At 44.4% G+C, this 135052-nt stretch overlaps 5 protein-coding genes, 1 long non-coding RNA gene and 1 other non-coding gene across 14 annotated transcripts; 3 read left to right on the forward strand and 4 right to left on the reverse strand.

Annotated features, from left to right (window-relative positions):
* The first annotated feature begins 21808 nt into the window (after positions 1-21808).
* On the forward strand, positions 21809-25906 carry GIP (gastric inhibitory polypeptide). Its single transcript, XM_060135723.1, has 5 exons — positions 21809-21894; positions 23345-23491; positions 24048-24137; positions 24885-24986; positions 25897-25906. The coding sequence occupies exons 1-5, from the start codon at positions 21809-21811 to the stop codon at positions 25904-25906; spliced, it is 435 nt and encodes a 144-aa protein (XP_059991706.1).
* A 4382-nt stretch (positions 25907-30288) lies between these two features.
* On the forward strand, positions 30289-38253 carry SNF8 (SNF8 subunit of ESCRT-II). Of its 2 annotated transcripts, XM_060135645.1 has the most exons (8): positions 30289-30434; positions 30795-30845; positions 32327-32465; positions 33603-33707; positions 34338-34410; positions 35361-35502; positions 36542-36616; positions 37661-38253. In XM_060135645.1, exons 1-8 carry the CDS (start codon positions 30381-30383, stop codon positions 37796-37798), a joined length of 777 nt encoding a protein of 258 aa, XP_059991628.1. In that variant the 5' UTR covers positions 30289-30380; the 3' UTR covers positions 37799-38253. The 2 variants fall into 2 exon arrangements, with proteins under 2 accessions (XP_059991628.1, XP_059991629.1); XM_060135646.1 differs by lacking the exon at positions 36542-36616.
* Positions 35779-54161, reverse strand: UBE2Z (ubiquitin conjugating enzyme E2 Z). 2 transcript variants are annotated; one of them, XM_060135643.1, is made up of 7 exons: positions 53765-54161; positions 51703-51775; positions 49587-49774; positions 47142-47253; positions 44423-44535; positions 43540-43630; positions 35779-41565 (listed from the first exon to the last, which is right to left on the reverse strand). In XM_060135643.1, exons 1-7 carry the CDS (start codon positions 54076-54078, stop codon positions 41395-41397), a joined length of 1062 nt encoding a protein of 353 aa, XP_059991626.1. In that variant the 5' UTR covers positions 54079-54161; the 3' UTR covers positions 35779-41394. The 2 variants fall into 2 exon arrangements, with proteins under 2 accessions (XP_059991626.1, XP_059991627.1); XM_060135644.1 differs by lacking the exons at positions 49587-49774; positions 51703-51775.
* A 9218-nt stretch (positions 54162-63379) lies between these two features.
* Positions 63380-66224, reverse strand: ATP5MC1 (ATP synthase membrane subunit c locus 1). 2 transcript variants are annotated; one of them, XM_060133180.1, is made up of 5 exons: positions 66127-66224; positions 65492-65539; positions 64494-64571; positions 63918-64096; positions 63380-63597 (listed from the first exon to the last, which is right to left on the reverse strand). In XM_060133180.1, exons 2-5 carry the CDS (start codon positions 65528-65530, stop codon positions 63483-63485), a joined length of 411 nt encoding a protein of 136 aa, XP_059989163.1. In that variant the 5' UTR covers positions 65531-65539; positions 66127-66224; the 3' UTR covers positions 63380-63482. The 2 variants fall into 2 exon arrangements, with proteins under 2 accessions (XP_059989163.1, XP_059989162.1); XM_060133179.1 differs by having other exon boundaries at positions 66057-66164.
* Positions 66225-67977: 1753 nt separating this feature from the next.
* Positions 67978-68264, reverse strand: LOC132512464 (small nucleolar RNA U89). The gene has a single exon (XR_009538191.1). It is a non-coding gene; the product is annotated as a small nucleolar RNA U89 (small nucleolar RNA).
* Positions 68265-86134: 17870 nt separating this feature from the next.
* LOC132510810 (uncharacterized) lies at positions 86135-108509 on the forward strand. The gene is made up of 3 exons (XR_009537437.1): positions 86135-86214; positions 106206-106307; positions 108216-108509. It is a non-coding gene; the product is annotated as an uncharacterized LOC132510810 (long non-coding RNA).
* CALCOCO2 (calcium binding and coiled-coil domain 2) lies at positions 96523-129500 on the reverse strand. 5 transcript variants are annotated; one of them, XM_060133206.1, is made up of 13 exons: positions 129417-129500; positions 122223-122412; positions 117780-117882; positions 117491-117624; positions 116554-116679; positions 115593-115681; positions 115143-115212; positions 114516-114638; positions 114129-114215; positions 111320-111415; positions 109637-109772; positions 108372-108400; positions 96523-96762 (listed from the first exon to the last, which is right to left on the reverse strand). In XM_060133206.1, the coding sequence occupies exons 2-13, from the start codon at positions 122400-122402 to the stop codon at positions 96562-96564; spliced, it is 1374 nt and encodes a 457-aa protein (XP_059989189.1). In that variant the 5' UTR covers positions 122403-122412; positions 129417-129500; the 3' UTR covers positions 96523-96561. The 5 variants fall into 5 exon arrangements, with proteins under 5 accessions (XP_059989189.1, XP_059989191.1, XP_059989188.1 ...); XM_060133208.1 differs by having other exon boundaries at positions 129398-129469; XM_060133205.1 differs by lacking the exon at positions 129417-129500 and adding an exon at positions 126520-126666.
* Between the last annotated feature and the right edge of the window lie 5552 nt (positions 129501-135052).

Raw genomic sequence — 135052 nt, forward strand, 5'->3', positions numbered from 1 at the left:
GGGTAAGTTGGGCTGGTGGGGGCTGTTTTCCCGAAGCTCTACTTGCCCCCTCCCCCTTGCAAGAATCTGGCCCCTAGGGAGGCGCCCCGCCCCCCACCCATCCCCCTACCCGGGCCCTAGCTGGGGGGAGAGTGGTCCGGCCCAGAATCTCCCACCTCTTAATGGGTTGGATAAAATGTGCGGTTATTTTTTATTCGAGTGGCCGGGAGTGGGGGGAGTTTGCCCACCCTACCCCAGCTAACTGCTAGCGACTGACAGGCGGGGGACGGCCGAGAGAGACAAAGAGAAGCCGAGGACTTTGGGGTCTTCAAGAGGGGGTCGCGCGAGCCGATGATTTCAAAAGAAAAGCGCTATTCCCCTACATCTTTAAGTGGGGGGGGGGTCTCGGCCTTCCCAGCCCCAGCGCTAGGAGAATCCCTCGCCTCGGGGGATACAGGATCGAGGGGCCCGGCGAGCGCGGGACTGGGAAGCTGGAAACACGGGGGATCGTGGCTGGAAACCAGGGATCCACAGGAAATCATGTTTCGGGATTCCCCCGGGGTTCATACCGGGGGTTCGGCTGTTGAACTATAACGTCTCGTGGTCCTGGGGGAAAGCGCGGATCCGGCCCAAGATGACCCCGAGAGAGAGGGAGGGGTGGAGAGAAGGAAGAGGAGTGGTCGCGTGAGCGGACCCGGGCTAACCAAAGGGGGAGGTCTCAGGCAGGGAGTGACAGGGTGGAGATCTAAATGATCCCTTTCTCCCTCCCTGACGCGGGGGCAGACAGGTGGAGTACCCTACCCCCGTCCCACCCGCGACAGCGACGGCAGCTTTCCCAGCGCTGGGTTCGGGTCTCGGAACTTTGTTTGGGGTGCGGGATTTGGATCCCGGCGGGAAGGCGGGAGAGGCGCCGAGGGCCGGGGGCCGAGCTCTAAGCCCCGCCCACGTCCCCAGGTCAGACCCGCAGGGGGAGGGGGTAATTTCCGCTCGGCGCTCGGGGAAGCGAGGGGCGGGAGCTGTGCTCGGAGGAGGGGGCGGCGGCCCCTCCCCCGCCCGCCTGGGGAGGGGGAAGCGGATCCGCCCTGGTCCCTTCCCTCGCCTTTGACCAACTCGTTCCGGATCTTCTAGCCCCGGGAACCCGAGGGACGGACCCGACTGGGCAAGGGGCGAGATGTGGGCGGTCGCACCCCGTCTCGGCGGTGGGGGAGGGGGCAGTTGGCCGCGCGTTTCGGAGTCCCGGCTACGCTACGCAGAGCCGGGCGTGCGGTCCACGAGCACCCGGGATCCCAGGCCGAGGGGCGAGCGAGGCCAACGAGTTTCTAGCGGCGGGGGCTGGGATGGCGCCAGCGGGTGGTGGAGAGCGCGGCCAGGGGACCCTGGAGCCCCCTTACCCAGCGAACCAGGGAAAGGGGCGGGGGTGGACCCCCAGTCATACCAGAGTCTCTTCGAACTGGGCGGAAGCTGGGGTTTTGCTCTGGGTTCTAAGGGAGGGAGAAATAATTCTGTCGCGGGCACGCGTGCTGCGAGGGCAGGTGAGGAAGGGGGTCACTCTCCCTTTCCCGGTCCCCGACCCCATTGTCTCAGTCGCCTGCGGCCCGGGCCGACTCCGCAACACGTGTTGACTGCACCGATATGAATGCCTTAGATTTTTTTTTTTCTTGTTATTATTTTGTGTTTGCAGAGTCAGTGAGCCGATTCCGACTTCGGCGCACCGCCCTTCTGGCAGAAGATTTTCTACCGTTCAAAAGTCAGGAGTTAACTGCACGCTCCACCTTTGTCCCCCTCCCCGTTTTCCCCGCGCGCTGAAAAGAAATGGGGCTTGGGGGTGGAGGTGGGGGAGGGCTTCCAACTCGGTTTCTCCATCTCCACCACCTTAAAAACCCACCCTCCAAATCCGCGTTTTGTTCTTGCCAGCCACGTGTTTGTCGGATTTTTACTTTTGTGATATTTTTTCTTTCCATGGGTCTGCAGAAATTAAAATACCATAAGCCATCAGTTGCTGAGCAGACAAAAAATGTTTTCTCTCCAAGAAGGTGGGCGATATCTCTCTTCCACCCCCCACACCTCCTCCGACTCTACCCCCTGTTTCTAACTGTTAATATTCAGTCAGCTCTTGACCATAAACAATTTTAAACAAACCAACGAACTGGAAACTGCCTGCCACATAGTAGGTATTCAAGAAGTAATTTCTTAAGTGAAAAGCAAGCTAATACAAATGTTCTTTGTACTAGAGCAAAGAACATTCGGAGGAAAATTAAGAGGCCAGGGGAAAAAAAAAAATATCTTGGCGAGAATGTGTGGGTCTGTTGCCCGGGGACTCTTCTTGGTGCTGTGTGTGTACTTTTGAAAGGGCTAAAAGATGGTCTCAGAAAGGCTGTTGTGTTCCTTGGCCTTTCCCTATATAGGAACCCCGATCTCCTGAAACCTTTTCTGTTATATCTGGGAACAAGGAAGAGGGTACTTGGGAAGGCATTCCAGTTCCCAGAAACTTTAAGTGCTGTTTGCTTCATTTAATTTAAATCTTTAGGAATTAATAGAAGCACCTCTCAGGTTTTCTCCCTGGGGAGCATGTCCACTACTCTTTATTCCTAAAACAAAAGCAAGTTACACCCCACAAAAATCTTCATTCAGATCTCTAGACGCCTGTAAAATGCAGCCCACCTTTTCTTATCCTAAATTCAAAGGGAAACAAATTTAAGTTAATAATTGAAATCGGTTCACTTTTATGTTGATTTTTTCCATTTAAAAATAGAAGTCTAAATGTTAGCTGAAATTACTGTTTCTTTAATGTTTTAAAATGACAGAGGAAAAAATATAAATGTATTAAATTAAAAATTTACCAACTACTGATAAATTGAAACTGATTAGTTCTTTTTAAAAATCAGCTGTTCACTGAATTCTAATCCTCCCCCCACCCCCACCAAGAGCTTCTGTGCATAGTCAGAGGCTGCAAGAACACAAGAGAGAGGAGGCAGCTGGGACTGAGATGCAGACCCTTTTAGCCCCCAAATCAGTTTTGCCTCAGTGACCTGGCTATTTTAGGCTGAGGTTGGGGAGACTGAATGATGTTGATTGGTGCTTCATCTCTCCCCTCTGAGTGAGTCCAGCTCTAAAATTAACCTGAGAGAAGGGCTATTTCTTGTCAAGACTCACATTCCCAGGTTAGGGATAGGAATGGGATGACTTGGGATTCCATAATTTATCATCATTCTTTTCTTTGGCTTTTTAAAAATTAAAGACAACTACTCAACACTTATTTGTTAATATTTTTTTTTCTACACAACTTCTTTGGGAAAATTTAATCTTCAGTGCAGAGTTCAACTTAGTTTGTGAGAGTTAAAAATATAGCTGCAGGATAAATTGTTTTCTTTAAGAATAATGATTTTTAAAAGTATTATCATTATACTTCTTGTTGTTCTCCTCCCCCCTTCCTCCTTCTCTATTTTTTCCTGGAGAACTGTTTGGTCTAGTTACATAATTCAATTCTCTGAATTCAGAAACACTGAAACTTGACTCCATTTTAAAGATGGGATTCTGATCCATTTTCCTTCAGTGTGAACATACAAATACATGCAGAGAGAAAAAAAAGAGAATAAAACAACTTAAAAAATTTAAATATAAAGTAAAAAAAATCAATGTCTACCATTGTCATACAAAATTAATTTTAGTATTTCTTTTCAGTTGTTTTCCATTTGTAATAGATTTATATTTTGTCATCTTATTTGTATATCTTGATTTTTTTACTTGCTGTTGTGCCGTAAGTATTTTCCCATGCTGCCTCCAAGTTTTGATAATGATCATTGTTAGCCAGCATGTTCTCATCAGTCCAATAGATGTAAGTTAATCATTATTCTTAGATATATGTTACATCAAATTTTTTTTACTTTTGTTAGTGCTGAATAGGTATTTGAGGGCATATAACTTTTTCCTCTTTTAGATTAGCTCCTTTGGATAAATCCCCAAAATATATATTGCATTTTAAATCTAACAGTTATCAATGACTTTCTATTTTAAAACGTTCACGTGTTTTACAAAAAAGACACACACACAAACTGGAAAGCAGTTAGGAGGAAAATACATTAAAATATAATTTTTCCATTTTTTGTTTTCTAATGAATCATAATCAATATTGAAATAAACTTATGGTTTCTATGAAATAGAGAAAAAGAAAATTTCACATTTACTGATATATGGCCACTTTGACTTCAAAGTGTTTGAAAGAATTTGTCTTTTGTTTGCTTGGTTTTTGTTTATTCTGTTGTTGTTTGCTTGTTTTTCATTGTTACTGTCTTCAGATATTTTATTTCTTCCTGAAACTTGAAGTCTTAGTGTGGTTCTTTAAATGCCTATACACTTTGAAAAAGTGTAAATTTGTCCCAATTTTAAAGCACATTCAGCATTTTCTCCTGTCAAATAAAGATAACTCTGTGTTTAAGATAACTCATAAAAGGTAAGAGAATTATAAGCAGAAAAGGAAATTTACTCCTTCAAATTATTATGTAAAAGTGTTCAATGTTTAAAGCCTTAAATAGAAATGTATTTATTCCAGAGATAGAAGAGATTCAAGGAGGAAAAAGAACTTGAAGAACAATCATTTGTTTTTGTATGGGTCACACAATGTGTGTGACAAAGCTGCTTAATTTTTGGTTTTGGCCCAGGTTTACAATGTAGAAACTTGGATCAGGCAGGGAATCATTTATTTTATTAACTTAAAAAAAAATGGATATTTCCAAATTCAATTTGTTAGTCAATTAAACTGCACCACACTAGCCCCTATTGACACATGTAAAAGAGATGGTCGATAACATTCCTCAGATTACAAATACTGCATTTCACTCCAAAATCATTTGGTTAAAAGATAATGAACAACTTTGTTTAGTCCCTATTTTGCACAAAATGTAAAATAGATTATTGGTTTGTTTGGGGGGAAATTGTACAATTGAAGAAAAGACAAGGAAATAAATGTTACTTTTCAAAATAAAACAAATTGTAAAAAGCAACAAAAGTGAGGGAATACATACCTCAATATTATTTGGGAATAGTAGGAAGACAATTTTGTACTTGAAAGCTACATATCTTCTAGGTATTTAAATGATTTTAATTAAAAATGAATCAGTTACAACATCAAACTGCATGGAGTTAATTTGACTTTAGCTGCATAACTTCTATGTTTTTTAAAACTGAAAGAATTTTTCTATCTGGAAAGCAAAATATTTTTGTTTGCTTCATTAAAAATTTACTTCTGATGATGAAATTAATTGATTTTACTCCTGTTTCTAGTTAGGACTTTTTTTTTCACGAGGTGTCTTAAATGTTTCTGAGTGCTTAAAAGGGGATGCTACTATTTTTTATTAAGTTGAAAAAAGTAATACATATACTATTTCACTAATATTTCATCAGCAAAATACTCATTAAAAACACTTCAATCTGTCTTTGTAAAACAAACCTTTCCTTTGTAAAAGGAAAGGGACCCAGCCTAACAGTATATTATTTTTTAAAAACTGTTTGTTTAACTAAATTGAGATACAATTCTAAAAGTGATTTCAATTTTCATGGGTTAACAATCTAGAAAGAGTTTTGGTCCACACACTTCTCCCATAAATGCTGAAAAATTTTTTAGAATTATTATTAACACAACTTCCATTCTTAAACATAACTGGAAAGTATTTGATTAGCATGTGTATGATAAATGATTGAATAATTTTTATGAATTTCTTTTCATTTCTAGAATCTGCTTACAAAGTGTGTAGGAAGCAATATTAGAGTTATTTCTAAATTGCTTTGAAATGAGGTTCAGGATCTCTTTCCCTATCTTCCTCTTCCTCCCCGCCCCTCCCCCCGCCCCTCCCCTTTTTCTTCCCCCCTCCTCTCCTTTTGTTCCTCCATTTTTCTTCCTACTCCCGACACTGTCAATTCCTTTCCTCCTCCCCCTTTACCTTTACCCTCTTTTCAATTTTTCTTTTTTCTTTGTTACTTCTCTTCCCCCTTTTATTATTCTCTGACTCTTCTGCCCCTCAACCCATTTCTTCCCTCTTTTTAATCGGTGTACCTATTCAAACTTTCTATGCTTTTCTTCACTCCTTCCCTCTTCCTTCTTCTCCCACTATCACTGACTTGTTGTCATTCAAACTGTTATTTCCGGTGAAGTGGAAGGATACAGAGATGCTTGAATTATTTTATACACCAAAACGGGAAACTTGTTACATCTTTGAGGAGAACTCCAGGGTAATTCAGACCCCAGAGCTCCTCCATCCTGTACTCCCAGCATGTGTTGTCTGAACATCCACTAGACACTTGTACTTCTTTGCATCATTTTCCTGTGTCTTGTGTTGCTTATAACTAATTTGGTTATTAGCATTTTATGTTTCAAATCCTTGGGGGTAAAGACTATCACCCAGGGAGTCAGACACAGGTGACTGATATATATATGTATATGTATATGTATGTGTATGTGTATATATATGTATATGTGTGTATATATATATATGTATATATATGTATGTGTGTGTATATATATAAAATAAGTATCTTTTGATACTACCCGAGAAGATGAGGTCAGTGTGATTAGATAAAATGCTGTGCTCAGCCTGTAAGTGCTTTTTCTTTCCTTCCTTCTTTCCTTCCTTCCTTCCTTCCCTCCCCCCACTCCTTCCTTCCTTCCTTCTTTTCTTTCCTTTCATTTCCCCTCCCCTCCCCTCCTCTTCTTTTCTTTTTTAAATACAATACTCAACAGTCATCAGATGAACTACAAGTAAATGCAGCCCTCCAAAAAACTGATTGGTCTACATCAAAAATAGCAACCAAGGGGTATCTCTGGGCTTGTCGCTCCCTAGTCTTGTGCCCATGACAGTACCCATTGCCCACTGAGGAACATCCTCTCTCCATGTCTGGTCAAAGGAATAGCCTCGGAATTATTCTCAACTCGGGGTTTCAGGCACTCATTGGCAACCATCAGAGTTAGTTGGCACATCTCTTTGTCATCCTGATCTCCCTTGATGCCACACAGCCAGCATGACAATCTCAAGGGACAGTCTATGTGCACCTCCTGCCAAGAGCCCTCTTAGGGTCTTCCTCCGGGAATGCAGCTAGCACCCCATTAACCACGTAATGATTTGTTATTTTGTATGTCATCCAAAGCGAAAATGTCACTCCAGGACAGCCTTCCATCTTGGTGACTATCTCCCAGAATGTCTGGTAGAGTCACCCCCCCATAGTAGATGTTTATTGAATATCCTAGCTATCAATACAGCTATGAACCCTCAAGGAGAAGGCAAACCAATTTTTATAGCAGGTTAAATTAAAGAAAAAATTAAGCTGGTCATGAAAATAGCAAAGTGCTTTGTTTTGTTTTCAATTTATAATACTCATTACTAGCAAGAATATAGTGAAATAAAACATTCCATATAACTGTGGAGGAAAACAAGTTTAAAGCAACAAACGACTTTCAAAATTCATACCATTTGACTAAGAAATTGCACCTTTGAGTAACACTTCTACCAAAAGTCCAGTATATAAAACTTTTTTTTCAGCCTTAAAAAGAAATGAAATGAAATTCTGATACCTGCTACAATATAGATGAACCTTAAAAACATTACACTAAATTAAATAAGCCAGATACAAAAGGACAAATATATGATTCCACTTACGTGAGATACCTAGAATAGTTAAATAATTCACAGAGACAGAAAGTACCAGGATTTGGGAGGAGCAGGTGGGGTGGATAGTTAATGTTTGTGGGTACAGAGTTTCAACTTAAGAGGATAAGAAAGTTCTTGAGATAGTGTGATGGTTGCACAACAATGTAAATGTACTTAATGCCACTGAACCTTACACTTAAAATGGTTACAGTTATAAAGTTTATGTTATATATATTTTACCATGATTAAAGAAGGCAAAAAATATCTTTTTCAAAACTAAAAAAAAATGAACATGGATGTGTTATGTGCATGTCAAGAAAAAAAACGTTGGCGATATAAATGCTTAAAAGTAGTGGAATCTTCAAGTAACTTTAACATAGCTACTTAGTAAAATATTATGTAGCCGTTAAAAACTATGTTCAAACAAGGCCAGTGGAGCTTGTGTTCGGGAGAGCTGGGGGGTTGTTAGAAACAGAAACTCTCCTCCTGAAGGACATGCACAAAATTCCACACTCTCTGAGTCACATTCTTGAACGGGGTTGTGATTTCCTGGGTGTATACATGTGTCAAAACTTATCAAATTGTACACTTGACCTATATTTTATATTTCCTACCATCCTTCACAATAAACTGTCAAGAGTTCCAGATCAAGCCTGAACATATATAATGCAGAGGAAGAAACGTGATTTACATTGAGTTTAAAATTCAAGTTTTAAACTAGACTAAATTTTAAAATAAAAAATTTTTAAATTATTAAATTTGATCAGTTTTTCATTAAGTGGTGTGAAGATGAGATTCCATAGATCATCACTGATGACTGTGATTAGAGAGGCATAAAACTATCTCACGTTACACTCTGTTTAGTTTACAAACTGGCCACGTGAATACAGTAATGGATGTATGTCTGTATGTTGTTTCCTTCATTAAATACAACAGAGGTAATATCATTTCAAAGTGTAACCTCAGTAATATTAGTTTTACTGACAAAATAGATTATTTATTTCATTTTATTTTTTTGGCTGCACCACACAGCATGTGGGGTCCTAGTTCCCCGACCAGGGATCTAACCCGTGCCCCTTGCCTTGGAAGTGTGGAGTCTTATCCAGTGGACCACCAGGGAAGTCCCCAAAATAGATAATTTAGCACTTGTTATAGAGGTAAATTTGGGGATATTGTTTGGACTCAGTATTTTGTATAAAATTCCTTGAATACATGTCTTATTATTTTGAATTTTCTCCTTTATCTTATTTTACCTGAGTATGCAAATTCTTAACTCAGTTACTAGCATAAATCTTTAATAAAATAAAACTACATTTGTGTTAAAACATCAAAAAAAATTATGTTCAAACAGAATTTAGAAAAACTTGGGGGAAGCTTACAAAAAATGCATGTCACAAAATTGAGTATTTGTGCTCATATAGTCTGTGTGATTGAAAAAAAAACTACATGTGCATAAAGACTAGAAATTACCTTACAGCAACTCTTCCATGTGGGTACCCAGAGACATGTGCAAGAATATTTTACATCAGCGTCGTTTATAATAACAAAACCTAGAAACGCTACAAATATTCATCAACAGGAGAGTGGGTAAGTAAAGCCAGGTATAGTTATGCAATGGAATACTAGGTGCAGTAACAGTGAATGAATTTTAGCAATGTGTATCAGCATGGGTGAATTTCGTAATGTCGATTGAAAAAAAGAAAAAAAACAGAGACTGAGTAATATACACGTTATGGTTCCATTTATATAAGTTCAAAAAAATATGCAAAACTAAACAATATATTGTTCAGAGATGCATCCAAAAGAGGTTAAACTTTAAAGAAAAGAAAGAGAATGATAAGCAAACTTCCAGAATGTGGTGAATTTTGGGAAGTAGCACAGGGATGATTGTAGCGAGGCTCATAGGGCACTTCAAAGATATTGGGAATGGATGTCCTAGTTCTTAATCTGAGTCATGGCTATGCAAGTGTTTGTTTTATTCTTGAAACCGTACGTATATAGTTTGCATTATTTTCGTTAAGTATAAATATTTCATAATAAAAATTAATGGAAATAATAAAGTTTGGAAAAATTGTTAACAATACTTTTTTTCTTCCAGTTTTATTAAGATATAGTTGGTATACAGCACTGTATAAGTTTGGGTACAGCGTAATGACTTAATGTACATCATGAAATGATTACAAGTTCAGTGAACATTCATCATCTCATATGATACAAAATTAAAGAAATAGAAAAAAATTGGTTTTCCTAGTGATGAGAACTCTTAGGATTTATTCTCTTAACCACTTTCGTATATAACACACAGAAGTGTTAGTTATATTAATCACATTGTACATTACATCCCTAGCACTTCTTTCTCTTATAACTTGAAGTTTGTGACTTTTGACCACCTTCTTCCAATTCACCCTCCTCTCACCCCCCCATTTCTAGTAATCACAAATCTGATCTCTTTTTCTATGAGTTTGCTTGTTTGTTTGAAGTAACGACATGCAACAGTATGTTAGTTCCTGGTGCAGAACATAGTGATTCAATATTTCTATACATTTCAAAATTATCACCACTAACAATAACTCTTCGGTTTTGAGAATATGAGTGGATTTCTTTCTGTTTCCTCCCACTCTCTCCCTTTCTCTCCCCCCTGTCTGTTTTGCTGTCTCTTGACTCTGCTATATTTTCAAGATTTCTAGACTATTACATTTTTACAACAAACTTTTAAAAAAGGTAAAAGGGATATTCAAGTTAATCATCCCCAAATACCTTTAAAAGCTAGGGAATAGCTTTGGCTCATCCGCTCTTCCAAGATTTGATGCAGCCAGAAGTTCTTTTTCCGCTAGCAGTCAGGGTTGAGGGTTAACTGCAACTCACCCTGACCCATCATGGATGTGGCTTGACTTTAGCTAAAGGTCTGATTAATTATACATGTATTTATAATAAACTGAGGTGGTATGTGCTAAAACTTAGGACCAGCTGGTGAACAACAGGAAGCAAGCACCCAGATTCACACCTGCCCAGTCTGTCCTGGATCTTGCAGACACATTGCTCCTTTCAACTCCCAGGCTTGAGTCATTTTCGTTCTCATTTGCATTCACTGGAAACCTGTAAGACTGAAGCTTATTTCTTCCTCATTAGTCTCGGAGTTTCTTGCTGAGGGATCTCATGCCCTTCAATACACATGGCAGGATCCATGTTGCTTCCTGTCTCTAAGTGAGTGGCTTCATTATTTTTACCACCTAAGATCTCCTTTATTATTCCCTCATGAGCCCAATATTTTGAAAAACGTTGCCTATCAAAAAATTCCATCGATCAAGTAATATCAAATATTGAGTGGCTAAGCAGAGCTTCCACACAAGTGGCAAGAGGTTATACTATTTCCACCAAAAGCAAAGGGACTTGGCATTGGAATTTACCCATAGAGCCTTGCCTGGAATAATGTCTGATTGGTTTGATGTCCTAACTGGCTGAAAATAGTTCATGGGTATACTGTACCCATTATACCTTCCTTCCTTCTGTCTTAGAGCCCTGGATCTGAGGACCCTAGGGTTTGAGAAACATTAGTCAGAACGAGCTTTCCTAATTCCAGCACTTTGCCTGGGAGGAGAGCAGAAGAGGAAAGAAGAAATGCAGAGAGAACATTGTAAAATGTGGTAAATACCCTGAGGTGGTAGGATCATTGTTTCTATTCTATAGCTTAGCTAGGCCACAGATAGGTAGCAAGACCAGGAGTCTAACCCAAATATGCCTGGACCCAAGTCCTTGCACTTGCCATTATACTAGTGGAGCATTTAAAAATCTCAATGCAGGGCTTCCCAGGTGGTGGAGTGGTTAAGAATCTGCCTGCCAATGCAAGGGACATAGGTTCGAGCCCTGGCCTGGGAAGATCCCATAGGCCATGGAGCAACTAAGCCTGTGTGCCACAACTACTGAGCCTGCACTCTAGAGCCCAAAAGCCACAACTACTGAGCCCACGTGCCACAACTACTGAAGCCTGCGCACCTAGAGCCTGTACTCCACAACAGGAGAAGCCACGACAATGAGAAGCCCGCGCACCGCAACAAAGAGTAGCCTCCACTCACGGGAACCAGAGAAAGTCCGCACACAGCAACGAAGACCCAACGTAGCCAAAAATTAATTAATTAATTTTAAAAACAAGACAACTCAGTGGGGAAATGATAATATTTTCAACAAATGGTGCTGGAACAATTGAATATCCATATGCAAAAAAATAAATATCCTTCCATACCCCAACCTACATACAAAAGTTAACTCAATCATATACCTAAATGAAACCGCTTAGGTCATGTAATTAACTGTAAAACCCAAAACTATAAGAATTCTAAGAGAAAATCCTTGTGACTTTGGGTGAGGCAAAGCTTTGGTACGACACCAAAAGCAAAATTCACAAAAAACCAAATTGATAAAGTGGACTTTATCAAAATTTTTAAAAACTGCTTCTCAAAAGATACTGTTAAGAGAATGAAAACACAAGCCACAGTCGTGATCATCTTGCAATGTACAGAAATGTTGAAACACTATGTTGTGTACCAGGAGCTAATATAGTGTTGTAGGTCAATTATACTTCCAACAAACAAACAAATTCACAGAAAAAGATCAGATTTGTGGTTACTAGAGATGGGGGGTGAGAGGAGGGTGAATTGGAGGAAGGTGGTCAAAAGTTACAAACTCCCAGTTATAAGAGAAAGAAGTGCTAGGGATGTCATGTACAGCATGATGAACATAATGAACACTGCTGTGGGTTATAGATGAAAGTGGTTAAGAGAGTAAACCCTAAAAGTCTCAACATAATGAAAAAAATTTTTTCCTTTTTTTAAAATTTTCTATCTTTATGAGATGATGGACGTTCACTGAACTTACTGTGGTAATCATTTCATGATGTATGTAAGTCAAATCATTATGCTGGACACCTTGAATTTATCCAGTGCTGTATGTCACTATACCTCTAAAACTGGAAGAGAAAAATAAAAATGCAAAAAAAAAAAAAAAAAGACACACCATAGACTGGGAGAAAATTTTTGTAAATCATATATCTGTCAAAGGACTTGTATCCAAAGAACTGTCAAAGGAACTCTCAAAACTCAATAACAAGAAAACAAACACCCCTCCCCGCAAAAATTGGCAAAAGATTTGAGCAGACATTTCACCAAAGAAGATATACAGATGGCTAATAAACCCATGAAAAGATACTCAACATCATTAGCCATCAGAGAAATGCAAATTAAAATCACAGTGAGGTACCACTACATACTTATTAGAATGGCTAAAATTTAAAAGACTGACCATATCCGGTTTTGGCAAGATGGTGGAAGAACTGGAAACTTCATGCAGCTGTTGGGAATATAAAACGTTACAACCACTTCAAAAACAGTCTGGCAGTGTCTTAACAAGTTAAATATATCCTAATCCTAGGTATTTACCCAAGAAAAATAAAAGCATTATGTCCATACAAAGACTTGTCCACAAGTGTTCAGAGCAGTTTTTTTTTTTTTGCAATACGCGGGCCTCTCACTGCTGTGGCCTCTCCCGCCGCGGAGCACAGGCTCCGGACGCGCAGGCTCAGCGGCCATGGCTCACGGGCCCAGCCGCTCCGCGGCACGCGGGATCCTCCCGGACCGGGGCACGAACCCGCGCCCCCTGCATCGGCAGGCGGACTCCCAACCACTGTGCCACCTGGGAAGCCCGTTTCATAGCAGTTTTATTTGTAATTGCCAAAAGCTGGAATTAACCTAAATGTCTACCAACAGGTAAATGGATAAACAAACAATTATAGCCATACGATCGAAGAATATTACTCAGCAATAAAAAAGAATGAACATCCTGCCACAATGTAATTGAATCTCAAAATAAGTATGCTAAATGAAAGAAGCCAGACAAGAAGAGTACATACTGTATGATTCCATTTATATAAAATTCAAGAAAATACAGACAGATCTACAGTGACAGAAAGCAGTTCAGCGACTGGACAGAGTAAATAGTAAGAGCGAGAGGCTCAAAGAAACTTCTGAAGACAGCAGATATGTTCCTTACCTTAGCTGGACTGATGGTTTCATGGGAGAAGACACATGTCAAAACAATCATTTGTACACTTTAAATTAAATATGTGAGTTAATTATGTGTCAGTTTTACCTCAACAATGCCATTAAAAAAATCCCAGCACTGTGGAGGGAGTGGTAACTTGGAAAAATGACCATTTTCCATCATCATAGTAAAGATAAGTTCACACAAGAATCATCAAAGGTGTTAAATAAGTCTGAGGGTGGGGGAAGCCTGATGAGGAAGAGGGTATGTGCATTGTCCTAACATGTCTCCGTGTACACTGCTTATTAGTTATAAGGAGAAAAATAGTAACTGTACAGTGGGAAAATCCAACAAAACTTTGGGTGATCAAAATTATCATCAGTTATGGGAAGGCGGAAGGCGGAAACATTGTTCCTCCAGGTGCAATACCTCGAAAAGGACACACTTTCATTTTCTAGTGTTCTGGTCAGGATGCATAACCTGAATCTCAGACAAAACCAAATGGAGAAACATTATAACGTAACTGGTCTATACTCTTAAAAATGTCAGTATCATGAAAGAAAGAAAGGCTGAGAAACTGATTAAAGGAGAATAAAGAGACATAATTAAATGCAATACGTGAGCCTGGACCTGATCTAAGAATGGAGGAGAAATACCTGAAAGGATGTTATTGGGATAACTGAAAAAATTGTAATATGGACTATATGATTTATATCAATGTTAAATGTCTCGAATTTCATAACTGTACTTATTGTGGTTAGATAAGTGAATATCCTTGTTTGTAGGAAATGTGGGTGAAAATATTAACTGGTAAAGGAGCATGACGTACATAACCTACTCTCAAATGTTTAAAAGATACATAATAGAATGATAGAAGAAAAGTGGCAAAATATTGAAAGTTGGTGAATCTGTGGGTATATTGGAGTTCTCCATATTAGTTTTGCAACTTCCCTGTAAGTTTTAACTTATTTCAAAATAGAAGGTTTTAAAAATCTCCAGACAAATGACACAACAGAGTCTCTGGGAATGACACTGAGGCACTAGGATTTTAAAAATCTTTCCAGGTAGGGTTGCCAAATTTGGCAAATAACAGTACAGGATGCTCACTTAAATCCGAATTTCAGATAAACAACAATCTTAACATTTTTTAGCATAAATACCTCCCATGCAGTATTGCTGCCTACCCAAGGAAGTACCCTCTTGGAATGCAATTCGTCTTTTATTTCATTTTATTTTTTTTATTTGGCTGCGCCAGGTCTTAGTTGTGGCAAGTAGGATCATCGTTGCTGGCATGCAGGATCTTTTTAAGTTGTGGCATGCGGGCTCTTAGTCGAGGCATGCAGGATCTGGTTCCCTGACCAGGGATCGAACCCGGGCCCCCTGCATTGGGAGCGCGGAGTCTTAACCACTGGGCCCCCAGGGAAGTCCCTGAAATTCATTCTGATACCTGTCCTCTGCTAGTCTTGTAGCATATCAGAGACATTAACTTGCATTATCCTCCTTCAATATCTAACATCATCTCCGTTTCTACTCTTGCAGTGAGATAGGGACTGAGATAAATATAAATAGATATTAAATGGCCAGAGTTTATGATGATGAAAAGAAACACTTAATGAATCTGGCATCTTCTATACTAATGATAATGATGGTCATCATTTTTTAACGTTGATTATGCACATGGTAGCCAACCTCTAAGGTGGCCCCCAATGACCCCACCTCCTGGTATTCACAGCCTTGTGTAATCCCTCCCACATTGTTCCAGGGTTGGTCTGTGTGACCAATAGCATACAGACGAAGCGATGGTATGTTGCTTCTGGATTTAGGTTTTAAAAGACACTTAGGCTTTCATCTTAGGTGCATGCTCTGCCTCTGGGGGAAAGAAGCCCTGCGGTGAGCAGCCTTCAGGAACTGACGCCTTCAGCCTACAGTCATGGGAGTGAGCTGGGAAGGTGATCTACAGCCCCAGATGAGTCTTCCTTTGAGACTGCAGCTCAGCTGACATGAGAGACCCTGAGCTAGAACCACCCAGCTAAGCCGCTCCCAGATTCCTGATCCCCAGAAATGTGAGAAATAAATGTTCTTTGTTTTAAACTGCTAAAATTTGGAGTAATTTGTTACACAGCAAAAGATAACTAAGGTATCAAGATATAATGTAACATAATGTATCATCTAAGTATACATGCTTCCCAAGATAATTCTTTGAAGCAGGAACTATTACATTCCCCATTTTGCAGGAAGGTAAACTAAAGCACAGAAAGGGCACGTTGCTCCAAATCACCCTACCAGGAAGTATAGATGGATCTGTCTCCAAAGCCCTCCCTCACCCCTACTCAGGAATTTCAGAGCCTTCCACGATTCCGATGCTGGGCTGAATCAGCCTGACCTTATTATTTCATCTTATTTAATTCTCACCATAGAGTGAGATAGGGGAGGTAATTCCAGAGAAAACCACCAGCCAACACTGGCAGGAAGCCCTCAAGTTAACAGGACACACACTTTACACTTACCTATAAGCTAGGCAGAGCAGATTTTGTTTTCTTAACCCCAGTTTAGAGACAAGTAAGCTAAGACTCTGAGTGGGTAAGGCCTTCGCCCACACAAAGCCAAACAACCCCGGGAGTGGTGAGCAGGTAGAGCTGGGCTTGAATACTTCTACTCCTCTCTCCATCCTACCAGGCTACTCCCTAATCTAACTAATGAGGGGCATGTTTTCTGAAGTTGCAGAAGGCCCTCCCCATACACACTGCAGGAATGTGTGTGTGTTGTGTTGATGGGAGGGTGGGGGGGCTCACTGGGGACCCTGGAAACTACTTCATCCTTCATGTCCTCGTTCAAGGAAAAGGAAGGGAAAGCTCTCACTTTTCACCCCTCTCTTCACTCTTCACCCCTCTCTTCCTTTCCCTGGGGTGTGCTCCCACCTGGGAGAGAGAGGGAATGCTGCTCTCTCTGGGAGGGCCAGTCCTTTGGCCTTTTACCTAAATGCCAATCCTTTCCCTCCCTGGAACTGAGAACCTGTGGCCACCCCCTCCCAATTCTAACTCTTCACTGCTGTTCTCCCATGGATTAGGCTGCAATTACTAAGGACTGAGCTCTTTTCTTGACAAACAAAAGCAGACCAAAACCAAAACAAAACAAAAGACAAAACAAACATACAAAAAGCAACCCTTTGAAAACAGCAAGAGGGACTGGGGTTAAAGCTAAGAGGGGACTTCCAAACCGATCCCCTGTAGCAGATGGTCAAGAGAGGCTGTAGGTAGTATTAGGTTGGCCAAAAAGTGCCTTTGGTTTTTTAAGTAAAAATAAAAGACACATTTTTCATTTTCACCAAGAACTTTATTGAGCAACGTATTCACCCTTTTGTTCCACTACCTTCTGCCATTTTTCAGGCAACTTCATAATTCCATCGTCCCAAAACTTTTTATCTTTTGAGCAAAGAACTTTTCCAGGTGCTTTTTACAGTCTTCCAGGGAACTGAATTTTTTTTTCATTAAGAGAAATTTGTAAAGACCTAAATAAATGGAAATCTGAAGGCGCAAAGTCTGGTGTATGTGGCGGATGAATCAGAACTTCCCAGCCAAGCTGTAACAGTTTTTGCCTGATCATCAAAGAAACATGCAGTTTGCGTTATCCTGATGGAAGATTATGCGTTTTCTGTTGACTAATTCCGGATGCTTTTCGTCGAGTGCTGCTTTCAGTTGGTCTAATTGGGAGCAGTATTTGTTGGAATTAATTGCTTGGTTTTCCAGAAAGAGCTCATAATAGAGGAATCCCTTCCAATCCCACCATATACACAACATCACCTCCTTTGGATGAAGACCGGCCTTTGGTGTGGTTGGTGGTGGTTCATTTCGCTTGCCCCACCATTTCTTCCATTCCACATTGTTGTACAGTATCCACTTTTCATCACCCGTCACAATTTGTTTTAAAAATGGAACATTTTCCTTACGTTTAAGTAAAGAATTGCATGCAGAAATAGGGTCAAGAAGGTTTTTTTCACTTAACTTATGTGGAACCCAAACATCAAAGTGATTAACCTAACCAAGGCGGTGCAAATGATTTTCAACACTTGATTTCGATATTTTGAGTATGTCGGCTATCTCCCGCGTGGTATAGCGTTGATTGTTCTCAATTAATGTCTCGATTTGATTGCTGTCAACTTCAACTGGTCTACCTGACCGTGGAGCCTCATCCAACGGAAAATCTCCAGCATGAAACTTCACAAACCACTTGTGACACTTTCGATCACTCACAGCACCTTCTCCATACACTGCACAAATCTTTTTTTGCATTTCAGTTGCATTTTTACCTTTCTTGAAATAATAAAGCACGATATGCCAAAAATGTTGCTTTTTTCTTCACACAAAAATTCACTAATTTTGATGTCTTTTTTTAAAAGCACGCTGATATGACAGCTGTCACATAAAATCTAACGAAATTGTTTTGAATGAAGTTAAAGACAATTAAGCACTACTAGAGCCATCTTATAGAAAAAACTGAATGAAACTTTTGGCCCACACAATACATACTTTCTTTAAGATCCTTCTGGAAGGTATCTCTCTTGACTCCAGTGGTACTGGAGGCTGAGTGGGTAATAATGTCTGGGACCACCCCTGTGTTTGCGATGTGACTGGGGAGGAAAGATGGAGGTGGTCCTTCTAGGAATCAGGAGAGACCAGATGACTCAGCAGAGTTTGTCGGGGTTCCAGTCACCTCTTGTCTCCTCTTCAGGAGAAGAATAAAATCTGCCACCTGGTGTAAGTGAGCTCTGAGAGGGATGTCTGCTTTCTGAGTCAGCCGGTGAGCTCGAAGAGCAAGTGAACTTCTAAAGCAGAGTCCACGGCAGGGAGGCTGCAGCCAGCCCTCTGGATCACCTTGTCTTGGCTTCGGAGACTGGCCTGGAATGTCTGTGGTGGCCCTGTGGGCCTTGGGGAGATGGTGAGTCACCTCTGTGAGCTGGAAGAGCCAGCAAGCCTCCAAAGCTCTTCTGCTACTCCAGCTCCCGGGGCGCCTCAGTCCAGATGCCAGGAGGGTCTGGGAAGCAGCACCCTGGGTTCTCCTGCAACAGGACTGCCATCACCCCCTCCTGCGCTGATTCCCTGACTTCCCTGGCTCCGCAGACACCCCAACCCCACAGACTTTCTCCACCTCTCTGGGCCATCAGTCTTTGTATCTGGGCTTCCAACCAGTGAGGGGCATTTCCTGCTTCCCCATCCCCTGTGTCCATCTGATCCCTCACACCCTAGAAATTCTCCTCTGTGGTCGGAGGCTCTGCTCACTCCCTGCCCTGCCCCCACCCCTGCACTGCACTGGACTCCACACACCAGGGCACTGCCCATTGTGGCATTGACAGGCTGGTTGGGTTGCCAGTTGGGTTTATTGAACTATTTTAAGTCCAGCAGGCCCTTCTGATCTCCAGAAACTTCCCAAGGCCATCTTTCCCATTCCCTGGCCTCCCAATACGCCGTGCGGGGTCGGGGCTGTAGGTTCCCCTGGGAGTTTGGTATCTTCTCTGATCTCCTTCCCTGGTCCTCCCCACATCTGTCCCTCCCCCAGGACCCAGGCCACATTTCTCCCTAATCTGTCCACTGTTGGGCATGAGAGCCCCAAATCAAAGGGAAACAGGGAAGGGGGCTGCAGAGAGGTCACTTCCAAGAGGAAGTGGGCTAGGGACCAAAAGTGCAGCTGGCCTTCAGAGCAGTTCACCCCCAAACGAATCCCCAGAGCACCAGGCAGGGGTTCAGGGCTGCTGGGACCCATCCCAGAACCTTCCTTGACTCTGGTTTGGCGTGAGACTTACGGGTCCCAGGATGATGTCCACACGTTTTGGATATGCTGTGCCTCCGGCAGTGGGGCTCAGGTTTCGCACCAACCCTTTTGAGCCCATTTACTGTGCTGCTCAGCAGGAAGCAGGACCACAAGCAGCCTCCACACCCTCTTCGGAGGCCAAATCTGAGTTGATGTCTAATCTCTGCCCATTGATAGCTAGGAGATGGAATCTGGAGAGCTTGCCCAGAGAGGAGTTTTTCGAGACGGTGGAAAATGGGTGGTGGGTCAGGGAGGTTTCCAGGAAGCAGAGGTGAGTGACCATCCTAGTCAGCTACCTCTCATCCCACACAAGCACTTAATTTCATGCTGGACCGGCTCCCAGGCTGGGGAGTTGACCCGGAAAGGAAAGTGGCCTTTACTCAGCCCTGCAGCTAACAGGCAGGGCAGGAGCGGGGCTGTTTAGGGTTCAAAGTACCCACAGAGAGTGGAGAGGGAATAGCCTGGGAAGGAGGCCTTGGGGGTCGGCCAAACGTGCAGGCTGTGCCCCGCCCCTTCCAGACTGAGAGCGCTTGGGGACAGAGCCATGCACTAAGTGCTTGGAGAAAGGCAAAGGGTGCACCTCAAGGAGTCTCCAGTCTGAGGGCCCCGGGTCTGATCGAGGCACAACGCAGCCTCAGAGGCCCCACTCTGATGGCAAAACACAGGGGCACACACTTCTCTCTTACAGGAGAGCAGAGCATTGGAGGAGAGAGGCTTGGACCTCATAAATCTTTACAGTTAGAGTTGTAGCTGGTCCGCCTTCCTCTGCGTCCCCACGGTGTACATGTGCCTCTTTTCCCCACCCTGCCTGCCCCTCAGCAGGAAGGCAGCTTGAGTAGAAGTTCTCAGTTCACCGGCTACCACCAGGAAACCCCCATCCTCATGTTCCCTCAACCCTCTGCTCCATCACTCTCCCGCCCTCTCCCCAGGCAGCTGGACACCCCCTAGCTATCGAGCTGGAGACACTGCCACATTGACAAAGCCGCGGGCCACTGTGGCCCCTCTCTCTCTGACCCAGGAGTAGTCTAATGTCTATGGCAGTGCCCCCCCCCACCCAAGTTAGTGTCACCTTACCCAAGCCTGCCCTCACCAAGGGCACCCATCCTTTCAAACTGAGGGCACCTATAAAGGAAGTGGAGGAATACTGGGCTTACCTGCCCAGAAGGGAGGAGGGGGAAGAAGAAAAGGGGCACTTAAGGTACCCTGCCCACAGGCCAGGCCCAGAGAGCAGCTAGAGATACCCAAATGTTAATTACCAATTAGCGCAGTTCAGGTGGAAAGGGCAACTTTATTACGTGTAAAATGGACTTAATGTGGCAGGAGCTGTGGGATTAATTTCTTGAGATAAGATGCTTTTAGGCTAATCAGTAGGTCTGCGATATCTGGATATAAAGGAGCCGGGGCAGACTTTCTTGAGACAGGTTCCAAAGAGCCAGAAGGGAGGAGGAGACCCCTGCCCTATCCTTCTTCTGGGAGAGCCGGAAAGGAAGGCTGGTAAGAGCGCAGCTGGGATGGGGGTGGACGTGGACGTGGACAGGACACTGGAGAGGAGGTGGGTCTTGGCACCCCTGGTGTTTGGCACCCTAGCCCCTCACTTTCTTTTCCTCCGTGAAAGAAAGAAAAGGTGGGGCTGAGGGTTCCTTTAACACCCAGGTGACAACGCAGGAAAATCCACACATCTGTAGAGCTAGCTTTGGTGTTCAGGGCTTGGGAGGAAGGCTCCTTACTGTTCTTCGTCTCTGCTGAAGATGCCCTGATGAAACGGGGCTTGCCCTCGGCAGAAGCGTCGGACATCCCTAAGTGGGGATAGTGAAGGCTGGGGGGTAGGGGTTCTACTTATGGTTTTCACTCAGGCCAAGAGGGCTGCGAAGATTTAGGTGACAGCCAATCTGAGAGCTGGAAGGCTGGCTGGTATGAACTTTGGAGGCTCTGAAGGGAGAATCTTGCCAGTCCACATGCCTGTGATGTCTAGCCACAGGGGCCAGGAAGGGGGCTGTCCCTGCACACAGGCCTTCACTGCTTTCTCCTGCCAGGATCACCCCCCTGCTGCCCTCCTCCCACCCCACTCAGACTCCACCTAAAAAACAAGAAGCAGGTCCACTCTCATCCAGGCTCCATATCCCTTCTAATGTCCCTTCTAACTCTAACGCCAGCTCCTCCCACCATCCCCAGGGTGTTGCTCTAGCCTCTTAGAAAAGCTCCAACTCCCAGGGCACAGGGCCTCCCAGCTTTCAGACTCCCCACAGGCTCTGGGGCACCAGGAGTGTGCGGCCATATTGCCTGCTTCCTCAGCACAGGGCTTCCACCTCATGCTGGTCCTTTTCTCTCTTAGCTCAGGAAATAACCATTGGAAGATGCTGGCCATGAAGACCTTCTCTCTGCTGCTGGTGTCCCTGCTCCTGGCATTGGTGCTAGGAGAGAAGGAAGAAGATCACTCCAGGTTGGGGTGAGAAGGAAGGGGTCAGGTGCTGGGGAGGAGGCTCGGGGGGTGACTGGGCTCTATTTTCAAGGGGGAGGTGAGAAAGGGAGGAATCCCAGGCCAAGAGGAAAGATGCTCGACGGAAAAAAACTTTTCAGCAGTCTGAGTGCAGAGTGAGGCTAGAACCAGGGAGTCTTTTTTTTTTTTTTTTGTGGTACGCGGGCCTCTCACTGTTGTGGCCTCTCCCGTGGCGGAGCATAGGCTCCGGACGCGCAGGCTCAGCGGCCATGGCTCACGGGCACAGCCGCTCCGCGGCACGTGGGATCTTCCCGGACTGGGGCACGAACCTGTGTCCCCTGCGTCGGCAGGCAGACTCTCAACCACTGCGCCACCAGGGAAGCCCCAGAGAGTCTTTTTTACGAGCTACTGTTGTAGCTGGAGAGAGTGTGCTTAGATCTCTGGAAGGACTTCTCAGTGGTTAAGTGTCTGAAGTAGATGATAGCATCTCCCTTCCTAATGAAAGCCTTAACCAGTCACTTATGTGTGCATTTGATCAAATTTTACAGCAGGCTTCCTGTGTGCCAGGCACAAGGGATATACCTGAAGAGTGGTCCACAAATGCCACCTGCCCTCGTGGAGCATATAGGCCCAAGGGGAAAGCAGACGAAGAACCATCTAGGCAAAGCTTCAAACTGTCATAAGCGCTGTGAGGAAAAGGCAGGGAAGATTATGAATGAATATAGCAGGGAGTTCTGTTTGTGTGTTCGGGAGGCCGAGAGACGTGTCTGAGTAGAGTTAGGCCTTCTCATATGCAAGGACAAGCCATATGCCCCTGTCAAGTTGGCTAAGTTTGAGATGCAACTGTCACACGTATACAAGGGCAGACAACATCATGCAGAAGTTAAAGACCATAGACCTGGACCCAGACTACCTGGGGTAAACCCTGGATCATACCTACACTGTATGCTAAGTTAATCTCTTTGCACGGTGGTTTCCTCACTTACCAAAGGGAGATATACATAGTGTCTACCTCCTTGGGGTGGTGTGAGGATTTAGTAAGTTTCTGTATTCAAGGGCTTGTAGAGGACCTGACTCATAGTAAGTGCCGTTACATGAGAGCTCACTATTAGGAAACTGAGAACCAAAAAACTGAATCTGGTGGGGCCAGGGCAAGAGGAGCAAAGGAGAAAACTGTGGCTCAGTCCTTAGGGATGAGGGGGACCCCTGATCTTTGCCCAGAATCAGAGCCTCAAACACTGAGGATGCTGGAAGTGGGTGCTTGAGCTGAGGATAAAGCCCCGGGGGCTTGATGCATGGACAAGAGGGTGTCTCCATAAAAACTGACTCCCTAGAAATGGGCTGCTTCCTTTCCAAATAGCAGCCTCCTGCTGGTGACAGTCATTTATCTTCGCACCCTCTGCTCCTTCTGTGGCATCCTGGTTTCCCTCTCTCTCCCCTCCCTGCCCCTCAGGTTCCACACTAAGGCCGGCGGCTCCCAACCACGAGCCCCCAGGTACGCGGAAGGCACTTTCATCAGTGACTATAGCATCGCCATGGACAAGATCCGCCAACAAGATTTTGTGAACTGGCTGCTGGCGCAGAAGGGGAAGAAGAGCGAGTGAGTCATGCGTGCCCTTCCCTGCTCCCTGTGCCCCCGTGTGATGCACAAGGCCAGGTGGCACCTTTCGCTTAGGTGCTGCTGGGGAGCTGGACCGCATGGCGGCCCTGCCTGGGACCCTGGCTCAGGCAGCAGTCTGGTCGGGGGTGGGACAGGATTTGGGCAATTTTCCAATCCTTTTCTTCTAAGAGGAGGAGTCGGGAAGATGTGTGGGACTCACAGAGGATCCCCGGGGGGCTGGGGTGAACCAGGGGAGCTGAATTGCTGCCAATGACTACTTGGTGGCGGCAGCGTCAGACTTTGGAAATAGGATAAACTGCTTTCATCGTTCTTCTCTATGCAAAATCTTTTCCCCCGCCCTTACTGTTTGGCCAGCATGGTAGCTCCTGAAAAGCTTGTCACTGATAGCTGAAGACAAGCAGCGGGGAGGCTGAGTAGAGAAAGAGGTCCCCTCTGCTCCTTGGGTTGAGGTACCAAAAGATTGGAGCTTCTTTGGGCTGGAGAACATCTGGAGTCCCGCCTGGCCCCACCCACTCCCTAATCTTTATTTTACCAGCTGGAAACACAACATCACCCAGAGGGAGGCCCGGGCCCTAGAGCTGGCCCATCAATCTAACAGGAAGGAGGAGGCAAGGGCGCAGCAGGGGTGAGTCAGCCCACAGGGGAAGGGGTCGGGGGGCGGGGGGGATGCCTCTTGACCCCACCTCATTGTTCCCTCTCCCAGACTCCAGAGCAGGGCTAGGCCCCAGATAAGCATCCCCTTCTACTCAGAATTCAAAGAGGGGTCTTCACGGAACTCCTGGACGACAGCCCAAGCCTAAGGGAAAGCCTGGGAGGAATGGGGGTGGGGGTCCTGGCAGGGAATCTGGGGCCAGAGTTTCTAAGGTGGATGACTTAGTGTGCAGAGTCACCAAGTCCAGGAGTGGGGCACGAAAGAGACCTTGGAAACTGGCTTCTCCACTTCTGCCTGCCAAACTTCAGGAAGGCTTTTGTGAAACTGGGACCCTCTGAAGGCCAGTCCCCTGAAATCAGTTACCCTGTCTCTGTAGGAAGCTGAGGAATTGATGACACAGATCCTTCTAAACAGTGAATATTCCCAAAGTAATCTCTTGGGGTTTTGGAATGCACTCTGGGACACTTGGAGAGGTGGATGGGTGGGATGTCTCCCACCAGAATTGTTTGTCTTTGCCTGTATGGAACAGCCTATATTCCCTGGCCGACAGGTCTGGGTGGAGCTTTGAAAGCTGAGACAACTGAGAGGCAGCTGTGTTGACTCGTACACCCCACCCCCACCCCACCTTGTCCCACCACGTTGGAGTCCCAGGTCCGGTATTTACTCTCTCTGGGTGGTGCCCAGGCTAAAGGCGCCTGCCTGAGGCTTTCTCCTTTGTAGCTCCCTACCCAAGAACCCCAGCGATGACGGTTTGCTAAAGGATTTACTGATTCGAGAGCTGCTGTCCTGGATGGTGGATCAGATGGAGCTCTGCAGGCTCAGGTGGGAGTTTGGTAGCTTTGGGCATCTTGCATAGTGGTTGTGAGCTCGCACTCTGGGGTCAGACACGGGTTCAGATCTTCACCTCAACACATGCTGACAAATTACTTAGACTCTCTGAACCTTGGGGTTTTTGTGAAAATTGGGGCTACTTAAACCACTTCATGGGATTTGGTGGGGTTTAAATGAGATAATTCGAGGAAAAGGCTGAAATCAACATCTGCAGAGTACTAAGAGTTTGGTAACCTTGACAGTTATTAGTACCACTTGCACTTCTTCCTCAATTTCCTCCAGGTGAGATGCTGCTCTCACCTGCCCTACACACCCGAGCCCATCCTAACCTTAGCTTTTCCTTGGTACCGTTGTGCCATGGCACCTTCTCAGTGATGGAACCCCTAGAGTTGGAGGCATGTTGCCCTTCTCTGTAGCTGCTGCTGGTCTCAATAGTCCTCAAATCCTCCTCCTAAGCTAGGAAGTCTTTCAATCTATTATGTCTCAGAAACAAGGGATGGCTCAATACCATGGAGAGATCCACCCACCTGAATGGTGAGACAGGACACTGATTTAAGATGCAGACACCGAGGCACAGAAACCAAAACAAATTCAGACTTCGGTGCTGGGAAGTTGAGGGACTGAGGGCACAAATCTGGGATGGCTTCCTGTAAGAGGGTTAGAAGGAAGAGAGGCATGTGACCTGAACAACGGAGAAGAGAGTATGAGAAAATCTCCACAGGAAAGTGGGTAACAGTCTCTGTGCTTTTGGGAATCATTTTGATTACTTATAATTAGAGAGGTAGTTTGGAGGTAGGAGCGGTTGAACTATGGCTGGGCGCCAGGATACATTTACTTTGCTGCCTTTAAGCCGATACTGACCCTCTCTCCACTGCTCCACTCCTCTCTCCACTCTGCACAGGTTTCAGTGACTCTGACCAAACCCAGCTCAGAACTGGACTCTGTCCTTCACTTACTCAGCTCCACCCCAGGATACCCCAAAGAAACAAAACCAAGTTCAAGCTGAAATAAATCTTTGTGCCCGTTGTCAAAACATATTCACGTGTCTACTGAGCACTACCTGTTCATTTGTCTTCGTGTGTGCACCACCCAGTGAAAAGCAGATATGGCTCTTACCCATCTGTTAATGCATCTGTTGTTTCCACGAACACTTACTGGAAACTTAACACAGGCAGAGACTGCACTGAACGCTGGGTATACAGCAATCATGGAAACAGACACAATCCTTGTCCCCAAGGGGTTTACAGTCCAGTGGTGGGGACAGACTTTAATCTTTAAACACACAAACACATTAATAACTACAAAACATGCAGAGTTATGTGAAGAAACACTAGGGAGCTGTGAGAGGACAGAGAAGCCTCATCTAGATGGAGTGGGCAGTCAGGAGGGCCTCTCTAAGAAAATGACGTTTAAGCTGAGTGAGATTTGAAGGATAAAATGGCCAAAGGGTGATGGGAGCCTTCATAAATATTAGCCAGTGCTATGGTTGCACAGCAAAATGGGCAACGGTGAGAACGGCACAAGTAGAGACGGGGCAGGTGGGCAGAGGCAGGGCCTCAAAGGCCATGTTAAAGCTTTGAGGGTTTATCCTCAGTGCAAGGACAAGTACTTGAAGGATTTTAAGCAGGGGCAGGTCAGAGAAGATCTATTTGCATCCCCGAACAATCACCCTGATGATGGTGAGAATGATACTGAGATGAAGAGGGATGAGTGTGGAAGAGGCTCTTAAGGGATTCCAGATTTCACACTAGGGAGTTGCCAGTGAAGGTGAAGGGAAGTGGGAGAACTCAGTTTGTCCGAAAGTCAATACCTCTTTCTTCCGGTGTTTAAATGTTTATCCACCTCGGCATGCTGCCTTCTCCCAGTGCCCTGCATCCACAGAAGACAAGGCTGTCTCTCTTTCCCGCTTAGTTTAGGTTACCTTTGCCTAATGTCCCCTCCTCTCCCCTTGATCTAGTCATATTTTAGCATACTAGAGCCAAACACACCTAGATTCAAATCACTCTCTAGGTCTGTGACTTGGCAAGTTAGTTCCTCTCTCTCTGAAGCTCAGTTTGCTGTCTGGAAAAGACTAAAAAGTACTCACTTCATAGGGTTGAAGTATTTTAAAATAATGCCTGGCACAAAGTAAGTGGTCAATAAAAGTTAACTTTTGTTATTCACACACTTAAACCTCAGTTTAAAAACACTGCGGTATTAGTTTAAAATCAGGGAGTGGCAAACTGGATTGGCTGAATGGCTGGGCCAGTAACCTAAATAAGCAAAGTGGGGAGTGTGTAAAGTAAGGGGAAGGATTGGGACTGTGAAAATGGAAAAGAAATGTGCCCCTAAAGGTATTCTGATGACCAAACAAAACTCTTTGGAGAACTGAATTTGCCTGAGGGCTGCCAGTTTGCAATCTCTTCCAGTTCTTAACATTTTGGGCTTCCTCTCCTCTAAACTCCTAGAGTTCTAAGAGTGTGTACCACACAATTTAGAGCATGCCTTTGCTCAGAGGTTATATTTTAGTGATTCTCCATGATAGAACTGATTGTATTGGGGAGGAGTTCAGATCTATATTTCTGTAGTCTTGGGTGTCTCTGGGAATCAGCGAATCTGTAAGTGTTATTAAAAAAATGTTGTACAACTGTCTCACTATGGGCCAGGCATTAGTGCTCAGGACTTTCGAGACACCATTTTTTTTTCAACTTTTGTTTGTTTTTTTTTTTTGGCTTTTATTCAGATTTAGAAACATCATTTGAAAAAAGTCATGGTGATCTCATTTAAAGCCTCATCACAGTCCTTCGAGGTAATGATAGCATCATAGCTGTCAACCGTGCACTACACTGCCTCCCTGAGGCAGAGAGTTAAAGCCCATGCTCTTAGCCACTCTGCCATAAGGCCAATGACTCACTAGTCACTTAAAGCAACTGACAGCATCTGTGACGGTCACATTCAGTGGTGCACTGGGGCAGAGTGCTTCTGAGAGCCATTGTGAAATTGTCAGGAATTCTGTGAGCAGGCTGTAAAACCATCCATAGCTTGAAACAATAGCTCCAAAGGCTGTGGTCAGAGTATTTACACTATGGAAATTGGCAAATGATATAAACCAGAGCACCACCCTCCCAACCTGGAGAGGTGATTGTTAAACATTTACCAGCACATTACTGGTCAGCATACTTTCTCTTAAATTATAGAGGAGAACAAATGTGTCTGAAGAGGGGAATGAACATGTCTGCTTGAGGGTGGCAATGAAGTTTATCAAGGGTCAATGTGTGTACCTCAGGGAGTATGTATGTGTGCATTTGAGGGTCTGCATAGTTAAATGTGAAGTCATGAGTGTGAGTGAGGGATCAGTGTGTATACCTTAAAGAGTCATACAGTGTGAGTCAGAGAGTGAGAAGTGAGGCAGGTGTGTCTAGATGGTGTCAGTGGGCACCTAAGGGACGGAGTTTTTGTGTTAGGGAGTGGTGTAGTAAGAATATGAAAATATGAGGTCAGTATGTGCATACATGAGACTAATGCATTTTTCATAGACAGGGTATAATGGAGGAAGTCAATGTGTATGAGAGGGTGTCAAATGGATGTGTTGGGAGGGGACAAATCTGTGTCTGAGAAAGTAAGTTTGTGTTTAAGGGGGCTTATGTTATCTGAGTTTAGTGTCTAAGGGTATGTATCGGAGTGAATTTGAAGGTAGGACTATGATAGCCTAAATAATTGTTTCAGCCTTGGTCGTTCTTTCAAAATACAGAAAAACACAAATAACAGTGCTAAATATTTTTAGCAAGATAGAGCATTATTTCTCTTTCTCGTAAACACCCAGAGGCAGGCAGCCCGGAGCTGGTGTGACAGCTTTTGCTCCGTGAAATCCTCAGGGACCCAGACTCATTGGCTCATGGCTCCACCATCCCTCAAGGCCCAAAATGGCAACTAAATATCCTGCCACCGATCTCTCTGCTCCCATCCTCTTTTTTTTTTTTTTTTTTAGGTTGCATGGTGCAGCATGCAGGATCTTAGTTCACCCACCAGGGATCGAACTCCTTCTCTCACCCCCACCCCCCTGCCCCCTGCCACATTGGGAGCATGGGGTCTTAACCACTGGACCACGAGGGAAGTCCCTGCTCCCATCCTCTTTTTTCCTTTTACTTGAAACCTCTCTGGTAACATTATTCACATCCATGGTTTTGCCTTGATCTGTAGCCCAGTTCTTTCTGTAGAACTTCATACCAGTACATCTGAATGACAATTGGCCATCTCTCCCGGGATGTCCCACAGACCTCAATTTCAACATTTTCAAAACCACTCTTATTTCCTCAGCTTCATCCTGTGGTTTCTTCCTACCTCTCTCTCTGAACGGCACCACGCAGTTGCCCAAGCCAGGACACCGAACATCCTGCTAACTTTTCCCACCCACTCTGCCCCCATCTCATCAGTTTTACCATCCCTTTTTCTTACTTTGTCCGGAATCTGTCGCATTCTCTCTATCCTTTCTGCCACCATCTTAGTTCTGGCCCTCATCATTTCTACTTTGGATTGCTACAACTGACTTAAAATTAAGTCTAGGTTGCCACTAATTTTCCTATAACAAAATTTCGATATTATTACTCCCTGACTTAAACCTCCCTTGGCTCCTTTTTTTTAAGACTCAATAATGCTATGGAAATCACCTATGGAACTTCCTGAACACACAGATAACTGATTTCACCCCAGACCTGATGAATAACAAACATAGCTGATACTTATTTATGTGCCAGGCATTGCACTAAATGCTTTGTTATATATTTTCTGGCTTAATTCTCACAATGACTTCATGAGTAGGTATTACTCTTTCTCAACTGTGGAAAATGGAACACAAAGAGGTTAAGGAATTTGCCTTAAGTTACTGGACCATACGTAGTGGAAGTGAGCTATGGAACCAGGTAAACTAATTCCAGAGTCCAAGTTCTTAACTGTAAGGCCTTTCCCAGTCAGAAGCTCTACGTGTGATTCCAAAAGGCAAGCTCCATTAGCGTAGAACGGATTGTTTTATGTTTAATATGGAACGCTCGGCGCCCAACTCAGCGCGTCGCACGCAACAGACGGCCAGTGAGCAGCGGCGGACCTTCACTTGCAGGCTGGGGTGGCGGTGGGGGCAGTCGCATGAAGTCGAGCGAGTCCGAGGCGTCCACCTGGGTGGGGAGCGCTGGGCCGCAAACAGTTTTGCGGATCCTGGCTGGAGCACGAGGCGGGGCCGCTAGGCCCCTGTCGGTGGGGGAGTTCAGCCCCGCGGCCGGAAGTCTGGGCGTAGCTTCCGGCGCGCGGAGATGACGTCCAGTTTGCGCATCCGCGTGGGGGAGCTGGTGGAGGATCCCGGGACGCGGAGACCCGGGGTCCCGGCAGCGGGGCGGCCCGCGGGCCACGGTGGGGATGCACCGCCGCGGAGTAGGAGCCGGCGCCATCGCCAAGAAGAAGCTTGCGGAGGTGAGGGGAAGGAGGCGGGCCCTACAGTCACTCCAGACCCGCGAGAGACAGAAGTCTCTCCGCGCAGAGCTCTGTACCCTCAGATCGCCTCCCAACAGAATCTGATGCGGGTTTCTCGGTCCCGGGGAATTGAGTTTCTCCAGCTTCCGGTGTATTGGAATGTCAGCATCCCTAGATCCATCAGCCCTTTCCCCCACTTCCCCCAATTAGACTACAGTCGAGTCGTCTATTCTACTTCCTCACTCCCTCTCCCTAAGAAAAACCATTTGCGAGAACCTTTTAATACTTCTGCGGAGGCAGTACAAGTGGGAGCCCCCAGCACCCACTCTCTCAACTCATCCTGGTCTATTTGTCTGACAGGCCAAGTATAAGGAGCGAGGGACTGTCTTGGCTGAGGACCAGCTGGCCCAGGTGAGTGGGATGGAGGGCTCCAGACAGCAAGGGAGATCCGACAAGGCTGGGCAGGACACCTTTGATATAAACCAGATTGTTTGGATCGAACTAAAAATAGGGCATTTGGCAAATCCCAGTTTCTGGGCTGCTCAGATCATTTAGGTGACTTGCTGATAACAATGATAGCTAACATCTTTGAGTGATTACCTACTTGTAGCGTCCCAGGCACATGTCCATTTTCTTTACATACACCGTCTTGTTCATTCCTCCTGACAATCCTATCAGGAAGGAACTCTGTTCTTCGCACTTTCAAATTGAGGGCACTGAGGTGTTAAGTGCTTTATCCAAGGTTACATGGGTAGTAAGTGGTAGAGTTGTTTGATTAGGTCTTTTGGGTTTTTACTTTAAATGCCTAAGAATAACCTGAAAATATTGCCTAACCTGTGGCACCCACCACCATCACATCTAGGTGCATACCAGAAGTGTCAGTGATGGGGGTATGGCTCCTGCAGTTTCCTTCTCTAACACTTCCCTTTTCTGTACAAGCCCTGTTGTTTACTCAGTTATTTTGCCTGGTGAAGAAGAGAAGGAGGCAGTGAGGCAGGGAAATGGGCCCTTGAACTGAGGAAAATAAATAGACACAGGGTGTGCTGTTCAAAAGCTCCCACTCAGGGGAGATAACATGCAGGAATCAGCTAGAAATGGTGATTATAATAATGTGTAAATTTCTAATATGTTGGAAATGAGGAGATGCTGGGCCAGGAGTGGTTATTCTTGGTGAGTTGAAGATAGGTTGTTAATTAGGGAAAGAAAAGGAGTAATGCAAATGGGAAGTCAGAATATCCCCAAACCAAAAGTATTTAGCTTTAGAATGTACTCTGGTAGAGCCACATCCCTTCCTCAGAGATTCTTTATCTATGGTTATCCCCGAGGAGGTTCTTGACTCAGAGATTAAAACAACACACCTAATTCATGCCAGGCTTCCTTTCTCTCCTATCTAGCCTTTCTGTCAGTGGCTGAAGATTTCCCACTGTGTGAATGCTGCAAAATTATTAGGTGCATCTTCAATTAATTAATTTCATTAGATTTAAAAAAAATTTTATTTTATTTTTGAGTATAGTTGATTTACAATGTTTTGTTTGTTTCAGGTGTGCAGCACAGTGATTCAGTTATACATATACATATGTCTGTTCTTTTGCAGATTCTTTTCCCATATAGGTTATTACAGGATATTGAGTAGAGTTCCCTGTGCTATGCAATAGGTCCTTGTTGATTGCACCTTCAATTTAATAACATTTTTTTCTTCTGGGAAAAAGAAAAGAAGCACTTACAACAAGCGAAATATAATTAATGCTGTTGTATGTTATATAATGAGAGTTGCTAAGAGAGTAAACCCTAAGAGTTCTCAGCACAAGGAAAAAAATTTTTTTTCTATTTCTTTAATTTTGTATTTTGTGATGAAGGAAGTTCTCTAAACTTAACTGTAATTCATCCTGCAGATGTCAAAGCAGTTGGACATGTTCAAGACCAACCTGGAAGAATTTGCCAGCAAGCACAAGCAGGAGATCCGGAAGAATCCTGAGTTCCGGGTGCAGTTCCAGGACATGTGTGCCACCATTGGGGTGGATCCTCTGGCCTGTAAGTTGTCTGTAGGGGTCCAGTGTTCTTCTAGGGTTGCTAAGGGACAAAGCTCACCTAGTTGTTGTCACTACTGTTGGGGCGTCTTCTGTAAGGGCCTACAGGGAGATCCAGAGGATGTTGTCTTCAGGGAGTCCCTAGCAGGATGGCTGAGTATCCAGTTTGATGGGAAAGATGGAGAGGTTGGAGTGCAGGCTGAGTAGCCAGTGTACGTGATCTTCCCTGGAATGCTGTGCTGTGGAATTTTTTATGACTATTTTTCCCTTTGTTAAGAAAGTTTTGATAAAAGTAGCATGTATTCAGGCAGTCAGTCAACAAAGGAGAAAAAAGAAAACGAGAAAGTGGAAGTCTTCTGACCCTGCCCGTAATTGCAGAGATAAAGTACTGTTAACAGTTTAAGGTATATCTTTCTAGACACCTTCATCATATTTATAAACTATTTTTTAAAAATATATGGGATTGGGCTTCCCTGGTGGCGCAGTGGTTGAGAGTCTGCCTGCCAATGCAGGGGACACGGGTTTATGTCCCAGTCCGGGAAGATCCCACATGCCACAGAGCGGCTGGGACCGTGAGCCATGGCTGCTGAGCCTGTGAGTCTGGAGCCTGTGCTCCGCAACGGGAGAGGCCACAACAGTGAGAGGCCCGTGTACCGCAAAAAAAAAAAATATATATATATAAATATATATGGGATTATGCTGTAATTATTACTCTGTAACTTGCATTTTTTACTCAATAAAATATCTTCAATGGATTTTTGAATGCCAGGTCTGCATATTCTTTTTCTTAGCCTGTCTAGACCGTATGTCCCATTATATTTCACTGCATGCTTTGGGAAAGAAAACTCACTTTTATAGTATCCTGAGCCAGAGTTAGCAGCCAAATAGATTGCCCACCTTTAGAACTGTCTGAACCTGTTGTTTAGTAGGAATTACCAAGAGACAGATTGTGTTGAGGATCCTGAGTTGTAAGTGGAGCAGAAGGACGTAAGGCTGGGCAGAGAAGACTTCCCATAGAATAGATGTATTTTTTTAAGTATATGGGCTGCCGAAGCAAGCACTAGAATAGATGTTTTAATCTAGCTTTGAAAGAAAAGATGTAACTATTGAATAACCTAGCTTTTGTTTTTCTGTCTTTTAGCTGGAAAAGGATTTTGGTCTGAGATGCTAGGCGTGGGAGACTTCTATTACGAGCTGGGTGTCCAGATTATCGAAGTGTGCCTGGCCCTGAAACACCGGAATGGAGGTGAGGGTGGCTCGGTCCTGGACTGGGCTTTGGGCTTCTCTGAGAGGGAAAAAATGTTGAAAGATGATCTTTCCTATCCTGCAGTCTGGAGGCCAGTAAGGTCTTGAGAAGCTGTTAGGTCCTGAGAAGTATCTTAGTGCTTCACGATGTTGAATCCATGACCAGTCTCCATGGCCAAGGGTAAATCTGAATGATTATCTCTATTCTCCAAAGGTCTTTGGCCAGGAAGGCTTAGCTCCTAGTTGTTACAGAACATATAGGCAGGTAGGAAATAGGCCTTTTTCCCTGATAGATGATGTGTCTGGGTTATGATTTTCTCATTAGTAACTATAGGCCTGCCCTGCTTCTCCAAGGTGTGGTGATGTCAATGGAGTCTCTGTGCTCCCCAGAATGTTAGCTTTAAAACGATCATTCAGTGATATCTTAATAAGCACACTGAATGGTCTGTGTTGAAGTTAAGAAATAAAACTTAAACCTAGTTAGAAATCATTGGCTATAGACAGAAATCATTGGCTGTAGACACAGCCTTGGTGTCAAGAGAGCATTTACAGTTTTTCAGAGATGCTGTCTTTTTTTTTTTAAAGTCATAAAGGTAATCCTTCAACTGCTTTCTGTCCCCCTCTCCAATAGGTCTGATAACTCTGGAGGAACTACATCAACAGGTGTTAAAAGGAAGGGGCAAATTCGCCCAGGATGTCAGCCAGTAGGTTTTGCCTTCCAACCCCTTGGAGTATAGAAAGGTCTTTAAAAAAGGTGGAAATCTTTTCTCCTTACCACTCGTTCGTCTAGGCTAGTTTAGGAATCATTTTTATTCCTCTTCATGATCAGAAGAAATGTTTTTATTTTAGAAATCTGAAAATAGAGATATAAAAAAACAAAAAACCCATTATTTCTCAACTGGGATATTACAACTGTTAAAAGTTTTGGTAGATCTCCTTCTAAGCATTTTTTTCATGCATAAAAATAATGTGGGTGTGTGTATACGCTTTTTTTCCTTCTTCTTTTTAAACATACTCGGGGCTGTATACACTGTTGACATTACTTGTGGTCAAGGAGACGAGAGCTGGCACTGAGAAAGGCTGGGGAAAGGAGCTGGGCTCCGAAGATGGGGTGTAAATTGACCTGGTTCACTAGCCTTTGTGTGACTCCAATTTGAGAAAAGGTAAAAAAGACTCTCAGTATGTGGGCTGGATATGTGGCCTACACATTATCTTGTGGGTTTTCTTTAATTTCAGTTAGTTGTCAACTAAGAAATCAAAATCTGGCACCACTGGGCCTGAATTTCCAAATGGCGGCAATCAGCTGGGTTGCCCCTTTCAAGTCTCTGTTTTGCCATAGTTTACAGTACTCCCTATTGTCGCTTAAGTTCAGCTCACTTATTCACATTTCCTGATGGGCTCCTGGAAGCATATTTTTTACCTCTGTCTGGTATTGGAATGGTTTGCTAAGTGGAGAGCCTGACTCCTATACCATTTCCCTGGAATGTCCAAGCACCATTTGGTGCACTTTGACCCTGCCTTTTTACTGATGTAGTTAAATGTTGTGCAGCCTTTTGAGTCTTCAGCCATGGTATCCTGCCCAGGGCAGAGCTGAAACTGCATTGTTGCTAGTCTGGTCTGCCAAGGGTCTTTAAGCAGCTCTTCCTCACCTCAGAGACGACCTGATCAGGGCCATCAAGAAGCTAAAGGCACTGGGCACTGGCTTCGGCATCATCCCTGTGGGCGGCACTTACCTCATTCAGTCTGTTCCAGCTGAGCTTAATATGGATCACACTGTGGTGCTGCAGCTGGCAGAGGTACTGGTGGGCCGTGTGTGTGGGGGGGGGGGGAGGGAGGGGGGAGGGAGGGAGGGAGAGAGAGAGAGAGAGAGAGAGAGAGAGAGAGAGAGAGAGAGAGAGAGGAGAGGGAGGGAGGGAGGGAGAGTGTGCGTATGTGTGCGTGTGTGTGTGTGTGTGTCCGTGCGTGCATGTGCATGTAGAGGCAGTCTGGGAGGGGATTTTCTGATCTCCTCCCCTCCATCACTCAGGTCTTTTGCTGAAACTGTCTAACGGATGCACTACTCAGACCTGTGCTTATTTAGCAGACGTTTATTGAGCAGCTATAGTGCAAAGCACTGGGCCAGGCTGTAGGAGCATATAAAGATGGGTACCATATAGTTCCTGCTCTCAAGGAGCTTACAGTCTAGTGTAGACAGACATGCAGACCACTAACTGAATTTCCTTGGTGGACAGATTTTTTGATGTCTTCGTAAAACTACTTTATGGATTCTTTGAAAAAATGTTTAATCTTGTTTGCCATCCTCCTGTTCCTCAGCAATGCCTTAAGCTATATCATCTTCCTCGAAATCCTTATCATGTTTTTAGGGAAGACATGTTCAGTTTTCTCAATTCTGTAATGTAGAATTGAACTAAATGAGGGAGGGGACTTTTCTGGATTGGGGAATGGTTAGGGTGAGGCAGGATAGGGGCTGAATACTTAAATATTTTAGATTATGAACAGTTTATGATGATCACCATTTCTTCCTATCAGTTAATCATTCTGAATCTTTCCTTGTCACTTTAGAGTTCTCTGGTAAAGTCTACATTGATATTTTAGTACCAGGGACTCGACTCTACTTTTTAGGACTGAACCCCTCAACCTACCTCTGTCATCCTGAAAGTCACTTCTCTCTTGCTCTCTACTGGGACCTCTAAACATTCTTCTGTGCTCTCTTAGGCTTCACCCAAGGGCAGTTCCCCCTCCTGCCTGGGTAAATTAATTGTCCCTGGGCAGATGCTGGATTCTAAGGGAAAGCACGCTCTTAACTGACGCAGCCTCCATTCCTCCTTCCTTCAGAAAAGTGGCTATGTGACTGTCAGTGACATCAAAGCCAGTCTTAAATGGGAGACGGAGCGAGCGCGGCAAGTGCTGGTATGTGACTTTTGGAATGGCCCAGAAAAGATGGGCCCCAGATGGGAGGAGGAGGGTAGACAGGTACCCCACAGGCAAGAGCTGTGGCCTCTCTCTCTCTGCTGACTTCTTGCCTGGAAGGCTGCTGCTGCCACACCAGAAGTAACCCCAGCATTTCTCTGAAGATGGCACTGAGAGGCAGAACTCACAAAGGCAGGCTTCCAGCCCTGGCACATGGGTACAGCCAGGCTGCCCCTGCCACTGGGGAGTCACCAATGCCTCTCTCTGCTGACCTGTAAAGCCTGGTCAGATGGTTAATGTGGCTTGTACTGGAAGTAACACTGTTAGTACAGAGTGAAGGGAATTATTAACTACTGATAACTACATTGCTATAATTATATACTATTATAGTGCATGTTACATATAGTTTTATATATACACATTTCATGGTACTAATGAAAGACTGATGTTGTGAAGAGGGAGTGGCATGAACACGTAGGAACCCTGGCTTTCAATACCTTTCTCCTTACCCAGGCAGTTGAACTATAGACTTAACTTCATCTGTGAAGTGGGGATAACAAACATTTAATGATATTGGGTAGAACCAACCCATCTGGAGCATACTTCCAGCTATAGGAACTATGAGTCCATTCTAATACTAATACAGTTTTTCCATTAACTTTTCCAAAAAGGTTTCCCCCTAGCTGTCTGTTACTCCATAAGTTAACTGAAAGGTACTGATCTCCATTTTGTTTTAGGGAATGCAGTTAGTGATTTGCTCAAAGCCATACAGCAAATATTTCTGTAGCCCTTCCTTCCACAACATCCCACTTTGTCGTTATCCTCTTTCCCAGCAGCACAGATTAAGCAACTTGGTGGCGTTTCTCACACCTCAGGCAAAGACCTAGGCTAAACAAATCATTCTAATTTGGCTGTGTAAATATGTGAAGGCACTCTTGTAGATTTAGTTTGAAAACCCCACTGAAGCCAAGATAGGTTTGAGGATTATCTACCCTACATTATGTAAACTCCCCTTTCTCAGTTGATTTTTCCTTTTTCTGCCAGGAACACCTGCTGAAGGAAGGGCTGGCTTGGCTGGACCTGCAGGCCCCAGGGGAGGCCCACTACTGGCTGCCAGCTCTCTTCACTGATCTCTACTCCCAGGAGATTACAGCTGAGGAGGCCAGAGAAGCCCTCCCCTGACTGGGAAAGCGGAAGGGGGCACAGCAGCAGGCAGGGAGAAGAGGGAGGAGCTGGTGGTGAATAAAACCTCGACAACTTTGTTTTAAAAAAGAACCAAAAAACCAAAAAAATTCCAATTTTTTTCTTCCCCCAGTATTCTTCAGCCATTACTTTCTTTTTTTTAAAGTGCCTTCACATTGCATCTTTATTGGAGAAAACCTTTTTTATCCGCTAAGGATAACCTGAGTAACATAGATAACAGTGAACATGTATAAAATGACTTGCACAGGTCACCTACAAGTTCATGGTAGAGCTGGGCCTAGAATGAAGGCCTTCTGTCTCCTGGCTAGACAGTCTAGTTTCTGTGGCCCTGAGACATAAATTATAGCCTCTGTTAATTCAAACCCCTTCCTCATAAAATGTTCCTTATCTCAAATGAGCAGACCCTAACGGACCAGTAAATAGTCACCCTTTCAGTCTCTTCCAGCTTCCTTTGTAGAGGTTCCAGGTTATGGCAGCAGACTTAGCTACGAGTATGAAGGAAACAGGTCAATGTTAAATGGTGGTTACAGAAAACTTAATTTGAGGGGAATTACCAATAGTGGATACAGTATTTCTCAAATTCCTTACTACCTTTTCCTCCTATAGTGATCATCAGGTCATCCCTCTAACCTCAGGGGTGGGAAAGGGAAATCATTTATTGAACACCTACCAGACACCCAGTTTTATATACACCTTGTATAGTCCTCACAACCTTAAAAGTTAAATACGTGTCCTTAACTTTGGCAGGTGAGGAATCTAATTGACCAGAGGCCACCACCTTAAGCAGAGCCAAAGCTAGAGCCTAGGCCCACAGGCCCCCCGGGCCCCCGCTTTCCTGTATGCAGCTTTGCGTGGCACAGGTTGGCAGGACGTTTTGTGTATAATTTCTTCCGACACACATGGTCAGCGAAGAGGAAAAGCCTCTGTACCAGAAAGCAAGAGCCTTCTATACCAAGTAGAGAAGGTGATGAGCTGGGAGGCCAGCATTAAGCCCCGTCTTCATGGTCTGAATTCTGAATTCCTAAGAAGGGGTCGTTTGGTATCAGAAAACTGAAAACCCAATGGTTTGGACTATCCATACTAAGACACCTTTCCCTTAGCAAGGGGATATATAGCCTGAGCCCATCTCTACCTCTGCCTGTCCTTGAGGACAAGCTCACTTCCTGAACAGGTATTTCTTTCAAAGCAGCCGAGGCTAAGATGGCATTCCTCTCCTGACTGCCAAAGTTACAGCCTCAAAAAAAGGACCTTATTTCTTAATGATGGGAACTTTTGCCACCAGTAGTCCTGCTTCCACCCACACCACGTAACCCAAGTTTTTGGCTTCCACTGAGCACTATCTTTATCCCTGACAGTTTCAGGCCTAGGTGAGAGGTGTGGCTGTCAAAACAATCCCGTTCTTCCTTTTACACAAACCCTCCCACACCCATAGGCGCTTCCTCCTTCTGCCAAAACAAACTTTATTGCACCAAAAAGAAAAAAAAAAAAACAAAAAACTTCATTTATGTACAGTCAGATATAAAGACATCTCTTTGACTCCTGTGCATATATTTCCTCAACTCAAGATTAGGACGTAAAAGTCAGGCTAGTATGCCAGACATGCTCTGCCCATGGCAGGACCAAGGAGAGGATTGTCACTTGAAAGTGGGAACACTTAAATGTATGACAGGTAACACTGGACCAACAGACCAAGGGCATTCTTCCAAGCCTGTACTAGCTCTGGGAATGGAAGAGGGAAATTGGAAGCAGGGCCCCTTCTTGAGTCTTCTTGTGAAGAGGCCCAGCCTTCAGGTTTCAAAGCTAATACTTCTGTCCCCCAAGCCCACTTCCTGTCCAGTTCCTTTGCTTCCTGCCCTCCCAAGTAGGACATTCTCCTTTGTGCCCAACCCCCTTCCCAACTTCCCCAGGAAGTCTCATGACCCACAAGGCAGAGGCCTCTCTAGCAGCGGGCAGAGCAGGTACAAGTTATCCTCTCCCTTACATGTGGCTGGATACTGACTGAGGCCCTGTGTCATGTGGATCACCAATACCCCACTGGGAGACCTATCAGTAAGAATCTGGAAAGTACAGGAGAACACATCAAAAAGGGGAAGGATGGGTTCCCTTGATGCCCAGTGTCACAGGGCACCTAAAGTACATTTTTCTGAGCCAACCAGATAAAGGATCACTGCAGCTAAATAGAGAAGCGACACAGCCAGGCAAACACCCATCAGAGTCAGTGACAAAGAGCAGTTGGGGGTGGGGGGGGAGAGAAGGAGAGGAGTCTTCACAGAGTCCCAGCTTCAATCCCCTCTGCCATTGGCCACCCTTGCTCCCCACAACTCCCTGGGCCTGTTTTTTTTTTTTTTTAAACTGGTACACGGGCCTCTCACTGTTGTGGCCTCTCCCGTTGCGGAGCACAGGCTCTGGACACGCAGGCTCAATGGCCATGGCTCACGGGCCCAGCCACTCCGCGGCATGTGGGATCTTCCCGGACCGGGGCATGAACCCGTGTCCCCTGCATCGGCAGGCAGACTCTCAACCACTGCGCCACCACGGAAGCCCCACCACCACGGAAGCCCCCTCCCTGGGCCTTGAAGTGAGGAGGGGGACTACAGGCTGAGGTGAAAACACACAAGGACAGCCAAACAAAATACAATAGGACTAGCATCAGCCTCCCCCCTGTACCCCACCCCCAGGAGTAATACCCTCATTGTGACTAGTATTTATGAAAAATCTGTAAGAGACTGTTCTATGTAGTGGCTCTAATCCCATACACACAACAGTTGTCTGCATTGGGAACTTTTCAAATCGGTGATTGTGGGAACAAACGGCAATTCAGCTTCTTATGGTGCCTGTGCAGGCTTTACCAAGACCTTGGTTCAGGCCCAGTCACATTTACCTTCTGTCTTAAATCTAGAATGGGTGAGGGAAGGGGGGGGGCAGAGGAGAAAGGTGCTCAGGTGCTAGGTAAAGCTTACTCATCAGCAGCCTAGACTCCACCACTGTTCCTTCTCTTTGGTCTGTCTAGAACAGTGACTATAAATTAGGAAAAACAAAATTATGCTGGCCTGTGGGAAATGATGGGGGTAAAGAGGCAGGGAGGAAAAGGGCATTGGGAAGCCCTGCTTCAAAACTGAAGACAGACAGACAGACAACCACCCAGACTGCTTAAGTGTCACAGACAGCCCCCCACCCCAAGCTCCCTTCCAGATATCCCCATAAATCATTTGGGCACACTCCCTCTAGGAATTGCAATTTCTGTCTCCACCTGTCCCTAAGGAGCTGGCCCTGTGGAGAGGTGTGTTGGTTGTTTTGTTTTTGCCAGAGGCCCTCGCCCTAGGTGCTCCTGCATAGGTACCTTGGCCCCTGATATGGGATGAACACAGCCCCAGATGCTCGAGAGCCAAGGAGGTCAGATCGGGAACAGCCTCCCCACTTCCACACCCTGGGATCCAAGCTTGCTTGGTTCTTGCCATCTTGCGGGATGATGTCACATTTGGAGGGAGATACACAAGTGCCTCTCCATCCCTGGGGTGGGGGGAAGGGACTTTGCTGGGACTCTCGAGTGGGGGGAGGGGAGAGGGGAGCAGGGTCTAAACCCTCAGGCTCCCGTGCAGGTCTGTCTCTGTCCCAGACGAGCTGCTATCAGAGTCCATTTCGGCGTTCTCATTATGGAGCCTCTCCAGCACTTTCTGACGAATCAGTCCCAGGCGCATCAAGAGGGACTGGTAGTCAAAGTGGCCCCGCTTCTCTCCAAAAGGGTCCTGTGGGGGAAAGGAGACAAGCGGGAAGGAAGATTCAAGTCTGGGTGGCTCACCCTAGACAGAGCAGCTTTAGGCCCACGTGAAACACACGCTCAACTTCTGAGCATGGGGACAGAAGGGGGCATAGCACAGAGAGTTCCCAACAGCAGACATCATCATCTTTGTTTAGGAATATTGTGGCACGTTCACCACCCCAGATAGGTCTGGCTTGGGCCAACATTAAAATGTGTTTGCATTCCCCCAAAGCAAGCCACTGTGCAGAAGGGGGACACAGTAACGGCGAGACAGATAGGGAAGAGAAATTCAAGACCAGGACTGTAATCAGTAAGTGTGCTGGTGTTTTCAATTAACCTCATACAAACTATATAAGGGGAAAATTACCCTTCATTCCCTATACTCAAAAAGGGTAATTTGCTTTTCTGAGATCATAGGCAGGTCTAGAAGGAAGGAGTTCTGACTTCGGATAAGCACCTGCCCTCCTCCCCACGGACCAGTCATCACATTCCTGTCCAGGTTTCTGGGCATCACTCCAGTCCTTGTCATTCGAGATCAAAGATAACCAAACATTACGTGGAAAGGGGTTAACTGTCCTTAAAGTCTCAAAAATAACTATGGGTGGGGTGAAGGGTATAAAAAAAGAAATTTAAAATGCTAAATAAGGATTATGGCAGCAAAGTAGCTTGCCCAGCGTTCAAACAAGTGGAGACCTCTTTCCTTGGCAGTTACAAAAAGTCCACGATTTTCCCTCTCACATAATGTCTGCTTCTCCCACCTAAACTCCTTCCACACTTCTGCCCGCACATTACCATCATGATCAAGGGCCAGTGGATGTAAGTCAGTCTCTTGTGACTACAGCCCATACTTTTCACATTTGAGGGTTATGTTCTCCCAAAACTGAACTCCACACTTACTCTGGAGCTGTCAATTTCCCAAATCTTCCTCCTTTCTTCACTGGCTCCATTTCCACCCATTCTCCGCCTTCCCAGATGCTGCTCCTCCCTGCCCTTCCCTTGTCATGAGTTGGTTTTCCTTCACAGACTGAATATTAGAAATGCTGCTAGATACCAGCAATGATAATTCCTGATGGGGAACAAGCTACAGCATGCATCATCCTCGATATATTCTCAGAAAAGGTTCAGGAAACAAGTCAGCCTTGAGCTGGTCCTGCCCTTTGAGTTTAAATGCGGGACATAGGAGGGAAGTCCTTGAAGGGAGGATAGGGAAGCTACCATCTCTGAGCAGCACCTGAGGAAACAAAACAGTTACTCCCACTGCTGGTGGTGCTGGGTGGGTGGGAACATAGACCAAAAAGAACTGGAAAGAACCTGAAGAGGCTTTAGCCACTTATCCAAGTCACCACTTTTCTAAGCAAGTAAATGATCCAACAGACACAGGACTGGCCCTTCAGGACAGGAAGATTCTCAACCAGTTGCTTATATTGGATCCTATTTACAATTCGGTTTAATAAGAACCTCTTTTTTTAAGCAAGCCTAAATTCTGCATTCTTATTGGAAGCAGCAGCACATTTCCCCAGTAGAGGCAGAGAACGAACAACTGGTTACCATCCTTGTATTAGGTTCTTTCAACAATAATTGCACACCCAATGTTTCCCCAAGCATTCCTTCTCTTAGCACCCCCCTGAGCTAGGGATGGAATTCCAACAGATGACTCTCATAATCCCTAAGTTCTGAGAGGGCTGAATGTTCTTGGTTTGAAAAGACTACTGACCAAGAAGGGAAGGAGTTCCAGGCTAGAAAGCAGGATGATTCAGATTCTACTCTTGAGTACCTACTTTATGCCAGGAACCTAGAACCAACTCCATATGACTTCAATCTCTCTCTGGGCCTCAGCTACTCAATGCACCAGGTTCCTTTTGGCTCTGCACTCTATGAGAGATGTGGATGTCACCCTTGTGAGGGGGGTTTACATGGTCTGTTGTAAGGCCTCTGGAGTCAGCAGCGGGGGCTCTGTTACCTGCATAGTCTGGCCTTGAAGGTGCAGACGATCTTTGCAGGCCACCTCATAGAAGTCATAATACTCCAGGAAGGACTTCTCCATCACCCCTCTGGAAAACAAGCAAAGCAGCTTCACTTAGGAACAAGAGGGGAAGGCACCACCCCTTCACCATCGAACCTTAATGCCAAATTCAGCAGCTAGAGTTTCCAAGACCAGATTTGGTTTCCTACAAAGATCTTTCAATGGAAAATGGAAAAAGAAACAGCTGACTGACCATGGTTGATTTCCCTTATACCCTAAGGATTATAAAATGAGAGTGACTGTTAATACTGATCATTTGAACTCCAACTTCAACTCATGACTTTGCTCATTCTCATTCGTTTTCCACAGGCCATCCCTAATCCCAAACCTTACTCAAAATTCTCCTAGATACACCTGAAACACTGTAATCAACTATACATCAATTAAGAAAAAAGAAAGAAAAAACCGTTGCCCCCCCATTTCCTAGAAAAGTTTGTTTCATTAACTCTTTGCTCATCTAGTTTTTAACACCTAGAAATAAACTTGAACCCTAAGAAATGGGTTTATTATGAAGTACTCTACACCTCATTTGGCTGTATAACAGTTAAGTGTCTTTAGTCAAACAGGGGCTCCCTGAAGGCATGGACTATGTCTTTCCCATCAGGCTCGGCACTCTCCAAGAACCGAAAAGCTCTCTGAACTTCCTTTTGGGTAACCCCTTGGTCACTTGCTCTTTAAAAGCATGAACCACATCTTTCCTTTTTCTCTCTCTTTCTCTGGTGCCCAACACTGGACTTTGCCGCAAAGGTTCTCAAATGTACGAACAAGCTCAATATCCAGAAGGAATAACAAGTACCAAGTGGGCTCTCTTCACACATACCGTAGGGGTTCAGGGCAGGGACACTTTCCTTCCATCATGTCACAGACCGCCACTCTGATGGTCTCATGCCGAATACATTCATTGTAATTTTTGCTGTCTCCTGGATGTCTCTCCTATAATGTGACAGACACCACAGTATCCAAGTACAAAATTTAGGTAAAAAGAAAAGCCAATGGGAAGAGAGTTTAGGATTAGTATGGGGTACGTGACCCAAGCAAATGAACTAAGAGGATGCCTTTCCCACTATATGGCAGATCCATGAAGAGCAACTAAGTCCTTGAGACCACTCACCCTGCCCCCCCCCCATACATACCAGTACCCGTCCTCTGTTATGGGTCATTTGACCTATAAGCAGCAAACCACATCCATCAAATTTCCCTAAGCCTGAAATGAAAGGCCTCGCAGGAAGGATTAAGTGGGAAATAACCATGTGTAAGAATAATGGTGGGACAAAAAGGTATAAATGATGCTAGGAGTCTTAGCCTGAAAAACCTATAGATATCGGGATGCTTCCTGGTTAACTCCTTTACACATCTGTGGATTCCACCATCATTGAATTCAACTATTGTCTATCAGAAGTAGAACCTGAAGTTTTCAAAAGAAAAAACTCCGAACCTGGTCTGGAGAGCTGATAGGAACACATGGGCGTGAACAGACGGAAGCATGGCGTTCCACCCTTTAACTCTTCCCTTGGTCCCCCCTCCCACAACCAACTCTAGTCAATCAGAGCCTTGGCTCTGATCAAAACATGTAATGAACAGGAAATACACACATGCCTTCAGCCTACCATCACGGTTCCCAATGTGCACCACAGCGAAATCACAAGGGCACTGTGGGATACTGTAAACTTTTTGAGGAAAACCACAGTCTTCAACACCTGTGAAATTCCATGCAAACTACTACCTTGAGATAGGTAGTTCAGTTTTTTTTTGTTGTTGTTGTGGTACGCGGGCCTCTCACTGTTGTGGCCTCTACCGTTGCGGAGCACAGGCTCCGGACGCGCAGGCTCAGCGGCCATGGCTCACGGGCCCAGCCTCTCCGCGGCATATGGGATCTTCCCAGACCGGGGCACGAAGCCGCGTCCCCTGCATCGGCAGGCGGGCTCTCAACCACTGCGCCACCAGGGAAGCCCTAGGTAGTTCAGTTTTAATGTTGAACTGTATTACATTCCTTTTGATGACATACTGTTTTCACGAAGCTGAATTTTCAGTCACTACTTTAGTAAATAGCAAGTAGCATATGAAAACAGGAGGGAACAGAAATGAGGGTGGTGGCTCTGGTCTGATTCTAAGATTTTAAAAGTTGTATGGCACTGAACAGGTGTACACATCCTATTATTAAGTCAGTGTAGTCATCTGAGAAGGAAGTAAGTTGTTTGGACCTAACTACTTAACAAATGGAACAGTGTGGCATTTCTTTCTGCCTGGGGAACTGTGAAAAAAAAACTACCAAGACAAGGGGGTTCTGTGAACCAAGAATGTTTGGTAGTTTTAAGAATAAAAGGGGTCCCATCTCTTGAATTTCCAAACAAGAGGTAAAAATCAGGTCCTTGGTTAGCCAATGAGGTCCGTTTCCATTTCCACCTACTCCTGAAATCACATTCACTATTTGTTTGAAAGGATGGCTTAGGGAATAATTTTTGTTCATTCTTTTTTTTTTTTTTTTTTTTTTACCGTACGCGGGCCTCTCACTGCTGTGGCCTCTCCCGCCACGGAGCACAGGCCCCGGACGCGCAGGCTCAGCGGCCACAGCCCACGGGCCCAGCCGCTCCGCGGCATGTGGGACCCTCCCGGACCGGGGCACAAACCCGTGTCCCCCGCATTGGCAGGCGGACCTCCAACCACTGCGCCACCAGGGAAGCCCAATTTTTGTTCATTCTTAAAGGGTACTTCCCTTTGTTTAGGACTACAGAAGAATCACCAATGTTAGTGTTATCTCAAATAGTTTCAAAATGAATTAAGCCGTTTTAATCATTTAAACTGAATTACTGTATCTTTTGATAATATCACTGGAACTCTTTTCCTGTGCTCATGAGTAATCTGGAAGGGGCTTTGAAACAATGGAAGACTTTGGGCTCCTGGGACTACATCCTGATCTGTGTGTCCTTGTGAAAGTTAACTAACCTCTCCGCGTCACCATTACCTCGGCTGAAAATGGGGATAACATTTATCTTGCAGAGTTAGTATGAGGATTAAATGAGCAGTTACATATAAAGTTTGGAAGGGGCTGGCATATAGTACAGCCTTGGGAATTATGAGTTTTCTCCACCTTCTGTTTGGCAGCACTGACTAAAATACTCTTGCCCTAGCCAATGACTGTTCCTGTGGTTCTGCAGGTAACAGTACTTCACAACTCCAAAAGAAAGTCTGGCTCAGCAGTAGTCACTAGGGAGCACCTTAAAGGGATACTGGGGAATGGAGGCATACAGAAGAACACACTGGCTCCAAGAGCCCCCAAAACAGACACAGAATCAATTTCCAAATGACTCCACTAACTTTAATCCAAGTCAAATGGAAATAACTTGACAATGTTATTGTAATAGGGAAAAAAATTCATTATTAAGGCACACACATGCCAGCTCCTTTTTTCTCCCACAGTGACGAGTTTAATACATGGGGCTGAGCCAGGTCAAAAACAAAACAAAAACCCCCAAGTAGATCTTTCAGATCTCTTAAAACCCAATATTCTACACCCCAAAGCTGGGCCCACCTGGCCTTACCTGCTCAAAGCCAGGTTCATTGTGATAAGGGTTCTCAGTCATCAGGGACTGGATGGAGATGAGCACGGAAGAGATGCTCTGGGCTGGGCTCCAGGCAGGGCCAGTCCATGTACTGCAAAACACATCAGAAGGAAGGGAAGAGGGTGAGGCAGAGAGAGATGGGAAAGGCCCTACAGAAAGACCAGTGTACGAGTACCCCGGGGCCTGGAAGCACCATCATAAGTGACTCACTTTCTCTTTCACTATTAATACTCTGGAATTTCCCAGCCTCCATCTCACCCTCATTCACCAGAAATCACTCAACTGCCTAATCCTCTTATCAAGTGTCACAAAAGAGGGCAAAGTAAGCAAAGTAACTTTGAAGGGATTTTCTTTGGGCTAGGAGAGAAACAGTAGCCAGGGAAGGTTCCCTTCATCAAAATGAAAGAAATAAGGTAAGAAAACAGCTCCAAAGGCAAGCTAAATGTTAACCTCTATGGATCTTAAAGAGCTTATTTATTTATGGGTGGTGATGGAGTCAGAGAGGAGAGAGAAGTTGAGCACAGAGGCAGAGAAGGGACTGAAGCTCCCTGGTTAGAGGCCATGTGGTGGGGTTGATGATCGGGGATCCAGCTCTCTATCAAACCCCCAAAGAGTGTCAAATCCTCTGAAAACTACAGAACTCTGCCAAAGGACAGAAAGGGAATAAGGGGCACTTCTAGAGTGTGGAGGATTTGAAAATAATACATGAACAACATCTTCAACAACAGAGAAACACCAAAATTGCTCCTCTCTTTCGTATGCCTGATGGAATGTTGGGAGAAGGAGGGAAGCTTGGACATTAAGGACATTTATTTTTAACTCAATTAATTGAAGAGATGGCACCTGAGCTGGAAGCTGAACACAACCTGAACCAGGACTGCCTTGTTCAAGTTAACTCGCCACTTCCCTTTCCCTGCTGGCCTTGAGGGAAGGCCAGTAAGTAATGGGGAACAGTAACTTCCTCAGAGCTCGCTCTTCAGTGCCTCTCAACCTCTCTTCTCAGCTTCAGTTCCCCAGGAACCCTAGACCTTGTGCTCTCCGAAGCATCTAGTATTCGGGCATTGAAGTCAACAGGGTAAACTCATTCAATTTCTTTTGTAAGTCAGCCCAATATTTTTTTCTAGGTAGGGAGGAAAGGAATGCAGCTGTTAAAGTGAATAGTCAACTAAGTACGCATGGGAATTTTCTACTCTGATTCTTGACGGCAAATTTTCAAATTCAGAGTAGCTTCTCCTTTTCCACCCAATACTTCTGCCACTTTTACCCCACCATCTTACTTCCCCTGTTTCTACCGTGAACCAATGTTTGCTCGAAATAGTTTTATATTGGCCTAATGAAGGAAAACCTAATACAAAAACACTTACAAGAACAACTTTCATACAGAAACAACAACTAAGTTTCCTTACCACTGTGGTTTATATATACCGCTATCCTTCCAGCACAGACAATCCTATACCCTAACGAGATAAAGGACTTCTTTAAGGACAACCTCCTTCAAAGGACTTTCTCACTGCCGCAATCACAGAACATATTCTTCGATCTGAGAGAATTGGGCAGAGGGAGAAGTTTGTTTCAGCTGCCTTTTCCCCACACAAACCTAATATATTGGATTGGACAGGAAGAAAGAAAACAGTATCACCAGTCTGGGCAACTTTCTTAACTTCAACTTTTACTTGTTCTATGCCCCAGGGAAATTCAGACCACACTAAAAAGACCAATTCAGAATATGCTAGAAGATATTTCCATTCTGAATTTTTAACCCCTGAAGGAGATTAAAAGGGAATGGATGAGAACTACATGAAGCAAAATCTTGGTAGCACCCAGAAACAAAAATGTACTTGAAACATCTGTGTTTCATATCTGATGTGACTTCCAACCTCAGACATTTTCATTCAGTTGCTAAAACATAATCATCATCATCACCACCACTGCCTCCAAAGCCACTCACGAGAGACTCAGGAATAAGACATTCACAGCCTTGAATGGCACAGGATCTGCAGCCTTTCTCAACCTGCTCAGGAGAGAATTAAGCCCTGATGCCCTAAGGGAGTAGTTCTCCAACAGTTTGCACCAGAATCACCTGGAGAGCCTGTAAGACACAGACTGCTGGCCCTACCCCCAGAGTTCTTGATATAATAATTCTAGGTTGGGGGCCCAGACTCTACATGGCTATAAATTCCCAGATGCTACTGCTGCTCGGGGTGAACCACTTCACTAAGGCATCCACTGTACGTCATGACTTAACTTCTTTTTCTGCATCTAGAATGACAGTAATCAAGTACCATCCGGGGGAGAATTGAGGAAACAGTCACTCCAATCATTTTCTGTGTCCTGTGATTCAGATGAGAAACCCTGGTTGATGAAGGCTGGCCTAGAGTAATATTTGCTAACAACCAACTTGGCCACTTAGAAGTCTCCTCTTACCCTAGAATACTCAAGCAGACTTTCCCATTGCGGTAGAAGTTGGGGTTAAACCTCACTGTGTTATTGCCCGTTGTCATCAGTTTGACCCGAGGTGGGTGGATGGGATAGTCGGGCGGACACCGAAACACGAACAGGAAGAAACCCCCTTCATAAGGAGTGTCAAATGGGCCTGTGATCAATGCATGAATCTGCAAAATAAAACCCCATCTCAAAATTGTGAGGTGATGTCCCATCCCAAACCCTCCTGGCTTCCACTTGCTACCCACGCCAGAAGCAGGACCTTCATCTGAATCCATATTCCATATCCTCACCATGAAAAATGAATAGCCTGTGCTCACTCACACCAATAAATATTTTTGGAATTTTAAGAAACCCCATTACAGTGTAGTGGCATCTTACTCAGGGGTTACATTCTAAAGTTAGAGCCCAAGGTGAAAATTGAATCTAGCCAAAATCACCCTTGAGTGTCCCTTAAAACTCCCTTAAAGTATGTTTTTTGTTCGGACTTCCCTGATCAGTATTTTATATAACAAATGGATAGAACACCAACGTGCAAAACATAATATACATCTGTAAAATATTGTCCTAGCATGCTTAATTTTAAGAAATCAATACATATTTTTACTGAGTACGTATGTTTGGATTTGCCTAGGTTAAACATGCGTACGATGCAACTCCACCCTCCATTTATGTGGCACAAAGGGGAGGAGATGAATGGAAAAGAAGAAAGGGATTGGAGGCCACAGCACCAGTGCCAATCACAGGGCAGAGCTGAGGGTTGTGATGGAGGCCTACAGTATCTGTCTCCTCCGCAGAGGATCAAACCTACTGTGGAGGATGTGGCTCAGGCAGCATCCAGCTGTGTGAAAGATACAAAGAAAAATGGGGAAACTCAGGGTCCACTCGGAGCCATAGACTATCCCCAGAACTTTCCCCAACACTGTAGGTTAATAATAATATAAAAAAATCAGCAGCACTTGAAACAAAATGCTAAGTTCTCTTCCTCCAGCTGTGATTTATTGAACAAGACTTCCCTTCTTGAAGGGAAGAAAACCTAACTGACTCAGTTATATTTCTTCATCTACAAAGGCTCCTAGGCACTTAAGTCTGCTCAGAATTTAAACAGCAAGAGGAAAAAGGACCTGCAATCCAATGCCTCTGTCTATAGTCCCCACCTTGCCCTGGTGGCATCCTATGTTATCTTTTAGCCTTCAGTCATTTGGAATAGCAAGCTCAAATGGTATCAACATGACATCAATTCTGGGACCCCAGGGACTAGCATATTAACACTAATACTTGACTAAGAACAAGATGTCCCAGGAAAAACATTTCCAACCACATAAAAAGAAAAAAATCAATTTAAAGGGAAACCTATTCAAAACAAAACAGACACACAAATAATACCAAATCTGAATTTTTACTATAAGAAATTTGACACTAAAAGGAGTTTTCATTTAAACAACACTAGATTTAGGTAATCTGATTTCTTCCCGATATCAGTTTAAGTAAAAATTCACTTCTCAGGGTAGAGCAATCAATGACAGAGAAGTCTAGGTATCTATGCCAGAGGAATTTAAGCTTTCTCTTGTGTCTGTGTGTGGACAAGAGAGGAACGGTCTTTGGGGTGGAAAGGATATTCAAAAGCAATCAGTAAGGACAGGAGCCTAAACAAGGCCCTGTAACTACAAACACTGTTCACTCAAGCCTGTCCCATCCCCAACCTTCTTGGCATCTGACTTACAGCACCACACTTAAAGGTCAAGAGTGGCAAGATGGGGGAAGAGTTGGCTAGTACAATAGGGTGACCAGATAATTTATCATCCAAACTGGAGCATTTTTGAGAGGTAAAGAGTGCTCTATTAATAATTAAGCTTGGACAACAGGCATAAACTGGCTTTTCCAAGCCAACCAGGACCTTTTGGCACCCCAAAAGAGATACCTGTTCAAGGCTGTGTTCCACCTCACTGTGTGACCTTGGGCAAGCCACTTACTCTCTTGGGGTTTTGATTTATTCATCTACGTAATCAGAGATGTGAGCTGGATAATCTCTTTTAGGCTCTTTCAACTTTATGGGCCCAATTTCCCAATAACCCCCAAACCCCACCAAGGTACATACCTTAGTCATGTCAACAGTATCAGGTACAACGAACATTCCTGGAGGAGGCTCCTTATAAATGGACATGATATCCCTGTATAACACCAAGAGGAAGTGGGGGAGGGAGTGAGGGAGAGGAGAAAAAAGGGGAATCCCTTGAGCAGGACAGTTGTTATCACCTCAGTGAGGCCAGGGTTCGAGAAAGTGGTGCTTGGTACCACAAACGTTTGCACCGTCTTGTTGGCTGAGAAATCTCAGCTGAGTATTTGTCAGGCAAGCAGAGAGCAAATTATCATCAAAGGGGCATTGTTTCCTCAGGGGGAGGGAAGGGAGAGGGGGAAAAAAAAAATCAGAGATCCCAATGGTATCCAATGTCGCCCTGGAAAAGCCGCATCCCATTTACTCACTTCCTCCCACATGGCACTTCACTCACTCCCCACCTCCGAGATTCCCAGGGACTACGGCTGAATGCTACATGAAGATTTCTCGGTAACTGGGAAGGCATAGTCAACTCCACTAAAAAACTAATTCCATAAACCACACAGTGGACCGTTGTTAGCACGGGGATTATATGAAGCAAGTGAGCTAGCAGGGAGCAATAATGGCCTTCTTGCCCAGGAGACTAACAGTGTACAGACCTCTTCAGGTTGGGATGGGGACCCTCTGAAATTGCTGAGAATCTCACAGGTGGAGGATGACATGAAGTCATTACTATAGAAGATGAGAGGACTTCTAGGTCATAGCTCATAAACTAGAATGTATCAGTTGTGAGCAAGGGCCTATAGGTGGGAAATCTAGGGACTTGCTACGGTACAGAGGGACATAAAAAAGTGCAAACAAGTGACAGAGTGGAGGAAAAGAAGTATTGGCAGAACTCAGAGATATGTTAGGATTGGAAGACTGAAATGGCTGAAGGAATACAAGAGTTGAGAAGTGCTGAGTTTCTCAAGTTAGAGGTGGCAACCTTGATGGAGTTGGCAAACTGTGTCAGGCACTGGGCCAGGTACTTTACACACAGTATGCTGTTTAATTTTTAGTACAACCTTGAAAGTAGGTAGAAACATCTGAAAGAACTTGGAATGTGGGGAATGTGATTACCTAGATGAGGATGACTGTGATGGTGGCATGGGGAGAGAGAGTCTGGCTATCAGCAAACAGGTTTCAGGATTAATAGCAGCTAAAAAGCATTCCCTTTTCCTATGTGATAGGTACTATGCTAAGCAATTTCACAAAAACATTATCTATTAAATGATATGATCTGAGATCAGTCACCCAAGAAATAAGCACAGAAGGGCCTTGGGCCTTTGTTCCTATATTTCAATTGGGTACATTTGCTTCAGAAAGTAAATCACATGACTCAGAGGAAAGAATACAGAAAAGAAAGTCTTGACTGGGATATCACAAGCCAATGTGAGACTGGGTGGGGGGGCGGCAGGGGGATGGAAGCTTGAGTTCCTGGAACAGGTGTGAGAGTAGAGAGCTTTGGGGTTCTAGAAAAGTGGTTCAAGAGAAGGCTGCTGGCATGCGTGGGAAGCGACCTAGACTTAGGTAGGGGACTCTGTGGAGGGGGTTGAGGAGGCCGGGAATAAAGCCAGGTTGGCCTGACGTCTCAGGCCAGGCAAAGCAAGCTGTGTGTGTGTCTTACAAATGGGGCTCGGGAGGAGACGACGCAGGGGACCGCTGGGTGGGGCCTCCGGGCTGCATCTAACAGGGCTGGGGTGGAGAAGGGGGGAGAGGGGCGGTGCGGAGGGCGGGAGGGGGTGTTACTGAAGCGCCGAAGGGTCGGGTTTCGGGCGGGAGGTCGGGAGGTGTGGGGGAGGGTGTCCGGACTGGAGACTGAGGGCTCAAGGGAGGTTACCGAGGGGCGGGGTCGGACCTGGATACGCTAGGAGGGGCTTGGTGCGTGTGGGGCTGGGGGCGGGGGGAAAGGGGACTTGGATCCCGACGCTCCGGGCTGGCAAGACGTGGGCTTGGGAGCTGGGCTACCGCGAGGGCAGTGGGGGTGGTAGTGGGACAGAGTGGGGGCGGCGGGGAAGGTCGAGCCCCGGAGCTCGGGGCTGGGGGAGGAAAAACCCCGGCTCACCGCTTGATCCGGAGTAGACACTGCGGCGCGGTTCGCTCGCCGTCCCAGTCGGAGCTGAGTGTGGGGTCCCAGTGGCTAAGCAGCGCGGCCCCGTGGGCAGCGGCCGAGGGCGGGAGCCCGGGCAGCGGAGCCAGGCCGCTCCCTGGCCCCCCGGCCCCGCCCGCTGCCGCCGCCGCCGCCCACACATCCGGCAGGAAAGGCGGCCCGAACCCGCCGCCGCCGCTAACGCCAACAACACCGGCGACGCCGCTCGCCCCGGGGCCCGCCGCCCCGGCGCCTGCCGTCGCCGCCTCCTCAGTCGGACTCTCCGCCATCGCTCCTTCGCTTCCGGGACTGCTCGGCAGCACGTCCGCCGACCAGAGCGGCCGCTGCTCCCTCCCGCTCCCCGCACCACCGAGAGCGGGGCCAGAGTGTCCCCACCCTCCGCTTCCCCGGCCTGGGCGGTGTTGGCTCCGCCCACCCCCGCCCCGACCAGCGAGAGGCGCTCTGCAAGAGCGTCCACCCACAGTCCTCCAGGGCGGGCGGGGGTCGGAGCTCGCCGGCCAAGCGAGGGTACTGGGCCTGCGCGGGTCCCGCGCTTTGCGGGAGGAAGTTCTGAGGCGGGTACGGACTCCTAGGTGCAGTTGAGGACCCAATTCCAAGGAATATTTTAGTTTCAAGCGTTGAAAGGGGAGGAGAGGAGGACCATTTACCACATCTAGGAAAGCGACCCTCTGACGTGCCCAAGGGGTAGGACTGGGGATCCAGCTTCCTTGTGGGGAGGTGCTGAGTAGAGGAGTTGACCCGCTTAGGGCCCTTCCTGTCCTAAAGTCTCTGTGATTTATCCTTCCTGCACCCTCACCCACGGAGGGCAGGCTGCCATTGCCCCCTGCCTGCAACAGGACCAAGAGGAAGGAAGGAAGGAATCAGGAACTACGAGTGAAAAACTACCTCGTTTTAGAGTTTATTCGATATATATTTATGAAGGGCTTGCTAAATGCCAGGCACTTTTGCTAGGCGTTGCCATAGGGATAATAAAACAAACCTAGAGAAGCTTGGTAAAAAGAAGAAAATCAGGCCTCCTGACTCCAAGCTCAACATTTCTTTCCACAAGGCCTTGAATATGCAGGAATCAAGGGGCTGTGAGTTTAAATCCTGGGAGGATTCCTCAGGACTTTACTGAGATTAAGCTGAAAAAATACAAGCCATCAAAAAAACAAAAACAAGCCATCCCAAAAAAAAGCTTTCCCTTTTCTGCCTATCAAGAGTACAGGATCGGGACTTCCCTGGTGGTCCAGTGGTAAAGAATCCGCCTTACAATGCAAGGGACATGGGTTCGATCCCTGGTCGGGGAACTAAGATCCCACATGCCACAGGGCTACTAAGCCTGCGTGCCACAACTACTGAACTCGTGCACCTCAACTAGAGACTCCGTGCCGCAAACTACAGGGCCCATGCGCTCTGGAGGCCATACGCCACAGCTAGAGAGGGAAAACTCACCGCCACTAGAGAGAAGCCCGCGTGCTGCAACGAAAGATCCCACATGCCTCAACACAGATCCCGCGTGCCGCAACTAGGACCCAACACAGCCAAAAATAAAAAAGTAAATAAATAAATAATAATTAAAAAAAAAAAGAGTACAGGATCATAATTTAACACTCCCAGCAAGACCTCGGGCAGCACTCAGTAACCAAACATACTGATACTTCTGTAGCAAAGCATATGAATATTCATATTAATTTGGGTACACTTATGAATATTCATACAAAATCAGACGAATAGCCTCACTTTATTTTTTATTTTTAAACTTTTTTATTTCTTTAATGTTGTATCTATTTATTTTTATTTTTGGCTGTATTGGGTCTTCGCTGCTGCTCGTGGGCTTTGTCTAGTCGCAGCGAGCGGGATCCACTCTTCGTTGCGGTGCGCGGGCTTCTCATTGCGGTGGCTTCTCTTGTTGCCGAGTGCAGGCTCTAGGCGCACGGGCTTCAGTAGTTGTGGCACAAGGGCTCAGTAGTTGTGGCACGTGGGCTCTAGAGCGCAGGCTCAGTAGGTTGTGGCTCACGGGCTTAGTTGCTCCGCAGCATGTGGGATCTTCCTGGAACAAGGCTCGAACCCGTGTCCCCTGCATTGGCAGGCGGATTCCCAACCACTGCGCCACCAGGGAAGCCCCAGCCTCACTTTAGATTACGTTTTGCCGCCAAATTTGTTTCTTAAAAAAGAAGTGCTGTTTTCACAGCTTTATGAATTTTCCAGCCAGGGACTGTGGAGTTGAGTGATAATAGCCAGCATTTATTGAGAGCTAAAATACTGGATTTTTAGTTAACATTTATTGAGTGCCTAATAGGTGCCAAGCGCTTTTTTTTTTTTTTTAAACACAAATGGATTTTTTTTTTTAATTTTTGGCTCCGTTGGGTCTTCGTTGCTGTGCGTGGGCTTTCTCCAGTTGCGGCGGGCGGGGGCTGCTCTTCGTTACGGTGCGCGGGCTTCTCATTGTGGTGGCTTCTCTTGTTGCGGAGTACGGGCTCTAGCCGCACGGCCTTCAGTAGTTGTGGTACACAGGCTCAGTAGTTGTGGCTCGCAGGCTCTACAGCACAGGCTCAGTAGTTGTGGCACATGGGCTTAGTTGCTCCGTGGCACGTGGATCTTCCCGGACCAGGGCTTGAACCTGTGTCCCCTGCATTGGCAGGCGGATTCTTTTTTTATTATTATTTTTAAAATTTTATCTTATTTTTAAAATTATTTTTGGCTGTGCTGGGTCTTCGTTGCTGTGCACAGGCTTTCTCTAGTTGCGGCCAGCAGGGGCCACTCTTTATTGTGGTACGCGGGCTTCTCATTACAGTGACTTCTCTTGTTGTGGAGCATTGGCTCTAGACGTGCGGGCTTCAGCAGTTGCAGCACACGGGCTCAGGAGTTGCAGCACGCGGGCCCTAGAGCGCGTGGGCTTCAGTAGTTATGGTGCAAGGGCCTAGCTGGTCCGCGGCATGTGGAATCCTCCCGGACCAGGGCTCGAACCCGTGTCCCCTGCACTGGCAGGCAGATTTCCAACCACTGTGCCACCAGGGAAGTCCCTGGCAGGTGGATTCTTAACCACTTAACCACTACACCACCAGGCAAGTCCTGTGCCAAGTGCTTTGTATGTCTTATTTATTCCTTTCAACAAACCTATGAAGTAAGTACTATTATTAGTCCATTCTGATAGATGGAAAAAGAGAGGCTTACAGAGGTTCAGTCATTTACATGGGTCACAGTGAGAGCAAGCCAAATCTGTCTCCAGAAAAAACGTTCTGACCACTATGTGATACTGTCACAGCTTGGAACTCTCTCCCACACTTATCACATTGTACCTTGTACTAATTACAGTCCTTTGGTACCTGTTGCTTCCACCCCCTACTCCCTCCTGCTCCCCGTTCTTCGGACTCTAGATCGTGTATTATCTATGAATCCAGCATGGGGCCTGTCACAGCTTAGGTACTTAACATGAAGCAAAATGAATTGATACAATATTTTATACAGATTTCATGTTTTATTGGTATAGCATTTTACCACTCTATAATAAAGATGCCTAAATATCTCTGAAAGGATATGCAAGAAACTGGTAACAGCGGTTGCCTCTTGACTGCAGACAAGATGGGGCAAAGGGCATATATATATATATATATATATATATATATATATATATACACACATACACACACACAAACACACTTGTACCTTTTAAATGTTGTGCTGTACATCTATTGCCTATTCAAACTATATATTTCATTCATTTTTTAAGGATTCTAGAATTTTTCTTGGGTATTATTTACTTAGTAAGATGGTCAAAAGTCATTGGGTAACCTCACGCAAAGAAAAACACTACTTCATAGCTTCTCCATGGCTACAGACTGCAGAGGCCCATAGGGGGCCCATGGGGTGAGAGGAGTCCTCAATGGGTCCCTTACTTATTATTGGACCATTGTTTTCAGGTACAAGGTCCATTAGAGATGGGACAATGAACAGAAAACCACTTACCTCAGATCCAGAAAAAAGAGGTTCAACCTTTGATATGTACCACTCTGCAAATATCCTCTTTGAGCCTATTTCTGCATCCATAGAATGGTGATAATTACTACCTCTCAGGGTTTTTCTGAGGATTAAGTGTGGCATTTTTAGAAGTGTTTTGCAAAGTGGTAAGCACTGTCCAAATAATTGGCACCTCACTTGCCCATGTGCCTTCTCTCCTCTGGGCCTGTGCTCATATTTTCTCTACCTGGAATACGCTTTCCCTTTATTAGGGAAAATCCTAATTATTTAAAGTCTCTAAGCTTCTATTCTTCATCAGTAATACTGATAAAAAAATAGTAGCTATAAAGAAGAGATAATGTGATGATGAATGTGCACAATACCTGGCCAAAGTAAGTGTTTGATAATAATAATAATTATTATTATCTTAAATTTTACTTATTTATTTTTGGCTGCATTGGGTGGCTTCTCTTGTTGCGGAGCATGGGCTCTGGGTGTGTGGGCTCAGTAGTTGTGGCACATGGGCTTAGTTGCTCCGTGGCATGTGGGATCTTCCCGGACCAGGGCTCGAACCTATGTCCCCTGCACTGGCAGGTGGATTCTTAACCACTGTGCCACCAGGGAAGTCCTGGAAGTCCTGCGTTCAATAATTATTAACTCTTTAAAAAAATTATTTATTTTATTTTTGGTTGCATTGGGTCTTTGTTGCCGTGCACGGTCTTTCTCTAGTTGTGTTGAGTGGGAGCTACTCTTTGTTGCGGTGCTCAGGCTTCTCATTGCGATGGCTCCTCTTGTTGTGGAGCATGGGTTCTAGGCGCACAGGCCTCAGTAGTTGTGGGACACGGGCTCATTAGTTGTGGCGCATGGGCTTAGTTGCTCCGAGGCATGTGGGATCCTCCCGGACCAGGGATCAAATCTGTGTTCCCTGAGTTGGCAGGCGGATTCTTAACCACTGCCCCACCAGGGAAGTCCCAATAATTATTAACTCTTATTATTCTTACCTTCAAGCCTGGCTGTAATATTACTTTCTCTGCCAAGCTTTAACACCCCCAGGCATATTATTAATATTATTAGTCATTTTTAATTACTCCATCCTCTGAAGTAATTCATACCTTTATTATAGCACGTACTGCTTTTTAAAAAAAATAAATTTATTTATTTATCTTTGGCTGCATTGGGTCTTCATTGCTGGTGCGGGCTTTCTCTAGTTGCGGTGAGCGGGGGCTACTCTTCGTTGCAATGCGCGGGCTTCTCATTGCGGAGGCTTCTCTTGTTGCGGTGCACGGGCTCTAGGTGCGCAGGCTTCAGTAGTTGTGGCACGCAGGCTCAGTAGTTGTGGCTCACGGGCTTAGTTCCTCCGCGGCATGTGGGATCTTCCCGGACCAGGGCTCGAACCCGTGTCCTCTGCCTTGGCAGGCGGATTCTTAACCACTGTGCCACCGGGGAAGCCCTGCTTTTTATTTTAGTGGTTTGGTTACTCGTCTAGCTACTACATATGACGTCCTCTAGGGCAGTAAGCATGGAGCACCCATCTTATATCTCCAGGATCTGACATTCAGTGAGTATTGCAGAAATGGTAAACACAATGGAAGTGTTTGGTAGCCAGGTGCCCTTCCCCTGGCCACGGATCTTTAAGATTTCACCTCCTCTTCCTCAGAAATGCCCATTTTCTTTCCAAAGGGCTGGCCAAGCTTGTACAAAGAATCTTCAACTCAAGGTCTAAAGGGCTGCAGCTGCTTGAAGGACCAGCTCACCAACTCCCAAGGGAACTCCAGAAGGCCTCTAAACTGGGAAAGGAAGGACCAGGGAGAGGCTAGCAGAACTTTGTGAATTGGCATTGCTTAGTCCAGTGCTCACTGACTTTTTCAAGGCAACACCTGGCTGCTTTTCCCTGGCAGCTTGGCCACAGCGCAAGAGTGTGCCTTCTGAAGCCACTCCCATGGCCTCTGGGGATGGATGACACAACCAAGCTGTGTTCCGACAGGAAACTGGATCCAAGCCTCTCTCTCCTCCCCAGCACACTGGACTGCATTGAGCCATCTCTCAGTGCAGCAAAGTTTGGTAGCACCTTGCTCATGGCAACCTGGCAAGCACTCTCCCCCAGGACACAGACCAGCAAGTATCCTGATGTTCAGGTCACTGCTGTGCTTCAACCTTCTAAATAGATACATCGTGAAGATCCTTCTCCTCTTCCCCAAGGTCTTGTGTCCCACTGCTCTCTGGGGCAGTCCTTCCCCTCCAGGGCCTAGCCTTTTGTCTTGGGCTCAGTGCCAGGAATAGATGAAGAGTTCCCACCCAGGTCACAAATTGGGGGCTAAAAGGAAAAATCAGAACTTGGACTGGGTGTTGGAGGCTTCTGATTATAAGTAATAGCTATATTAAAATTTTTAATAATACACGTATTATGTGTTATCTCATTACGTACTCAATACATCTTTATATTACATATAATTAATACTGTACATGTATATTAAAAATACTGTACATGTATACATTACATATATTATCATTATTTGCATACATTTACCTGTATTATCTTACTTTGTTGTTGCAATCACTATGAATTGTTCTCATCCCCATTTTACAGATGGGGAAATCAAGGCTCAAGAGAGATAATTAACTTCATAGTTAGGAAATGGCAGGGCTGAGATTTGCACTCCCCTCTAACTCCCAAGTTTATGGTCTTTGCCACCTTGCTGAACTCTTAAGGCAGTGGTTACTCAGTGTTTTTTTGGTCATTACCCCTCTCCCAAGAACAGTGCACCTCTGTATGTACTCACAAATATTTTGCGGTAAGCAAAATGGTCCCATCCATGGGCCATAGAGCTTAGATAAAGAATCTCAATGGTAATGGACTAATTGCCTGCTTGCGGGTGGGAGCACATTCTCTCTTTTTTTTTCCTAGTATTTCTTTATTTGGCTGCTTCTAGTTGCGGCACCTGGGATCTTTTAGTTGCAGCATGCGGGACCTAGTTCCCTGACCAGGGATGGAACCTGGGCCCCCTGCATTGGGAGTGCGGAGTCTTAGCCACTGGACCACCAGGGAAGTCCCGCACATTCTCTCTTGACTCTAGAGTTCCATGGGCCCACCAACCACATTCCCAACCCCGCTGATTTGGATTTGAAAGCCCAGCAATTCCAAAGCTGTTTGGAATGCATGATGAAGGGAAATTCTTACCAGCCCCTTGGGAAAAAAATAAGTTCCTGGAGCTTCACAGGACGGAAAAGGTAACCATCTTCCCTGGGGGCTGCCCCTTGATTACCACCAAAGGGTAGTGACCTGGCAAGGATGCCAGCCTGACATCCCAAAAGGTTACTGCATTCCATTTGCATAACAGCATTACCAGTTAATCCATTGCTCCCTTGGTGATACCTCAGCTGCCACTTCAACCTCAGTCTGATTCCTTCTCTTTGGCCCTAAGATTCCTGGGCTCTGCTTCAGGTTCTATCACTGGGTTGCTGTGGACAATCTTGAGAGTTATTTAAGGTGAACAGACTAAGAGGACAAGTAGCAGGTTACAGTAGACCAACGGTTCTCAACCGGGAGTGATTTTGCCCCAGAACTAGGAGACATTTGTCAATCTTACATTTGGCAATTGGTTGTCACAACTGGGGGAGGGGAGGTTGCCACTGGCATCTAGTGGGTAGAGACTAGGGATGTTGCTAAACATTATCAGACAATGATTTATCTGGCCGGGAATGTGCCAAGGGTGAGCGATCCTGTGGAAGAAGACCATGATTGTTGAATGTTAGGTGGTCTCGGATTGAAATCGTTGCCCTGCTGTACGACCTTGAGCATGTCACTGAATCTTGGATGAGTCAGCAGTGATTAGAACACAGGTTCTGGAGTTTGAATCCCAGCTTTACTAACCAGCCGTATGACCTTCACAGGATTCCTCACCTCTCTGAATCTCCCTCATTTTCCTTACCTACAGAATGACTTATTTCATAGGGAGGTTGAAGTTATTCATTGAAAATGCTTACCACCATGCCTGACATACAAGTGCTCAAATGTTAGCTCATGTTATTACAACCAACACTAGCCTCCTTGCTTTTCCTCTTCTATAGCACATAGCTTCTGTACCCACGTGTTCAATAATTTATGGCATTGTTCAGTATTGTTTCCACTCTTGATTTTTCAGCATTCCCCAAGACTCCTAGGAGGATGCTTAACACCTAAATAACTGCACGATTATCTTTATTTATTTATTTATTTTTGGCTGCATTGGTTCTTCATTGCTGCACACAGGCTTTCTCTAGTTGCGGCAAGTGGGGGTTACTTTGTTGTAGTGCGTAAGCTCCCCATTGTGGTGGCTTCTCTTGTTGCGGAGCACAGGCTCTAGGTGCGCGGGCTTCAGTAGTTGCAGCATGCGGGCTCAGTAGTTGTTGCTTGCGGGCTCCAGAGCGCAGGCTCAGTAGTTGTGGTGCATGGGCTTAGCGGCTCCGTGGCACATGGAATCTTCCCGGACCAGGGCTTGCACCGGTGTCCCTTGCATTGGCAGGCGGATTCTTAACCACTACGCCAACAGGGAAGTCCCATAACTGTCTTTAAATTGCATTAAATTGAATCCATTCTTATTGACTCACATTTTTTGGTGTTTTAACTCTACTAGCTGCCCTTCAGCTGGAAGGTGTTAACAATTATTAGGAATTTTATTTTGGTTTCACTAGTTCAGACTTTTGCAATAAGTTGAAGTATCGGGTTTTCAAAAAATGGGTCCCATATTTGAGATAGACCATGCCTACTAGCACCCCTAAGTTCATTCTGTGGATATATCAGCTTAGCTTTCTCTTACCTGGGTTATCAGTCCCATGTCAGGCCAAGTGGGGGGCACCTGCTGGGCACAGACTGAGAGCATAGGATGATACCGTGAGGAGCTCTCTAAGCTCTCTAAGCAATTCATTTGTTGGTTCACTACCCCGCACCCCCAAACACCCTTTTCATCCCTAGCAAAGCTGAGATTGTAAATTCTCCAAGAACACAGACCATGTCCCTCATCTGCTTTATTCAAGAACATTTAGGCACTCTAAGAAAGGAAATGAAACTTACAGGTGGAGCTAAGTGCAGGCAGATGGAGGCCCACCTCCAACTCTAACTATACAACTTCTTTGGGACGAAGTTTCCCCATCTGTGCCACCTTAATTGTGTGGCCAAAATGAAAATAGATGGCACAGCACAGCAGGTAAAGGTTTAGGCTGGCCCGAGGTGGGGGGGGGGGAGGAAATCTCCAATTCTGCCACTTTCCAGCTCTGTGATGATGGACAAGTTATTTTGCTTCCCTAAGCCTCAGTTCCCTCATTTGCAGAACAGGTATAATAACTGCACTTACAATTCATAGTGTTGCTGAGATAAAAAATGCAAAACACTTGGTAAAGAACTTGGTGCAAATTAAGCCCCTCAAAAATGTTACATATTATTACAGTAAATTTGAAGGGAAAAAAGCACCAATTATCATTAGACAAATCCGTGTTCCCTCCTGTGGGAGATGTTATTACAGCCATGGCAGTGCTACTTCTCAGCCCTGAGAAGTTCCTAATCACCAATGGTTCCTGACCCAATCCCATTTCCTTGTCCCACCTTTCTATGAAGGTCCTCCCCAAGGGCAAAGGACAGAGGCGCAGGCATACGAGTTTAGAGAAACATTGTGTTTAATGGTAAAGCTTAGCACACTCTAGCACCGGGCACGGCCTGGAGTCGAAGCAGCAGGGGTGGATAGGTGACCTTCATGGAGCCTCACATGGCAAAGAGGATGAGGAAGGCGACCATCAAACAGAAGAGCCCCATAGCCTCAGACAGGGCAAAGCCCAGAATGGCATAGGAGAAGAGCTGCTGCTTCAGAGACGGGTTCCTGCCGGGGACAGAGACAGGGAAAGGAAGGGGTGAGGGTATGGGTCATGGGTGGTGGTGGAGGACTCAAGTAGGTTAGGTGAATGGATAGTGCTGAAACTGGGAGAGGGCCTAGCTTGCATATATCCTGGGGATTGGACAGGCAAGCAGAGTACCAACATGGTAAGTTTAAGTGAGCCAGACTGGAAACTTATATTTAAATTCTGAGAAAACAGGAGGTAGATGAAATCAACACAAAGCTAGAAGGATCTCTTGCTGAGGCTTCCTCCAAATAAGATGGAATTTATAGTAGAGGACGCTCTAGGCCACCCCACAACTTACCTGGCATAGCCAATGATCAAACTGCCAAACACTGTTCCAATGCCGGCCCCTGAACCAGCCACACCAACTGTGGCAGCCCCAGCACCAATAAACTTGGCCGCTGTGTCAATGTCCCGGGAGACAACACTGGTCTGGAACTCCCGCCTGGCCACCTGGAGTGGGACACTGCTGTAGGAAGGCTAGAAGGAGGGGGAGAGAGAGGGAAGTAGAGAAGGAAAGAGCGGAAGAAGGGAGATAGTGAGGCTCAAGGACAGGTGGCTGACTCCACCCCTCACCCCACCCACCTGAGCTCGGAAATTGTTGGCAAGCTCTTAGCAAGTACAGAACGCTCAGACTGCAGAGCATGCTTGGAATTAGTCTTAGGGTCCGTTTCCAGACAGGACTAGGGTAATTTCGTGGGGTTCATGATAAACCCAATTTCACTTTTGCAAGTTTCTCACCTACAATGCTCACCTTGAGGTACTTAGAACTATTAAAGCACCACAGACTCTCCTCCCACTTTGGCCTAAAGGCAACTGAACAAACTTAAAGGAACTTAGTCTGGGGAAATTCTTAAGAAGGCCCAATCTCCTTTACCTGTTCAGATGGGATCTCTGGCCTACTCAGGAAGGAGGCAGACACAGGCCTGCTCAGACCCCTGGTACAAGAGCGGATCTATAAAATCAGAAAGACACATTTCTCCAAATCAGGCAAGAAATCAAAACAAAACAAAAAAATCCCCCTAACTGCTGAGCTTCAGTCAAAAATGACTACAAATATTATAAATAAAACAAGTCCAAGGTATTTCAAGGTCAATTAATGTGTTACTGTTGCTACCAGATATGCCCACACCAGAGACAGCTGTCCTGAGACCCTGGTGTAGTCAGCAGTGGCAACCCTTCCATTTAAAACTGGGTAACAAAGTTCACTTCTATGAGCACAGCCCTTAATCAATATCCCAGAATGGAAAAAAAGAAAACCAAATACCCACACTAACATCAAACCAAGTACAGGAAGGGTTTGTACCCAGACCACCAAAGGAATCAGAAGGGGAAAATCTTATTTTGCTAAAACTGTAGTCACTGTTATACACCCTTAATGGAGTGAGCCAGTAAGCCTGGTGAGGCTCCTGAAACAGTCACCTAAGCAGAGACTCCTGTAACAAGGCTTTCTTGAACTATTTCAAGAAATATAACATAGCAGTTGTGAAACTTGGTCGAACATTAGAATCACCTGGGGAGTTATAAAAAAATACAGATGCATGGATTCCACTCCCATAGGGTGCAGCCTGGGCATCAGTTTTAAAAGCTCCCCAGATGATTCCAATGTACAGCCAATGTTGAAAATCACTGTTTCAATGGGCTAACTATGGCCAAGTCAGACTGGGGGTAAAGGTCAGATCCAGACTCTGACCACATTGCAAAGCCAAGATAGCTTGGTTTACAGGCTTAAATAATCAGGGGTTAACTGCATCCATCCTACTGCTTCGCTAAAGGGGCAACATCATCAGAATGCCAAGCTCCTCTCAGTTCATTCATTAAACACTGATGGTTCCCACACCTGGCGCTACAGAGCACCCGGGAGCCGCAGCTTACCAGAGCAGGAGGAATGAGTAGTGCCCTGGTGGTCTGCATTTTTTCGGTCTGGAGAGGAAAAAAAAAAAAAAAAATCCACTGACAGCCTGGTTGTTTGCTTACAGTCGCGACCTTCGGTCGTCCCCTTCACCCCGCCCGTCCTCCCTGGACCACGGTCTTCCTCGAACCATGGCCCAGCTGAGGAGACCATTAGAGGTCAGAGGGACAGCGCAAATTCCCTCTCCACCACTTTCAGCGCGACAGGTCTGCAAAGGAAGGTCACGGAGATCGGAAGTAAAGGAAGGAGGCCCGAGCCCCAGCCGGGAAATGATACCCAAAGAGGATGATCTGCCGGGAAGACTGGGGAGGCAGAAACTAGGTAGGTGCCGTTCAGGGTCCTGCCCATTTCACACAGCAGTCCACGGCCCGCCTCAGCCGGGACAGTAAATTGCTCATTACCGTTGGTAACTAACATTAATTGTTAAGGTTACAGACGGCCATTGCCTTTCCCGGCCCTAGGGGCAAATGCCCCACCACACAACCCAGCCACATCCCTGCCGATAGCTGGCTTTCGGCCCCAGGTCACCTGCACTCCCACTGCCCTGCTGCCCCTGCTCGGTACACAGCGCTCGCCCAGCTCAAGGTGACTGACTCACCTCCGGGCTTTAGCTCTAGGACTCAGCGCTCAGCTCCCCGGCCCACGTGTCCGGGGGTCCCCCCACTCTCATTGGCCGCAATCCCCCCGCGCCCTCATTGGTTAACATCCTCGAGTCCTCCTTTCTTATTCGTCTTCCGCAGCTTCTTCCTCTCTCTCCACAGGAGCTTCGTGGCAGTTCCCGCCTCCGTGCGGGTAAAGGCGGGGTTTTCCTCCGAGATCTGGCTTCCGATTGGCCGATCCCTGAAGGGCTCGATCACAGAGTCGGCTTGACTCAGAGGTTCTATAACCTCCCGCACAAAATGGCGGCCAAGGTGGAAAGCAGGAGAAAAAGGCGTGGGAGAGATGACCGGTCGCCTTACACAGAGAGACACATGACCTTGGACCTTAGCCTTCATTCGAGCGCTCGGGCCCTGAGGCGCGTTGCATGTTGGGATTTGTAGTCGGGTCAGAGGCCCTAAGGGCGGCTGAGATCCCGCGAGACGTTTCTCCCCAGGCTGGGAGAGCCAATGCCTTTGCAGCAACTCCCGCCCTAGTGTTTTGTGGGAGTCTTGCTTCCGCCAAGAGGCGTAAAGGCTACCTGCCTCCATGTAAGTTCTCTAGTGGGTGAGCGCAACTTTGTGGGCCTCTGCCAGTGTTGAGCAGTCATGAGCTAGCAACCAGTAGTTTGTTTGCTTGTTTTTGTAAAGTATTTTTGTATTGTTAAAAACAACGTTCCAAGGACAAAACGCGTAACACCCTGATAAACAAGCAAAGGATGGGAAACAGGCAGAAGAAATATAAATTGAAGGGAAGAATCTTAAACTAAACTATAAAAAGAAATAGAAGTTTAAACGCAACTTTTCTCACTAAATCAAAAAGCAGAGTTCTTTTTACTAATGTGAGCCAGGAACTTCTGTACTGCTGGTGAGAAGTATGAATTAGAACTTTTCTTGAAAGTGATTTGGTAATGTTTGTTGAAAGGTTTTGAATGGTCCACCCTCTTTGACTCAGAAATTCTCGAGGAATTGAGAGCCTTTAAACTCTCTATCCTCTTTGACCCAGGAATATCACTCATAGAAATCGGTCTTGAAGAAAAAAATCAGAAATGCAAAGATTCCCTTCAAAGGATGTACATTGCAGAATTTGTTGAAATTGGAAACAAGTAAATGGTAAACGTTAAATTGTGATATTTTCACTTGATGAAATAAGCAGACACTGTAAATTTCCTTCCTTCGTCCCCTTCTTTTTTTTTTTTCAGCTTAAGTAATAAAAATTTATTAAGAATTCCTGGGATGGTGGTTGTGGCTTCCCAACCTCAAGAGAGGAACAACCAACACTAGGAAATCTTTGAGAAATCACACAGTCCTAACACCCCTGGCCAACATAGGGAGGAAAGTCATTCCCCTGAAAATGGGTCAGTTCTCATTATTCCAAGAAGTGTTGGGAGGACAGATGCTGAGGGGACCATCACATGTTGCTGGGGGCAGGGTGGGCGTGTGCTGGACCCCGAACTGGCTCCTGAAAAACCAGGGGAGAAACAGATCCACTTCTTCTCTGGGGGCCGAGTTCTGGGTCACCAGGCTCATTTCTTACCCTTGATGAGGTTGTCACTTCCCTGGGTGTAGGGAAGTGACCTACACTTCATGTTGTAGGTTCAGCACGAGGCTGTCAGCAGTGAGATAGATACGATTCTGTGATGTGGCGATTGTCTTGGAGATGTTCTCTGCTGCCCAGATCGTGTGCAGTTTTGATGTAGCCTGGGTTCTTGCTCAGTGCTTCTCCGAGGTGAGCACGGTGGGTTCAACAAGACCAAGTCTCAATCCCTGACCCCGCCCTTACTACCCCCCCTCTCCCCAGCCATCCTCTGGGCTCTCAGATCCAAGGTTGCATTAAGGTGGCTCGTGCTTAGCCCTACTTTGGTCCCTACCTGTGAACCCTCCCTGTGGGCAGCTGCCAGGAACAGGAGGCAGCATCAGAAATTGAGGCAAGGCCTGTAAAACCATGTTTCTGGTTTTATGTTTTATACTGAGAAAATTTTCATGATGTAAGACAAATTTTGAAGATTTAAATGCAGAGCTGTATGGCATTGTGAAAAAAATGGAAAAAAGATTAAAAAAAATAAAACAATAGTTAATTCAGTATGGTATAATAAGGTTGATTTATATTTTTATGAGTATGTATTAGTTTTTTTTTTTTTTTTGGTTGTGTTGGGTCTTCGTTGCTGGGCAGGCAGGCTTTCTCTAGTTGCAGTGAGTGGGGGCTACTCTTTGTTGCAGTGCACAGGCTTCTCATTGTGGTGGCTTCTTGTTGCAGAGCACGGGCTCTAGGTGTGTGTCAGTAGTTGCAGCACGTGGGCTCAGTAGTTGTGGCTCGCGGGCTCTAGAGCACAGGCTCAGTAGTTGTGGCACACTGGCTTAGTTGCTCAGTGGCATGTGGGGTCTTCCAAACCAGGAACCAAACCTGTGTCCCCTGCGTTGGCAGGCGGATTCCTTTTTTTTTTTTTAATCTGACTTCAGCCAGATGTACTTTTATTTATTTCAAAATTTTTAAAAAATTAATTACTTTATTTTTGATTGCATTGGGTCTTTATTGCTGCACGCAGGCTTTCTCTAGTTGTGGTGAGCAGGGGCTACTCTTTGTTGTAGTGCACAGGCTTCTCATTGTGGTGGCTTGGCTTGTTGCGGAGCATGGGCCCTAGGCGTGCGTGATTCAGTAGTTGTGGCTCACAGGCTCTAGAGCGCAGGCTCAGTAGTTGTGGTGCATGGGCTTAGTTGCTCTGTGGCATGTAGGATCTTCCCGGACCAGGGCTCGAACCCGTGTTCCCTGCATTGGCAGGCGGTTTCTTAACCACTGCGCCGCCAGGGAAGCCCCTGTATAAGATTTATAATAGCAGTATATTAACAATTATGCTAATCTGGAAAGTCTGAACTTTGGACTCTTAGAAAAAATATTTTAAGATTGAGATTTAAGGTATCCTGCAAGAATGGTACGATGGAAAGAATGTGGAGTTTTGAAATCACACAGACTTGAGTTCCTATCATGGCTCTATCATATAACTAGGTATGTCTGTCTCCGAGCAGATTACCACATCTCTTTTGGCTTTAGTGTAATAAGCTACCACTTACCATACGGCAAGCATTGGATTAGGTGGATTCACCTGTTATATGATTTAAGCTTGACAACAGCCTTTTTTTTTTTTTTTTTTTTTTTTTTTTTTGCGGTACGAGGCCTCTCACTGTTGTGGCTTCTCCCGCTGCGGAGCACGGGCTCCGGACGCGCAGGCTCAGCGGCCATGGCTCACGGAACCAGCCGCTCCGCGGCATGTGGGATTTTCCCGGACAGGGGCACGAACCCGTGTCCCCTGCATCGGCAGGCGGACTCTCAACCACTGCGCCACCAGGGAAGCCCGACAACAGCCTTTTAAGTGGATATTATTATCCCTATTTACAGATTACCCCCATGTTACAGAGCATCTTTTTTCCAGTTTGGAATATTTGGTAAGAGGTAAAGTCAGTATGTGGACCCAGGTCGGTCTGGGTCCAAAGTGCTTAACCATCAGCTCTTGAGTCTCCCTAAAACTGGGGAACCTGTAAAACAGGGTTAATACTACTTACCTTATAGAAATATGAGGTAAAATAAATGCCAGGCCTAGGTTGGTGTTTGGTGAATAGTCCCTGGCTGTTACTACTCTAGGACAAGTTATATTTTCATGTGGAAATCCCTAACTTTGTCTACATGTTTTAATTTTGTTTTCATATCCAGATTTGTCACATAGTTCTACTCATAGCTTAACTTCAACATTGCCAAGTTTATCCTGTGACCTGCTGGAAATCAGGTATTTCAGTGCCATGTTTAGGACATGAATTTTGGAGTTAAATAAGCAGGATTCAAATCCTGGCAATGCCACTTGCTGCTGTGTGATTTGGGGCAAGGCTCTTAACCTCTCTAGTGCTCTGTCATCATCTATAAAAAGGAGATACCCCTTTTTCAACAGAATTGTTATGAGTAAATGAGATAGTACATGTAGAGGTGCTCCTTTAATTATTGAAGTAAAAAGTACTGGTAAACCAGGAGAGGCTGTGGGAAGTGGAAGGAGGTTAGGAAACCTCAAACCCAGACCTGACATCTTGGGGGTTGTACTAGCTGGCTTGGAGGAGGCCCAAAAACTTCTGTGGGAACTCTGAGAGGATTCCTGAGTAGGCAAAAAAGCTTTTTTCTTATGGTTACAAAATGATTTATTAGAGATATATTTTCTTATTGAGGTATAGTTGACTTATAATGTTGTGTTAGTTTCAGGTGTACAGCACAGTGATTTTGTTATATATATATATATTTGTTCTTTTTCAATTTGTTCTTTTTTTTTTCTTTCTCCTATAGATTATTACAAAATATTGGGTATAGTTCCCTGTGCTATACAGTAGGTCCTTGTTGGTTATCTATTTTGGTGTGTATATGTTAATCCCAAACTCCTAGTTTATCCCTCCTCCCTACTTTACCCTTTGGTAACCATAAGTTTGTTTTCTATCTGTGGGTCTCTTTATGCTTTGTAAATAAGTTCATTTGTATGGCAAAAAAGCTTTTGATGAGGCGGCAAAGGGCAAACTTGTGGATAATAATACCAGCAGGTCCCTCTTTCCAAAGGCATTTCTGACTCCTCAAATCTACCTCTTCCACCCAGAGTCTTATCTCAGATCGTCTCGCTTTTCCTCTTCCTTTTCACTCTTCCTTTAGGAATTCAGTTTCACTCTTCCTTTAGGAATTCAGTTCAACAAACATTTTTGATCACTTGACAGCTCCAAGCAGTGCACTTGGTTCTGGGGGAACACAGATGAATAGAACCAGTTTCCACACTAAGGAAACTCAGTTAACAAGAAAATAAATAGGCAAATAAATACTAAGAACTAGTATCTTAAGGAGCACTACAAGAAAACTTCCTGCAAAGTACAGAGAAGGGAGGTGGAGAGAACCAAGGAAGAACTTTTTGGAAAAAAAAATTCTGGGCTGAGATTTGAGGATAAACATATGTTAGCTAGATATATCAAGGGAGAGAGTGAGAATGGATGAAGATATTCCAGGCAGAGTGAATGAGATGTAGAAACCCAGGAGAGTTGGTGTGGCCAATTTTAGACCAATCAGTCATGGCCATGGGACAGCAGAAATATGACTGCTATACTCCATTTCTGGCAATATGGCCAGACTAAGTATTCTGAAAATCCTCCTGCCACAACACCTAAAAATGCTACATAAATATAGCACACATATTTTAAAACGCATAGCCTTGTTTTTGACAGCTAAAATAAAATATATTCTATATTATATCCAAATTACCAATTTCCCACAGTCTGAAAATAATATCTCCTCTGCCAAATGACCCAGGTGGTGATGATATATTCTGTAACAACAATAGTAACAAATATAAAGGGAGGTTTTTTTTGGGGTGGGGGGAGCTTTCGGCATAGATGATTCATGGTGATAAATCCTAGCTTTTAAATGCATAGCTGAGCTCACAAGAAAGTAACGAGAGTCCCTAAGGACCCAAAAGAAAGCGAGAACATAAAATTAGAGCAGTAAACATGTAATATTAAACTGAAGCTGCCATGACTGGGAATATAGTGGGATAGGGAAAGGGGTATCAGTCGCAGCAATTAAGTGGCTTGGCTTTTAATCGCCCATGGGGACAGAAGGATTTGGGGTCTGTATAAAATAAGGAGTTAAAATTGAAATTTGCAGGTAAACCTAAGATCCTCAAAAGGCTACACCCTTTGAAGGGTGGACTTCAAATGTGGACTACCATCCACAGGGAGGTAACAATGTAGCTTGTGTGCCTATTCCTGGCTCTCAGTGGGAAAAGAAAAACAAACAAACAAACAAAAACTTTCCTGAGAATTTATAGTGACAGGACTATATGTTGGGTTTTGGATTCAAATCTATACCCTGGGTCCAGGAATGTCCAGGCTAAGGAACTGATATTGAAAGCTGTTCTAGACAGGGGATGTCCCTGGGATGAAACAATGTCAAACTCCTCTGGACCCATGCAGGATTCTCACAGTAACTGAAACATAATCTCCATAAAGAAACAGTCCACAATGAGCGAGGATCAGCAAACATAACAAACAGCAAGAATTTCAGATAACACAATATTCAGATTGCAACTCAACTATAAAAGAGGCAGTAAAGTATAGTGATTAAGAATGTGGACTTTAAACCCAGACTGCCAGGCATTCTAGTCAAGGCATTCTACTTACTATCTAGGTGATCTTGGGCAAGTTGACTAAGTTCTTTGTGCCTCCACTTCCTTATACAGGGTTGTTATGAGGATTAAATGAATTAATATTTATAAAGTACCTAGAACAGTGCTTGGCACATAGTGTCACAGATGCATTTGTTATTATTTAAAACTAAGTATGCTTACAATGATTAGGGACATAAGAAAACATCAAGATGGTATAAAAAAGAACTTGCAGATTTGAAAAAGAAATAAATGGGGGGCGAGAGGGATAAATTAGGAGTTTGGGATTAACATATACACACTACAATATATATAAAATAGGTAACCAACAAAGACCTACTACTGTATAGCATAGGGAACTATACTCAATATTTTATAATAACCTATAAGGGAAAAGAATATATATATATACATATATATATATGTATATATATATGACTGAATCACTGTGCTGTACACCCGAAACTAACACAACACTGTAAATCAACTATACTTCAGTAAAAAGCAAAAATAAGTAAATAAATAAATGAATAAATCAATAATAAAAAAGAAATGAACAAAGAAAAAGAAATGAATGAAACAAAAAATGAAAAATATAGTACTTGAAGTTAAGAAAAAACTTAATGGATAGGTTAAACAAAAGATTAATGAGAGCTGAAGGAAAAGTCAGCAAACTGGAAACAGGTCTGAGAAAATTATTCCTATTGAAGCACAAAGAAATAAAAGATCAAAAATATGAAAAGGAGGTTAAAGGCCATGGAGGGCAAAATGAGAGCTAACATCCACCTAATTAGAATATTAGAAGGAGAGAACAGAGAGAATGGGAAATAATAAATATTGAAATATAATGGTTGAGACGTTTACAGACTGATAAAAAACATGAATCCTATAGTTTAGAAATCTCAACAAATCCCAAGTAGGACAGCTATAAAAAAAGAAAAATCCCATTTCCCATTTTAGTCAAACTACAGACCACTGTACAAAGAGAAGATATTAAAAGTTACCACAAAGAAAAACAATTTGTCTACAATAGAAAGTTTCACTGAGAAGGTAATATTTGAAAAAGTCTTGAAAGAGGGGCAATAAAGTATGAGGATATCTGGGGGACACATATTCCAGGCAGAAAGAACAGCAAGTGCTGTGGCAGAAGAATGATTAACACATTCTAGGAATAGGAATAGACCAGTTTGAATAGAGAGGAGGGAGCAAGGAGTATCACTGGAAATGTAATCAGAGAGATACTGTTGGTGGGAGAGGAGGGCTTGTAAAGTTAGCTTTATAAGAATTTTGACTTTTACTCTGAATGAAATGGTGACTCATTAGAGGGTTTTGAGTAGAGGAGTGACATAGTCTGACTTCCGTTTTAAAAGGGTAATTCTGAGAAAATAGTACTGACCAGGATAGGCAGGGACCCCAGTTGGAGGTTATTGTAATAATCTAGATGAGAGATGATGTGGCTTGGACCAGTGGAAGTGGTAAGAAATGATAGGATTCTGGTTTTATTTTAAAAGTAGAGACGACAATTGCTATTAATGGATGATGAGAATGAGAGAATGAGAGCAATTAAGAATGACTCCAAGGTTTCTACCTTGAAGAGCTGGAATAATGGAGTTGGCATTAACTGAGATAAGGTTTGACTATGTTTAGAGCAGGATATTTTTGGGAAAGTGGGATTAGGATTTCAATTTTACCATATTAAGTTTGAGGTGACTGTTACACATTCAAGTGAGGACAAAAAGTAGGCATTTGAATATATGAGTCTGGGGTCCAGGAGAAGTCTGGGCTTGAAATATGTATTTGGAAGTCATCAGTAAGTAGTTAGCATTTATCACACCTAGACACGTCAGAGCCAAACTGTCAAAAGACAAAGGCAAAGAGAGAAACTTCAAAGCAGCAAGAGAAAAATGACTGATCATGGACAGAGGAATCCTCAATAAGATTAACAGCTGATTTCTTACCATAAAGTATGGAGGCCAGAAGGTAGTGGGATGACATATTCAAAGTGCTGAAAGATCCAGTGGTTAGGATTCTGTGCTTTCACTGCCAAGGTGTAGATTCAGTCCCTGGTCTGGTAACTAAGACCTCACAAGCTGTGTGGCATAGCCAAAACAAACAAACAAACAAACCTGTTAGCCAGGAATTCTATATATAGCAAAAATATCCTTCAAAAACCATAGAAGGGGGGCTTCCTTGGTGATGCAGTCGTTGAGAGTCTGCCTGCCGATGCAGGGGACACAGGTTCGTGCCCCGGTCTGGGAGGATCCCACGTGCTGCAGAACGGCTGGGCCCGTGAGCCATGGCTGCTGAGCCTGCATGTTCGGAGCCTGTGCTCCACAACGGGAGAGGCCACAACAGTGAGAGGCCCGTGTACCACACACACACACACACAAAACATAGAAAAAATTAAGACATTCCTAGATAAACAAAGACTGAGAAAATTCACTACTAGCAGAATTGCCTACAAGAAATACTAAAGGGAGTCCTTCAGGTTGAAATGATAGGAAACTAGACAGTAATTCAAATCCACATGAAGAAATAAAGAGCATTAGCAAAAGTAAATACACAAGTAAATGTAAAAGTATTTTTAAAATTAATTAATTAATTATATTTATTTATTTATGGCTGCGTTGGATCTTTGTTGCTGCACGTGGGCTTTCTCTAGGTGCGGCGAGCGGGGGCTACTCTTTGTTGTGGTGTGCGGGCTTCTCATTGGGGTCGCTTCTCTTGTTGCAGAGCACGGGCTCTAGGCGCGTGGGTTTCAGTGTTGTGGCACGTGGGCTCAGTAGTTGTGGCTTTCAGGCTCAGTAGTTGTGGCACACAGGCTCAGTAATTGTGGCTTGTGGGCTCTAGAGCGCAGGCTCAGTAGTTGTGGCGCATGGGCTTAGTTGCTCCATGGCATGTGGGATCTTCCCGGACCAGGGCTCCATCCCATGTCCCCTGCATTAGCAGGCAGATTCTTAACTACTGCACCACCAGGGAACTCCCATAAATGTATTTTTGTTTGTAACTCTTTTCCTCTTTTACCTGATTTAAAAGACAATTACAGAAAGCAGTAATTATAAAGTTGTGTTAATGGGATTTATAATATCTAAAGAGGAAATTTGTATGATAATAATAGTACAAAGGAGGGGGGAGGGAATTAGGCTATACTGGAGTAAAGTTTTTTTATGTTATTGAAATTATGTCAGTATTAATCTGAACTACATTATTTTAAGCTAAGATGTTAATTGTAATCTCCAGGACAACCATTAAGAAAATAATCTTAAAAAATACTGTAAAAGAGACAACAAGAGAATTCAGATGACATACTAGAAATATCTATATGATGCAAAAGAAGAAATTCACAAATATGTGGAAATTAGAAAATAAACTCCTAAAAAACCAGTGGGTCAAAGAAGAAACCACAATGGAAATTAGAAACTGCTTTGAGAGGAATGAAAATGAAAACACAATGTACCAAACTTTATAGGATGAAGCTAAAGCTGTGCTTAGAGGTAAATTTATAGCTGTAAACACCTATATTAAAAAATAAGGAAGGTCTCAAATCAATAACCCAATCTTCCACCTTAAGAAACTAGAAAAAGAAGGGAAAACTAAATCCAGAGCAAGCAGAAGAAAGGAAATAATAAAGATAGTATGGAAATAAAGGAAATAGAGAATAGATAAAAATATCAACAAAACTAAAGATTGATTCTTTGGAAAGATTAACAAACCTTCAGGTAGGCTAACCAAGAAAAACAGAAGATAAATTGCTAAAATCAGGGATGAAAAAGGAAATGTCAGTACTGACCTTACAGAAATAAAATGGATTATAAGGGAATACTGTGAACAATTATATGCCAACACATTAGATAACTTAGATGACATGGACAAATTCTTAGACACAAACTATTATAACTGACTCAAGAAGAAACAGAAAATCTGAACAGACTTATAACAAGTAAAGGGACTGAATTAGTAATAGAAAAAAAATTCCCAAAAGGAAAGCTGAGGCCCAGATGGCTTCACTAGTGAATTCTACCAAACATTTAAAAAATTTTTTATTTATTTGTTTGTTTGTTTGTTTATTTATTTAGGCTGCATTGGGTCTTCGTTGCTGCCCGCAGGCTTTCTCTAGTTGCGGTGAGTGGGGACTACTCTTCACCGTGCTTGCAGGCTTCTCATTGTGGTGCCTTCTCTTGTTGCGGAGCATGGGATCTAGGCACGTGGGCTTCAGTAGTTGTGGCACACAGGCTCAGTAGTTGTGACTCACGGGCTCTAGAGTTCAGGCTCAGTAGTTGTGGCACATGGGCTTTGTTGCTCTGCGGCATGTGGGATCTTCCTGGAGCAGGGATTGAACCTGTGTCCCCTGCATTGGCAGGCGGATTCTTAACCATTGCACCACCAGGGAAGTCCCTCTACCAAACATTTAATGAAAAACTAACATCAGTCCTTAACAAACTCTTACAAAAGATAGAAGAGAAGGGAACACTTCTCAACTCACTCTATGAGACCTATATTATCCTGATACCAAAACCAGATATTAACATCACAAGAAAAGAAAACTACAGACCAATATCTTTTATGAACATGATTCAAGGGCCCTCAGCAAAATACTATCAAACCAAATGCAGCAACATATAAAAAGGATTATATGTCATGACTGAATGGGAATGTAAGGTTGGTTTAACATACAAAACCATTTAATGCAACACAGCATATTAATAGAATAAAGAACTACATGACCATCTCAATAGATGCAGAAAAAGCATTTGACAAAATCCAACATCCTTTCATGATGAAAATATTTAGTAATCTAGGAATAGAAGGGAACATCCTCAACTTGACAAAGGTTATCTATTAAAAACCCACAACTAGGACATCCCTGGTGGTGCAGTGGTTAAGAATCTGCCTGCTAATGCAGGGGACACGGGTTTGATCCCTGGTCTGGAAAGATCCCACATGTCATGGAGCAACTAAGCCTGTGCACCACAACTACTGAGCCTGCACTCTAGAGCCTGCAAGCCACAACTACTGAGCCTGCGCACCTAGAGCCCATGCTCCGTGACAAGAGAAGCCACTGCAGTGAGAAGCCTGCGCACCGTAACGAAGAGTAGCCCCCACTTGCCGCAACTAGAGAAAGCCTGTGCACAGCAATGAAGACCCAATGCAGCCAAATAAATAAATAAAATTTAATAAAAATTTTTTTAAAAAGGAAAGATCTTGGCCTATTTATTAAAAAAAAAAAACAAAAAAACCCCCCCACAGCTAACATCATACTTAATAGTGAAAGACTGGAAGCTTTCCCCTAAGATCAGGAACAAGACAAAGATTTCTGCTTTACTGCTTCTATTCAACATTCTATTGGAAGGTCTAGCCAATGTACAGAAATTAGAAATGAAAAAGAAAGAAAAGATATCCATATTAGAAAAGTAAAACTATATTTGCAGATGACATAATCTTGTATATAGAAATTCCTAAGAAATTCCCCCAAATCTATTAGAACTAATAAGTTCAACAGTGTGGCAGAGCCCAAGATCAATACATGAAAATCAATTGTATTTCCATACACTAGCAGTGAACAACCAGAAATTAAATTAAGAAAACAATTTTAATCACCTGAAACTAACACACATTGTAAATCAACTATATTCTAATAAAAATTTTTAAAAGGAAAAGAAAACAATTTTATTTACAATAGCACCAAAAAGAATAAAATGATCAGGAATAAATTTAGCAAAATAAGTATAAGGCTTGTACACTAAAAAGTACAAATATTATTGAAAGACATTAAAGAAGACATCCCAGGTTCCTGGGCTGGAAGACTTACATTTTTAAAATGACAATACTCCTCAAGTTGATCTACAGATTCAATGCAATCTCTATCAAAATCTCAGCTGACTTTTTTTTTTTGCAGAAATTGAAGAGCTGATGCTAAAATTTATGTGAAAATTCAAGGTTCCCAGAACAGCATAAACAATCTTGAAAAAGAAGAACAAAATTTGAGGACTCATATCTCCCAATTTCAAAACTTTTACAGTAAAAAAAAAAGAGAAAAGCCCAACCACAGCAACTCAGCCAAAAAACAAAAAACAAAACTGCAATGAACTACAACTTCACACTCACTATGATGGCTATACTCAAGAAGACAAATAATAAGGAGTGTTGGTGAAGATGTGGAGAAAACAGAGCCCTCGTGCACTGCCGGTAGAAATATAAAATGGTGCAGCCACTTTGGAAAATAGTTTGGCAATTTCTGAAAACACAGAATTGTCATATGACCTAGCAATTCCAGTTTAGGTATACACCCAGAAATGAAAGAGAAATCAAAATGTATGTCCATAGAAAAACTTGTACACAAATGTTCATAGCAACTTTATAGTCCCAAACTGGAAACAACCCACATTTCCATCAACTGACGAATGGATAAATGAAATGTGGCATATCCATACAATGGACTATTATTTGGTCATAAAAAGGAATGAAATACTGATAAATTTTACAACATGGATGAACCTTAAAAACATTGTTCTGGGACTTCCCTGTTGGAGTAGTTAAGAATCTGCCTTCCAATGCAGAGGACATAGGTTCGATCCCTGGTTGGGGAACTAGGATCCCACATGCCATGGGGCAGCTGAGCCCACGCACCACAACTAGAGAGAACCCCACGCACCGCAGCTAGAGAAGACTGTGCGCTGCAATGAGGAGCCCGCATGCCTCAGCAAAGATCCCACATGCTGCAACTAAGACCCAACCAACAGCCAAATAAATAAAGATTAAAAAACAAAACAAAACAAAACGTTATGCTTAGTGGCAGAAGCCAGGCACAAAAAGCCACATATTATGTGACTCTGTTTGTATGGAATTTGTCCAGAGACAGAATCTGTAGTGGTTCCCAGGTGCTGGAGGGAAGAAGATGTGACTGCTAAAGGGTATGAGGTTTCTTTCAGAGTAATGAAAATGTTCTAAACTTTTTGTGGTGCTGATTGCACAATTCCGTGAATAAACTAAAACCTTTGAACTGTACACTTCAAATGGGTGAATTGCATAGTAATTGAATTATGAAAAATTTAAAAATATATATTTTAGGTTGCACAACAATGTGAATGTACTTAATGTTACTGATTTGTACATTTTAAAATGATTAAAATGGTAAACTTTGTTATGTACATTTTATTTATTTCTTTTTTTTGCGGTACGCGGGCCTCTCACTGTTGTGGCCTCTCCCGTTGCGGAGCACAGGCTCCGGAAGTGCAGACTCAGCAGCCATGGCTCACGGGCCCAGCTGCTCCGCGGCATGTGGGATCTTCCCTGACCGGGGCACGAACCCACGTCCCCTGCATCGGCAGGTGGACTCTCAACCACTGCGCCACCAGGGAAGCCCTGTTATGTACATTTTACCACAATTTTTTAAATATGTGTAAAAATTAAACAAAAATTGTGTATCAGAACACACACACACTACAATATGGAGGAAAATATATCCAAGTGATATGTAACTACTATTAAAAATTTTTTTAAATTGAAATATAGTTGATTTACAGTGTTCTGTTAGTTTCAGGTGATGTAAATACGTTTGTTTTCTTTTTTTTTTTTTGGCTGCGAGGCATGCAGGATCTTAGTTCCCCTGCAGTGGAAGCGCGGAGTCTTAACCACTGGACCGCCAGGGAAGTCCCCAAGGTGATGTAAATACATTTTAATGGCATTTCACAACTCCTAAATAGAGAACCTAATAAGTCTGAAAAATACATTTGTTAATAATGGTTGCCCCTGGGTTTTTAGTTTATAAGTAACAATGCCTCAATTAATCTTTTTCTTTTTTGAATTTTTAATTGTATATAATGAATATATATTACATTTACTTTGAAAAATCAAATATATAAATTAACAATAAAAACATACCTTTCGGTTAAAGTTGAAAAAAGAATGAGTGTAGATAGAGAAGTCCAATCTTAAGAGGTCAGGGAAATGAGGGGAACTAGCAAAGGAGTCTGAGAAGGAATGGCTCAGGAAGTAGGAGGATAATTAGGCAAAGTGGTGTGTTCAAAGTAAAATGAAGAAAATGTTTCAAGGAGAGAGTGATCAACTGTCTCAACTGCTGCCGATAGGCGAATCAGTGAGAACTAGGCTTTACTTCTGGGTGGAGCAACCTGGAGGTCATTGGTCAACTTAACAAGGAAAGTTTTGTAGATTGGTGGGAGTGAAAGATGATTAGAGTGGGTTTGAGAACAGAGTTATTTGTCATAATTTTAAATGACTGTTTAACTAAAACTTACTTTGAGAGATTTCCTTGGTGGCCCACTGGTGAAGGCTCTGTGCTTCCACTGCAGGGGGTGCAGGTTTGATCCCTGGTTGGGGAACTAAGATCCTGCATGCCGTGAGGCATGGCCTAAAACAAACAAACAAACAAACAAACATTACTTTGAAAATTGGTCATTAAAGGAAAATAAACAAGCATTTGTCTTGCCTTTCCAGTAGGAACTGTATTTTGGGATAATCAAATAGATTCAGTTGATAAAGAAAAACTTTCCTGGACTTCCCTGGTGGCACAGCAGTTGAGAATCTGCCTGCCAATGCAGGGGACACAGGTTCGAGCCCTGTTCCTCCGGGAAGATCACACATGCCGCGGAGCACCTAAGCCCGTGCGCCACAACTACTGAGCCCATGCACCACAACTACTGAAGCCCGTGTGCCTAGAGCCTGTGCTCCTTAACAAGAGAAGCCACCGCATTGAGAAGCCGGTGCAACACTTCTCAACAACACAGAGTAGCTCCCACTTGCCGCAACCAGAGAAAGCCCACGGGCAGCAACGAAGACCCAACACAGCCAAAAATAAATAAATAAATAAATAAATAAATAAATAAATAAATAAATAAATAAAGTGTATGCATCTAATAACATGCATATAAAGTGAACATTGACATAATTATAAGGGGAAATTCAGAAATTCAGCATCATGTTGGGAGATAATGCATCTCTGTCAGTAATTGACAGATCTACAGACCAATAATGAACCAGGATATAGAAGATTTGAATGACACAATTAACTCCCTTCATTAAGTGAACTTATATAGAACTCTGCACTCAGCAGTTAAAGAGTACACATTCTTTTCAAGCACACATGGAACACTTATTGGCCACTTACTAAATAACAAAACAAGCTTCAATAAATACCAAAGAATCAATGTCACACAGACCACATTCTCCGACCACAATGTAATTAAATGAGAAATCAAAACATTACAAAACATGCATTTAGACATAAAGAAACCTTTCAAACGTGACTGTTGGAGTCCATATCAAGAATTGAAGGGCAGTAACTAGAGAAGAGGGAGTGAAGACCCCCATTAGCCAGGCAGATACCTTAAAAAGTCCCCACTACATTCTAAATCCCATCCCCCCACCACCTTTCTCCCAGTACAGCCTAAGATGAGCTTTCTAAGCATGACCCAACCACTTCAAGAATGACCACTACTCACCTTCTTCCCAAAGCTAAAATCATCTGTGTCCAGCGAGTAGCCAGAGGCACCATAATGAGGCAGCTATTCCCCAAGTGTATTACCTCCCTCTGATGTCTATCTAATCTTCTAGTTCAGGTTCGATCTTACCTTGGTGTGGCTCCACATCGTCCTGTTATTTATGGACTAAACAATAGATAGAGCCCCACCTTCTGCACACTTGGGCTTCCTTCCATGCAGCAGAGGTCTCAGATGGTGCAAGGATCAGGACAGATTCATGGACACTTGGTTCATTTATGCAGGTGCAGTGCCAAGACCTTTTGGAGCACTAGGCGGATTGCATTCCATTTTGTCCATAACTTAGACCTTCAGTTTAAGGATCTCAGTCATTATCTTTGCACAAAGTTCTTCCACTTTCTAGCCCAATGCCTCCCTCTCTCTTATGATTTTTTAAAAAAAAAGTCAAATGGTACAATTTATTTTTTAAATCAGTTTTGCATCTCCCAGCATTTTGCTGACCAAGACACATTCATATAAATTTACTGAATTTTTTCTAACACAAAGTATTCCTAAACATACACGCTCACATTAGCATCAATTATAAGGTACATTTCCCTACATATTACTGACCATACAAAATCCCAATTTTAATTCTGATTAGTAGTACCTACCAGTAACCACTACTCATATGCAATAGTGGGAAAGGAAAAAAAAAAAGGAGAATCACATTAGTTATTCTTAAGAAAAGGGTTTAGTGGGAGGCCTCCATGAAAGCACCATACTTGGCCACTGGTCCAGGGGCTGTGCTGTATCTTGCTGGACAAGTCTGTATAGGTAAATGATGCAACAGCAAATCACATTGGCATCATTGTATAACTCACTTCTTGAGCAGTGGAGTGACTTCCTTGGTCCCTATGATCTACCTGCTTGGAGGACTTCCTTTATATTGATATAACCAGCATCCTTCAGGACTGCTTCAAAGAGGACCAGTGGGTAGGGTCTCCTCTAGGGAAACATCTACTTCCTATTATTGCTGGTATCATTTTTATGAGGTTTGGGATCGAGTCTTCCTGTAACATTGGTTTAAGAAAATCTCAGGCCTCTATTTGCCAGCATTACTTTTTTTTTTTCTGATACTACAATTCCCATAAAATTTTGGTGACCTGAGCATTTCCTTTGGGAGTTCTCTGCTAAAAAGTCCAAACTAAGAATCTTGTCTTTCTCTGATAATATCCAGGCCTGGTGAAGATTCAGAGCTGGGCCTGCCTAGGGGGTTCTGCTCAGCTATACCAATTCTCCAATTCATGCTTTAGCTTCAGGGTATGGATGGTGAATAATGAGGGTGGAGGTGTCTGACTTGCTCCTCTAATCTGCCTTCGAAGTTCAGTCATCCCTGCAACCTCGCGTTCCACAGCCATGGGGAAGGTCTTTTAAGATGGGAGGCAATTTCACATTTGTCCAGCAGAGGGGGCTCAATGAAAGATGGTTTGGAGAGATCTGAGGTTTGGTGGTGGTTTTTTTTTTTTCCCAACAAAGCTGTTTTCTCTTACACCCTACATTCGATCCCAGGAAACTATGCTGGTTCTGCTTTCAAAATTCGTCCAGGATCTGACCACTTAATCACACCTCCAATGGTACCGCTCTAGCCTGAACCGCCTTCATTCTTTCATCTGGGTTACTGCAGAGACCTCCGAACACTTGCCCAGCTTTTACTTGCTTCCTTATCATCTACCCTCATCCGACCCAGCAGCCAGAGAGATCCTTTAAGATATAAGTATACTGTGTCACTCCTCTGCTCAAAATCCTGCAAAGGCTTTCTCATTTCTCTCAGAGTAAAAGCCCAAACTCCATCCCACTTGGTCCCCCACTACCTGTCTGACCTGTCCTACAAGTCCCCCCACCCCATACCCCGCTCCAGCCCCCTTAGCCTTTTGGCTGTTGCTTGAACTCCCAGGCATATTCTTGCTCTTCCCCTTTTATGTCCAGGTAACTCACTCCCTAGTTTCTTTCATGTCTTCACTCAAATCTTGCCTTTTCAATGAAGCTTGCCCTGACCTCTCTATTTAAAATTGCAACCACCATTTCCCTATTCTCTCTCCAAATTTCTTAGCCTGCTCTGTTATTTCCTCCACAGTACTCAGCACCTTCTAACATACTGTTCTGTACTGACTGTTACAAACAAATGTAATTGTTATGTTTACTATTTATCATCTTTCTCCCTCCTACATGAGCTCCTTGAGGGCAGGGATGTTCATTCACTGTGCTTAGAATAGTACCTGGCCCAGAGGTGCTCAACAAATATCTGTTGACTGAATGAATCGATCAATACCTTCATTCCAACAGCTAAGATCTTACAGTTTCTCTAATCAATGCTCTAACTTCATCCCTGGGTGTGGGGAGGTATAGAGAATCAGAAAATCTGACACAGCAATTCAGCAGGATTCAAGGCTAATTTGTTTGTTTGTTTTTTAATTTTCTGTATTTATTTTCTTTAATTTATTTTTTTTGGCTGTGTTGGGTCTTCTCTTTGCTGCATGCGGGCTTTCTCTAGTTGCGGCGAGTGTGGGGGAGCGCTGCTCTTCGTTGCAGTGCGCGGGCTTCGTACTGTGGTGGCTTCTCTTGTTGCGGAGCACGGGCTCTAGACGTGCGGGCTTCAGTAGTTGTGGCGCACGGGCTCAGTAGCTGTGGCTCACAGGCTGTAGAGCCCAGGCTCAGTAGTTGTGGCGCACAGGCTTAGCTGCTTCGCGGCATGTGGAATCTTCCTGGACCAAGGCTCGAACCCGTGGCGCCTGCATTGGCAGGTGGATTCTTAACCACTGCGCCACCAGGGAAGCCCAAGGCTAATTTCTTAAAAATTTTTTATTGAGGTATAGTTGATTTCCAAAGTTGTGTTAATTTCTTCTGTACAGCAAAGTGACTCAGTTATGCATATATTCTTTTTCATATTCTTTTGCATTATGGTTTGTCACAGAATATTGAATATAGTTCCCTGTATTATAGAGTATGACCTTGTTGATTATCCATTCTATATATAATAGTTTGCCTCTGCTAATCCCAAACTCCCATTCCAAGGCTAACTCTTTTTTTTTTTTTGGCCGTTCCATGGAGCTTGTGGGATCTTAGTTCCCTGACCAGGGATCAAACCAGGGCCCTCAGCAGTGAAAGCACAGAGTCCTAACTACTGTGCCGCCAGGGAATTCCCCCAAGGCTAAGTCTTTTTTTTTTTTTTTTAACATCTTGATTGGAGTGTAATTGCTTTACAATGTTGTGTTAGTTTCTGCTGTATAACAAAGTGAATCAGCTATATGCATACATATATCCCCATATCCCCTCCCTCTTGCGTCTCCCTCCCCCGCTCCCTATCCCACCCTTCTAGGTGGACACAAAGCACCGAGCTGATCTCCCTGTGCTATGCGGCTGCTTCCCACTAGCTAGCTATTTTATATTCCCCAAGGCTAATTCTTGATCATGACTGCAACGACGTCAGGTCGCCCGGGGTTTTACCATCTTTGGTCAGCTGGGCCATTGCTGGATAAGTTTGTCTCTGGCTGCACCTTACTGAAGTCCACAAACAATGGCCAACACACTGTGTCTTGCTATCAGGTCATCTGAAGCCTTGGTCTTAGTGGACACATGGACTAAGCACCAAAAGACACCAGGGAAGGGGTGGGGGAGATAAATTAGGAGTTTGGGATTAACATATACACACTACTATATATAAAATAGGTTACCAACAAGGACCTACTGTATAGCACAGGGAACTACTCAATATCTTGTAATAACCTATAACGGAAAAGAATCTGAAAAAGAATATATATATATATTCATATATATATATATCTGAATCATTTTGCTGTACACTTGAAATTAACACAGCATTGTAAATTAACTATACTTCAATTAAAAAAAAAGAGAAACCACCAAAAAAAAAAAAAGACACCAGGGAAGAGCTTAACCATCCACTTAACTACCACGTAGCAAGGACGGCCAGCTCCCCTTTCTGTGGTCACATATTCTTTCTCGCACCCCTCTGCCCAACTCAGCCAAGTCCACAGTATCTCTCAAGTTTTGTGAAATGAACACGACTCTGGATGCTCCTTTCTATGTCGCCTAGGACTCTCTGGTTGCAAGTTAGTTTGTTTTTAAAATAAGAGGGCTTATTATAAAGATATAGAGGTGTTTCACAGGGAGTAAAAGCTTACATTTCATAAAACCCCACGCTTTGCTCCTTATACAATGTGTAGCCCAGATGTAAGCGATTACTTCCATTCTTTCCCAAGAGTTTTACTTGCTAGGGCGCCCCTGTTGGTTTGATTGCCGGACTAATAACCATGTCTTCCTTTTCTTCCTTCTGAAGGGCATGTACTGGTGTTTTTTCTCCACGGTGTTACATGTGTCAGTGGAAGGGGACCCTATCCCAACTCCAGTGGCAGCACCTGAAGTGAGTCATGGCAATTCCATTGCCCTTGTCGTTAATTGGTCTAGCAATGGTTGAGTGTCTTCTGTTGGGTTCACTAGGGCACAGCCTAAGGCAGGGATTGTTAGATGGACTGCCCTCGGGAGAAGGGAAATGAGGGAATCTGGGAAGCAAGGACATGGTCTCATTTGGAGATTAGCTTCAATCTGAGTCCATGGGGAGTTCTGGAGTGTAAATTGCACCACACAGTTCCTCCCATCTTGGAACCAGGGGCCAACCTTTTGTACCCCCCATGAGTTAATCACTGGCTACAGGCTCCCCTGAGGAGGGGCTGTGGTGGTGATGGTGTAACCTCCACAGCAAGGTGGCTCTGGTTCAGCTGAAGGCAATTCTTTGGAGTTGGAGACAATCTGTGGGTCATTAGTAGTCAACCCTCAGGGGAATCCCCAGCCCAGCAAAGGGAATTTGAGCAGGACACCAAAGACATGTATTATAGCATGGAGCTAAGGTGATCAACTGTCCCAGTTTGCATGGGACTGTCTTGGTTTTTTTCTTTTCCTTTTTTTTTTTTAATGTGGTTGACATGCAATATTATGTTAGTTTCCAGGTGTAGTACATTGTGATTTGACGTTATGAAACAATCACCATGGTTAGTCTAGTAACCATCTGTCCCCATACAAAGTTATTGGAATATTATTGACTATATTCCTTATACTGCATATTACATTCCTGTGGCTTATTTATTTCATAACTGGGGGTTTGTACCTCTTAATCCCCTGCACCTATATCACTCAACCCCTACCCCCTCCCCTCTGGCAACCACCCACTTGTTCTTTGTATCTATGAGTCTGTTTTCGTTTTGTTTTTTAGATTGCACATATAAGTGAGATCGTACATTATTTATCTTTCTCTCTCTCATTTATTTCACTTAGCATAATAGTCTCTAGATCCATCCATGTTGTCACAAATGGCAAGATTTCATTTTTTATGGCTGAATAATATTCCATTACATGTATGTATATATGTGTGTATATATATATATATATATATATATATATATACTACATCTTCTTTGTCCATTCATTTATCAATGGACACTTAGGTTGAACATAAGGGTGCATATATCTTTTCAAATTAGAGGTTTTGTTTTCTTCAGGTAAATGCCTGGAAGTGAAATTTCTGGATCATATAGCAATTCTATTTTTAACTTTCTGGAGAACCGTCATATTGTTTTCCATAGTGCTTGCACCAATTTACATTCTCATCAACAGTGCATGAGGGTTCCCTTTTCTCCACATCCTCACCAACTCTTTTTTTGTTGTTTGGGTTTTTTTAAAATTTAATTTTATTTATTTTTTTATACAGCAGGTTCTTATTAGTCATCCTTTTTTTTTTTTTTGCGGTACGCAGGCCTCTCACTGTTGTGGCCTCTCCCATTGTGGAGCACAGGCTCCGGACGCGCAGGCTCAGCGACCATGGCTCACGGGCCCAGCCGCTCCGCGGCATGTGGGATGTTCCCGGACCGGGGCACGAGCCCGTGTCCCCTGCATCGGCAGGCAGACTCTCAACCACTGTGCCACCAGGGAAGCCCAGTCATCCATTTTATACACATCAGTGTATACATGTCAATCCCAATCTCCCAATTCATCACAGCACCACCACCACCACCCCGCCGCTTTCCCCCCTCGATGTCCATACGTTTGTTCTCTACCTCGCCAACTCTTGTTGTTTGATGTCTTTTGAATGATAGCCATTCTGACAGGTGTGAGGTGATCTCTCATTGTGGTTTTAATTTGCATTTCCCCGATGATTAACAATGTTGAACATCTTTTCATGTGTCTGTTGGTCATCTGTATGTCTTTTTTTGAAAAATATCTATTTTTCAATAGGTCCTCTGCCCATTTTTTAATCATTTTTTTGTTTGTTTGTTTGCTTTTGTTTTTATGTTGAGGGCACTATCTTGGTTTTAGCATGAAAGACCCACAGCCCAGAAAACCCTCAGTCCTAGGCAAACCAGGATGGTTGGTTCCTCTACAGCAAACCCAAGTTTGGCCCATGATATATGAGGGGAAGTCTGCCAGGGGATTTCTAAGAAAGAGATACAAGAAGGATAACTAATCGTTTTTCTTACTCGGGACGTTGTCGTCTGGATTTATGCCTGGAACTGCTGTACTTGCCTGGCGGCTGTGACAGAAGAGTCTTTAGGCAAAGCTGACACCATCAGGGGGTGACTAACAGTTACTCCACCTAGAAATCTGGGCTAGCTCGACAGAAGACCCCTGTAAAGTGATGTCCTGTCTTCCCTTCATGAAACACACACCAGGCAACAATGACTAAAGGGGCTGAAAAGACCAGTAGAGTATGGGAAAAAAGAGCAGTAACTTTGTTACATGTTCCCTCGTACCATAAAAGGGAAGGGTCTTCCCATCCTAGGCCTTAGAAAGGAGGATGTTTAATGTGGACGGTCCCTCTCACTCAGCTTTCTCTGTCCCCTCAGTTCTCCCCCCTTTCCCCTCTTATAGGACGCACAGTACAGTGCATCCCAGCCCCTTCTTGAGAAGCTTCACCCCGGCCAAAAGAAAAGCAGACAACGTCAGTGTCCCTCCTGTATCCCTTCCACGTCCACTCTCCCCTCAAGTACCTTCCCTTGCACACACATGGTTCTCGACATCACGCTCCTGCAACTTCCCACTTGAGGCACGCTCTGCTGTTGAAGTGAGGTGACCTCCTTGGGGCAGGCGGGAAACGGGGCAGCTGGTGGGAGTTAACAGCTCTGGGGGTGGCCCTCAACCAGTGGTGGGTAGGAGTTGGTGGATAAATACCCCAGCTTTCTCACTCGTGGTTGGGACAGCTCTGAGGTGGGTTCTGTAAGGACTGAGCCCCAGCTGCCCATAGCAATCATCTGCTGCGGAACACATCTTGTGTTGCATTCCTCCCCTCACTCCCCCACACCCCTCTCTGCTCATGCTTCCTGGGATTACCACCCAATAACACTATTTGTCCTCAAAAACAGACTCAGGGTCTGCTTCTGGGGGAACCCAAGTTAAGTCCTTTGTTCTGTTTTAAAAACCCAAACATCTCAGGATTGGGTCAGATAATTGCCAGTAATATTCCCCTGTGTGCGGTCTTTGCTGACGTCAGAGGGATAGAATGTGGTTTGACCAAATGAGAACAGAAGTGGGTTCCCCAGTTCCCTTCACGCTCTACTAGCTTTTACTGCTGGTATGGAGTCTCCTGTTCTTAACTTTTCATTTTTTTTTTTTAAAGTGAAAAACATGTTTTTGAAGTCAACATAATATATTTACACCATTTAAAAGCAAATGAGGACTTCCCTGGTGGCGCAGTGGTTAAGAGTCTGCCTGCCACTGCAGGGGACTTGGGTTCCATCCCTGGTCCGGGAAGATCCCACATGCCGCGGAGCAATGAAGCCCGTGTGCCACAACTACTGAGCCTGCACTCTAGAGCCTGTGAGCCACAACTACAGAGCCCATGCGCCACAGCTACTGAAGCCCGTGCACCTAGAACCCATGCTCTGCAACAAGAGAAGCCACCGCAATGAGAAGCCTGTGCACTGCAATGAAGAGTAGCCCCTCATTCACCGCAACTAGAGAAAGCCCACGCGCAGCAACAAAGACGCAACACAGCCAAAAATGAATGAATGAATGAATGAATGAATAAATAATAAAATTTTAAAAAAGATATTAAAAAAAAGCAAATGATACTAAAAGGCTTATAATGGAAAATATCAATTCCCTGCCTGACCCCTCCCTACTTCTCAGAGGCCACTATTTTCATCTAACATTTCTAGCTGTTTCCTCTGGTATTACCGCCATATTTCTAAGTAATATGCTTATACCGTTAACGCCTAATTTCTCAACATTAGACATTACCCATTTTACTTATTATTATGGTAGATGAGCATAGAGCTCCCTTCAATTCCTGGTTTCTCCTCTTGTACACCTCCACACTTCACATATCATAATTTTTGGTTAATTCAACATTTACATTTTATGACTAAATAACTATGACTCCCAGCTAAGCCATATATTATACTGTAATTACATTTCCTTTCTCATGCAGTGTTTTGGTTTGCCTGGAAGTAATTGTCTCATTCTTTCATTTGTTTAGTTTTCTTTGAAGCTACTACTAATTCTTCCCTCCCCCTTCCTTAATCCCATTTGTGACTGGGAATATTTCTTTTATACGAAAGGTAGTCTTCTATACATATACAGGTTTCCCTTGCTATCTGAAAGTAGAGTGTTCCTATGAAATCTTTCATAAAATAAAATGGCGTGAAGTGAAGAAACAATTACCTTCGGACACATCTTGCTAATGGGATGCACAAAATAAACAGATAAATCACAGATGCTCACAGACTCGTTCAAAGCTGCAGTGGCTTGATGCTGAGATGCTGAGTGTAGTTCCCAGGGAAGGAGCCTGGTGGCGCCACTCCCGCTGCCCAGCTAGCTGCAAAGCTGAGCGCTTTTCTTTCTTTCTTTTGTTCTGGCCGCTCCAGGCAGCTTGTGGGATTTTATTTCCCTGACCAGGGATGAATCCATACCCTTGGCAGTGAGAGCACTAACCACTGGATCGCCAGGGAATTCCCTTTCACCTTTTTTTTTTTTTTAAAAAATATTTATTTATTTGGCTGCTTCGGGTCTTAGTTGCAGCATGTGGCATCTTCGTCGCGGTGGGTGGGCTTCTCTCCAGTTGCAGCTCGCAGGCTTAATTGCCCTGCAGCATGTGGAATCTTAGTTCCAAGACCAGGGATCGAACCCCCGTCCCCTGCATTGGAAGGTGGATTCTTAACCACTGGACCACTAGGGAAGTCCCCCCTTTCACCTTTTTTCTTAAAGCAAAAATCCTCTTCAGATTTCTTTTGGTTAGCAAAAACAGATACTAATGTAGGTCTTCTGTAAAAGCAAAGTGGTGTAAAGTGAACTTTTGAGAAGCAGGGGATATCCGCATACTCTTTTGTATCTTGCTTTTTCCACTTAATGATACATCCTGACCGTGACTCTGTATCAGTTCAAAGCAAACTTTCTTGTTCCTTTTTTATAGCTGCTTAGTACTCCACTGCAGGGATGTACTAGAATTTCTTTAGCCAATCTCCTATGTTTGGGCATTTGTTTCTCATACTTTGCTATTACAAATAATGCTGAAAAACCTGTGTGTATTTTTTTAAAAAATAGTGTTGGAGGGTTATATTCAGGGTAAATTCTTGACTGGGATTGCCAGGTCAAAGGGTCAATGCCTATTTTGTTAGATATTGCCAGATCCTCCTCCATAGGGGTTGTACCATTTTGCACTCCCACCAGCTAAAGGAAAACTGTTTCCTCTAAACACCAACAATACTTCTGACACCAAATGTGTGGGTTTTTTCCCTATACCAACCAATTCTCCAATTCTCTGCAGACACCAACTGGGTGTCCTAGAATTCAATTCACACACTAACTACCCAGAGTTAGAGCAGACCCCGAGACCCCACAGGTTAAGAGCTCAGGCCCACAAAGCTACTTCCTCACTTCAGACACCAGTCGTAAGTCCAGGCCTCACATACTTCTGACCGACCAGCTGTAAATCAGGGCTTCCCACATTTATTTGTTTTTATTTTTGGCTGTGTTGTGTCTTTGCTACTGTGCGCGGGCTTCTCATTGTCGTGGCCTCTGCTGTTGCAGAGCACGGGCTCCAGGCGCGCGGGCTTCAGTAGTTGTGGCTGGCGGGCTCAGTAGTTGTGGCTTGCAGGCTCCAGAGTGCAGGCTCAGCAGCCGTGGTGCACAGGCTTAGTCGCTCTGCGGCATGTGGGATCCTCCCAGGCCAGGGATCGAACCTGTGTCCCCTGCCTTGGCAGGCAGACTCCCAACCACTGCGCCACCAGGGAAGCCCTCTCAGGTTCAATAATTTCCTAGAATGGCTCGCAGAACTCAGGGAAACACTTTGCATACTCTTACTGGTGTATTATAAAGGATGTAACTCAGGAACAGCCAGATGGAAGAGGTTCACAGGGCAAGGTATGTGGGGAAGGGGTGCGAAGCTCCCCCACCCTCTCCAGGTGCACCAGCCACGCAGCACCTCTATGTGCAGCTCCCTGAACCCATTCATTTAGGATTTTAATGGAAGTCCCATTACACAGGCATGATTAATTTAATCATTGGCCACTGGTGATTAATTTGATCCTCAGACCTTCTCCCCTCCCCAGAGGTGGACGTGGGATGGAGCTGAAAGTTCCAACCCTCTGATCTTGTGGTTGATTCCTCTGGCAACCGGCCCCTATCCTCCAAGAGTCACCTCACTAGCATAAATTCAGGTAAAGTTGAAAGGGGCTTATCACCCCTACACTCAGGAAATTCCTAGGGCTTTAGGGGCTCAGTGTCAGGCAACAGTGGCAGAGACCAAATATATTTGTCTTATGTCACAGCAGCAAAATATGAAAGTGTGTGTTTCCCATACAGCCTCGCCAACAGAGTATGTGGTCAAGCCTTTGAATTTCTGTCCATCTGATAAATGATAAATGGGGTTACGGTGTACTTTTAATTTGCATTTCTCTTCTTCATGAGTAAAATTGAGCATACTTTCATCTATTTAAAGGCCATTTTTAGATGTTTTATTCTGATGTATGTGAGTAAACTATCTCTTTGTGCCTCTTGCCCACTATTCTAACGGGGAAGGATTACTTTAGAAAAAGATACTGCCTTCATTAAAGGTATACACTAAACCGCTGTAACAGAGGCCCCTAATACAGTGGCTTAGGTCCTAATACAGTGGCTTAGGTAAGACAGAAGATCAATTCCTTCTCATGTAGCAGTAAGAAGGGAGCAGCCTGGGGCTTTTGGAGTGCCTCTGCCACCTTCAACATGTGCTTCCATCTCTGTGTCTAAGCCACTTCTCATCAGCAGGAAGGGGAGGCGTGAAGGGCAAGCACCTTTTCTCCTTCTAAGGACGGGATCCAGAAGTTGGGCACCTCAGTGCTGCTTGCCTCCTATTGGCCAGAACTCGGTCATGTGGCCACAGCGGGCTGCGAGGAGGGTGATGAAATCTGGTCTCTGGCTGGACCACCACTTATCCTTGAGGGTGGGGTTTCCATTACCAACCAGAAGAAAGGGAGACGAGGTAGTGGAGAGTAGTACTTCAGGGGGTACTTAGGCCTCTCTGCCCCAAGACCTGCATGAATCATAATAGAGAATGTTCATTGAGTGGCTCCTACGTGGACACTCTATTTCAAACACAGGACACGTGTGAAACTTGTAATCTGCACAAAAATGTATGAAATGGGCACTAGTGTAGAAAGGACCCCGAGGCAGAGAGCAGTCAATTAATTAATTTCCCCAGAATCTCATAGGTAATAAGCGATGCAGCCAGGCAGCCTGGTGCCGGGACCAATACTCTTAGTCACTATTTTATTCTGCTTCTGGACCATGTTTAGGTATTTTGAGATTTTGTTTTGTTTTGTTTTGCTCCCTGGGGCCAGAACTTTCTTTCCTCTAACACATGAATCTATTGTTCAGCTTTCAGACATATCACCCTCGTACACTTTTGTAGGAATGTGTCATGTTTGCCAGTAAAGGACTGTCTCCCTCACAGCTGTATTGCAGACTTCGGCATTGCTCAGTCGCCTTCCAGTCACTGCACGGCCTTGTTGTTTGGCGGCTGAGACTCCTGTCCTCCTGCCTTCCTCGTGTGGCCTCGTAATAAACCCCCATTATGTAAAGAACTTTCTCCTTGAAAGAGCCCCAAACTCACCCCCTTATATGTGAGGCTGGGAGTCTGGCCTTTGCCCTGTGCATGTTGATGTGCCAATGGAGAGGTTTAAGCAGGCAGAAATCAGGAGCAACCTGACTGTGATTTAGAAGCGTCCTTAGGTAGTGATGTGAGGGGCAGGAGAGAAACAAGGAGGCCAATGCAAGACCTTAACCAAATCCATGGGAATGGAGAGACATTCCTCCCTCTTGTTGGGCACAGGGTCCTGGCCAGAGTAGCATGTCCCTGTTTTTCAAACGGGAGCTGCGTCACCATCTGGCGCCACCTGCCTCTCTAGGCGGGTCTTGCACTGTTCTATGCTATGCACACTCCAGCTGCAGGGCACCTCTCACTGCCCCCCAACAAGCTCACAGTTCTACAGTGCGTTGCCTTCGCTCATGCGGTTCCCTCTGCCCAGAATGTCTTCCCTGTCTAGTGCTGCCTGGAAAATGCTTACTTATCCTTCGAAGTCCAAGTAAAATGTCACCTCCCCTGTGGTGACCCTTCCCCTACTGTCCCAGACTTATTCACATCCCCCCTGTGCTCCCATGGAACTTGGTACACACATATATTACAGTAGTCATTGCACTGAATTGTAATTGTGTTTGTGTTTGTAGTCACCGCTACAAAATGGTGACCTCCCAGATGACAGGGATGAACTTTATTCCTATTACCCTTTGTTCCCAAAGTGCGTACAGGACGCCTGGTATAGGTAGGCGCTCAATAAATGTGAGTGAGTGAATGGTGGGGTTGATCTCAGCCTGACGGCTGAGGGGGCTCCCCACCTGCACCTTCCTGGAGCAACCTCTAGAGGGCAGTCTCACACCACATGCGGCTTTTCTACCCTCTGTCCAGTTGCCTTTATTACTTTAGGCAGCCTACATAGATGATGATGGATAGATAGGTAGGTAGATAGATGCTACATAGATGATAGATAGTTGGGTGGATAGATATGGTCGGGTGGTCCAGATGGGCCCAGGAATTGACAAGCACTGGGATTTGGGACTCTAACCAGGCACTGCCAGCCCATACCTTAGACATAGGCTTAGGGCCTAGGGACTATGGTTGAAAGATGGAAAAAAGTTTTTGGTTTCAAAATGAACAAAGAAAATTGCAAAATGAAAATTCGTATTTAAATAAATGGCTATAAGACAAAAACGTCAACCAGTTAACTGCAGTTTCACTTGTACATAGTTTATGTATAAATGACATTTCATGTGGCATGTGAGTGCATCTTAGTTTTTGTCATTATGTGGGCAGTCCTAAAGCATCGAGTGCCCTTGAAAAGGCCCTGGGAGGGAGTAAGCGGAATGGAATGTTACTTGGAAGCCCAGACTCCCCACCAGAGGGCTCAGGGTCCTTCTCTTTAGCTCAGCTACCCAATGAGTCTGAGGCTGAAGGCCCGCGCACCCACATCTGCCTCCCCCCTTCCTGCTGGGGGCTCTGGAGCCATGCCTACCCAGGCCTGGTCAGTAACAAAGGCTGACCTCAGCCAACATCTTTCTTGGTCTCAAGGTAAGATGGCAGAGGGGTGGTTTAAGCTTCTCCACTGCGAAGATATTGAATAGGAAGAGGTTCTGTCCCCTGGGACTTCTGGCTCAGCAGGTAGAATGGGCAGGAGACAAGAACGGGACCAAGTGACTCTGAATTCAAGTCAGAACAAGTCAGGGGCTATAAAGCACTAGGTAGGGACCCAGGAAGGCTTCTGGGAAGAGGCAGTATTTTGAGTTGGCTTTGACAGGTGAGTGTCACAGAGGCAGTAGTTGGAACATCCTAAAAGAGCAGGAGAGAGTGGAGGGGAAACTAGATGGCATGTCCTTCAGGCTTCACAGAATTCATAGGGCAGTGGTGTCTCCAAGTCATACATGAAGGGGCTGAAGTTCAGAGAGTTAATAATAATAGTAACCAAGGCCAATCATTGAGTGCTTACTTCCATCCAGACCCTGTGCTAAGCCCCTTACATATATTGTCTCATTTAATCCTCTCAACAATCCTAATGAGAGGTAGATGTTATTAGGTTCATTTTACAAATAGGGAAACTGAGGTTCAGAGAGGTTAAATAAGTTGTTGAAAGTTAGGATTCAAGGGCAAGGTTATCTGACTTCAAACCAAGTGCTCTTAATCACTACATCATGCCCTTTTTCAAAGTGGCCTGCCCAATTTTACAGGGCTATGAATTACATGGAAGGGTGGAACATTTATTGTTCCCAGTCAATGTGTCAGACCCTGTTCTAAATGCTTTGAACATTTTAACTCATTTGCCACTCATAAATGGGGAAGCCAAGGCCAAGAGAGGCTAAGTAACTTGCTGAAGGTTGCTGCCAGGCTGTCTGGTTCCAGAGTCTGGGCTCTTTACCACAAGCCTGCCTACTCTAGGGGGTCATAAGGTATGGGGCTGGGGCAGTGACAAGCCCAGTGGGGTAGAGAATAAGAGGGAGGGATGTAGTGGTCTATGTGATGTGTGAGGGAGAACCCAGCCACAGGAGCTGATCACAGTGTTTTACTCTGCTGTTTCCTCAGTTGGAATTCAATGCTGAGTTCCTACCAAAACTACTGAGAGCATAATGCCTCCCCAGGTATCTTTTCCTTATGGCATTTTGTTGAAGTAATTTTATTTATTTTATTTTATTATTATTATTTTTTTGCGGTACGCGGGCCTCTCACCGTTGTGGCCTCTCCCGTTGCGGAGCACAGGCTCCGGACGCGCAGTCTCAGTGGCCATGGCTCACGGGCCCAGCCGCTCTGCGGCATGTGGGATCCTCCCGGACCGGGGCACAAACCCGTGTCCCCTGCATTGGCAGGCAGACTCTCAACCACTGCGCCACCAGGGAAGCCCTGTTGAAGTAATTTTTAATTAGCAAATACAGCTGCTCTGCAAAGAGGGGTTTATTTTCCTCTTGTGACCAGAGCTCCTGGTCTGTTGGAGCTTTCCTGAATGGCTCACAGTCCTCCAGTTAGGCTGAGGAACCACTTTGTTAAGAAGGATATTAACAAGATGGGGCCATACAGGGGAAAGGCTGTGGATGTGGTCAGAGATTGAATTAGGAGATGGAATGGAAAGCTTCCATGGCCCTGGTCCCTAATATGACTCTATTCAGGGTCTTTGGGACCAGTTCTAGGTTGCCTGCCTCAAGGGGAAATATTGTGGACAGGTATATATGCAGGTGGAACGATCCCATTTGGGGAAAGGAAAATTGTAGGGAGATACAGAGCATTAATAATTAATTAAGCACATGGGCCCTGAAGTTGGGACTGTCTGAATTCAAATCCCTACTCTGTTATCGTATGATGTTGGGTAATTTACTCAACCTAAGTCTTGGTGCCCCATCTGTAAAATGGGTATATTAATGATACCTTTAATCATTAACTGTTTATACAGTAATGATTAATGGCTTTTTGTGGGAATTAAGATGACCAAGTACAAAGTGCTTAATACAATGCTTGTCATAGAAACATTCAATGCCTATTATTTTATTCAAATTAAATGGGGGACAACAACAAAAACAATTCTATTGTTCAGAATATATTAACAGGTACTGAAGTTGGCTGTAGAAAGAATTTCCTAACAGCAAAGGGTGTGAAGCCTAAGAAAATTGTGAAAGCCCCTCCTCAGTTTCTTTCCAAGAGTGGATTTCAACTCAGGGGTGGTCATTTCTGGAGGCAGGGCCTGGAGATGCCCTGGTGATGGGCAGGTCTGCGTGGCTTCCTGAATCCATGACAACTGATAAACAGACACTCTGTATGGCATTGCCTGGGGTTTACAACCAGGAGAAGGAGCGCCTGCATTGCCAAGATGCCCTTTATAGCTGTTTCCTGAACCTGAGTAAATTTCTGTTTAAAAAGTACCTCCTGGGCCCCTACTTAAGTCTCCTTACTGCTTAACATTAGCAGTTGCTTCCCTTTGGCTGAGTGAGAGCTGAGCTGCAAAAACTCCGGGAAGGAAGAAAGGAAGGAAGGGATAGTGGGTTGGGTGGGGTGGCAGGGATGGGTCCTCCATAATGGGGGATGGGCCTGAATCCGAGCCTGGATGTCCCTAGGGCCTCTTTAAGAGAATTTGTCCTGACTTGAAGGTAGCTGGAAAGCCCGACTACTGGCAAAGGAAGAGTTACTAAGCATCAACTGAAGGGATGGCGAGTGGTGAGTGGGGCCCTGGCCAAGCAGTTTTTATCTTCGGGAAAGTTTCAGAGTCATTGTCACTTGCAGGGGATTTCCTGGACTATGAACTTTATTGCAGAGGGCAGAATGGGTGGGCGAGAGGAAGTTGGCCTCAGGCGCCACACCCACCCCACCCATTCCCCCACAGCAGGATTCTGTGTTACAAACCTAAACCCCGGTCCAGCTTGGCCTCCTGCAGCAGTGCCACCCTCGTCCAGTCCTCATCCTCACTAAGCCCTGGCTCCCTCCTCTATAAAAGGGGATGACAAGAGCGCTTAACTGGTAGCAAACACTCAATGTATCTTGGATTTAAATAATACTTGATGACTCCTGAGGTCAGAGATTTGCACTGAGGGGAAGGAACAGAGAAGAGAGTCTGTCCCTTTTCTTGGGAGCTGATTAGAGGAACAAGCCAGGCATAAATCAAAAGAAATGCAACTGGAAAATGCCTTTTCCAGCCAGTGGTGGGGAGCAAAACACAAACATTGGAAAGAATTTCTAGTTACTCTCTGCAGTATATTTTGTCACACCTTTGCGTTGGTTTTCTCAGCCCTGTCTATCTCGAGATGCTGTTCAAATAAAAGTGTGTCCTCTGGGCTCCCACACACTGACAGCAGGAAGCAGCAGTCAGGAAGCACATGGTGGCGAGCCGGACATTTGGTCAGAATGTGTTCTGGGCCCCCTGGCAGATTCTGGGGAATTGACTTGGGGAATCGACCATTTCACTACAAAAGCACAGAGGGGATGGCAGGGACTAGATTGTGCTGGCTGAAGGCTAGGCAGGGGTCACCGAATTCAATAGGAGGCAACAAGCATCTACCAGGCACCTGTGTGTTCAGTAATCAGAGAAGGCTTCCAGGTGGAGGGGGCTTCTTCTTGTAACTGGCGGGAGATTATTGGCTCAGGCAAAGGGTATAGGATTCAAAAAGGAGAGAAGGATCAACACCAAGAAGCAGTAAGGTGGAGAGAACACCTCTGCCTTGGGGGCTTGTAGAGAGACCAGGTGGTATCAGAGGTATCGGGGCAGAGAACAACACCCCAGGGAGCAGATGTTGAGAAAGGATTAGCCTCTGACAACAGATGTGAAATACTGACCCAGAGAAAAGTGCCTGGTGTTTGTCCAGGCCAGACCAGTGCAGCAGCTTCTGCGGGAGGAGGTGCAGGAAGATGGCCCAGGTTGGGAGGCCGAGGCTCCTGCAGCTCGCCCTGGGGGAGCCTCACCAAGGTCCAGAACTCAGTCTCCCTACCTGGAGACAGATCCTCCAGGAGGACTTAGAGAAGGATCCTTATGTTTGAAATCAAGGCAGGTGGCTATGCACACACAGGAGCACACACGTATAAATAATTAATTTTTTTTTTTAAGGAAATGGAAATGTTAATAGTGATTGCTTGATGGAACTGTATTTCTTTTATTTCTATTTCATGCATTTCAAATGTTCTTTAATGAGCAAATACTGGTTTTTAAAAAGAGAGAAAAGAAGCACATCTGCCTGTCAACGTTTAGTTCCTGAAATCAAAGGTTTCTTTCTGGCCCTACTGATATAGCTAAAACTGACTAAATTACTTAGGCCTCCATCACCTTATACTTCACTTGCACGTCTTCTTTCCATATGTTTTTCTTTTCCTTTGTTAATGATTCCTTTGCACCTAATTTACCTGCTAGTATTTGACACTATTGAACTCATTTCCTGAAGCTGTTTCACCCCTTGGCTTTCAGGTGGCAGCTTTCTTCTGCTTCTTGGATGGCTGCCTAGCCCCGAAAGTTGATGTTATTCAGGGCCTGTCCTCAACTGACCCTCCACGTTAGCACACTCATTCCCATGGCTGCAGCTACACCGCCCTGCGTCAGTAACAACTTGCAGCTCCAACCCATCTTCTTATTTGGCTGCATCAGGTCTTAATTGTGGCACACAGGCTTTTCTCCAGTTGTGGCGCACGAGCTTGGTTGTCCCGTGGCATGTGGGATCTTAGTTCCCCCACCAGGGATCAAACCCATGTCCCCTGCATTGGAAGGCGGATTCTTAACCACTGGACCACCAGGGAAGTCCCCCAACCCATCTTCTTGCAGAAACATTTCTCCAATCATCTACTGTCTATTCCTGCAAGTTCCTCAGATTCAATATGCTTAAAACTTAAACTCTCTGCCTGAGAGCAACTCTCCCTTCTGTATCATCTATCTTGGTGGTCTGGGTCAGAATCGTAGTTATCATCTATTCTTCCCTACCTCTCTGTAGCAGGTTGAAAAGAGATGTCCATGTCTTATAATTACTACCTTATATGGATAAAGTATACTGCCTTATAAGAAGAAAGATGTGATTAAGGATCCTGAGAGGCGCTTATCTTGGATTATCTAGGTGGGTACTAAATCCAATGAGGAGTGCCCTTAAGAGACACTTGGAGGAGGAGACACACTGAGAAGAGGAGGTATTGTGACCACAGAGGCAGAGACTGGCATGACGCTGCAAGCCAAGGGATGCCAACAGCCACTCAAAGGACAGACTGTCCCCTCCAGCCTCGGGAGGGAGTGTGGTCCTGCCAACACCTGGGTTTTGAACTTCTAAGAGCCTCCAGAATCTGCCCCTGTGAAAGAATAACTTTCTGTTGCTTTAAGGCACCCAGTTAGTGTTGTTATGGAAATTAATATAACCTCATTCTTTGGCACCTAATTGATCACAAAAGTCCTGTTGACTTCAACTCCTAAATAGCTCTGGTTTTCCCTCCCTTCTGCATCTCCACTGTCTGGTCCAGGCCCTCCTGAGCTCTCTTGAACCACTGTAGTGGTCTCCTAACTGGTCTCCCTTCCTCCCGGCTTCCCCTGATTATTATCCCTACACCCAATCCATTCTCCACAGTGCTTCCACAACCTAGAACCACAGGGATCATTCTAGAATATGTTTGACTACATCACTCCCCTATTATAAGACCTCAAAAGCTCTCTATTGCCTTTAATAGGACCAAGTCCAGATTATTCCTCAGGACGGTATACAAGGCCTTTCCCAGGCTGGATTTAACCTTTCCAGCCTCCTCCTTTCTCACTCTGCCCCACTAGGAACGCCGTGCTCTCATCACACGGATTGTTGCAATCTCCTTGTCATGACCTGCTTTTTGAAGCTCCTGCTCTTTTTTAGAAAATAAAACTTTACTTTTGTGGTAATTGTAGATTCATGTACAATTTTAAGAAATAATAGAGAGATCACATGCACCTTTTTTTTTGTTTTTGTTTTGCGGTACACGGGCCTCTCACTGTTGTGGCCTCTCCCGTTGCGGAGCACAGGCTCCGGACGTGCAGGCTCAGCGGCCATGGCTCACGGGCCCAGCCACTCTGCGACATGTGGGATCTTCCCGGACCGGGGCACGAACCCATGTCCCCTGCATCGGCAGGCGGACTCTCAACCACTGCGCCACCAGGGAAACCCTCACATGCACCTTTTAATGCAGCTTCCCTCAGTGGCAACATCTTGCAAAACCTTAGCACAATATCACAACCAGGATATCAACGTTGATGCAATTCACCTACCTTATTCAATTTCCCATTTTTCTGGTTCTCATTACATAGTTGGTTCAATGCATTTTTATCACATGTAGGTTTGTGGATCCACCACCAGAGTCAAGATACAGCACAAGGACCCCTTCCTCACATAGCCCTCACACCCCAACCTCCCTTCTACCTAACCCCCAGCATCAGTAGCCTAGTCTCCATTTCTATAATTTTGAAATTTCAAGAGTGTTAAATGAACAGAATATATAGTATGTAATTTAAAATGCTTTCAAATTTAGCTTAATTCTGTGGAGATGTCAGTCAGGTTATTGCATGTGCCAGGTTTGCTCCTTTTTATTGCTCGGTAGTATTCCATCCTTTGTCTTTAAAAAAAAATTTATTTATTTATTTGGCTGTGCCTGGTTCTTAGCTGTGGCACGCGGGATCTTCGCTGCCGTGTGCGGGACCTTCGTTGTGGCATGCGGGGATTTTAGCTGTGGCATACGGGCTCTTTTAGTTGCAGCATGCAGGTTCTAGTTCCCTGACCAGGGATCGAACCTGGGCCCCCTGCACTGGGAGTGCAGAGTCTTAACCACTGGACCACCACGGAAGTCCCCATCCTGCGCTCTATTATGGCATCCTCCCCAGTTTTCTCCACCTAAAGGCCACTCATCCTTTAATCAGATTTGAATCCCATCCTCCCACCCGCAGCATTTGTTATAAATTATTGCAATTATCTGTTGCACGCTCAGCTCAGACCATCTTCTCTGGTACTCTCCTCTCCCCATGCACCTCCCTTCCCATCCCTGCAGTGACTCAGAGCTGCCAGGTTGGTGCAGGGTGACCGCACATTCTGGCCACAGTTGACTGAACAAGGAGTGAGTGCATTGGTTCACCCTAGCAGGGCCAAACAAGTCCCTCCCTCAGGGAATCTAGAGTTGGACTGAGATTCCCATCCTTTCCTTTCACAACTCTTTTTTTTTAAAGCAGAGTAGCCTAAAAACTCAGATAAGCAGCAACCAGTTTCCATCATGCAGCCTGGGAGGCAGAGAATCAGACTGGAGTGACAGAGGTTTGACTCAGAGGCAGAGAAGCAGGGTAACAAATGGCAAGGGATGATGTCGCTGTGTCACCTAGCACTCTAGCCCTGAGGGCTGGGAATCTTAAGCCTGGGGCTCTGAGACACTCCTGTATCCTTAAAACTGACACCCTTCGCCACCCTCCCTCCTGTCCCTTTTGAGCTCCAATGAGCTTGTTAGATGTGGTTCAACTGACTGGAGTGTCTTTCAGGACAGAAACTTGTCTCTTTTTATATGCTAGTACTTTTGCTTCAAAGTTCTTTGCATTCTGGAGCGGCTTCTCTCTCCCCCTTTGTAGAGACCCTCAGGATACCCTCCCCATTTTGGTCTGCCATTTTTGTCCCTCAACGTCTTCCAAAGCACACTCATATAAGACATCATTAACTTGGGCTTTGCTCACATCTTAATTAACACTCAGGTCCCATAGCCCTCATGTCTTCAGTTTGCGAGATGATGTCCCTTATCTTTGCGTCCTTAAATTGGGCAGTTAATCTCATTTCCCCAACAGATTAGGAGACCCCTGAAACCTGAGAATCTCTCCCCCAGCAGTTCGAGGGCTCCCAGAGGGCAGACAGAATGTCTTCATTAATCTTGCAGATCCCTCGAGGGAAGAACTTTTCTATTAAAAAAAAAAAAAATCCTGGCCCTGTATTAGCTCTGCACACTGTGGGTGCTCACTAAATGTTGACTGACTGGGTAAACGACAGACTTAGTTCCCCAGAGTGTCATATTCTTTCTTTCCACAGGGAGAAAGTAATAACACTAGGCAGAGTAGGCTGGATCCCTTCATATGATTACCTGGGATTTGTGGGCTGGTGACTCTTTACCCCAACTTTATTGGGTCCATTCATCTCCACAAAATAGATATTCCCAGAGACCACCAATGCTGCTGGCCAGATGGTAGGCTACCATTAATTGGCCTGACGCTACTAATCACAACTGAAGCGCTGCCTCCAGCCCAAGAGAGGGGGAGAACCCAACACTGCTGAGGCAGGGGTTGTACTGACAAGTGTGATTTAACCAAGGTCAACAGTGCTGAACCTGCTCTGTATCTGTATTTAAGACATCCTAGGGACTTCCCTGGCGGTCTGGTGGTGAAGACTGCACGCTCTCCATGCAGGGGGCACAGGTTTGATCCCTGGGTGGGGAATTAAGATCCCACATGCCACATGGCATGGCCAAAAAAAAAAAAAAAAGACATCCTTTTAACCTTTTAAAAACATACCAACTTGAGATATAACTCACATAGCACACAATTCACCTGTTAAGTGTGTAATTCAGTGGTATTTAGTATATTCACACAGTTGTGCAACCATCTCTGTAATAAATTTTAGAACATTTTCTCTACCCCAGAAAGAATCTCCACACCCATTAGCAGTCATTCTCCATTTCCCCCAACACCCAGCCCTAGGAAAATACTAATCTATTTTATTTCCATAGAATATTTTCTTATTTTGGACATTTCATATAAATGGAATCATACAGTATGTGATCTTCTGTGACTAGCTTCTTTCACAGCATGTTTTCAAGGTTCGTCCATGTTGTGACATCTCAGTACTTCGTTCCTTTTTATTGCCAAATAATATCCCGTTGTATGGCTATATCATATTTACCCACTCATCAACTGACGGACATTTGGGTTGTTTCCACTTTTAGCAGGTTATTTCTCCACGTTTCATCTTATTCATCTATAAAAATGGGAGTTAATAGCTGTTTCAGGGACTTCCCTGGTGGCGCAGTGGTTAAGAATCTGCCCGCCAATGCAGGGGACACCGGTTTGATTCCTGGTCTGGGAAGATTCCACATGTTGTGGAGCAACTAAGCCTGTGAGCCACAGCTACTGAGCCCACGTGCCACAACTACTGAAGCCCGCACGCCTAGAGCCCGTGCTCCACAACAAGAGAAGCCACCTCAATGAGAAGCCCGCGCACCGCAACTAGAGTAAGCCCGCCCGCGTAGCAAAGAAGACCCAATGCAGCCAAAAATAATTAATAAATTTAAAAAAAGCTCTCTGTTTCAAAGGGTTACTGAAAGTATACATGGACTATATGAAATGTATTCTAAACTATAAAGCACTACATGCTTATAAAGCCATTATTTTAATATTTATATGAGATCAATTAAGGAGATCTCAGTGTAATTTCCCCGAGCTTGTGGCCTGTTGTTGGTTAACTCAGGAGAATTAGGTGCTATCTCTTCAGGTTTGATCTCTATGTTATGCTGAGTCCATTTTGCTTTTTTCCCTAGGTAATGGAGGGCATCTTTTTGCCACAGCCTACCATCTCATTAGCATTTGTTGCTAGGAGACCAGGTTAGAGAGTGCTTAGCTCAGTGCAGTCCACAGCCACTGTAGAAAATCACTCGAATCCCAGGATCATATTTAAACATCAAGGCAGTTCCATTTCATCCCAATTTTTAGCAAGATGAGGCAAAAGGGCTGAAGCTACAGGTGTTCTTAGGGGTCTAAGTTTACCAAATATCTTGCCAACTCTCCCTTCTCTGATTTTAGGTTAGCTTTCCTTCACCACTCACACTCATGTATGCCAGGGTGACTTTTTTCCCCACTGCTTAGTGAGTGTGCTAAGGTAACGCAAAAACATTTTAATATTAGAAAAGAGAAAATGAACTAGGAAGGAAAACTTGTTGCCATAATAAGTACACAGATTCTCAAATCCATTTTGCTCCCACAAGCTGTTATTTCTTGCAGGAATTTTCCAGCTTTAAAATCTGTGGGTGTAAGAGGTATAGACGGGAAAGGCTGGGGTGATGATTGGATTATGTAAGAATGACTGTTTCCTTTACCACTAGTAGATGCCTGGAGCGTAATTTCCCCTTCAAAGCCTTGGTAAGAGCAGCTGGGGATAATGAACAGTGGTTAAAGATGCTTTGTTTTACATCCAGCAAAAAGGATGATTAACACCTCAACTGCTTTTTTGTACCAAGCCTGTGGAAGGGCTCCTGCTGCTGTTGATAATCACGGTAACCCTCAGGGTAGCAGGGGCAAAGGGGTGGGTGATTCACCAGAAAATGGTATTTGCTGATTTGGGTTATGTGCACCACTGCTCCTCTCCATTCGTGTGCTTAATTAAGAGCTGACTAGTATAAAATAAATGAAACTGCAATTCTTCACTGGAACTATCTGGGGAGCAACAGAAATTTTGCAGGAAGGGTATCTGCCAGAAAAACTGTGTTACTCTCTCCCCGTTATATTTCTATTCATTCATTCATTTATTTTTTTGGCTGCGTTGGGTCTTCGTTGCTGCGCGTGGGCTTTCTCTAGTTGCGGTGAGCGGGGGCTACTCTTCGTTGCGGTGCACAGGCTTCTCATTGCCGTGGCTTCTCTTGTTGTGGAGCTCTAGGCGCGCAGGCTTCAGTAGTTGCGGCACGTGGGCTCAGTAGTTGTGGCACACGGGCTTAGTTGCTCCGGGGCATGTGGGAACTCCCTGGACAAGGGATCCAACCCTTGTCCCCTGCACTGGCAGGCGGATTCTTAACCACTGCGCCACCAGGGAAGTCCTATATTTCTATTCTAAACTTTGTCTTAATGTCACATCTGATTCTTACAGGGCAAAGGCTTATGAGTCCAAGAGACATCATATCGAAATGGTGATACGGGAGAAGCAGTGGGAGTATAGTCTCATCTTCATTTTATCAAAGGAGAAATAAAGGTGAGGAGCTGTGACTAGGACAATACAGTTAGTCTAAGGCCTAACTTAGTCACGTCAGGGAAAACCACAGAAGGAATGCAGAGCTATAATTGGCTCAACCTGATGCACAGCATCATGTTTCACATCATTCAAAAGTTTCTGTAAAAGTCTCTACAGTGACCAGCTGGCTGACGGCCTGGGAGTCATTTCCATTTGTTCAGTCCCTGGGGTGGAGAAAATGGAATTGCTTCTTATAGTTCAATTAGGCAGATCTGGATGGAGGGAACTGAAGTTAGTTCACAAAAGGTGCCCAAATCCACACCCTTTCAAAAATGCACAGAAAGTTAGAACAAGAAAGTCAGGCTCCAGATTTCTCAAACTAATGCTTCGTCACCTCCCTCTCCACCTCAAGACAATGGCCAGGACACTCTTTTGTTGACTAGTTAAGACAGGTGAAGAGAAATCCTTGGTGGAGTCTATAATTCCGACAATCCTTTTGATTATACTTTCCCCACAAGCTTAAAAATAAAAAAAATGAACTCAAGGTTTATTTTAAATTACCAAAGTCCCTGAATAGAGGACTAGTTTATTTTTAGTATTAAAGCGATTAACAATAGTTCTTATTCTAACTTATCCATATTCAAACTCACCTGCTCAGAAAGTTGCAAACCCATACAGTTTCTAACAAGTCCCACTAACCATTAAGAAAGGACTTACAACAATAATAGTTATGTGCACAGGAAAAAACCAGAGTAGAAAATGCCAGTCAGAGGTATCCAGAGAGAAAGCCTTTCTGTGAGTGAAATATTTCATGTCCATTGTTCAGGAATGCTTCCGTCGGGAGCTGGGAAATCAAGATGAGAAAACTTTGGTATCCAAATTGGATATCTGGGTTCTCTGCCATGCCTTTTTTGACTATTCTAAATTAGTTGGAGAAGGAGGCCTGAGGAGGAGGTAGAAATTCTCAACCTCTGATCAGTCACCAGCCCCAGGGTTAGGACTGAGGACTGAGTACAAACACACTCAAGGCCTGACCTTGAATGGCAGTGGGACAACCTGGAAAACTACTCACTTAGTACTCGAGTCAGGCCTCCTGTGAACAGCCAGGTCAGCTCCAACCCAGGGCCTTTATGCTGGAGACCCTCGCAAGAATGGGCATTTTAGTTGAGAGGCTGACATAGCTGGAGTTATGTGACTTAAAAGGTACTAAAACCCACAAGGATGGAAGTAACAGCCCTTAACACTATGCTTCAGATAATCGACATGACTCCACCTATAGGGCAGCAGGACTAAGTAAATCCCTAATGATTCAGGTTAGGCAGGATCTTGGGTCATAACTCATAGTAGAAGCTTCTACTCTATAAAATCCATGTACAGTATAGATCCAAGAGGCCGGGACACTTAGAGAGTGTGGCACAACACATGGTCTTCAAAGATCTGCTTCTCTTTTGCTGGGAAGGCCTTGTCACAAATTGGACAATTCAAACTAAGGGGCTGCATGTGCTGCTCCAAGGTGTGATCAAACAAGTCATCAGGAAAGTCTGATTTGCAGGTGGGGCATTTCTTGATGGAGAGCTGGGAGGAAGAGCAAAGAGGTCAGTCCGAATGTAAGCTATATGCGGCAGAGACTGTGTCTGACTTTCTACTGTATCCTCAGCACCTAGCATCATGCTTGGCAGATGGTAGGTGATCAAGAAATAGAGGATGAATGAACAAATTCACATTTGGAGCTACTCACTGGGGCATTCTCTAACCCCAGGATTGAAAGGATGTAATACTGCCTGGAAGGGGCACTGGACATACCTTGTTTGGCTACCTGCCTGGTTCATATCTCCTCCCTAGTCCTTCTACCAAACTCAATTCACAGGTGAAAAATCTTCAGCGGAACACTGATGGATGAACTGTGTTTTCTTCTCCCCGCCCTAACAGGCTCTCTCAGCTTTCGGCACTGACCAAATTGACCCTGCTGACTTGGATTATCACAGTGAACCAGTCTCCCTACGGTTCTCCCGTGAACTGGATGGAGCAGGAAGGGAAATCTTCTCAAAGATTTGCTGTGGGCAATCTCAGGAATCAAATACTTACCAGGCTGGGGGCAGGACTTTCTTGGATACCTGAAGGTAATAAAAAAGACTGCACTCAATGAAATGCATCCTTAGAATACATTCTCCAGCTGTGTTCTAGCAGCTGTTTTTTGTAACCCTCATTGTTCCCCTTCTGATTCTTTAGCTCTCATATATACCATCTACTTTGATAGAGGGGATCTAGGTCAAGGATAGTGGGAAAAGAGGAAAAAATAATGAAGTGGCATTTTCAGTAGCCATTATATAATCAGAAAAAAACAATAAACCTACCTTCAGTGTGGAGAAAATGAGATTTTAATGAAAACAGTAACAATTTAACACGGAAATAGTCTGAGAATAGATTTTAAGACCAAATCCACACAGTCATTTTTTAAATGAAATGTTTGAAAATATACTTTTAAGGAAAAATAAACTTGTACCCCTGCCTGTTGCAAAGATCAGATTGTGACTGTTAAGAGAACAGGACTGGGCTTCCCTGGTGGCGCAGTGGTTGAGAGTCCACCTGCCGATGCAGGTGACACAGGTTCGTGCCCCGGTCTGGGAAGATCCCACATGCCACTAAGCGGCTGGGCCCCTGAGCCATGGCCGCTGAGCCTGCGCGTCCGGAGCCTGTGCTCCGCAACGGGAGAGGCCACGACAGTAAGAGGCCCGTGTACCGCAAAAAAAAAAAAGAGAACAGGACTGCTTTAAACTGTCGCAAAAAAGCAAATGAGGTCTCATATCGCTTTGGAGACAAAAAAGGAGGAAAGTTCCCTGTTTGGCAAAGACATCTGACCCCGGGTCCTTCAATGACAAGACTGGTTGTCACCCCACTTCCTGTCCTCCAAACCACTCAGGAGTCTCTGTTGAGCACATCCCTGCTACCCTTGGTCAGGCCACGGGGGTGGCTGCCTAACAGCCCATCCTGGGTGGCACGGTCCGCCTCTCGTGCTTCCACTTCCAAATCTTAATTAGCCTCCTCAGCTTTAGATGTATATATCTTCTACACAGAGACATTTCTCTGACTCATATATTTGGAATATAGCCACGGGACTCAATTTGTGTCTGCTGCCTCTAGGCGAATGATCTATTTGTGTCTTCTAGATTCAGATTTATTTCTCAATTAACACTTCTTGCCTGGCAGTCTTTCTGTTGGGTACTCAGCTTCTGCCCAACAAGTCTTAACAATGAGGCTGGTCTTAATTAGCATTTCAGATAAAAAGAAAATTTATTGGAGGAAAGGGATGCAAGCAGGGGCCTCCACCTCGAATGGCAAAGTTGTCTTACCAGAATATGGGTTTCCATAGACAAGTCCTGGGTTTGGTCTCGCACCTCCTTGATTCGAAGCAGGCGCTTGATACGGCAAAGAGTCATAATTCAGACCCATGTAACTCAGCAGTGTGCTGTTCTCCATCTTCAAAAGCTAAGGATAGAGTATTTAAAGAGACATATTAAAAGCCAACAACAAATGGCCACAAGGAACTGGCCAGGGATGCCCATTACAGGTAGTTCTCAATTAACAGTGTGGCACTGGAGAAGCCCAAGAAATGATAAACCATAATCCTTCAAAAGGGGAAGCAGCAGCCTCAGTATTCCAAAGATCTGAGTTCTTAATATCTGAATTTAAATATGTATTGAATTTTGTTTAGAATGAATGCAAAAAGGAATTTTAAACCTTTAAATACACACCAACTGAAGGGGGTACAGAAGTTTTATGGATATGTGAGGGTGGTGGGAGCTATATTAAGATTGAAATTGTTACACATTATTGAGAGCAGAATGCTTTTTAGTCTCCTTCCTAGAACAATTTTCTTACATAGTGTGAATATTCATCTGATATAATTTTCCCTCTTCATGTTTTATCCCATTAAATGGATATGCCAACAGAGAGTGAGAGGGAGGAAAAAAGAGAGGGAGGGAATGCGAGAGAGAGAAAGAATGTAAGAGATCAAGCCACAAGGGGGACAGGCAGCGTTTAAAGTTCTTAGAAAAAAGAAAATCAGTAAATTTCCTCTTAACATCTTCAGAGGGTTTTACTACAGTTCCTAACAAAGCTCCAAATATCAGATCTTTCTCTTCTTGCTGCAAGTTGTGTGCATTCTTCCTCCCCATCCGCTGCACACCCTTCCCCCACCCCCAGCCCACACCATCGACTATTTCAAAGTCAAAGTACCGCTAACTAAATCAAGAGGATGAGAATGACAGGACCAGAAACAGACCCCAAAGTCTTTCTGCAAAATTGAAACACATTGGCATAAATGATATAATCAAAGGTAGAAATGATCACTTGAAGGCACAGCCCAGAAGGTTATGGAGAGGGTAGAGATGGAGAATGGCTGGAGGTGTAGATCGGAGGAGCAGCCAGAATGCATGGACACCTGCTCTTTGATGCCAGCAAGCACGTGAGAATGACTTCAAGTTCAACCTTATTTGCTGCCATCATCCTCAATCAATCAATAATAATGTGTTAGCATACAGCAGAAAATAAATACTGGTTGGATGAAAGAATGAACTGATGAATGAATGAATGCATGGTATTTATTTGGGGCCTACCATGGGTCCAGCACTGGTACAGACCACCACTTCTGCTCCTGGTTTGGCAGCAGAGAAAAAGAAAAAAGTTGTGCTGAAGGAAAAGGGTCCCTCAGCTAGCACAAAAATGATGTAGGATATTACTCCCCAAAGACAATACTTAGAATAGCTGTGGAGTTAAAAGCAAAAATAATAAGTTAGATCTTCATCAAGGCTGTTCCTTTCAAGGTCACTACTGCCATGCCAAACAAGCTTCAGTTACAGAACAAAGAATGGGTTTTGCGGTAGATTAGGAAACCAGATGAAATGTACCCTTTGTTTGGGAGCAACTGTCTCATCCAATGTCCCAGAAAGGGCTCTTTTGTTTAACTTTTTATGTTATCATCACATCTCTGGGTCACCCTGCTCCTTCCCTTAAAAAGTCTTTTACACACTTACACCATTTTCTTCTTCCATTCTCTCTTTCTCTTTCTGCAGAACGTTATATATAATCTTGTTCTCACTCAGTCTTTTTGACAGGTCAAAGTTCTGGTCCTGTCAAAAAAAAAATTAGGATTAGGACCACCTATTGCAGTCTGGATCCAAGGTGGGGTAAAACAAGATCAAAGAGGATCTGGCTGTCCAAAGTGGTGGGACTGAGGTGGTGGAGAAGGAAATGGGGGTAGGGAGGAGTGGTACCATGGAGGTGATGCTGACTTACAGAAAAATGACTTAACAAAATGCCTGAAGGCTTGGGCTGGCATCAAGATGCCAGTTTCGTTTGGTTTAGCTGGGAGTAAGTGACCAAAGAGAGAAAAAGTTAGCTTGGGGGAAACCTCAAGACTGGCTTAACAGAATTAGGGATAAACTGAGCTTTTTTTAAACCCCACGCAACCATGGAAACAATCATCATCTTTGTCTTGAATAAACATCTCACCCAACACAGCGTGAAGCACTGAGTTAGGCTGGTGTGACTCCCTCCCAGTGTGAAGACAAGCATATGGACTCAAGTTACACTGAGGAAGAAGGAACCCTGGAAGGCATTTATCCAAGGCTAAAAGGAACCCAGACTGCGGTCCTGGGCTTCCCAGTACGATGGGTTCACCTGACTAGTTTCATGGAGCCAAAACTCATAGGCATGCTTCAGCGCTTCCCGACACCTGCCTATATACACATACATGCGAATACCTCACAAAAACACTTTAAGCTAATCCTACCAGTTGTGGGGTTTTTTTTCAAGATTTTTTATTTGAATGCTGTGCACTTTTAGCCGACCCTGAGGTAGTAATGCGAAAGGGGGCTACCCGATGACAGTGCTGACTGCAGGCCCCTGGTTCCCCACCCCCACTGGCTCCTGCTGGCTCTTCTGGTCCTGGTTCACTTCCTCAAAAGGCAGAAATAAGAAAGCACTATCTGAGTCTGTACAGAAACCTGCTCAATGGTTATAAAAACCTTCCCTGAGGGCTTCCCTGGTGGCGCAGTGGTTGAGAGTCCACCTGCTGATGCAGGGGACACGGGTTCGTGCCCTGGTCCGGGAAGATCCCACATGCCGCGGAGCGGCTGGGCCCGTGAGCCATGGCCGCTGAGCCTGCGCGTCCGGAGCCTGTGCTCCGCAACGGGAGAGGCCACAACAGTGAGAGGCCTGTGTACTGCAAAAAAAAAAAAAACCTTCCCTGAGACCCATGGCTGAGCTGGGGCCTCTATTTCTGGGGATCTCCAGGCTGGTTTCTGGCCCCATACTCCATCCCTCTTTTTAGCAGAGGGTGTATTCTCCTTAACAAGGGTGTACAATCCTCTGGGCTTGGTCCAGGAGCCACAAACCTTCACACCCTTTGCTTCCTGGGCCCCTCATCTCTGTCACCTACCCGTGCGGCAGCCCTGAGTTGCCTGATCTGTTTGTGGAGCCGCTGACACTCTTTGTACTTCTCTAAGAAACAGGCTTTCCCGGCCTCTACCTTTGCCTTTAGGCGTTCCACCTCTTGTACTAGCTGCTCCTCCACTGCTGTTTTCTTGTTCTTAGGCTCCTGAAGCCTAAGATACATAGTCGTCAGAGTTAGGGGGCTTTTGGATGCATGAGGAATAAAGAATTGCTGTCAGACAGCTGGGGAGCCCCTGGATCTTTCAAAGTATTCCATGAAAACCAAGGAGGTTCAAACCTTTGAATGGCTGTAGATTATTTAAAGCAGATTTCTTTGTTACATCAGAGGTCACAAACTCAAAAGTGCCAATAGGGGCCTGGCAAGTAATGGAACTGAATGAAGGAGTGGGATGCAACAAAACAGTGAGGACGGCAGCCACATGGGGAACGCATGACCCATCTAAGGGGTCAGCAGCTCCAGCTCCAGATACTGCTACTGGGCGGGAGTGTCGGCTCATATGTTGCCAGAGCCTCTGATTTTTCAAGAAGCTGGAAATACAAATTTCTTTTAACGGGAAATGTTCCCATTTTTAAGTGCTGTTCACCAAATCAGTTTTTTAAAAAACACCATCTAGAACAATAAAACATTCCTGTGAGCTATACTTAATCTGTGAGTTGAAGATTTTCAAACTTTGTTGCATCTATTCTTTATTATATAAGCTAAAATACGCAGTATCTTATATACAGTAGGTACTCAATGATCAATTAGATAATGATTGAATGAATGAATGATGCATAGAGGATATGAGTTATATTCCCAATAACTGGATATTCTCCACACATCAGGAGTTCTCATGTCCTTACAACAGTTCAGAAAATGGAGCTTCTAGGCACCTGTGATCACCATGAGGCCTTGTTTCCAACAATATATTATAGGAAATTATTAGTCAATTAGGCTTTCATTACTATATTACATAGCTCAGAACAATTTATAATTATGATAATCGCTAACATTATATTAATTATAACAAAATTTGTTTGACTACTATAATATCTTCTAATTGTAGAGCTCATTTGACAATCATTAATTTGTCTGCCCCGACAAAAACTCTTTAAGAAGGGGGTAGGGGTTATTCTGTGTGATTCCTAGCCCAAGGCTCTATTTACTACAATCTCTCGTGAAGTTTAACTTCCAATATTCCTTTTCACTCGTCACATATTAGAAATGCCCACCTCTCCTCAACAGTCTATAAATGGCAGATTCTCTGTCCCTTTGGGTAGAGAGAAGAAAGTCCAGAGGTAAATGCTATTCTAATCTGTGTCATTTATCCTGTCCATCCCCTGAAAATAGGCTCTATCCCTTCCTTTCTTTAGGCTCCCTCCCACATAGCCATCCAAAGACAGACATGCCGTTAACTCCTGTTCTTTCTTCGCTGCAGTAGTTTCTTTCTGCTTCATCTCCTCCACTGTCCGTTCGAGCTCCTTCCGGTGTTCCCTCTGCACAAAAACAGATTTCAGTACCACTGCTGGGAAAACACATGCACACGCACACGCACAAGCACATGTGCGCACGCACTGGGGAAAGGCCTGCTAAGCTAATGAGCGAGCAGGGTGCAGAGAGAAAAGCAAGTCTTCTCTTGTAAGTTTCTGAGAAAAGCCATTAGATACCTCATTTCAGATGGCTTCCCTGAGACCTTTCCCGCAGCCAGTGACACCCAGGTATATGATAGAGCAAAGAAAGAACAATGTATATATTTTTTCACAAATGCCTAAAAATATTTTGTTCCATGACTCTACCTGTTCAGTTAAGCTGAGAAAGAGCTGGCCGTTTTCCTTTTTCAGGTCCTCCAACTGCTCTGCTTTATCTTGGACTCCCTGAACAAGCTTCTCTATTTCTTTCTCTTGAGTTGACAGCTGGGCCTAAAGCAAAAATAGTGAATGTAACCAAAATAAAAAAGAAGGAAAACTAAACAGGAACAATGCTTTTAAATGTGCAGTAACATAAAGAGATGTGTGTTCCCCAGCAACTCCCAGCTGCCAAATACCCCTAAGAACGTCTTCACTCTTCAGCTCTACCTTACACCTGAGAATCTAAGGCTCAGCTGAGTAAAATCTGACAAGCCACCCTTTAAAGCCCCTCTTCAAGGCACAGCTTCCTAAAAAAGAGAGTCCTGCTGCTACCTGCTTTACATTCCAGGCTTTTTAGTAAGACTTTGCTTGAAAAGATTTTGTAGCTAAAAGAAAAGTTAAAAAGGGTGTGGAGGGCCAAGAACGGAAAACACACACACTGAAACTGTAGTGTGATGCTCTGAGCGATCCACCACTAGGCCCTCAGTACAATGAGCTGTATCTTCCTGGGCCACCGCAGTGGAGTGGTGGCAAGGCTAAGGAAATATACTTTGGCAAAGGTTTGGCATTACCTACCTGAAGCTGATCCACTCTGACTCCCATCTTTTCATTTTCTGAGGACATCTTCTGGTTTTGTTCTTTCAGCCTGTGGAAGTGGAGACGACTAAGTGAAAAAAAATACTGATTCTAGGTCAGCTCCCCCAGACCTTAAACGATTTAAGGCTGCCTTGGCCCTAAGCCTGCAGAGTTATTTTTAAATCCACTAGTCTCTTCTTCAGTCCTATTTTGGCTTCCTGACCTCAAACTGCAAGTGTTCAATACTTAACGCTAATACTTGAATTCAGGTCATTTGTCCTTACAATTCTGATACTAATTCTCTAACCTAGAATCAAAGAGCTCATGAATCAAAGAAGGAGAATCATACCTATCACTGTCATAATAGGAAGACTGTTCTAAAATCTAATCGGACCCTGCCTAAGGGTGTCTATAATACAGCAGCTCCTCCCATTCAAGAGTCACACTCACTGAAGAAGCTCTGTCTCCCAACAGTCCTTCTGCTCTTTCATTGTCTGTTCCAATTTCTTATTGATGCTCTTTAGGGTTTCTAGCTCCTCCTGTAGATTGAAACATCAAAGGGACTTAACATTTCTAAGACAGTGTTTAGTATCTCAGGCAGCCAACAAATATTTATTGAGCACTTATATGTCAGGCATATAGCATGACACAGCAGTGAATGAAATATCCAAGTAAAAGGAGTTCTATATTAAAATGTTCTTAATATGTTCTTTCCATATTAAAAATACATCTACCTTAGGAGTTTGGGATTAACATTATACACACTACTATATATAAAATAAATAACCAACATGAACCTACTGTATAGCACAGAGAACTATACTCAATATTTTGTAATAACCTATACGGGAAAAGTATCTAATATATATATATATATATATATATATATGTATGTATAAAACTGAATCACTTGGCTGTACACCTGAAACTAACACAACATTGTAAATCAACTACAACTCAATTAGAAAAAGGAAGAAAAAATACAGCCACCTGATTTCTCTTCTAGTGGAGCTTGTATCTGCCCATTAATTCACTACACAGACATCTACCGAGTGCCTGCTGCACACCAACACTGCTCTGGCACTGCAGACACAGCAGTGGGCAAAACACAGGTGCTTTTCTCCTAGAAACGTGCTGTCCAATTAATTCATGAAAGCCACATACATAATTTAAAAAGTTTAGTAGCAACATTAAAACAAGTAAAAAGAAACAGATGAAATTATTTTACTAATAGTATATGTATTTAATCCATTAAATGAAAATATCATTTCAATATGTAAACAATAAAAAGGACATCTCTAATATACTAAAATCTGTGCCAGATATTAGTATAAGGGCGTGAGATCACGAGAACAACAGAAGATGATTCTGATCTCCAACCTCCAAGTTCACCTTTAACCAGCAGCCATACCTGCTTCTTCTGGAGCCTAGCCTGCATGTCTGCGTTCTGCTTCTGGAGGCTGACACAGCTGTCCTTCAGCTGCTTGTTTTCCCTGCAGAGCTCCTCGTTGTGCTGCTCAATCTCTTCCACCTCACCCTACGAAAGAACGTTCCATAAACTCATGTTTGGCCCTTTATAGCTCAATGGATATTCAAGTCCCTCTAGCAGAAAATTCCCATAGGCTGGGATGGTGAGGGTCTAGCTGATTCCCACTCACTGTAGTGACATCTGTGTACCCCAAGTGGAAGCAGCCCCTCAGTATGTAGGGAAGCGGGGTAAGAGAGGTGTGTCTGTATAATTGCAGCATTGAGGCTGCCATTACCAAGAAAGAAAGATAAACAAAATTAAGGCCACAAAAAATTAAAAGGGGTAATTGACAAAAGAACAGAGTTTTTTCTTGCAAACACTTAATATTGTTTGTCTCTCCTCTCAGACTTCGCTCCTTGAGACTGGGACAGGATTTTAATTGATTCTTCACTACATCCCTAGTGCCTACCAGAGTGTTGGATGGAAGTAGGTGTCCTGTTAAATAACTGAGTAAGCAAATGAATCTGAGAGATACAAAGAAGAATATCTGGTGTGTCTCTCCTCAAAGGAGCTTATAAAATTTACTATGGTGATAAGATGTGCAGATGACAAAAATTAAGTAACTGGGAAAGTTAAATAACTGAATGTCAACTGAGTTACAGAAGTTTTAGAGAAAGGAGAAATCACTTATTGTTATGATTCTTGTTAACATTCCTAAGTCATTCCCTTAGGAATGGTGGGTTTGAATGGGTACTGTATAAAATTTTCCCAACAGTTAACTGTTAGACATTCAATAAAGGCTTACTGACTAAAATTCTACCCTATCCTGGAATTGCTACCCTTAGCGGCAGGAAGGGATTGAGATGAGATGCTTACAGACCTGAGTGGTAACAACCAGGATGTCCTCCTCATTTTCTGGACAGAACTGGAAAGGGATACTTGCCCCCCGGACCACACCATCCTGATCCACATAGCAGAACTGGTAATACTCATCATCCTTGGGCAGGTAATAAGCTGAAAACAGAACATGATTTTTAATCCAAAATAAGGTCGATTCAGAAAACTAAAAATCCGGAAGTCTTTTATCTACCCAGAAAGCTCAAGCTCAAGGGAATTAATTAGTCTTGGCTGCTAGCTGTCTTCTACCTTTGATCCAGTATTTTTCTCACCTTTGAACTGGACCTCCTGCTGTTTGGGAGATTTGCTGTTTAGGTCAACAGGCAAAGTAACCCACATGAAGGTGTAGTACTCACGGGTTGTCTTCCATCCCACCTGCAATGACAAGAGGCTCTTGTTCAGCATCTGAAAGCGCTCAGGTTTGGGCCACGTCTTCGTAAAATGCACTTTTTGTTATGTTGATTTTACAATAGAGTAAGTTCATTATGATAAGATCTACCCACAATGGATCAAATCTTGTTTTTTGACTTATGATAACTATATATACAATTAAAAACTGGTATGCACACACACAGTCTAAATTACTTGTCTTAGAAGGAAACAAAAACTGGCCATTCAACACCCAGGACAAGAGTTCCAAATATTGTATCTCCAAGTCAGACATAGAACTGAGAGTGATCGGGGAAAAGTTGTGGGATTGTGAACCTTGATCCCGCTATTTTCCTACAACAGTGTTCTTGGAACTTCTTAATCAGAAAGCACTTCTGATCTGCCCTCTCCACTGGTTCGTCCTCTCCTGTGTCCAATTCAGTCTTGTCACCTATACCAACCCGGTTATATCACTGCGTTTAAAAGTGCATTTTATTTTATTTATTTATTTATTTATTTTTGCGGTACACGGGCCTCTCACCACTGTGGCCCCTCCCATCACGGAGCACAGGCTCCAGATGCGCAGGCTCAGCAGCCATGGCTCACGGGCCCAGCCGCTCCGCAGCATGTGGGATCTTCCCGGACCGGGGCACAAACCCGTGTCCCCTGCATCGGCAGGCGGACTCTCAACCACTGCGCCACCAGGGAAGCCCCTAAAAGTGCATTTTAAAAATAATGTGTGTGTTGGGGTTGGATGCAAGAGTGTTCTTAGACTATGAGGTACCAGATAACTGAGTCCGATCTGTAGAGTTTTCTTTCTTCAGTGTTTTTCTTAATGCATGTTTAATGAAGGCTTTTTGGTGATAAAGATAACAACAACAATCTGGTAGTCATAAAGGCCCCTTCTAGGTATGGAATGCAGTAAGTCATAAGATAGAAGGATACCTAAAATATGCCTCAGAGCAGAAAGCTGGCTAAGTGGAAAACATTCTCACTAAATGTGAAGAGGGGTAAAAGATGGCTCAAATCCTATCTGGAAGATGAGAATACACCGGAGAATAGAAAAGGAGCCGTGTGTCTTCAAGGGGAGAATACTCAGCAAATAAGCAAAATTACATTTATTGCCATATTGTGACCCTGCCTGAGCCCAGTGGGAAGAAAAAGAACTAAAAATAAATTCCACGTTCATATACTAAGGAATCAGAGCAGGGCTGAAAAGGCTGTAAGTGCATCACACATACTAGGGCATGTTTTAGTGTCTCATTAACACCCACACCATTGCTGTAAGCACCTCTGGGCCACTGAAACCTGTGGAGGTACAGGAAGCAGGAATTTTATGGAGTCTTCATTCACATCCTGGAGTTTCTTAATGCACTGTGACCAAAATATCATCTAGGAAGGCCTAAGAATTACTGCTGCCTTGGAACAAGGAAGCAACTTCTAGCCACCTGCGATTTCTGTCCTTGGCTCTTCCATCTGAGCAGTCCTAGTCGCAGCCTGCCTCTTGTGCTATGACATCTCCCCTCCCCGGAACCTTGGAACATCGCATAAATGCCCGGGTAAAGGAGAGTATGGAGCGCAGGGCTCCACGTTGAAGGAAGAAAAGCTAACTCCCATCCACTTTAGGCTTTATCACTGGTGGTAGCTTTCACTCTATGGAGAAGATGTAGCATATTGCACGTGCAGAAACATTTTGTGAGGGCCTACTTGGTGCTGGGAACCAGCGGTGTTAGGGCAGATGAGGAGTTGAGGGGTATGATTAAGACTACACTGCAAGAACACCAGGAGCACTTTAGAAGTGAGCTAGGAAGTACACAACTTTACAGTCAGCCCTTAATTCTCTAACTGACCATCTGTTGTTCAAAGGAATTCAGCAGAAAAGAGGAAGAAAAGCAGAGGTTTAGGAGTCAAACAAACTTGCTTCACCGCTAGGAGACCTTGGGAAGGTCACCATCTTGAGTACATTCACTTTATTCATCTGTGCACAAGCAATACTACTACTTACCCCAGGGGGCTGCTGTGCTGTAAGGATTAAATTAGAAAACACAAACACACACACACACACACACACACACACACACACCCCTCATCAAAGACCTAGCACATCATATGTTCTCAAAAAGTTTGTGTTCTCTCTTTATTAGTCTTAAACTTTGCTTACACACTTTAGGGTAGCTGTTCAAATCAACAGCTTTGTGACAATGAACATCAGAGGCCATTCTCTGGGTTAACCACAATTTCCTTATTGTGGTACGCAATACCTCTGAAATGAATGAAGTATAGATGCATTTAAAAACAATGCTTTTAAACATTTGTTTTTAAAAAGAATAACACTTTCGGGACTTCCCTGGTGGTGCAGTGGTTAAGAATACACCTGCTGGGCTTCCCTGGTGGCGCAGTGGTTGAGAGTCCGCCTGCCGATGCAGGGGACGCGGGTTCATGCCCCGGTCCGGGAAGATCCCACATGCCGCAGAGCGGCTGGACCCGTGAGCCATGGCCGCTGAGCCTGCACGTCCAGAGCCTGTGCTCCACAACGGGAGAGGCCACAACAGTGAGAGGCCCACGTACCGCAAAAAAAAAAAAAAAAAAAGAATACACCTGCCAATGCAGGGGACATGGGTTCAAGCCCTGGTCTGGGAAGATCCCACATGCCGCGGGGCAACTAAGCCCGTGCACCACAACTACTGAGCCTGCACTCTAGAGCCCGAGAGCCACAACTACTGAGCCTGCGTGCCACAACTACTGAAACCCGTGCACCACAACTACTGAAGCCCGCGCGCCACAACTACTGAAGCCCGTGTGCCTAGAGCCCATGCTCTGCAACAAGAGAAGCCACTGCAATGAGAAGCCCACACACGGCAACAAGAAGTAGCACCCGCTCACCGCAACTAGAGAAAGCCCTCGTGTAGCAATGAAGACCTGACACAGCCAAATAAATAAATAAATAAATAAAAATAGGGCTTCCCTGGTGGCGCAGTGGTTGAGAATCTGCCTGCCAATGCAGCGGACATGGGTTCGAACCCTGGTCTGGGAAGATCCCATATGCTGCGGAGCAACTAGGCCCGTGAGCCACAACTACTGAGCCTGCGCGTCTGGAGCCTGTGCTCCACAACAAGAGAGGCCGCAATAGTGAGAGGCCTGCGCACCGCGATGAAGAGTGGCCCCCGCTCGCCGCAACTAGAGAAACCCTCGCACAGAAACCCAACACAGCCAAAAATAAATAAATAAAAATAAATAAATAAATAATTAAATAAATAATAAATAAATAAAAAGCATAAGACTCTCATCTGTTTTAGAGTGAAGTCCTCACTGGAAGTTGCTCCGGCTGTCCCTCCGGTTGTCCACTACCCCCACCTCTAAACACCAGCCTTGTTACCTACAGCTTCCATCGTTCTATCACTTAGCTTGGAATTCCAAACAATTAAGGAGAAGGAATTCGATGAGGAAATGTGAATTAGCATCAGCTCCTACACAGTGCACTCAAGAACGATGTCTGATTTTAGGATGAACAGCATTGGTAAACAAGCACATGACATACTGAGGTGTCAAAACAAAGGTCACTTATGTTGGGACTCAGCAGTGTAAGTTACTTACGTTTGACCTTTATCTCTGTCTCTGTAAATAGGATGATTTGTCATTATGGTGTGTGAGTGAGTGAATGAGTAAGAGTGTGCATGTGTGTGTTTGTGTGTGAGGGGATGTCAGAGACAGAGATACAGAGGGGGAAAGAAGAGGAGCTAGACAGTAAGTTGACTATAATAAAAAGTACCATTTCTGTACTTGAACTGACAGGGCGATTAGACACTGGAAGAGGAAACCGAGGGAGCTCATAAACTTTCCGTTCTTGGAAATCTTCACAAAGAAGCAAGACACGCTTATTCAGGAACAAACTTCTTGGATGCAAGATATAGGACAAGGTAAATTTTCAACATCCTTTCCAGATTTGTAATACTTATATTAAAACAAATTAAACACTGTACTAAGTAAGCAAGTGACGTTTAAATTCACAGAAATTATATAAGGGGCCACCTACCCCAGTCAAGTCATAGATGAATATTTCAAAATAGGATAATTTAAAAAACATTTACATTTGGTCTTTGAAAGTATAATAAAACTTGTGGATTGTATGATTTGCTATCTTATTTTAGCTTAAGACTGAAATTAAAATTTGAGTCCTACAGCACATGCTGGTGTGTGTAGGGAGAAGTGCTAGGGAGCTTAGTTTAGGATTTTAACATTGGCCACACATATATGCAAAATGCTTATAATACAGAGACAGACACACACTCAGGTAACTAAGATGAACCTCTAGTTCCCAGTCACTTGGTACTAAATTAAGCACTTACTCTAAAGATGCCAATCCAATCCTTTCGACGGGGAATGAAATGCTGGGTGAGGGTGTAATAGCATGTGATGTCCCCTCCAGGGACGTAGAACTTCTCCACACTGTTAAAGATGACCTGAGAGAAATGACAGTGGTCCAGCAAGACAGCTGATGTGGGGGGATCTTCTACTGTCTCTTCCATGGTAGGGGTCCTGTTATGAGATATGGGATAGAATAAGGCTCAAAAAGGGTTGTCTGAAATGCTGGAAATTTCTGGGCTCTCACCCAGGAAACATTCAGTTCGGGGCAAGTCAGTTAAAGCAAAAGCCTGACAAGTATTGAGATCACACAACTTGCTTTCGGTTTCACTATGAGCCACTTTGCATTCATAACTTCCTGTGCTATAAGAATTTTCTGAGTCTCTGTGACCTCTTCACCACAGGCACCACCACCCTCACATACCCTTGTTCTCTGCACATCTAGTTTGCTCCCCTTCCTCTAAATGCCTTAAGTAAGGCAGCCTAGAGGTTCCTGAGCTGGGAACTGTTAAGACTTAGATTCTAGATTTTTCATTCCAACAAGCCCTATGACTTTTGGAATGTCAATTTCTCTAGATTTCAGCTTCTCTATTCAATTTCATTTATCCTGTAATTATCGGGTCCTTCTATACATTAAGGCACTCTGCTAGGAGCTGGGGATGGGTGCAGAAAGAAAGATAGGGATGAGAGAAGGAGATTATTTGACATGCAGTGGTGACGAGCATGGGTTCAGAAATCAAAATGTTGGAGTTCAAATTCCAGCTTCATCACCTATTAAACACATGCCCTAGGGTAATTTACTTAACTGGACTCTGTGCATGGTTCCTCATCTGTAAAATGGGGCTAATAACATCTACCTCATTCTTTTTTTTGTGAGCATTAATTGAAACACAGGCATACCTTGGAGACATTGCAAGTTCAGTTCTAGACCATCTCAATAAAGCACATACCTCAATAAAGCAAGTCACACAGTTTTTTTGGTTTCCCAGTGCATATGAAAGTTATGTTTACACTATACTGTAGTCTATTAAGTGTGCAGTAGCATTATGTCTAAAAAAATGTACATACGTTAATTGAAAAATAATTTATTGCTAAAAAATGCCAAAGACTTCCAAAAGTAACATCAAAGACCACTGATAACAGAGCACCGTAACAAATATAATAATAATGAAAAAGTCTGAAATATTGTGAGAACTATCAAAATGTGACACAGAGACATGAAGTGAGCAAATGCAGTTAGAAAAATGGCGCCAACAGACTTGCTCAAGGTAGGGTTGCCACAAACTTTCAATTTTGTAAAAAAAAATAGTATCTGTGGGCTTCCCTGGTGGCACAGAGGTTGAGAGTCCGCCTGCTGATGCACGGGACATGGGTTCGTGCCCCGGTCCGGGAAGATCCCACATGCCGCGGAGCGGCTGGGCCCGTGAGCCATGGCCGCTGAGCCTGCGCGTCCGGAGCCTATGCTCTGCAACGGGAGAGGCCACAACAGTGAGAGGCCCGCGTACCGCAAAAAAAAAAAAAAAGAAAAAATAGTATCTGTGAAGCAGATAGGTATGCCTACAATGTGCAGTGTCTAGTCCTTAAATCAGTACCTGCCATAGAGTAGGCAATTCACACAAAGTAAAGGCTGAGTGACAGAATAAAGCACGTGCACAAAGTCTGGATAAAGAGAGGGTTTTACAGATGTTAGTGACTATTACGTTTGTGTTTCTTTTCTTTTCCGTCAGTCTTTGCCCTCAAAAGAGTCCCAATCCGATATGGAGGTTAGATGAGAATTTAAGTGACTGCCAAATAAGTGCAAAATGCTCTTGGGTTCAAAAGAGAGAGAAATGAAACTGGTTAGGAAAATGAAGAAAAGCTTCGAGGAGTGAGTAGAATCCTAGATAAGCCCTCAAGGAAGATTAGAATTCTGACAAATGTGTTTGGGGTGAGGAAATTCCAGATGAACGAAGCAGCATGCATAAAAGCAAAGAAACAGAAAAATGCAGCCCATGGAGGACAGCAAGCAAGTTTGGATTCCTATCTATAAAATGGGGATAGTTAGCTGTATTTCACCTTTCTAGGTCATAGTACAGATAAAATGTGATCAAGGATGGGAACTATTGGGGAGATAAAAACAACACACAAAAGAAAACAAAGTCTTTTGAATTGTCGGGACCTCAAAAGCCACATGCCTGTCTTCTAAATGCATTTAGTGAGTCTATGTTTCTCAACCCAGAGTTCTACTGGGAAATGAAAACAATACTGCAGCTCTACACAGCAGATGAAGAAAGGGCTGTACATTTGCAAATACTACTACATGGTATCTTACAAATTCAGCTGTTAGAACGTGTTGGAAGATTGTACACACACACACACAGACACACAGACACACACACACACCCCCCTTAAAAAAAGAGTAAGTACAATAACCAGAAAAACACAGTAGCTCTTCTAGCTCTGCCCCACCCCACTTATTTCCTGGTTTTATTTTGAACTCTAAGCTAACAGGCCTCCTCTTCCAGCTCCCCCAGAAGTCAATTTTTTCACAGAGAAGGTAAGAGAACTTTGAGGCACTGAACTGTCTGTTCTCGAGACTGAGCTAAGGAACTAAGAAATGTACTAGCTTTCTGGTTTGTGACACAGTTTGGCCACATCCTCAACCTCAAACCTCAGATCAGTTTTTCTAAGGAAGAAAGAGGTCACATTCCAGTCTAGGCCAGTACTTGTTCCTCATGATAAGCTGTTGACTACTGATCTGTTGGATGCTGTGGGAGGTTGGGCAGGGAGATTTCTCAGCTCGCAGACCCCCTGTCTTTCCTAGTGGTCTTCAGTCACACTGAGGCCAGCATAGCCCCTGTGTCCTAAGCCTGGAGCACCATTTATCTGAGCATGTGACTTAATCTGTCCTTTACTGTGGATCATGAGAACACTCAGGAAAGAGTGAATTCGGGGCCTGTCTCTCAATTAGCCTAAATACCATCATACTCCCTGTTCTTTTCCTTCATAACACTATCACCACTACATACACAACAGAACACCTAGCCCATAGCAATCACTTATTGCTATGTACTCATAGTACTTACTCACTGAATAAATGAATGAATAAGATACATATGCAATTCATCAAAAAGTGAAAGGAAGCGGCTTTGTAGGTAAACAATGCTGTGAATGATGGAGGGGCTGATTATTGTCTTTAGCCCTGCTCTTAACTTGTTGGGTACCTTTGGAGAAGCTGTTTCTCAGCTTTCTCTTTTCTAAAATAGGGTGAGGCGGGAGTTCCCTGGTGGCCTAGTGGTTAGGATTCTGGGCTTTCACTGCTGTGGTTCGGGTTCAACCGCTGGTTGGGGAACTGAGATCCTGACAGAATCTCACTGAAGAAAGGACAGCATACACACACAAAATGACATGAAAGAGCTCATATTCTGAGGCCTGAGTGCACAGCCAATGGAACCTTCATCCCTTGTCATTCATCTGAAAACCTAACATCTGTCTGGAAAAGTCAACAGCCTTGGTTCCTTGCTTATCAAAAATATAAGAGACTCCATGAAGTTTTCCATTTCAGAGACCTCATTACATTCCCAGAAGGACTCAGGGGACACCCAATGGCACTCCGGGTGTTTGGAACTCAATCATTCTTGAAATAAAAAACTCTTCTGCCAAGACTGCAGAAGGGTTTGAGGAGGTAGAGTGAAGAAAAATAGTGGCTTTTCTGCTTCTTACCAAAGCCGACGACTTTTAGAAAAGGCCATGGGTAAACCTAGAGCATAACCATGTCAATCTACACTGGGTCAGTGAGGAGGTACCTCATTCAACTTTTCCTGGAAGGAAGCTATCTACTGATTTTTAAGGTCAGTGATCCTTAAAGCTTATCCTCCCTCCCAGCGATAAAATTCCCTGGGAGAAATGGGCTCCAACAACGGCTTGGGAAATTGTCTTTCTGACAAAGCAGTCTAGAAATGACTGTTTGTGGCGGGGGTGGGCAGGAAGGATGCGGAAGGAAAATTAGAATGATTTAAGCATCAGCTCCCCTCTTTTAACCACTCTTCCCACTATAGAACCTGTCCACCATCCACTTCTAATTCTGGCAATATCCACAGAGACAAGGAAGAGAGAAGAAATACAAAAAGAGCAAATGTTAAATTTAGAAACCTAGAGTCATTAAAAAGCAGTGGGATGAATTAGGCTCCCTAGAAGTCATGGAATGGTATTCCACTTAATTCCTTACTCCTACCCTCAAATCAAAGACTGGCCATATAACGAGTGACCAGGGAAAACAAATAGAAAATTTTAAAAACAAACCATCAGGGCTTCCCTGGTGGCGCAGTGGTTGAGAGTCCGCCTTCCGATGCGGGGGACGCGGGTTCGTGCCCCGGTCCGGGAAGATCCCACATGCCGCGGAGCGGCTGGACCCGTGAGCCATGGCCGCCGAGCCTGCGCGTCCGGAGCCTGTGCTCCGCAACGGGAGAGGCCACAACAATGAGAGGCCCGCGTACCGCAAAAAAAACCAAAACCAAAAACAGAAAACAAACCATCAAACGTGGGAAAATAATGCAGAGATTCCACAAACTGTCAGAGGCACTTTAGTTGGACTCTGACACAGTTGCTACTTTTTCTTTTTTTTCAGCTCAGTTTCCAAAATGATTAGGGTCCTCAGAGGAGGCAGGCAATAATAGGCAATATATCTTAAAATGAGTCTCCCGAACTGGCTCCTGGCTTCTAAGAAAACCTGACACATTTTCATCTAATGAGCTTCTCAAGCGTAATACAGTACTCCCAGGACTGTTCCATGAGGGCATAGATTCTCCTATATTCTCCTGAAGGAACAAGAAGCCAGTTCTACTCCTGCTCTTTCTTGAATCTGTAAACTACGCTGATACGCTTTTTAGCAGAATAATTGAAAAAATGTTAAGCTTTCTGTCTTTTTTTTTTTTTTAAGCTTTCTGGTTTAGGTTCTAACAGTGCAAATATTCAACCAAATCAATTCACCAATTTTCCTAAAGCTTTTTCCTCATGTGTGCTGAACCACAAAGAATGACCTTATAAAACGACAGCAACAAAAACTAAAATTCTAGCACAAAGAATGCCCAACATTTTTACATTCGCCTTTTATACCAGTGGGCACATGTTTCAAGAGAAGTGAAGACTATAGATTATAAGTTTCTCTGGATCAGTTCACAGAAGGAAACCAAATGAATCCACAGCCGAGAGAGAAATGCCAATCAGTTCTTCATTTGGGAATAGTAAAAACAAAAATAAGTAAAAACTAAACACACATTCAACCTAATCCCTTCATCCTTCTGCTTACTTAAGTTTCTAAACTACTAGCAATTAGCAAAATGGACAAACTGATTTGAGTTCCACTCCCCCTGGCCCTGGAATAGATGCTTCCACAAAACTACCCTTTAGAGAACACTGACAATAGATATTATGGATGTGTAGATGGCCCTGAGATGGGGAGCAAAAGCACAGACACATAGTCACTGGTCCTCAAATTATGAGAGCCACTTGCTCTAATCCGAATTTTCCAAGTTCATTCCAGTTCCTTACCTAAAATCTTTCTAGTGCCTTAAGTAAATTTTGTACCCCCAGGAGACTTTTAATACCTAATTCAGTAACAACTGTTTGGATTAGCTGCCCGGCTTATTCTAAGCAGCCTTCATCCCACATACCACAACACCACAGTGCCAACAGTACTAGGGAAGAACAGAAAAACTGTTCTGGGCAACCAGGAGAAACTGCGAAAAGCTCCAAGCTGTGGACTAAATCTCCATTTTATTCCATTTTACTTTACTGAGATTTTATACTTTTTCTGTGAAAAGGGTGATTCTGCTAACCCTTGAAGTGACCTGGGTAGTGACAGTGTTTGAAGTGTAATAGAAAGGGGACTAAGCTAGGAGCCAAGGCACCTGGGTTCCTGTCTTAGTTCTGCCACTAACTAGCTCTGAGATCTTGGCCAAGTCACATTACCTCTTTTTAGGCCTCAGTTTCCTCATCCGTAAAACACACGGATCAGGCAAGAAAATCTCTAAGGAACTTTCCAGCTATAATGATGATCCCAAGTGAAGGAAAAAGGAAATGAAAGAGTTTAACTGTCTTTTCATCTAAGAAAATGAGGAAGCATGGTATTATATTAATAAGCACAGTCAAAAATTTTAAAGAGCCCTATTTGTACTATCTGACTCCAAAGACCACATGACTTGTGTTACGTAACTCTTACTACCTTTCTTAGGGTCCTTCCCACTCCACAGCTGTCATTTCTGCAAAAGGGTAGAGTTTCAAATAGAGGCCCTCTGAAAGTATCGGTGAAAGTCACTCACCTGGATATTCCTTAATCATGTGCTCTACACAGTCTACAAAGACCTATTGTATTAAAAGTCTTTTGCTTTTAACAGTTTTTGCAATAGTGGAGATGTTATAATACATAGCTTTTGTATTATTCTACTCAGCTCCAACCATGGCCACTTGTTGGCTTACATCAGAAGCAAAGAATCCAAGTGATAGAAAAAAGTTTAAATGTCCAGGAGGGGTTGAAATCATAATAAATTAGAGTGGGAACATTAGCCCCAAACTAAATTGGGGGTGGGGGAAGATGGGGGGGGATGGTGGGGAGGGAGGGGCCACCGGAGATCAACGGTAAAGAAGCAGGTCACCGCACCCCAAGTGCTCTTTCTTCTCGGTCGTCTAGAACATCTCCTCCAATTACAAACGGCCTCAACTGAAGGAAGGGGGCTTCAGGGATCAAGACGGGGAAATTGAGGCCCAAAGAGAAAGTAACTTGCCTAGGGTGACTGGGCAAGGTCCGCCCTCGGCCACAGCCACCAATGACGTCAAGCACGGGGATTAAGGAACCAACACGACCTCGGCCAGAGAGGCGGGGGCATGACGTCGTGACTTCAAGACCCTCACTCGGGTCAGAGGATTCCTTCTGCCCCAGGAGCCGCCCACCCGGCCCCGGGCACTGAATCCCTACCCTCCTCGGGGAAAAAACTGCCCTCAACCCTCTAAGGCCGCGGAGGGGCTCCAGGGGCCCCATGACGCCACTCTCACGGTCACCCTAGAAGGATGGAAGGAGGTGAAAACCGAAACCAGCCGCACCACTGCCCGCCCATGGCCCTTTCTCAGGACTGGATGTGTGAAGTCGGGGAACCCGAGGGCCCAACTGTCCCTAATTGCCCACCTTCACTCCAGGGACTCACCAGGGGCTACAGCCAGCGGCGGCGCCACAGCAACAGGGCGGGGAAAGAGACAGGGGCGGGGCTGAAAACCCAGGGCAGAGCGGTCCCGTCTGACCCCGCCCGCTACGTCGTAACGGTCAGCAAGCCCCGCCCTCACCGCGGTGCTTTTGGGGACTTGTAGTGTTTAGGTGACTGGGCCCCAGGGTTGCTGCGCAGCCCTGTATGGTTTTCCCCAGTCTGGAGCAAAGATCACATTCCAAGGAGCCTACTTCTTTCCCTAGAAAGAGCCATTTACCTTCCTTTAAAAAAAATTTTTTTTTTCTTTTAGACCTGAGTGCAAGCTCCATACATTTGAAGGACCATTCAGAAGTCATCTTCATTTTTCTCCTGCTCCACGTAATACTTCACTAAGAGTCTTATAGATGAGAATCTCTTTGTCATTTAATCATGCCTCCCACTTGCCCCTAAAGGAGACCCAGCAACCCCCCTGGGTAGCCCAGTTTGTGTTTCATCATTACCCCTCCAGAAAGAAAGAATTCTTTAGTGTTAACTCTGTTAATGTAGTGTTCTTCCTAATCGGAGTAAGAATAAACTCAGCAAGAATCCTGCTAAGTCAGTTTAGAGAAAATTCCCCATCCTTTATATCTGATCAAACCCTGACCTGCCTTCAGCAAGAATCCTGTAAGTAGGTTTAGCAACAATTCCCTCACCCTTGATGTCTCCTCTTAGTAATTTTCTATCCACTTGTCCTTATTGTATTTGGAGTTGAGTGCAATCTCTCTCCCCTATTGCAGTAGTCCTGGTTAAAGTCTCTTTTACTGTTTTATCAAGTGTCAGGATAATTATTTCTTTTTTAAAAAAATTATTTATTTTTATTTTTGGCTGCATTGGGTCTTCATTGCTGCACACGGGCTTTCTCTAGTTGCAGCGAGTGGCGGCTACTCTTTGTTGCAGTGCGCAGGCTTCTCATTGTGGTGGCTTCCCTTGTTGCGGAGCACGGGCTCTAGGCGCAGGATTCAGTAGTTGTAGTACTCGGGCTCAGTAGTTGTGGCTCGCGGGCTCTAGAGCGCAGGCTCAGTAGTTGTGGTGCATGGGCTTAGTTGTTCCGTGGCATGTGGGATCTTCCCAGACCAGAGCTTGAAGCCGTGTCCTCTGCATTGGCAGGCATATTCTTTTTTTTTTTTAATTAATTTATTTATTTGTGGCTATGTTGGGTCTTTGTTGCTGCATGCAGGCTTTCTCTAGTTGCAGCAAGTGGGGGCTATTCTTCATTGCAGTGTGCAGGCTTCTCATTGCGGTGGCTTCTCTTGTTGCAGACCATGGGCTCTAGAGCACAGGCTCAGTAGTTGTGGCGCATGGGCTTAGTTGCTCCACAGCATGTGGGATCTTCCCAGATCAGGGCTTGAACCCGTGTCGCCTTCATTGCCATGCAGATTCTTAACCACTGCGCCACCAGGGAAGCCCTGGCAGGCGTATTCTTAACCACTGTGCCACCAGGGAAGCCCAGGATAATTATTTCTTAACACTGAACATGCTGTCTATGGAAGGTTAAATTCAGAAGTGCCCCTTCTCCAAGGAGTAGCATCTGTCTAAATCTGGAGAGAAAGTTTTCCATGTCATCTAACCAGGGATTTATGCCCCTGAAGCCACTTGAGGTTTCAGGCAGGAGAATGAGCATTCTTAATCCTGCCTTCTCACAAGACTGGTGGCACTCAACTGAGATGAAAGGATGGTGGGAAATGATGAGTAAACCTGGGAGTGGGGTTTCTACTGAAAGTTCAGATCACCTTCTGAGTTACCAAAATAATACTCTTCCCTTTAAAACTCTATCTACAGGGGTGACCTTAGAATCTTGGATATATTTCCATTAATTCTACTTATTAGCTTTCTTAAAAGCACTGAGAACTGACACCTCCTACACACACACAGCTTACTGTCTATGTTAATATGACAACTATTAACACTCTTGCCTGGAAGTTAAAAATGCAAATAAATCCATTGTTCATTTTAAGAACTTCCTAAAAGAACCATCAGCTTTTCAATAGGAAGTATCACTTGACAATTCTGTACACTCCAAGACTCTTAGAACCGCTGGTCTCAAAATCCTTGCTGTGCCCTCCAGTCCTAAAGTATTATATCATGACCCTTGCCCAATTCTAATCAAATCCTGCGCCCCCCGCACCTGCACTGAAAGATTCCCGCCCCCACCCCACCCCGCCTCCAACCAATCTTCAAATTCTCAATAAATACTACTACTTTGTCCTGCCACCTGTCGGCCACTATTACAACTCTGTCAAGATACTAGTCTTCCTTACTGCAGTAAGAATAAACTCACTTTTGTCTTATCAATAGGTTGTTTTGTTGATAGCTTGGAGAGCTAAATTTGACAGCACAGAATAATAAAAAAAAAAGGTTAATTAGTCTGATTTACTTATTTCCAATAGAAGTGTCAAGGGAAGCCTGCAAGTACAACCCTTTATAACTGAATATTGAAGAAATGGGAATTTACATTCAGACCTACAGAGAAAATCTTCCACTTTTATCTTCAACTTCCAGGTATGGAGTCGAACAAAGACTGGGGATTGGGGTAATTTGTCTGTGCCTGACACAGTGGGTTATCTCATTTAATTCTTATAAGAGAAGCACTTTTATTATCCCCATTTTACAGATGATAAAATTGAGGCTTAGAGAAATAAAGTTATTTGCCCAAGCTCACACAGCTAGTAAGCGCCATTAGAAGGCTTTGAACCCACCATTCTGACTCAAGTGTACTCTTAATCACTATACTCGCTATACTTTTCATGAGAGTTCAGTAATCCATAAGGGACGAAAAACACATAAATGAGTTTAATACCACGATATTGGCTTTAGAAGAGGAATTGATGTGGTGCTAAGATAGAAGAGAATTAATTTTTCCTAGGGACGAGAAGGAAGATTTCATAGAAGAGGTGTTAAAGAAAAAATTATTCTGAAGCCTGTTAAATGGTAAGGAAGACTTTATTCAGAACTGTTGCAATAGGAACATTAAAACAGGGGAGAGAGATTGTGCTCAGCTCCAAATACAATAAGGACAAGTAGGAATTTATAGCCATTAAGCAGAGTGAGGGGGGTCAGTAGATGAAAAATTACCAAGAGGACACACCAAGGGTAGTGGGGATTCTTGCTAAACTGACTAAGTAGGATTTTTGCTGAGGGCAAGCTAGGGATGGATCAGATCTCAGGGGTGGAGGATTCCCTCTAAATTGACTTAGGATTTTTGCTAAAACTGGACTTGGCAAGGATTAGACACAGAAGCCAAAAGTTGAGACCTAGTTGAGAAAAGTGCTCAGAGGCACCTAACTGGAGTTTGGTCAAAGAGACAGTCTTTGTCAGACGCTTGATTTATTTGAATAACAAACGTGGCTGGCAGAAAAAGTGATGGGAGAGAAATCTGAGATGGAGGGAGGGAGTGGTCATCTTCAGTGGTGCAGTCCTGTAGAATTCTCTGCGATGATGGAAATGTTCGCTACTTGCACTATCTGATCCAGTAACCACTTGCCACGTGTGGGTATCGAACACTTGAAATGTGGCTATTACAACTGGAAACTGGATTTTTTCTTTTAATGTAAATTTAACTAGGTCTACGTGATCATTGTCCTGGCTAGTGCAGACCTGCAGCATCTGGGTGGCAGGGGTGTGGACTTTGGGAAGGAGAAGGTGCCCAAGTAGCTGCTGCTACTTTCACCTTTGCCCTCAGCTCCGGCCCTGCCCAGTCCTGTACAGTAGCAATGGCTCCTCTGGCCTTTGGACTCTCGACTCCATGGAAAAGGAAGGTGAGAGGAATTTTTATCCCTGAAGCTTGCTGTCTCTGTAACCATTTAGAGACTGCAATTTGATGACTTACAGAGCAGAGATAGCTTGTATGCCCAGGTTTGAGAAAGAGAAGGAATGAGTAATCAATGGGAAGAAGGAGACTATTAATTAGGTCAAGTATGGTATTTGATAAACTTCAGGAGAAAGAGGAACCAGGGGCTTCCCTGGTGGTGCAGCCTGGGTTTGATCCCTGGTCAGGGAACTAGATCCCACATGCATGCTGCAACTAAGAGTTTGCATGTCACAACTAAGGAGCCCACATGCCGCAACTAAGACCCGGCGCAAACAGATAAATAAATAAAATTAAAAAAAAAAAAGAGAGACAGAAACAGGAACCAGGTATGCCTCAAATTAACCATGCGTTTCTAAAATGTTCTGGCAAATCAAACCACCTACTAAGCACTTCAGGGGGTGTTAATATTTAAAGGTGCTTTGGAATGTCCTGTTAAAAATTTGTCAATAAAGATGTTAAAAAAAATTGTGGAGGGATATATTTGTTTTTTAAAATTACTTTAAATAAACTAAAAAAAAATTCCGTAATTCCACCCATGTTTTTAAGACTGCCATCTGTAGAGAGAAATGTGTGTGTTGCACACCCTTCCTTTAATTAGCTGATTCAAATTGATTTCACGGGAACTATTTCACAATTCTGTAAATTTTAAGTAATTTGTGGACGAGTAATTTCTGACTTGTCTGACAGAGGCTTGATTGTTTTCCCTCCTTTCCTTGTGGAAAAAAATCAGTTTTACCTCTGCTTGCAATTCCTTTCAATATATATTTTTAAAGTATTTATTTATTTATTTATTTGGTTGCATTGGGTCTTAGTTGCGGCGCACGGGCTCTTCGTTGTGGCGTGTGGGCTTCTCTCTAGTTGTGGCGTGCAGGCTTAGTTGCCCAGCGCGTGTGGGATCTTAGTTCCCCGACCAGGGATCGAACCTGCATCCCCTGCAGTGGAAGGCAGATTCTTAACCACTGGACCATCAGGGAAGTCCCTCCTTTCAATATTCTAATGGAAGAAATTTTCACATATTGTGGTATGGGAAAATCATTCTGGCTTGTAGATGATTGAACTTGAATTTTATGCTAACTAAAACAGCCTGTTTGTGGCCTATCGAACATATATTATACATCTGTTTTAGTCATCAAAGAAAAGGTTATATTGACCCGAAGTAAAAAATGTCCATGTTAAAAATAAAAAGTAAACGCCTCCCTTCCTGGGACACCGATGCTGGAACTCCTTTGATGATAAGACTCCCTTCCCAGATGTCAAGGCCATACTGCTTGCTGTGTACGTGCTGATCTGTTTTTTTTTTTTTTTTTAAACCTTGAAGGAATGTATCCCTGATTTTTTTGATGTTCTTTGTTCTGACAAGATATAAAACTGTGTTGAAAACCATGCTTCTCCAGAGCAGTTCCTCAGAGATATCTGAGGGGCTGTGTCCTATGCTATAGTTCTCAGTTTGGCTGAACTACAACTCCTTTCTATTCCTATTATAGTTTGGTTATTAATTATTTACATCGACAATGCTTGGAGTTCTTGACAGGATATCAGAAAAACTGGCCTGAGGTCACGTGGATGCTACTTTGTGCTGGTGCTTGGTACCAAGCCCCCTGAGGAGACTCCCACCCTCCACCCCTGCTTCACAGCACTCTGCAGATGCTTTGGTGAGTTTTTCCTGATATCTGGATATCCTTTTATTAAGTAATGGTCCGTCACTTTTATTTGAGCTGTTATCTTAAGATTCGTAGTCTTAAGGGGGTAACAGTTCATTTTCTAGGTGAAAGTAACCTAGGGAGAATTCCTA

This window comes from Lagenorhynchus albirostris, chromosome 20 (genome assembly GCF_949774975.1).
Source record: "Lagenorhynchus albirostris chromosome 20, mLagAlb1.1, whole genome shotgun sequence".
Lineage (NCBI taxonomy): Eukaryota > Metazoa > Chordata > Mammalia > Artiodactyla > Delphinidae > Lagenorhynchus > Lagenorhynchus albirostris.

Bases quoted from the DNA above. Each gene is read 5' to 3' on its own strand.
- CALCOCO2 (XM_060133206.1), bottom strand. From the start codon at position 122,402: ATGGAAGAGACAGTAGAAGATCCCCCCACATCAGCTGTCTTGCTGGAC. The intron at 117,625-117,779 runs GTGAGAAAAATA...TTCTGTTTTCAG, and splicing joins GCAGGAGGTCCAGTTCAAAG to CTTATTACCTGCCCAAGGAT. The intron at 114,639-115,142 runs GTAGGTAATGCC...TTTTTGCTTTAG, and splicing joins TCAGAGTGGATCAGCTTCAG to GCCCAGCTGTCAACTCAAGA.
- SNF8 (XM_060135645.1), top strand. From the start codon at position 30,381: ATGCACCGCCGCGGAGTAGGAGCCGGCGCCATCGCCAAGAAGAAGCTT. The intron at 30,435-30,794 runs GTGAGGGGAAGG...TTTGTCTGACAG, and splicing joins CCAAGAAGAAGCTTGCGGAG to GCCAAGTATAAGGAGCGAGG. The intron at 34,411-35,360 runs GTAGGTTTTGCC...TCCTCACCTCAG, and splicing joins TTCGCCCAGGATGTCAGCCA to AGACGACCTGATCAGGGCCA.
- GIP (XM_060135723.1), top strand. From the start codon at position 21,809: ATGCTGGCCATGAAGACCTTCTCTCTGCTGCTGGTGTCCCTGCTCCTG. The intron at 21,895-23,344 runs GTTGGGGTGAGA...CCTGCCCCTCAG, and splicing joins AAGGAAGAAGATCACTCCAG to GTTCCACACTAAGGCCGGCG. The intron at 23,492-24,047 runs GTGAGTCATGCG...TTATTTTACCAG, and splicing joins CAGAAGGGGAAGAAGAGCGA to CTGGAAACACAACATCACCC.
- ATP5MC1 (XM_060133180.1), bottom strand. From the start codon at position 65,530: ATGCAGACCACCAGGGCACTACTCATTCCTCCTGCTCTG. The intron at 64,572-65,491 runs GTAAGCTGCGGC...CTGATTTTATAG, and splicing joins TACTCATTCCTCCTGCTCTG to ATCCGCTCTTGTACCAGGGG. The intron at 63,598-63,917 runs GTAAGTTGTGGG...TGTCCCCGGCAG, and splicing joins TTGATCATTGGCTATGCCAG to GAACCCGTCTCTGAAGCAGC.
- UBE2Z (XM_060135643.1), bottom strand. From the start codon at position 54,078: ATGGCGGAGAGTCCGACTGAGGAGGCGGCGACGGCAGGCGCCGGGGCG. The intron at 51,776-53,764 runs GTGAGCCGGGGT...GGTGTTATACAG, and splicing joins TGTCTACTCCGGATCAAGCG to GGATATCATGTCCATTTATA. The intron at 49,775-51,702 runs GTATGTACCTTG...TTTATTTTGCAG, and splicing joins ATACTGTTGACATGACTAAG to ATTCATGCATTGATCACAGG.